General features: G+C 47.9%; 1 protein-coding gene and 1 long non-coding RNA gene across 2 annotated transcripts; one reads left to right on the top strand and one right to left on the bottom strand.

Annotated features, from left to right (window-relative positions):
• Nucleotides 1-55,370: 55,370 nt before the first annotated feature.
• Nucleotides 55,371-73,588, top strand: LOC143773441 (uncharacterized). Its single transcript, XR_013215186.1, has 3 exons — nt 55,371-55,394; nt 58,031-58,093; nt 73,490-73,588. It is a non-coding gene; the product is annotated as an uncharacterized LOC143773441 (long non-coding RNA).
• Nucleotides 73,589-78,874: 5,286 nt separating this feature from the next.
• On the bottom strand, nt 78,875-108,745 carry PARP16 (poly(ADP-ribose) polymerase family member 16). The gene is made up of 7 exons (XM_077263309.1): nt 108,644-108,745; nt 95,887-96,075; nt 88,440-88,577; nt 87,476-87,682; nt 85,823-85,994; nt 85,518-85,662; nt 78,875-82,197 (listed from the first exon to the last, which is right to left on the bottom strand). The coding sequence occupies exons 2-7, from the start codon at nt 96,037-96,039 to the stop codon at nt 82,065-82,067; spliced, it is 948 nt and encodes a 315-aa protein (XP_077119424.1). The 5' UTR covers nt 96,040-96,075; nt 108,644-108,745; the 3' UTR covers nt 78,875-82,064.
• Between the last annotated feature and the right edge of the window lie 35,434 nt (nt 108,746-144,179).

Below are 144,179 nucleotides of genomic sequence, written 5' to 3'. Positions count from 1 at the left end.
ACACCAAACACTGGGCCAAATCAGAGTTGGGGGACCCAACACACCAGACACTGGGCCAGACCCGAGGTGGGCGACCTAACACAGCAGACACTGGGCCAGACCTGAAGCGGGCTACCCAACACACCACACACTGGGCCAGACACTGGGTCAGACACTGGGCCAGACCTGAGGCGGGCGACTCATCACACCAGACACTGGATCAGACCCGAGGCGGGCAATCCAACACGCCAGACACTTGTCGAGACCCAAGGCGGGCGACCCAACACACCAGACACTGGGCCAGACACTGGGTCAGAGCACTGGGCCAGACACTGGGTGAGACCCGAGGCGGGCGACCCACCACATCAGACACTGGGCCAGACCTGAGGCGGCGACCCAACACACCAGACACTGGGCCAGACACTGGGTCACAGCACTGGGCAGACACTGGGCCAGACCCGAGCCGGGCGACCCACCAAACCAGACACTGGGCCAGACCTGAGGCGGGTGGACATCACACAAGACAATGGGCCAGAACAGAGGTGGGCGGCCCAACACACCAGACACTGGACCAGACCCGAGGTGGGCAATCCAACACGCCAGACACTTGTCGAGACCCAAGGCGGGCGACCCAACACACCAGACACTGGGCCAGACACTGGGTCAGAGCACTGGGCCAGACACTGGGTGAGACCCGAGGCGGGCGACCCACCACATCAGACACTGGGCCAGACCTGAGGCGGCGACCCAACACACCAGACACTGGGCTAGACCAGAGGCGGGCGACCCACCGTACAGGACACTGGGCAAAGTCCAGAGGCGGGCGCCCCAACTCACCACACACTGGGCAGACCCGAGGCGGGCAACCAAACACACCAGACATTGGGCCAGACCCGAGGCGGGCGACCCAACACCCTAGACACTGGGCCATATCTGAAGCAGGCGACCCAACACACTGGGCCAGACACTGTGCCAGACACTGGGTCAGACTCGAGGCGGGGGACATATCACACCAGACACAGGGCCAGACTCGATGCGGACGACCCAACACACCAGACACTGGGCCAGACCCGAGGCGGGTGACACAACACACCAGACCCGAGGAGGGCGACCCAACATACCAGACACTGGGCAAGACCCGAGGCGGGCGACCCAAACACCAGGGACACTGGGCCAGACCCGAGCGGCAACCCAACACATCAGACACTGGGTCAGACACTGGGCAAGACACTGGGCCAGACACTGGGCCAGACCCAAGGCGGGCGACCAACCACACCAGACACTGGGCCAGACCCGAGGTGGGCGACCCAACACACCAGACACTGGGCCAGACCCGAGGTGGGCGACCCAACACACCAGACAATGGGCCAGACCCGAGGCAGGTGACCAAACACACCAGACACTGGTTCCACACATTAAGCGGGTGACCCAATCACCAGACACTGGGCCAGAACCGAGGCGTGTGACCCACCATGTCAGACACTGGGCCAGACCCGAATCGGGCGATCTGACGCATCAGTCACTGGGCCAGACACTGTGCCAGACACTGGGTCAGACCCGAGTCGGGAAACCCATCACACCAGATACAGGGCCAGACTCGAGGCAGGCAACCAAACACACCAGAAGACACTGGGCCAGACCCGAGGAGGGCGACCCAACACACCAGACACTGGGCCAGCTGGACCCGAGGCGAGCGACCAAACACACCAGACACTGGGGCAGACCCGAGGAGGGCGACCCAACACACCAGGCACTGGGCCAGACCCGAGGTGGGTGACCCAGCAGACCAGACACTGGGCCAGACACATGGGGCTAGACACTGAGTCAGACACTGGGTCAGACAGGTTAGATACTGGAGACAGCGCCACAATGATCAGTGAAGAAATGACTTACAAATTTAATCTGCCATCTGCGGCGACGTTTCGGTATAACAACCTTTATCAAGCACCGAAACGTCGCCGCAGATGGCAGATTAAATTTGTAAGTCATTTCTTCACTGATCATTGTGGCGCTGTCTCCTTTTTTGATATGGATTGGACTTTGTAGCTGGGTTGACCCCCTGGCAGTGATGTGCGCTACTAGGCTTATGGAAGCCATATGGGTATAGGGTGCGGTTTAATAATTTCTTTAGGTTAGATACTGGGTCAGACACTGCAGTGGTCAAACCCGAGGCGGGCGACCTATCACACCAGACACTGGACCAGACTTGAAGCGGGCAACCAAACACCAGACACTGAGCTAGACCCAAGGCGTGCGACCCAACACACCAGACACTGGGCCAGACCCGAGACGGGCGACCCAACACACCAGACACTGGGCCAGACACTGGGTCAGACACTGGGCCAGACCTGAGGCGGGCGACTCATCACACCAGACACTGGACCAGACCCGAGGCGGGCAATCCAACACGCCAGACACTTGTCGAGACCCAAGGCGGGCGACCCAACACACCAGACACTGTGCCAGACACTGGGTCAGAGCACTGGGCCAGACACTGGGCGAGACCCGAGGCGGGCGACCCACCACACCAGACACTGGGCCAGACCTGAGGCGGGCAACCCAACACACCAGACACTGGACTAGACCAGAGGCGAGCGACCCACCACACAGGACACTGGGCAAGTCCCAAGGCGGGCGCCCCAACTCACCAGACACTGGGTCAGACCCAAGGCGGGCAACCCAAAACACCAGACATTGGGCAAGACCCGAGGCGGGCGACCCAATACACTAGACAATGGGCCATATCTAAAGCGGGCGACACAACACACTGGGCCAGACACTGTGCCAGCTGGACACTGGGTCAGACTCGAGGCGGGGACCCATCACACCAGACACAGGGCCAGACTTTAGGCGGACGACCCAACACACCAGACACTGGGCTAGACCCGAGGCTGGCGGCCCAACACACCAGACACTGGGGCAGACCCGAGGAGGGCGACCCAATACACCAGGCACTGGGCCAGACCCGAGGTGGGAGACCCAACAGACCAGACACTGGGCCAGACACATGGGGCTAGACACTGGGTCAGACACTGGGTCAGACAGGTTAGATACTGGGTCAGACACTGCAGTGGTCAAACCCGAGGCGGGCGACCTATCACACCAGACACTGGACCAGACTTGAAGCGGGCAACCAAACACCAGACACTGAGCTAGACCCAAGGCGTGCGACCCAACACACCAGACACTGGGCCAGACCCGAGACGGGCGACCCAACACACCAGACACTGGGCCAGACACTGGGTCAGACACTGGGCCAGACCTGAGGCGGGCGACTCATCACACCAGACACTGGACCAGACCCGAGGCGGGCAATCCAACACGCCAGACACTTGTCGAAACCCAAGGCGGGCGGCCCAACACACCAGACACTGGGGCAGACCCGAGGAGGGCGACCCAACACACCAGGCACTGGGCCAGACCCGAGGTGGGAGACCCAACAGACCAGACACTGGGCCAGACACATGGGGCTAGACACTGGGTCAGACACTGGGTCAGACAGGTTAGATACTGGGTCAGACACTGCAGTGGTCAAACCCGAGGCGGGCGACCTATCACACCAGACACTGGACCAGACTTGAAGCGGGCAACCAAACACCAGACACTGAGCTAGACCCAAGGCGTGCGACCCAACACACCAGACACTGGGCCAGACCCGAGACGGGCGACCCAACACACCAGACACTGGGCCAGACACTGGGTCAGACACTGGGCCAGACCTGAGGCGGGCGACTCATCACACCAGACACTGGACCAGACCCGAGGCGGGCAATCCAACACGCCAGACACTTGTCGAGACCCAAGGCGGGCGACCCAACACACCAGACACTGTGCCAGACACTGGGTCAGAGCACTGGGCCAGACACTGGGCGAGACCCGAGGCGGGCGACCCACCACACCAGACACTGGGCCAGACCTGAGGCGGGCAACCCAACACACCAGACACTGGACTAGACCAGAGGCGGGCGACCCACCACACAGGACACTGGGCAAGTCCCAAGGCGGGCGCCCCAACTCACCACACACTGGGTCAGACCCGAGGCGGGCAACCCAAAACACCAGACATTGGGCCAGACCCGAGAAGGGAGACCCAGCACACCAGACACTGACACTGAGCTAGACACTGGGTCAGACAGGTTAGACACTGGGTTAGACACTGGGTCAGACACTGGGTCAAAACCGAGGCGGGCGACCTATCACACCAGACACTGGACCAGACCTGAAGCGGGCAACCCAACACGCCACACACTGCGCCAGACCTGAGGCGGGTGACCCACCACACCAGACACTGGGCCAGATCCGACCGAGGCAGGCAACCCAACACACCAGATCTGCACTGGGTCAGACACTGGGCAAGACACTGGGCCAGACACCGGGCCAGACCCGAGGTGCGACTGTTGACTCCAGACACTGGGTCAGAACCAAGGTGGGCAACCCAACACACCAGACACTGGGCCAGACCCGAGGTGGGCGACTCAACACATCAGACACTGGGCTAGACCCAAGGCGGGAGACCTAGCACACCAGACACTGGGCCAGACCCGAGGCGGGCGACCCAACACATCAGACACTGGGCCAGACCCCAGGCGGGCAACCCAACACACCAGACACTGAGCCAGACCCAAGGCGGGAGACCAAACTCACTAGACACTGGGCCAGACACTGGGTTAGACCAGAGGCGGGCGACCCAATGACACAAGACACTGGGCCAGACTCGAGGCAGGCGACCCACCACACCAGACACTGGGTCAGACCAGAGGCTGGCGACCCACCACAACAGACACTGGGCCAGACCTGCGACGGGTGAACCAACACACCAGATGCTAGGCCAGACACTGGGTGGCCATACATGCTTGGGCCAGACACTGGGCCAGACCCAAGGCGGGTGACCCACCACTCCAGACTCTGGGCCATACCCGAGGTGGGCGACCCATCACACCAGACACTTTTCCAGACCCGAGGCGGACTGCCCACACGCCAGACTCTGGGCCAGACCCGAGGTGGGCGACCCATCACACCAGACACTTTGCCACACCCAAGGCGCGGGCGACCAAACTCCCTAGACACTGGGCCAGACACTGGGTTAGACCAATGGCGGGCAACCCATCACACAAGACACTGGATCAGACCCGAGGCGGGCAACCGAGTATGCAGACACTGGGCCAGACCCGAGGTGGGCGAACCAACACACCAGACCAGTGGTCACACACTGGGCCAGACACTGGGCCAGACCCGAGGCGGACGACCCATCACACCAGACACTGTGCCAGACCCGAGGCGTATGTCACAACACCAGACACTGAGCCAGACCCGAGGTGGGCAACCCAACACACCACTGGGCCAGACCCTAGCAGGTGACCCAACACACCAGACACTGGGACCCGAGGCGGGCAACCCAACACACCAGACACTGGCCAGAGCCGATGCGGGCGACCCAGCACACCAGACACTGGGCCAGACACCGGGCCAGACCCGAGGCGCGACCGTTGACGCTAGACACTGGGTCAGACCCAAGGTGGGTGACCCAACACACCAGACACTGGGCCAGATGGGTCCCGAGGTGGGCGACTCAACACGTCAGACACTGGGCCAGACCCAAGGCGGGTGACCCCCCACACCCCCCACTGGGCCAGACCCGAGGCAAGTGACCCACTACACCAGACACTGGGCCAGACCCGAGGCGGTAGACCCAACACACCAGACACAGGGCTAGACCCGAGGTGGGTGACTGAACACACCAGACACTGGGCCAGACCCGAGTCGGGCGACCTAACACACCAAACACTGATCCAGACCCGAGGAAGGCGACCATACACACCAGACACTGGGCCAGACCCGAGGCGGTAGACCCAACACACCAGACACTGGTCTAGACACTGGTCTAGACACTGGGTCAGACACTGGTCCAGACACTGGGACAGACACTGGGCCAGACCCGAGGTGGGCGACCCACCACATAAGACACTGGGTCACACCCGAGGCGGGCGGCCCAACACACCAGACACTGGGCCAGACCTGAGGCGGGTCACCCCACACACCAGACACTGGGCCAGAGCAGAGGCGAGCGACCCAACACACCAAACACTGTGACAGACCCGAGGCTGTAGACCCAACACACTGGGCCAGACAATGGGTCAAACACTGAGCCAGACACTGAGCCAGACCCGAGGCGGGCAACCCAAAACTCCAGACACTGGGACAGACTCGAGGCGGATAACCCAACACATTAGATACTGGGCCAGACCCGAGGTGGGCGACCCAAAACACCAGACACTGGGACAGGCACTTGGCCATACCCGATGTGGGCGACCCATCACACCAGACACTGGGCCAGACCCAAGGCGGGCGACCAACACCCCAGATGGGCCAGACCTGAGACGGGCAACCCACCACACCAGACACTTTGCCTGACCCGAGGTGGACGATCCATCACACCAGAAACTTGGCCAGACCCGAGGTGGACTGCCCACACACCAGACACTTTGCCAGACCTGAGGTGGGTTACCCAACACACCAGACACTGGGCCAGACCCGAGGCGGGTGACCCAACACACACCAGACACTGGGCCAGACCCGAGGCGGGCGACCCAACACACCACACCCTTGGCCAGACCTGAGGCGGGCGACCCAACACACCAGACACTGGGCCAGCAGTGGTCAGACCTGAGGCGAGCGACCCATCACACCAGACACTTTGCCAGACCTGAGGTGGGTTACCCAACACACCAGACACTGGGCCAGACCCGAAGCGAAAGACCCAACACACCAGACACTGGGCAAGACCCGAGGTGGGCGACCCAACACACCAGACACTGAGTGGCCAACCAGCCAACCAGGAGTCGGGCGACCCAACACACCAGACATTGGGTCAGACCCGAGGCGGGTGACCCAACACACACCAGACACTGGGCCAGACCCGAGGCGGGCGACCCAACACACCACACACTGGGCCAGACCCGAGGCGGGCGACCCAACACACCAGACACTGGGCCAGAAGTGGTCAGACCTGAGGTGAGCGACCCATCACACCAGACACTGGGCCAGACCTGAGGCACCACCCAACACACAAGACACTTTGCCAGACCTGAGGTGGGCGACTCATCACACCAGACACTGGCCAGGACAGACCTGAGGCGGGCGACTGTTGTGATCCGCTTTTTGGGCTCCCCTAGTGGTGGCTGGTGGTACTGGAGACTTGTGTGTTCTTTTCTGCCTCAGCTCACCTGCTTCCATCAGTTTTGGGAGTTCCCTATTTAGCCTTGCTCTCCAGTCACTTCCTTGCCGGTCATCATTGTAACCTGAGTCTTTCAGTTGCATGTTCCTGCTACCAGTCTGCTGATCAGCTAGGTGGACTCTTGTCCTTTTTGTTTTGTATTTTTTGTCCAGTTTACAGTTTGTCATTTCCTGTTACTGGAAGCTCTTGTGGACTGAAATTGCCACTCCTGTGTCATGAGTTGACACAGGAGTCTTAAAGTAATTTCAGGATGGGTTTTTGAAAGGGTTTTTCAGCTGACCGTGAAGTCCTCTTTTGTATCCTTCCTCTATCTAGTAAGTGGACCTCGCTTTGCTAAATCTACCTTCATACTGTTTATGTCTTTTCCTCTGAACTCACCGTTAATATATGTGGGGGCTACTATCATCTTTGGGGAATTTCACTAGAGGTAAGCCAGGTCTGTTCCTTCCTCTTCCAGGCGTAGTTAGTTCTCCGGCTGGCGCATGGCATCTAGGCAGCCGTAGGAATGCTTCCTGGCTACTGTTAGTTGTGTGGTAGATTTAGGTCACGGTCAGCTTGAGTTTCCATCACCCGAGGGCTTGTCTGTTATTTTGTGTTTCTGATGTTCCCATGCCATTGGGGAATCATGACAGTATGACCGGCCACTGTTAAAGTAATTGGCAGAAGAAAGGAGAGTAAAAGAAGTCTGTAGATTTTTTTTTTTTTTTCCCTCACATGTTTGCTACTTAGTTGGCTCAGTTGTATTTCTGCTCTATTTACAGCCTTGCCTTTCTCTCCTTCTAATCCTTGAATGGCTCTGATCTCTCCGGTTTAAGGATGGACTCTCAGAGTTTGGCTGCAGGTTTAAATAATCTTGCTACGAAGGTTCAGAATTTACAAGATTATGTTATACGTACTCCTATTTCTGAACCTAAAATTCCTACACCAGAGGTATTTCCCGGAGATAGATCTCGGTTTCTGAATTCCAAATGTAATTGTAAATTATTCCTTTCTCTCAGACCTCACTCCTCTGGAGATCCTGTTCAGCAGGTTAAGATTGTGATTTCTTTGCTGCGAGGTGACCCTCAAAATTGGGCATTTTCATTGACACCAGGGGATCCTGCGTTGCTCAATGTGGATGCGTTTTTTCTGGCTTTAGGGTTGCTGTATGAGGAACCTAATTTGGAGATTCAAGCTGAAAAAGCTTTAATAGCCCTGTCTCAAGGGCAAGATGAAGCTGAGATATACTGCCAAAAATTTCGTAAATGGTCTGTGCTTACTCAGTGGAATGAGTGTGCCCTAGCGGCAATTTTCAGAGAAGGCCTTTCTGATGCCGTTAAGGATGTCATGGTGGGGTTTCCTACGCCCACAGGTCTGAATGAGTCCATCACAATGGCGATTCAGATTGATCGGCGTTTGCGGGAGCGCAAGCCGGTGCACCATTTGGCGGTATCTTCTGAAGGGACGCCAGAGAAAATGCAATGTGACAGAATTCTGTCAAGAAGCGAGCGGCAGAATTATAGGCGCAAAAATGGCTTGTGCTTTTACTGTGGTGATTCCGCGCATGTTATATCAGCATGCTCTAAACGTACTAGGAAGGTTGACAAGTCTGTTTCTATTGGCACTTTACAGTCTAAATTTCTTCTGTCTGTAACTCTGATTTGTTCATTATCAGTTATTACCGTGGATGCCTATGTGGACTCTGGCGCCGCTCTGAGTCTCATGGATTGGTCCTTCGCCAGGCGCTGTGGGTTTGATTTGGAGCCTCTGGAAGTTCCTATACCTCTGAAGGGTATTGATTCTACACCTCTGGCTTGTAATAGACCACAGTTCTGGACGCAAGTGACTATGCGTATGACTCCAGACCATCAGGAGATGATTCGCTTCCTCGTGTTGCATAATTTACATGATGTGTTAGTGCTTGGATTACCATGGTTGCAATCTCATAACCCAGTACTGGACTGGAAAACTATGTCTGTGTTAAGCTGGGGATGTCGGGGGGCTCATGGGGACATACCTTTGGTTTCTATCTCGTCATCTATTCCCTCTGAGGTTCCGGCATTTTTGTCAGATTTTGGGGATATTTTTGAAGAGCCTAAAATTGGTTCTCTCCCTCCCCACAGAGAGTGTGATTGCGCCATAGATCTGATTCCAGGCAGTAAATTTCCAAAGGGTCGTTTGTTTAACCTATCTGTACCTGAGCATGCTGCCATGCGAGAGTATGTTAAGGAGTCCCTGGAAAAGGGACATATTTGTCCTTCTTCATCACCTTTAGGAGCTGGGTTTTTCTTTGTCTCTAAAAAGGATGGCTCGCTGAGGCCTTGTATTGATTATCGACTCCTGAATAAAATTACTGTCAAATATCAGTATCCGTTGCCGCTGCTTACTGATTTGTTTGCTCGCATAAGGGGGGCTAAGTGGTTCTCCAAGATTGATCTCCGTGGGGCGTATAATTTGGTGCGAATTAAGCAAGGGGATGAGTGGAAAACCGCATTTAATACGCCTGAGGGCCACTTTGAGTATTTAGTAATGCCTTTCGGCCTTTCTAATGCACCTTCAGTTTTTCAGTCCTTTATGCATGATATTTTCCGTGAATATCTGGATAAATTTATGATTGTGTATTTGGACGATATTTTGATTTTTTCTGAGGACTGGGAGTCTCATGTTCAGCAGGTCAGGAGGGTTTTTCAGGTCTTGCGGGAGAATTCTCTGTGTGTAAAGGGTTCTAAGTGTGTTTTTGGGGTTCAAAAGATTTCCTTTTTGGGGTACATTTTTTCCCCTTCTTCTGTTGAGATGGACCCTGTCAAGGTTCGGGCTATTTGTGACTGGGCGCAGCCTACTTCTCTAAAGGGTCTTCAGAAGTTCTTGGGCTTTGCTAATTTTTATCGTCGATTTATAACTGGTTTTTCTGGTGTTGCTAAGCCTCTTACGGATTTGACTAAGAAGGGTGCTGATGTTGCCAATTGGTCCTCTGCCGCTGTGGAGGCCTTTCGGGAGCTTAAGCGCCGCTTTTCGTCTGCCCCTGTGTTGCGCCAGCCTGATGTCTCTCTCCCCTTTCAGGTTGAGGTCGATGCTTCCGAGATCGGAGCGGGGGCGGTTTTGTCGCAGAAAAGTTCCGATTGCTCAGTGATGAGACCTTGTGCGTTCTTTTCTCGAAAATTTTCTGCCGCCGAAAGAAATTATGATGTTGGTAATCGGGAGCTTTTGGCCATGAAGTGGGCATTTGAGGAGTGGCGTCATTGGCTTGAGGGTGCTAGACATCAGGTGGTGGTTTTGACTGATCACAAGAATCTGATTTATCTTGAGTCTGCCAGGCGCCTGAATCCTAGACAGGCGCGCTGGTCGTTGTTTTTCTCTCGGTTTAATTTTGTGGTCTCATATCTACCAGGTTCTAAGAATGTGAAGGCAGATGCCCTTTCTAGGAGTTTTGAGCCTGATTCCCCTGGTGATTCGGAACCTACAGGTATCCTTAAGGATGGGGTGATATTATCTGCTATTTCCCCAGATCTGCGACGTGCTTTGCAAGAGTTTCAGGCGGATAGACCTGATCGCTGTCCACCTGGTAGACTGTTTGTTCCTGATGATTGGACCAGTAGAGTCATCTCGGAGGTTCATTCTTCTACGCTGGCGGGTCATCCTGGAATTTTTGGTACCAGGGATTTGGTGGCTAGATCCTTCTGGTGGCCATCTCTGTCTCGAGATGTGCGTGTTTTTGTGCAGTCTTGTGATGTGTGTGCTCGGGCCAAGCCTTGTTGTTCTAGGGCTAGCGGGTTGTTGTTGCCCTTGCCTATTCCGAAGAGGCCTTGGACGCACATCTCGATGGACTTTATTTCTGATCTTCCTGTCTCTCAGAGGATGTCTTTTATCTGGGTGGTGTGTGACCGTTTTTCTAAGATGGTTCATTTGGTGCCATTGCCGAAGTTGCCTTCCTCGTCTGAGTTGGTTCCTTTGTTTTTTCAAAATGTGGTTCGCTTGCATGGTATTCCTGAAAATATCGTTTCTGATAGGGGTACCCAGTTCGTTTCTAGATTTTGGCGGGCATTCTGTGCCAGGTTGGGCATTGATTTGTCTTTTTCGTCTGCCTTCCATCCTCAGGCTAATGGCCAGACGGAGCGAACTAATCAGACTTTGGAGACGTATTTGAGGTGTTTTGTGTCTGCGGATCAGGATGATTGGGTTGCCTTTTTGCCGTTGGCAGAGTTTGCTCTTAATAATCGGGCTAGTTCGGCCACTTTGGTTTCCCCTTTCTTTTGCAATTCGGGGTTTCATCCCCGTTTTTCTTCTGGTCAGGCGGAGTCTTCGGATTGTCCTGGAGTAGATGCTGTGGTGGATCGGTTGTATCGGATTTGGGAACAAGTGGTGGACAATTTGAATTTGTCCCAGGAGAGGACTCAGCGGTTTGCTAACCGCCAGCGTCGGGTTGGTCCTCGCCTTCGTGTTGGGGACTTGGTGTGGTTGTCTTCCCGTTTTGTCCCAATGAGGGTTTCTTCTCCTAAATTTAAGCCTCGGTTCATCGGTCCCTATAGGATTTTGGAGATTATTAACCCTGTTTCCTTTCGTTTGGACCTCCCGGCATTTTTCGCTATCCATAATGTGTTCCATCGGTCGTTGTTGCGGAGATACGAGGTGCCGGTGGTTCCTTCTGCTGAGCCTCCTGCTCCTGTGCTGGTTGAGGGTGAATTGGAGTACGTTATAGAGAAGATCTTGGACTCCCGTATTTCCAGGCGGAGACTCCAGTATCTGGTTAAATGGAAGGGTTATGGTCAGGAAGATAATTCTTGGGTAACTGCCTCTGATGTTCATGCCTCGGATTTGGTTCGTGCCTTTCATAGGGCTCATCCAGGTCGCCCTGGCGGTTCTTGTGAGGGTTCGGTGCCCCCTCCTTAAGGGGGGGGTACTGTTGTGATCCGCTTTTTGGGCTCCCCTAGTGGTGGCTGGTGGTACTGGAGACTTGTGTGTTCTTTTCTGCCTCAGCTCACCTGCTTCGATCAGTTTTGGGAGTTCCCTATTTAGCCTTGCTCTCCAGTCACGCTTGCCGGTCATCATTGTAACCTGAGTCTTTCAGTTGCATGTTCCTGCTACCAGTCTGCTGATCAGCTAAGTGGACTCTTGTCCTTTTTGTTTTGTATTTTTTGTCCAGTTTACAGTTTGTCATTTCCTGTTACTGGAAGCTCTTGTGGACTGAAATTGCCACTCCTGTGTCATGAGTTGACACAGGAGTCTTAAAGTAATTTCAGGATGGGTTTTTGAAAGGGTTTTTCAGCTGACCGTGAAGTCCTCTTTTGTATCCTTCCTCTATCTAGTAAGTGGACCTCGCTTTGCTAAATCTACCTTCATACTGTGTATGTCTTTTCCTCTGAACTCACCGTTAATATATGTGGGGGCTACTATCATCTTTGGGGAATTTCACTAGAGGTAAGCCAGGTCTGTTCCTTCCTCTTCCAGGCGTAGTTAGTTCTCCGGCTGGCGCATGGCATCTAGGCAGCCGTAGGAATGCTTCCTGGCTACTGTTAGTTGTGTGGTAGATTTAGGTCACGGTCAGCTTGAGTTTCCATCACCCGAGGGCTTGTCTGTTATTTTGTGTTTCTGATGTTCCCATGCCATTGGGGAATCATGACAGGCGACCCACACAACAGACACTGGGCCAGACTCGAGGCTGGCAACCAATCACACCAGACACTGGCCCAGACACTGGACCAGACACTTGGCCATTCCCGAGGTGGGCGACCCATCACACCCCATACACTAGATAAAACCCGAGGCGGGCGACCCACATGCCAGACACTGGTCTAGACCCGAGACGGGCGACCCACCACACCAGACACTGGGCCAGACACCAGACACTAGGCCAGACACTGAGTCAGACACTGGGCCATACATACTGGGCCAGACCCGAGGCGGGCGACCCACCACACCAGACACTGGTTCAGACCCTAGTCGGGCGACCCAACACACCAGATGCACTGGGCGAGACCCGAGGCGGGCGACCCACCACACCAGACACTGGGCCAGACACCAGACGCTAGGCCAGACACTGAGTCAGACACTGGGCCATACATACTGGGCCAGACACTGGGTCAGACCCGAGGAGGGCGACCCACCACACCAGACACTGGGCCAGATCCTAGTCGGGCGACCCAACACACCAGATGCACTGGGCCAGACCTGAGGTGGGTGACCCAACACTCCAGACGCTGTGCGAGACCCGAGGCGGGCGACCAAACACACCATACATTGGACCAAACCCGAGGCGGGCGACCCAACACACCAGACACTGGGTCAGGCACTGGGTCAGACCCGAGGTGGGCGACCCATCACACCAGACACTGGGCCAGACCCGAGGCGGGTGACCCAACACACCAGACACTAAGCGAGACCCGAGGTGGGCAACCCACCACACCAGACACTGGGCCAGACCCTAGGCGGGCGACCCAACACACCAGATGCACTGGGCCAGACCCTGAAGTGGGTGACCCAACACTCCAGACGCTGTGCGAGACCCGAGGCCGGCGACAAAACACGACACATTGGACCAAACCCGAAGCGGGCGACCCAACACACCAGACACTGCAGTGGCCAGGCACTGGATCAGACCCAAGGTGTCGGGCGACCCATCACACCAGAAACTGGACCAGACCCGAGGCGGGTGACCCAACACACCAGACACTGGGCCAGACCCTAGGCGGGTGACACAACACACCAAACACTGTGCCAGACACTGGGTCAGACAATGGGTCAGACCTGAGGCGGGCGATCCATCACAGCAGACACTGGGCCAGACTCGAGGTGGGTGAGCCAACACACCAGACACTGGGCCAGACCCGAGGAGCACGACGCAACACACCAGACACTGGACAAGACCTGAAACGGGCGACTCAACACACCAGACACTGGGCCAGACCCGAGGCGAGTGACCCAACACACCAGACTTGGCCAGACACGAGGCAGGCAACCCAACACACCACACACTGGGCCAGACCCAAGGCAGGTGACCCAACACACTCCAGACACTGGGACAGAGACGAGTGACCCAACACACCAGACACTGGGCCAGAGCCAATGCAGGCGACCCAACACACCAGACACTGGGCCAGACACCCAGGTCAGACACTGGGCCAGATCCAAGGTGCGACCTGTTGTGAATTCTGTTCTCGAACTCCCTCCGGTGGTTATGATTGGTACTTCGGCGAGTTCTGTCCATGGACTCCCTCTGGTGGCTGTGAGTGGAGCTGCTGGTTCTGAGGTTCCTTCCTCAGCTGACCTCGTTTAGTCCTAGGCTGGCTGCTCTATTTAACTCCACTTAGATCGTTACTTGATGCCAGCTGTCAATGTCCTAGTACTGGTTCAGTTCTCTCTTGGATCTTTCAGATGATCTGTCTACTCCAGCAAAAGCTAAGTCCCTGCTAGCTTATTTGTTTACCACTGTTTTCTTGTCCAGCTTGCTATCATGATTCTGCCTTGCTAGCTGGAAGCTCTGGAATGCAGAGTGGCACCTCCACGCCGTGAGTCGGTGCGGGGTCTCTTTTGCACACTCTGCGTGGTTTTTTGGTAGTTTTTTATGCTGACCGCAAAGATACCTTTTCTATCCTCAAGTCTGTTTAGTTAAGTCTGGCCTCCTTTGCTGAAACCTATTTCATTCCTGTGTTTGTGACTTCCATCTTAACTCACAGTCAATATATGTGGGGGGCTGCCTATTTCTTTGGGGAATTTCTCTGAGGCAAGTTAGGCCTTATTTTCTATCTTTAGGGGTAGTTAGCTCTTAGGCTGTGAAGAGGCATCTAGGCAGAGTCAGGTACGCTCCACGGCTATTTCTAGTTGTTGTGATAGGATTAGGGGTTGCGGTCAGCAGAGCTCCCACTTCCCAGAGCTTGTCCTGTATTACTAGTTTGCTCATCAGGTCATTCCTAGTGCTCCTAACCACCAGGTCATCATAACAGTACAGCTGGCCCGTAAAGTGTTAATGCATCTCAATAGAGGGATAAAGGAAGTTCCGAGACCATTTTTTTTTTTTCCTCTGCAGCGTGTTTTGTTTTTCTTTTCCCCTAAATCTCTGGGTGGTTCAGGACACAGGTGTAGATATGGACATTCAAGGTCTGTCCTCTTGTGTGGATCAACTCACTGCAAGGGTACAAGGCATTCAGGATTATGTAGTTCAGAACCCGATGTTAGAACCCAGAATTCCAATTCCTGATTTGTTTTCTGGGGATAGATCTAAGTTCCTGAATTTCAAAAATAATTGTAGACTGTTTTTTGCTTTGAAACCCCGTTCCTCTGGTGACCCCATTCAGCAAGTAAAAATCATTATTTCTTTGCTGCGTGGCGACCCTCAAGACTGGGCATTTTCCCTTGCGCCAGGAGATCCTGCATTGCGTAATGTGGATGCGTTTTTTCTGGCGCTTGGGTTGCTGTTGTGATTCGGTTCGTGGGCTCCCCCGGTGGTCTCTTGTGGTACTGGTGTCCTGCAAGCTTTGCCTTCTCAGTTCACCTGTTCCTATCAGGATGTGGGAGTATCCTATTTAACCTTGCTCCTCAGTCATTCTAATGCTGGCCATCAATGTATCCAGAGTGATTCTGTTGCATGTTCCTGCTCCCAGTTTTCTGCTCAGCTAAGTTGGACACTTTAGTCCTTAAGTCTATTTTTGTATGTTTTGTCCAGTTTGCACTTATGTGAATCTCTGCAGCTGGAAGCTCTTGTTGGGCTGAAATTACCACTCCGGTGTCATGAGTTGTCACATGAGTTAAGATAATTTCAGGATGGTGTTTTGAAGGGTTTTGCAGCTGACCGCGAAGTCCTCTGTTGTATCTTTCTGCTATTTAGTTAGCGGGCCTCTCTGTGCTAAATCTGCTTTCATACTACGTGTGTCTTTTCATCTGCTCTCACCGTTATTATATGTGGGGGGCTGCTATCTCCTGTGGGGACATTCTCTGGAGGCAAGCCAGGACTGTGTTTTCTTCTACCAGGGGTAGTTAGTTCTCCGGCTGGCGCGCGGCATCTAGAGACAACGCAGGAATGCCCCCTGGCTACTTCTAGTGTGGTGTGTAGGTTTAGCATCGCGGTCAGCTCTAGTTTCCATCACCCGAGAGCTTGTCCGTTTATTCTATGCTTCTGATGTTTCCTTGCCATTGGAAACCATAACAGAACACATGCTAACTTAAACTGAGTTTTTTGGAGCAGAAACTTGGCAAATCCTCCACATAATCTTTGATCTCTATGTTTTGATATTTTTTAAGGTTTAATTTAGCAATGAAACACGTTATGGATTGCTCAATGTGGATGCGTTTTTTCTGGCTTTGGGGTTGCTTTATGAGGAACCAAATTTGGAGATTCAGGCTGAGAAAGCCCTAATAGCCCTCTCTCAGGGGCAAGATGAAGCCGAAATATATTGCCAAAAATTTTGAAAATGGTCTGTGCTTACTCAGTGGAATGAGTGCGCTCTGGCGGCAATTTTCAGAGAAGGTCTCTCTGATGCTGTAAAAGACGTCATGGTGGGGTTTCCTGCGCCTACTGGTCTGAATGAGTCCATGACAATGGCAATTCAGATTGATCGGTGTTTACGGGAACGCAAACCTGTGCACCAGTTGGCGGTGTCTTCTGAAGAGGCACCACAGAGTATGCAATGTGATAGCTTTCTGTCCAGAAGCGAACGACAGATTTATAGGCGCAAACATCATTTGTGCTTCTATTGTGGAAATTCTACTCATGTTATATCAGCATGCTCTAAACGAACAAAGAAAGTTGATAAATCCTCTGCTATTGGCACTTTGCAGTCCAAGTTTATTTTGTCTGTAACTCTAATTTGTTCGTTATCTTCTATTGTTGCGGATGCGTATGTGGATTCTGGCGCCGCTTTGAGTCTTATGGATTGGTCCTTTGCCAGGCGCTGTGGGTTTGATCTAGAGCCTCTGGAAGTTCCTATACCTTTAAAGGGTATTGATTCTACACCATTGGCTAGTAATAAACCACAATACTGGACACAAGTGACTATGCGTATGACTCCAGACCATCAAGAGGTGATTCGCTTCCTTGTACTGTATAATCTACATGATGTGTTGGTGCTGGGATTGCCATGGTTGCAAACTCATAACCCAGTCCTTGACTGGAAAACAATGTCTGTACTAAGCTGGGGATGTCAGGGAAATCATGGGGACACATCTTTGGTCTCCATTGCTTCATCTATTCCCTCTGAAATTCCTGAGTTTTTGTCTGATTATCGTGAGGTTTTTGAGGAATCTACTCTTAATTCTCTTCCTCCTCACAGAGATTGTGATTGCGCCATAGATTTGATCCCTGGCAGTAAATTTCCTAAGGGTCTTCTATTCAATCTGTCTGTACCTGAACATGCTGCCATGCGAGAGTATATTAGGGAGTCCTTGGAAAAGGGACATATTCGTCCTTCTTCGTCTCCTCTTGGAGCGGGGTTCTTTTTCGTAGCTAAAAGCGATGGTTCTTTGAGACCTTGTATTGATTATAGACTCTTGAATAAGATCACAGTCAAGTATCAGTATCCTTTGCCATTGCTGACAGATTTATTTGCTCGCATTGAGGGGGCGAAGTGGTTCTCTAAGATTGATCTTCGCGGTGCGTATAATTTGGTGCGAATTAAGCAGGGGGATGAGTGGAAGACCGCATTTAATACGCCCGAGGGCCATTTTGAGTATTTGGTGATGCCTTTTGGTCTGTCAAATGCCCCTTCGGTCTTTCAGTCTTTTATGCACAATATTTTCCGTGAATATCTGGATAAATTTATGATTGTGTATTTGGACGATATCTTGATTTTTTCGGATGACTGGGAATCTCATGTTCAACAAGTTAGGAGGGTTTTTCAGGTTTTGCGGACCAATTCTCTGTTTGTTAAAGGTTCAAAGTGTGTTTTTGGGGTTCAGAAGATTTCTTTTTTGGGGTACATTTTTTCCCCCTCTTCTATTGAGATGGATCCTGTGAAGGTTCGGGCTATTTGTGACTGGACGCAACCGACTTCTCTTAAGGGCCTTCAGAAATTTTTGGGCTTTGCTAACTTTTATCGTCGATTCATAACTGGTTTTTCTAGCGTTGTCAGGCCTTTGACTGATTTGACTAAAAAGGGTGCTGATGTTGCAGATTGGTCTCCTGCTGCTGTGGAGGCCTTTCGGGAGCTTAAGCGCCGTTTTTCTTCTGCTCCGGTGTTGTGCCAGCCTGATGTTTCTCTTCCTTTTCAGGTGGAAGTTAATGCTTCCGAGATCGGAGCGGGGGCGGTTTTGTCGCAGAAAAGTTCAGATTGTTCAGTGATGAGACCTTGTGCGTTCTTTTCTCGAAACTTTTCGCCCGCCGAGCGAAATTATGACGTCGGTAATCGGGAGCTTTTGGCGATGAAGTGGGCATTCGAGGAGTGGCGTCATTGGCTTGAGGGTGCTAAACATCAGGTGGTGGTCTTGACTGATCACAAAAATTTGATTTATCTTGAGTCGGCCAGACGTCTGAATCCTAGACAGGCGCGCTGGTCGTTGTTTTTTTCCCGGTTTAATTTTGTGGTTTCGTATCTGCCAGGTACTAAGAATGTGAAGGCGGATGCCCTTTCTAGGAGTTTTGAACCTGATTCCCCTGGTGATTCTAAACCTACGGGTATACTTAAGGATGGGGTGATATTGTCTGCTGTCTTCCCAGACCTGCGACGTGCTTTACAAGAGTTTCAGGCGGATCGGCCTGATCGTTGTCCGCCTGGTAGATTGTTTGTGCCGGATGAGTGGACCAATAGAGTCATCTCGGAGGTTCATTCTTCTGCGTTGGCAGGTCATCCGGGAATTTTTGGTACCAGGGATTTGGTGGCTAGGTCCTTCTGGTGGCCTTCCCTGTCTCGGGACGTGCGTACTTTTGTGCAGTCTTGCGATGTTTGTGCTCGGGCCAAGCCTTGTTGTTCTCGGGCTAGTGGGTTGTTGTTGCCCTTGCCTGTTCCTAAGAGGCCTTGGACACACATCTCTATGGATTTTATTTCTGATCTCCCTGTTTCTCAGAAGATGTCCGTCATTTGGGTGGTGTGTGACCGCTTTTCTAAGATGGTTCATTTGGTGCCCTTGCCCAAGCTGCCTTCCTCATCTGAGTTGGTGCCCCTGTTTTTTCAGAATGTGGTTCGGCTGCATGGTATTCCGGAGAATATCGTTTCCGACAGGGGATCCCAGTTTGTGTCCAGATTTTGGCGGGCGTTTTGTGCCAGGATGGGCATTGATTTGTCTTTTTCGTCTGCATTTCATCCCCAGACAAATGGCCAGACGGAACGTACTAATCAGACCTTGGAGACTTATTTGAGGTGTTTCGTGTCTGCTGATCAGGATGACTGGGTCTCCTTTTTGCCGTTGGCTGAGTTTGCCCTTAATAATCGGGCCAGTTCTGCCACTTTGGTCTCCCCTTTCTTTTGCAATTCAGGGTTCCATCCTCGTTTTTCATCTGGTCAGGTGGAGTCTTCGGATTGTCCTGGAGTGGATACCATGGTGGATAGGTTGCATCGTATTTGGGGGCAGGTGGTGGACAATTTGGAGTTGTCCCAGGAGAGGACTCAACGTTTTGCTAATCGCCATCGTCGTGTTGGTCCTCGTCTTCGTGTTGGGGACTTGGTGTGGTTGTCCTCCCGTTTTGTCCCTATGAGGGTCTCTTCTCCTAAGTTTAAGCCTCGGTTCATCGGTCCTTATAAGATTTTGGAAATTCTTAACCCTGTGTCTTTTCGTTTGGACCTCCCAGCATCCTTTGCTATCCATAATGTCTTCCATCGGTCATTATTGCGGAGGTATGAGGTACCACTTGTGCCTTCTGTTGAGCCTCCTGCTCCTGTGCTGGTTGAGGGTGAATTGGAGTACGTGGTGGAGAAAATCTTGGACTCCCGTGTTTCCAGACGGAGACTTCAATATCTGGTGAAATGGAAGGGCTACGGTCAAGAGGATAATTCTTGGGTTACAGCTTCTGATGTTCATGCTTCTGATTTGGTCCGTGCCTTTCATAGGGCTCATCCAGATCGCCCTGGTGGTTCTTGTGAGGGTTCGGTGCCCCCTCCTTAAGGGGGGGGTACTGTTGTGATTCGGTTCGTGGGCTCCCCCGGTGGTCTCTTGTGGTACTGGTGTCCTGCAAGCTTTACCTTCTCAGTTCACCTGTTCCTATCAGGATGTGGGAGTATCCTATTTAACCTTGCTCCTCAGTCATTCTAATGCTGGCCATCAATGTATCCAGAGTGATTCTGTTGCATGTTCCTGCTCCCAGTTTTCTGCTCAGCTAAGTTGGACACTTTAGTCCTTAAGTCTATTTTTGTATGTTTTGTCCAGTTTGCACTTATGTGAATCTCTGCAGCTGGAAGCTCTTGTTGGGCTGAAATTACCACTCCGGTGTCATGAGTTGTCACATGAGTTAAGGTAATTTCAGGATGGTGTTTTGAAGGGTTTTGCAGCTGACCGCGAAGTCCTCTGTTGTATCTTTCTGCTATTTAGTTAGCGGGCCTCTCTGTGCTAAATCTGCTTTCATACTACGTGTGTCTTTTCATCTGCTCTCACCGTTATTATATGTGGGGGGCTGCTATCTCCTGTGGGGACATTCTCTGGAGGCAAGCCAGGACTGTGTTTTCTTCTACCAGGGGTAGTTAGTTCTCCGGCTGGCGCGCGGCATCTAGAGACAACGCAGGAATGCCCCCTGGCTACTTCTAGTGTGGTCTGTAGGTTTAGCATCGCGGTCAGCTCTAGTTTCCATCACCCGAGAGCTTGTCCGTTTATTCTATGCTTCTGATGTTTCCTTGCCATTGGAAACCATAACAGGTTGCTTTATGATGAACCAGATTCAGTGGATCAGGCAGAGAAAATCTTGCTGGCTTTGTGTCAGGGTCAGGATGAAGCAGAGGTATATTGTCAGAAGTTTAGAAAGTGGTCTGTGCTTACTCAGTGGAATGAGTGTGCCCTGGCGGCAATTTTCAGAAAGGGTCTTTCTGAAGCCCTTAAGGATGTTATGGTGGGATTTCCCACGCCTGCAGGTCTGAATGAGTCTATGTCCTTGGCCATTCAGATCAATCGACGCTTACGTGAGCGCAAAACTGTGCACCATTTGGCGGTATCTTCTGAGCAGAGGCCTGAGCCTATGCAATGTGATAGGACCTTGACCAGAGCTGAACGGCAAGAATACAGAGGTCAGAATGGGCTGTGTTTTTACTGTGGTGACTCCACTCATGCTATCTCTGATTGTCCTAAACGCACTAAGCGGTTCGCTAGGTCTGCCACCATTGGTACGGTACAGCCAAAATGTATTTTGTCCGTTACTCTGATTTGCTCTTTGTCGTCCTATTCTGTTATGGCATTTGTGGATTCAGGCGCTGCCCTGAATTTGATGGACTTGGAGTTTGCCAGGCGCTGTGGTTTTTTCTTGGAGCCCTTACAGTATCCTATTCCGTTGAGAGGAATTGATGCTACGCCTTTGGCCAAGAATAAGCCTCAGTACTGGACTCAATTGACCATGTGCATGGCTCCTGCACATCAGGAGGATATTCGCTTTTTGGTGTTGCATAATCTGCATGATGTGGTCGTTTTGGGTTTGCCATGGCTACAGGTCCATAATCCAGTATTGGATTGGAAATCAATGTCTGTATCTAGTTGGGGTTGTCAAGGGGTACATGGGGATGTCCCATTGTTGTCAATTTCTTCTTCCCATCCTTCTGAAGTCCCTGAGTTCTTGTCAGATTACCGGGATGTATTTGATGAGCCCAAATCCAGTGCCCTACCTCCTCATAGGGATTGTGATTGTGCTATTAATTTGATTCCTGGTAGTAAGTTTCCTAAGGGCCGACTGTTCAATTTATCTGTGCCAGAACACGCCGCTATGCGGAGTTATGTAAAGGAGTCCTTGGAGAAAGGGCATATTCGCCCGTCGTCGTCACCGTTGGGAGCAGGGTTCTTTTTTGTGGCCAAGAAGGATGGTTCTCTGAGACCTTGTATAGATTACCGCCTTCTCAATAAAATCACCGTCAAATTTCAGTACCCTTTGCCGCTACTGTCTGATTTGTTTGTTCGGATTAAGGGGGCTAGCTGGTTCATTAAGATAGATCTTCGAGAGGCGTATAATCTTGTGTGTATTAAACAGGGCGACAAATGGAAAACAGCATTTAATACGCCCGAGGGCCATTTTGAGTACCTGGTGATGCCATTCGGGCTTTCTAATGCTCCATCTGTGTTTCAGTCCTTTATGCATGACATCTTCCGAAAGTACCTGGATAGATTCATGATTGTATATTTGGATGATATTTTGGTCTTTTCGGACGATTGGGAGTCTCATGTGAAGCAGGTCAGAATGGTGTTCCAGGTCCTTCGTGCTAATTCCTTGTTTGTGAAGGGGTCTAAATGTCTCTTTGGAGTTCAGAAGGTTTCATTTTTGGGCTTCATTTTTTCCCCTTCTACTATCAAGATGGACCCTGTTAAAGTTCAGGCCATTTATGATTGGACTCAGCCTACTCCTGTGAAGAGCCTTCAGAAATTCCTGTGCTTTGCTAATTTTTACCGTCGCTTCATCGCTAATTTTTCTAGTGTTGTTAAACCATTGACTGATTTAACCAAGAAAGGTGCGGATGTGGTCAATTGGTCCTCTGCGGCCGTTGAGGCTTTTCAGGAGTTGAAGCGTCGTTTTTCTTCTGCCCCTGTGTTGTGTCAGCCAGATGTTTCGCTCCCGTTTCAGGTCGAGGTGGATGCTTCTGAGATTGGAGCAGGGGCTGTTCTATCTCAAAGAAGTTCTGATGGCTCGGTGATGAAACCATGTGCTTTCTTTTCTAGAAAGTTTTCGCCTGCTGAGCGCAATTATGATGTGTGCAATCGAGCGTTGTTGGCTATGAAGTGGGCGTTCGAGGAGTGGCGACATTGGCTTGAAGGAGCCAAGCATCGCGTGGGGGTCTTGACGGATCACAAGAATCTGACTTATCTCGAGTCTGCCAAGCGGTTGAATCCTAGACAGGCTCGATGGTCGCTGTTTTTCTCCCGCTTCGATTTTGTGGTTTCGTACTTTCCGGGTTCTAAGAATGTGAAGGCTGATGCCCTTTCAAGGAGTTTTGTGCCTGATTCTCTGGGAGTTCCTGAGATGGCTGGTATTCTCAAAGAGGGGGTAATTTTGTCTGCCATCTCCCCTGATTTGCGGCGGGTGCTGCAGGAGTTTCAGGCTGATAGACCTGACCGTTGCCCAGCGGAGAAACTGTTTGTCCCTGATAGATGGACTAGTAGAGTTATCTCTGAGGTTCATTGTTCGGTGTTGGCTGGTCATCCTGGAATCTTTGGTACCAGGGATTTGGTGGCTAGATCCTTTTGGTGGCCTTCCTTGTCACGGGATGTGCGTTCTTTTGTGCAGTCCTGTGGGACTTGTGCTCGGGCTAAGCCCTGCTGCTCTCGTGCCAGTGGGTTGCTTTTGCCCTTGCCGGTCCCGAAAAGGCCCTGGACGCATATTTCCATGGATTTTATTTCAGATCTCCCTGTCTCTCAAAGGATGTCGGTTATCTGGGTGGTTTGTGATCGCTTCTCTAAGATGGTCCATTTGGTACCTTTGCCTAAATTGCCTTCCTCCTCTGATTTGGTTCCATTGTTTTTCCAGCACATGGTTCGTTTACATGGCATTCCGGAGAACATCGTGTCGGACAGAGGTTCCCAGTTTGTTTCGAGGTTTTGGCGGTCCTTTTGTGCTGAGATGGCCATTGAACTGTCTTTTTCTTCGGCTTTCCATCCTCAGACAAATGGCCAAACCGAACGAACCAATCAGACTTTGGAGACATATCTGAGATGCTTTGTTTCTGCTGATTAGGATGATTGGGTGTCCTTCTTGCCTTTGGCTGAGTTCGCCCTTAATAATCGGGCCAGCTCGGCCACTTTGGTTTCGCCTTTTTTCTGTAATTCTGGTTTCCACCCTCGTTTTTCTTCAGGACAGGTTGAGCCTTCGGACTGTCCTGGGGTGGATTCTGTGGTGGACAGGTTGCAGCAGATTTGGACTCACGTGGTGGACAATTTGACATTGTCCCAGGAGAAGGCTCAACGTTTCGCTAACCGCCGTCGCTGTGTTGGTCCCCGACTTCGTGTTGGGGATTTGGTTTGGTTGTCGTCTCGTTATGTTCCTATGAAGGTTTCGTCTCCTAAGTATAAGCCTCGTTTCATTGGTCCTTATAAGATTTCTGAAATTCTTAATCCTGTGTCATTTCGTTTGGACCTTCCAGCTTCTTTCGCCATCCATAATGTGTTCCATAGGTCGTTATTGCGGAGATATGTGGCTCCTATGGTTCCCTCCGTCGATCCTCCTGCCCTGGTGTTGGTTGAGGGGGAGTTGGAGTATGTGGTGGAGAAGATTTTGGATTCTCGTATTTCGAGACGAAAACTTCAGTACCTAGTCAAGTGGAAAGGTTATGGTCAGGAGGATAATTCCTGGGTGGTTGCCTCTGATGTTCATGCTGCCGATCTTGTTCGTGCCTTTCATTTGGCTCGTCCTGATCGGCCTGGGGGCTCTGGTGAGGGTTCGGTGACCCCTCTTTAAGGGGGGGTACTGTTGTGAATTCTGTTCTCGAACTCCCTCCGGTGGTTATGAATGGTACTTCGACGAGTTCTGTCCATGGACTCCCTCTGGTGGCTGTGAGTGGAGCTGCTGGTTCTGAGGTTCCTTCCTCAGCTGACCTCGTTTAGTCCTAGGCTGGCTGCTCTATTTAACTCCACTTAGATCGTTACTTGATGCCAGCTGTCAATGTCCTAGTACTGGTTCAGTTCTCTCTTGGATCTTTCAGATGACCTGTCTACTCCAGCAAAAGCTAAGTCCCTGCTAGCTTATTTGTTTACCACTGTTTTCTTGTCCAGCTTGCTATCATGATTCTGCCTTGCTAGCTGGAAGCTCTGGGATGCAGAGTGGCACCCCCACGCCGTGAGTCGGTGCGGGGTCTCTTTTGCACACTCTGCGTGGTTTTTTGGTAGTTTTTTATGCTGACCGCAAAGATACCTTTTCTATCCTCAAGTCTGTTTAGTTAAGTCTGGCCTCCTTTGCTGAAACCTATTTCATTCCTGTGTTTGTGACTTCCATCTTAACTCACAGTCAATATATGTGGAGGGCTGCCTATTTCTTTGGGGAATTTCTCTGAGGCAAGTTAGGCCTTATTTTCTATCTTTAGGGGTAGTTAGCTCTTAGGCTGTGAAGAGGCGTCTAGGCAGAGTCAGGTACGCTCCACGGCTATTTCTACTTGTTGTGATAGGATTAGGGGTTGCGGTCAGCAGAGCTCCCACTTCCCAGAGCTTGTCCTGTATTACTAGTTTGCTCATCAGGTCATTCCTAGTGCTCCTAACCACCAGGTCATCATAACAGCGACCCAACACTCCAGACACTGGGCCAGACCCGAGGTGGGCGACCCAACACACCAGACACTGGGCCAGACCCAAGGCGGGTGACACAACACACCAGACACTGGGCCAGACCCGAGGCAGGTGACCCAACACACCAGACACTGGGCCAGACCCGAGGCGGGCGACCCAACTCTCCAGACACTGTGCCAGACACTGGGTCAGACACTGGGTCAGACAAGAGGCGGGTGACCCATCGCACCAGACACTGGGCCAGACCTGAAGCGGGCGTCCCAACACAACAGACCACTGGGCAAGACCCGAGGCGGGCGAATAAACACACCAGACACTGGACCAGACATGAGGCGGGCGACCCAACCCACCAGACACTGTGCCAGACCCGAGGCGTATGTCCCAACACCAGACACTGAGCCAGACCCGAGGTGGGCAACCCAACACACCACTGGGCCAGACCCTAGCAGGTGACCCAACACACCAGACACTGGGACCCGAGGCGGGCAACCCAACACACCAGACACTGGCCAGAGCCGATGCGGGCGACCCAGCACACCAGACACTGGGCTCTGCAGACACTGGGCCAGACACTGGGCCAGACCCGAGGCGCGGTCGACCGTTGACTCCAAACACTGGGTCAGAACCAAGGTGGGCGACCCAACACACCAGACACTGGGCCAGACCCAAGGTGGGCGACTCAACACATCAGACACTGGGCTAGACCCAAGGTGGGAGATCCAGCACACCAGACACTGGGCCAGACCCGAGGCGGGCAACCCAACACATCAGACACTGGGCCAGACCCCAGGCGGGCGACCCAACACACCAGACACTGGGCCAGACCAAAGGCGGGCGACCAACCTCACTAGACACTGAGCCAGACACTGGGTTAGACCAGAGGCAGGCGACCCAATGACACAAGACACTGGGCCAGACTCGTGGCGGACGACCCACCACACCAGACACTGGTCAGACCCGAGGCTGGCGACCCACCACACCAGACGCTAGGCCAGACACTGGGCGGCCATACATACTGTGCCAGACACTGGGCCAGACCCGAGGTGGGCGACCCATCACACCAGACACTTTTCCAGACTCGAGGCGGGCTGCCCACACACCAAACTCTGGTCCAGACCCGAGGTGGGCGACCCATCACACCAGACACTTTGCCGCACCCAAGGCGCGGGCGACCAAACTCCCTAGACACTGGGCCAGACGCTGGGTTAGACCAATGGCAGGCAACCCATCACACAAGACACTGGATCAGACCCGAGGCGGGCAACCGAGCACACAGACACTGGGCCAGACCCGAGGCGGGCGACCCAACACACCAGACCAGTGGTCACACAGTGGGCCAGACACTGGGCCAGACCCGAGGCGGACGAGCCATCACACCAGACACTGTGCCAGACCCGAGGCGCATGTCCCAACACCAGACACTGAGCCAGACCCGAGGTGGGCAACCCAACACACCACTGGGCCAGACCCTAGCAGGTGACCCAACACACTAGACACTGGGACCCGAGGCGGGCAACCCAACACACCAGACACTGGCCAGAGCTGATGCGGGCGACCCAGCACACCAGACACTGGGCCAGACATTGGGCCAGACACCGGGCCCTACCTGAGGCACGACCGTTGACTCCAGACACTGGGTCAGACCCAAGGTGGGCGACCCAACACACCAGACACTGGGCTACACCCAAGGCGGGAGACCCAGCACACCAGACACTGGGCCAGACCGGTCCCGAGGTGGGCGACTCAACACATCAGACACTGGGCTACACCCAAGGCAGGAGACCCAGCACACCAGACACTGGGCCAGACCAGAGGCAGGCGACCCACCACACCAGCCACTGGGCCAGACCCGAGGCGAGCGACCCACTACACCAGACACTGGGCCAGACTCGAGGCGGTAGACCCAACACACCAGACACAGGTCTAGACCCGAGGTGGGCGACCGAACACACTAGACACTGGGCCAGACCAGAGGCCGGTGACATAACACACCAGACACTGGGCCAGTCCCGAGTCAGGCGACCTAACACACCAAACACTGGGCCAGACCCGAGGCGGGCGACCATACACACCAGACACTGGACCAGACCCGAAGCGGTAGACCCAACACACCAGACACTGGTCTAGACACTGGGTCAGAAACTGGGCCAGACACTGGGACAGACACTGGGACAGACCCGAGGCGGGAGACCCACCACATAAGACACTGGGCCAGACCCAAGGCAGGTGACCCATCACACCAGACACTGGGCCAGACCCGAGGCGGGCGGCCCAACACACCAGACACTGGACCAGACCTGAGGCGGGTCACCCCACACACCAGACACTGGGCCAGACCCAAGGCGGGCGACCCAACACACCAGACACTGGGCCAGAGCAGAGGCGGGCGACCCAACACACCAGACACTGACAGACCCGAGGGGGTTGACCCAACACACTGGGCCAGACACTGGGCCAGACACTGAGCCAGACCCGAGGCGGGCATCTCAAAACTCTGACAATGGGCCAGACTCTAGGCGGATAACCCAACACATTAGATACTGGGACAGACCCAAGGTGGGTGACCCAACACACCAGACCCTGGGACTGGGCCAGACACTGGGCCAGGCACTTGGCCATACCTGATGTGGGCGACCCATCACACCAGATACTGGGCCAGACCTGAGGTGGGTGACCCAACACACCAGACACTGGCCCAGACCTGAAGCGAAATACCCAACACACCAGACACTGGGCAAGACCCGAGGTGGGCGACCCAACACACCAGACACCAGACACTGAGTGGCCAACTAGGAGTCGGGCGACCCAACACACCAGACATTGGGTCAGACCCGAGGCGGGTGACCCAACACACACCAGACACTGGGCCAGACCCGAGACGGGCAACCCACCACACCAGAAACTGGGCCAGACCTGAGGTGGGTGACCCAACACACCAGACACTGGCCCAGACCCGAAGCGAAAGACCCAACACACCAGACACTGGGCAAGACCCGAGGTGGGCGACCCAACACACCAGACACTGAGTGGCCAACTATGAGTCGGGCGACCCAACACACCAGACATTGGGTCAGACCCGAGGCGGGTGACCCAACACACACGAGACACTGGGCCAGACCCGAGGCGGGCAACCCAACACACCACACACTGGGCCAGACCCGAGGCGGGTGACCCAACACACCAGACACTGGGCCAGCAGTGGTCAGACCTGAGGCGGGCGACCCATCACACCAGACACTGGGCCAGACCTGAGGCACTACCCAACACACCAGACACTGGGCCAGACCTGAGGCGGGTGACCCAACGCACCACACACTGGGCCAGACCCGAGGAGAGCGACCCAATACACCAGACACTGGGCTAGACAATGCACTGGGCCAGACCTGAGGTGGGCGACCCATCATACCCCATACACTGGATCAAACCCGAGACGGGCAACCAACACGCCAGACACTGGTCCAGACCCGAGACGGGCAACCTACCACACCAGACACTGGCAATACATTGGGCCAGACCCGAGGTGGGCGACCTATCACACCAGATACTGGGCAAGACCCGAGGCGGGCGACCCACCACACCAGACACTGGGCCAGACACCAGACGCTAGGCCAGACACTGAGTCAGACACTGGGCCATACATACTGGGCCAGACACTGGGCCAGACCCGAGGCGGGCGACCCACCACACCAGACACTGGGCCAGACCCTAGGCAGGTGACCCAACACACCAGATGCACTGGGCCAGACCTGAGGTGGGTGGCCCAACACTCCAGACGCTGTGCGAGACACGAGGCGGGCGACCAAACACACCACACATTGGACCAAACCCGAGGAGGGTGACCCAACACACCAGACACTGGGCCAGGCACTGGGTCAGACCCGAGGTGGGTGACCCATCACACCAGACACTGGGCCAGACCCGAGGCGGGTGACTGTTGTGAACTCTATTTCTGTTGTGGTTACAAGTGGTACTGTGTGAGTGCTCTCTTTCTGCAGGTTTGTGACTGGCATCAGCTGTCTCGTTATCTGTGGGCTGGTTTTCTATTTAAGCTCACTTGGACTCTCAGTCTATGCCTGCTGTCAATGTATTCAGTGCTATTCTGATTCCTTCTGACTACCTTGCTCCCAGTCTCTTCAAGAGAAGCTAAGTTTCCGTTTTGTTCATTTTTTGATCATCAGTGTTCTATTTGTTTCTTGTCCAGCTTGCTAATATGTGATTTCCCAGCTTGCTGGTAGCTCTAGGGGGCTGAGTTTCTCCCCCCACACCGTTAGTTGGTGTGGGGGTTCTTGAATTCTCAGCGTGGATATTTTGGTAGGGTTTTTTGCTGACCGCACAGTTCGCTATCTGTCTTCTGCTATCTAGTATTAGCGGGCCTCATTTGCTGAATCTGTTTTCATTCCTACGTGTGTCTTTTCTCCTTACCTCACCGTTATTATTTGTTGGGGGCTTCCTATATCTTTGGGGTTATGTCTCTTGAGGCAAGTGAGGTCTTGCTTTCTCTTTAGGGGTAGTCAGTTTCTCAGGCTGTGTCGAGACGTCCAGGATTTTAGGCACGTTCACCGGCTACCTTTAGTGTGTTTGGATAGGATCAGGTTTTGCGGTCAGTCCAGTTACCATCTCCCTAGAGCTCATGTCTATGTTTAGTTACTTAGCTAGTATTTCCTGTGATCCCCAGCCACTGGGATCATAACAGGTGACCCAACACACCAGACACTGGGCGAGACCCGAGGCAGGCAACCCACCACACCAGACACTGGGCCAGACCCTAGGCGGGCGACCCAACACACCAGATGCACTGGGCCAGACCTGAGGTGGGTGACCCAACACTCCAGACGCTGTGCGAGACACGAGGCGGGCGACAAAACACATGACACATTGGACCAAACCCGAGGCGGGCGACCCAACACACCAGACACTGCAGTGGCCAGGCACTGGGTCAGACCCGAGGTGGGCGACCCATCACACCAGACATTGGGCCAGACCCGAGGCGGGTGACCCAACACAATAGACACTGGGTCAGACCCTAGGCGGGCGACCCAACACACCAAACACTGTGCCAGACACTGGGTCAGGCCTGAGGCGGGCGATCTATCACAGCAGACACTGGGCCAGACTCGAGGTGGGAGGGCCAACACACCAGACACTGGGCCAGACCCGAGGAGCGCGACGAAACACACCAGACACTGGGCAAAACCCGAAACGGGCGACCAAACTCACTAGAACTGGGCCAGACACTGGGTTAGACCAGAGGCGGGCGACCCAATGACACCAGACACTGGGCCAGACTCGAGTTGGGCGACCCACCACACCAGACACTGGGCCAGACCCGAGGCGAGTGACCCAAAACACCAGACTTGGCCAGACCCGAGGCAGTCAACCCAACACACCACACACTGGGCCAGACCCGAGGAGCGCGACGCAACACAACAGACACTGGGCCAGACCAAAGGCGGGCAACCAAACTCACTAGACACTAGGCCAGACACTGGGTTAGACCAGAGGCCGGCGACCCAATGATACAAGACACTGGGCCAGACTCGAGGCGGGCGACCCACCACACCAGACACTGGGCCAGACCCGAGGAGAGTGACCCAAAACACCAGACTTGGCCAGACCCGAGGCAGGCAACCCAACAAACTACACACTGGGCCAGACCCAAGGCAGGTGACCCAACATACTCCAGACACTGGGACAGAGACGGGTGACCCAACACACCAGACACTGGACCAGAGCCAATGCGGGCGACCCAACACACCAGACACTGGGCCATACACCCAGGTCAGACACTGGGCCAGACCCGAGGTGTGACCCAAAACTCCAGACACTGGGCCAGACCCGAGGTGGGTGACCCAACACACCAGACACTGGGCCAGACCCAAGGCGGGTGACACAACACACCAGACACTGGGCCAGACCCGAGGCAGGTGACCAAACACACCAGACACTGGGCCAGACCCAAGGCAGGCGACCCAACTCTCCAGACACTGTGCCAGACACTGGGTCAGACACTGGGTCAGACAAGAGGCGGGTGACCCATCAAACCAGACACTGGGCCAGACTCGAGGCGGGCAACCCACCACACCAGACACTGGGTCAGACCCGAGGCTGGCGACCCACCACACCAGACACTGGGCCAGACCTGAGACGGGCGACCCAACACACCAGACGCTAGGCCAGACACTGGGCGGCCATACTATCCTTGGCCAGACACTGGGCCAGACCCAAGGCGGGCGACACAACACTCCAGACTCTGGGCCAGACCCGAGGTGGGCGACCCATCACACCAGACACTTTGCCACACCCAAGGCGCGGGCGGCCAAACTCCCTAGACACTGGGCCAGACACTGGGTTAGACCAATGGCGGGCAACCCATCACACAAGACACTGGATCAGACCCGAGGTGGGCAACCGAGCACGCAGACACTGGGCCAGACCCGAGGTGGGCGACCCAACACACCAGACCAGTGGTCACACACTGGGGCAGACACTGGGCCAGACCCGAGGTGGACGACCCATCACACCAGACACTGTGCCAGACCCGAGGCGTATGTCCCAACACCAGACACTGAGCCAGACCCAAGGTGGGCAGCACAACACACCACTGGGCCAGACCCTAGCAGGTGAACAACACACCAGACACTGGGATCTGAGGTGGGCAACCCAACACACCAGACACTGACCAGAGCCGATGCGGGCGACCCAGCACACCAGACACTGGGCCAGACACTGGGACTGACACTGGGCCAGACACTGAGTCAGACCCGAGGTGAGCGACCCAACACACCAGACACTGGGCCAGACCAAGGCTGGCGACTCAACACACCGGACTCAGGGCCAGACCCAAGGCGGGCGACCCAACACACCAGACACTGGGCCGGACCCAAAGCGGGTGGACACTGGGCTAGACAATGGGCCAGGCACTGGCCCAGACCTGAGGTGAGTGACCCATCACAGTAGACACTGGGCCAGACCCGAGGCGGGCAACCCACACAACAGATAATGGGCCAGACTCGAGACGAGCTACCCAACACACCAGACACTGGGCCAGACTGTGGGTCAGACACTGGGCCATACACTATGGACCTGAGGTGGGGACCCACTACACCAGACACATTGCCAGAGCCGATGCAGGCGATGCAACACAACAGACACTGGGCCAGACCCAAGGCGGTAGACCCAACACAGCAGACAATGGGCCAGACACAGGGAAAGGGGGTCAGTCACTGGGCCAGACCCGAGGCAGGCGGCCCAACACACCAGACATTGGGCCAGACCCAAGGCGGGTGACCCAACACACCAGACACTGGGCCAGACCCGAGGCGGGTGACCCAACACACCAAAAACTGGGCCAGACCCGAGGAGGGCGACCCAACACAAGAGATACTGCCAGAACCAAGGCGGCGACCCACAAACCAGACACTGGGCGACCAAACACACCAGGCCAGGCAACACCAGAGGTGGGCGACCCAACACACAAAGGCCACTGGGCCAGACCCGAGGCGGTAGACCCAACACACCAGACACTGGGCCAGACACTGGGCCAGACACTGAGCCAGACCCGAAGTGGGCGACCCAACACACCAGACACTGGGCCAGACCAAGGCTGGCGACCCAACACACCGGACACAGGGCCAGACCAGAGGCGGGCGACCCAACACACCAGACACTGGGCCAGACCCGAGACAGGCGACCCACCACGCCAGACAGTTTGCCAGACCCGAGGTGGGCGACCCAACACTCCAGACGCTAGGCCAGACACTGGGCGGCCATACTATCCTGGGCCAGACACTGGGCCAGACCCAAGGCGGGCGACACAACACTCCAGACTCTGGGCCAGACCCGAGGTGGGCGACCCATCACACCAGACACTTTGCCACACCCAAGGCGTGGGCGGCCAAACTCCCTAGACACTGGGCCAGACACTGGGTTAGACCAATGGCGGGCAACCCATCACACAAGACACTGGATCAGACCCGAGGTGGGCAACCAAGCACGCAGACACTGGGCCAGACCCGAGGCGGGCGACCCAACACACCAGACCAGTGGTCATACACTGGGGCAGACACTGGGCCAGACCCGAGGTGGACGACCCATCACACCAGACACTGTGCCAGACCCGAGGCGTATGTCTCAACACCAGACACTGAGCCAGACCCGAGGTGGGCAACCCAACACACCACTGGGCCAGACCCTAGCAGGTGAACAACACACCAGACACTGGGATCTGAGGCGGGCAACCCAACACACCAGACACTGGCCAGAGCCGATGTGGGTGACCCAGCACACCAGACACTGGGCCAGACACTGGGACTGACACTGGGCCAGACACTGAGTCAGACCCGAGGTGAGCGACCCAACACACCAGACACTGGGCCAGACCAATGCTGGCGACTCAACACACCGGACTCAGGGCCAGACCCAAGGTGGGCGACCCAACACACCAGACACTGGGCCAGACCCAAAGCGGGTGGACACTGGGCTAGACAATGGGCCAGGCACTGGCCCAGACCTGAGGTGAGTGACCCATCACAGTAGACACTGGGCCAGACCCGAGGCGGGCAACCCACACAACAGATAATGGGCCAGACCCGAGACGAGCTACCCAACACCCCAGACACTGGGCCAGAGTGTGAGTCAGACACTGGGCCATACACTATGGACCTGAGGTGGGGACCCACCACACCAGACACATTGCCAGAGCCGATGCAGGCGATGCAACACAACAGACACTGGGCCAGACCCAAGGCGGTAGACCCAACACAGCAGACAATGGGCCAGACACAGGGAAAGAGGGTCAGTCACTGGGCCAGACCCGAGGCAGGCGGCCCAACACACCAGACATTGGGCCAGACCCAAGGCGGGTGACCCAACACACCAGACACTGGGTCAGACCCGAGGCGGGTGACCCAACACACCAAAAACTGGGCCAGACCCGAGGCGGGCGACCCAACACAACAGATACTGCCAGAACCAAGGCGGCAACCCACACACCAGACACTGGGTGACCAAACACACCAGGCCAGGCAACACCAGAGGTGGGCGACCCAACACACAAAGGCCACTGGGCCAGACCCGAGGCGGTAGACCCAGCACACCAGACGCTGGGCCAGACACTGAGCCAGACCCGAAGTGGGCGACCCAACACACCAGACACTGGGCCAGACCGAGGCTGGCGACCCAACACACCAGACACTGGGCCAGACACTTGGTCAGACAGTGGGCCACACACTGGGTCAGATCCGAAGCGGGTAAACCATCACACTCCTGGATCAGACCCGAGGCGGGCAACCCAACACGCCAGACACTGGGCCAGACCCGAGAAGGGCTACCCAACATGCCAGACTCAGGGCCAGACACTAGACCAGACACTGGGCCAGACACTGGGCCAGACACTGGGCCAGACCCGAGGCATGTGACCCATCACACTAGACACTGAGCCAGACCCGAGGCGGACGACCCACTCACCTTGCACTTGGCGAGACCCAAGGTGGGCGACCTGACACAGCAGACACTTGGCCAGACCCGAGGTGGGTGACCCAACACACCAGACACTGGGCCACACCCAATGCCATCGACCTAACACACAAGACAGTGGGCCAGACCCGAGGCGGGCGACCCAACACACCAGACACTGGGCCAGACACTGAGTCAGACACTGAGCCAGACACTGGGTCATCACACTCGAAGCGGGTGACCCTTCACACCAGACACTGGAACAGACCCGAGGCAGGCAAACCAAAACGCCAGATGCTGGGCCAGACCCGAGGCGGGCGACCCAACACGCCAGACACTGGGCAAGACCCCGGGGTGTGCGATCAATCACAACAGACACTGGGCCAGACCCGAGGATGGCGACCCAACACACCAGACACTGGGCCAGACCCGAGGTGGGCGACCCAGCACACCAGACACTGGGCTAGACTCTAGGCGGAACACAAGACACTGGGCCAGACCCAAAGTGGTAGACCCAACACGCCAGACACTGGGTCAGACACCGGGCCACACACTGGGTCCGACCAGAATCACACTCCTGGACCAGACCCGAGGCGGGCAACCCAAAACGCCAGACACTGGGCCAGACCCGAGATGGGCTACCCACCACGCCAGACACTGAACCAGACACTGGGCCAGACCCGAGGCGTGTGACCCAGAGACACTAGACACTGGGCCAGACCCAAGACAGGCGACCTGACACAGCAGACACTTGGCCAGACCCGAGGCGGGCAACCCAACACACCAGACACTGGGCCAGACCCTAGGTGGGCAACCCAACACACCAGACACTGGGCCAATTCCGAGGCGGTAGACCGAACACACCAGACACTGGGCCAGACACTGGTCAGACACTGGGCCAGACACTGGGCCAGACCCAAGGCGAGCGACCCAACACACCAGACACTTTTCCTGACCGAGGCTGGCTACCCAACACACCGGACACAGGGCCAGACCAGAGGCAGGCGACCCAACACACCAGACACTGGGCCAGACCCGAGACAGGCGACCCACCACACCAGACACTTTGCCAGACCCGAGGTGGGCGAACCATCACACCAGACACTTGGCCAGAACCGAGGCGGGCTACCCTCCCACCAGACACTGGGCCAGACCCAAGGCGGGTGACCCAATATTGACACCAGACACTGGGCCAGACCCAAGTTGGGTGACCCAACACACCAGACACTGGGTCAGACCCGAGGCAGGCAACCGAACACACCAGACACTGTGCCAGACCCGAGGCAGTGACCCAACACACCAGACACTGGGCCAGATCCGAGGCGAGCGACCCAACACACCAGAGCCAGACCCAAGGCAGACGACCCAACCAGATATTGAGCCAGACACTGGGCCAGACACTGGGCGAGACACTGGGCCAGACACTGGGCAAGACCCGAGAACACACCACACACTGGGCCAGACCCGAGGCGGGCAACCCAACACACCAGACACTGGGACTGACCCGAGGCGGGCAACCCAACACACCAGACACGGTGCCAGACCCGAGGCGGGCAACCCACCAGACACTGGGCAAGACCCGAGGCGGGTGAACCAACACACCACACACACTGTTCCTGACCCGAGACGGGCGACCCAACACACCAGACACTGGGCCAGATCCTAGGTGGGCAACCCAACACTGACAGACACTGGGCCAAATCCGAGGCAGTAGACCCAACACACCAGACACTGGGCCAGACACTGGGCCAGACCCGAGGCGGGCCACCCAACACACCAGACACTGGGCCAGACCCGAGGCTGGCACCCAACACGCCGGACACTGGGCCTGACCCGAGGTGGGCGACCCAACACACCACACACTGGGCCAGGACCCAAGGTGGGCGAACCAACACATCAGACACTGGGCTCAGACCCGAGGCGGGTGACCCAGCACACCAGACACTGGGCCAGACTCGAGGCGGGTGACCCAACACACCAGACACTGGGCCAGACACTTGGTCAGACAGTGGGCCACACACTGGGTCAGATCCGAAGCGGGTAAACCATCACACTCCTGGATCAGACCCGAGGCGGGCAACCCAACACGCCAGACACCGGGCCAGACCCGAGAAGGGCTACCCAACATGCCAGACTCAGGGCCAGACACTAGACCAGACACTGGGCCAGACACTGGGCCAGACCCGAGGCATGTGACCCATCACACTAGACACTGAGCCAGACCCGAGGCGGACGACCCACACACCTTGCACTTGGCGAGACCCAAGGTGGGCGACCTGACACAGCAGACATTTGGCCAGACCCGAGGTGGGTGACCCAACACACCAGACACTGGGCCACACCCGATGCCGTCGACCTAACACACAAGACAGTGGGCCAGACCCGAGGCGGGCGACCCAACACACCAGACACTGGGCCAGACACTGAGTCAGACACTGGGCCAGACACTGGGTCATCACACTCGAAGCGGGTAACCCTTCACACCAGACACTGGAACAGACCCAAGGCGGGCAAACCAAAATGCGAGATGCTGGGCCAGACTCGAGGACGGCGACCCAACACACCAGACACTGGGCCAGACCCGAGGTGGGCGACCCAGCACACCAGACACTGGGCCAGACTCGAGGCGGAACACAAGACACTGGGCCAGACCCAATGCGGTAGACCCAACACACCAGACACTGGGCCAGACACTGGGTCAGACACCGGGCCACACACTGGGTCAGACCAGAATCACACTCCTGGACCAGACCCGAGGTGGGCAACCCAAAACGCCGGACACTGGGCCAGACCCGAGATGGGCTACCCACCACGCCAGACACTGGACCAGACACTGGGCCAGACCCGAGGCGTGTGACCCAGAGACACTAGACACTGGGCCAGACCCAAGACAGGCGACCTGACACAGCAGACACTTGGCCAGACCCGAGGCGGGCAACCCAACACACCAGACACTGGGCCAGACCCTAGGTGGGCAACCCAACACACCAGACACTGGGCAAGTTCCGAGGCGGTAGACCGCACACACCAGACACTGGGCCAGACACTGGTCAGACACTGGGCCAGACACTGGACCAGACCCAAGGCGAGCGACCCAACACACCAGACACTGGGCCAGAACCGAGGCAGGTGACCCAACACACCAGACACTGGGCCTGACCCGAGGCGGGCGACCCAACACACCAGACACAGGGCAGACCCGAGGTTGGCGACCCAACATACCAGACACTGGGCCAGAACCGAGGCCACCAGACACTGGGCCAGACACTGGGTCAGACTGGTTCAGATACTGGGCCAGACACTGGGTCAGGCACTGGGCCAGACACAGCTTCACACTCGAAGCGGGCAACCCATCACACCAGACACTGGTCCAGACGCAAGGCGGGCAACCCAACATGCCAGGCACTGGGCCAGACCCTGAAGTGGGCGACCCACCACACCAGACACTGGGCAAGACCGAGGTGGGTGACCCCACCACACCAGACACTGGGCCAGACACTGGGTCATCACACTCGAAGCGGGTAACCCTTCACACCAGACACTGGAACAGACCCAAGGCGGGCAAACCAAAATGCGAGATGCTGGGCCAGACTCGAGGACGGCGACCCAACACACCAGACACTGGGCCAGACCCGAGGTGGGTGACCCAGCACACCAGACACTGGGCCAGACTCGAGGCGGAACACAAGACACTGGGCCAGACCCAATGCGGTAGACCCAACACACCAGACACTGGGCCAGACACTGGGTCAGACACCGGGCCACACACTGGGTCAGACCAGAATCACACTCCTGGACCAGACCCGAGGTGGGCAACCCAAAACGCCGGACACTGGGCCAGACCCGAGATGGGCTACCCACCACGCCAGACACTGGACCAGACACTGGGCCAGACCCGAGGCGTGTGACCCAGAGACACTAGACACTGGGCCAGACCCAAGACAGGCGACCTGACACAGCAGACACTTGGCCAGACCCGAGGCGGGCAACCCAACACACCAGACACTGGGCCAGACCCTAGGTGGGCAACCCAACACACCAGACACTGGGCAAGTTCCGAGGCGGTAGACCGCACACACCAGACACTGGGCCAGACACTGGTCAGACACTGGGCCAGACACTGGACCAGACCCAAGGCGAGCGACCCAACACACCAGACACTGGGCCAGAACCGAGGCAGGTGACCCAACACACCAGACACTGGGCCTGACCCGAGGCGGGCGACCCAACACACCAGACACAGGGCAGACCCGAGGTTGGCGACCCAACATACCAGACACTGGGCCAGAACCGAGGCCACCAGACACTGGGCCAGACACTGGGCCAGACACTGGGTCAGACTGGTTCAGATACTGGGCCAGACACTGGGTCAGGCACTGGGCCAGACACAGCTTCACACTCGAAGCGGGCAACCCATCACACCAGACACTGGTCCAGACGCAAGGCGGGCAACCCAACATGCCAGGCACTGGGCCAGACCCTGAAGTGGGCGACCCACCACACCAGACACTGGGCAAGACTGAGGTGGGTGACCCCACCACACCAGACACTGCCAGACCTGAGCTGGGCGACTCATCACAGCAGAGCAGATGATCCACACACCAGACATTGGGCCAGACCTGAGGGGGGCTATCCACCACACCAGACACTGGGCAAGGCCCGATACGGGCGACCCAACCCACCAGACACTGGGCCAGACCCGAGTTGGGAGGTCCAACACACCTGGCACTGGGTCAGACCTGAGGCGGGCGACCCAACTCACCAGACTCTGGGCCAGACCCGAGGCTGGCGACCCAACACCAGTGGCGGATTATAATGAGGTCAATCTGGGCGGTAGCCCAGGGCCCAGTGGTGTGGGGGGGCCCTGGGCTACTGCTCAGATTGACCGCCGCCATCAGGGCATTACTGCCCTGACTGGTGTATGGGTCCGGTGGGCAGAGGGGACCCGCATCGGGCCCCGTCTCATCTGCTCACCGGGCCCCTACCAGCGCTGTGGCAGTTTAGCGCTATTGACGTGTGGGCGCACGCCCGCACATCAGTAGTTAACAGCCACCAGCCAATTGGAGGCTGGCAGCTGACGTCAGCCACAGCGCGCATGTCGCCGGCGTCTGATGTCATTGTCAGTCGCCGGCGAGTGCGCGTTGCTGGAGGGAGCTTTGCCGAAGGAGCGCGGACAGGTGAGGAGAACTAGGTTCACACTGGGGGCAATATGCTGGAGACACTGGGGCAGCTTGCTGGACACACTGGGGGCAATATACTGGAGACACTGGGGGCAGGATGCTGGACACACTGGGGGCAGGATGCTGGACACTGGAGGCAGAGATGCTGGACAGTGGGGGCAGAGATGCTGGACACTGGGGGCAGAGATGCTGGACACTGGAGGCAGAGATGCTGGACACTGGGGGCAGAGGTGCTGGACACTGGAGGCAGAGATGCTGGACACATTGGGAGCAGAGATGCTGGACACATTGGGAGCAGAGATGCTGGACACATTGGGGCAGAGATGCTGGACATTGGGGGCAGAGATGCTGGACACTGGGGGCAGAGATGCTGGACACACTGGGGGCAGGACTGGAGACAGATGGGGCAGGATTGGAGACATGGGCAGAATGTAGATACGGGGCATGATTGGAGACATGGGGCAGAATGAAAGACATGGGGCAGGATTGGAGACAGATCCTGCAAGATCATGGGGCAGGATGGATACAATGGAGACTGAGGGGGCAGGATGGGGAGATCATATGGGGCAGAATATTGATACTCATGAGGGCAGGATGGGAGAACATATGGCTGGAGCCAGGAATGAGATACACGGGGCCAGGATGGGGGATATTATTATTACCATGGGGGCTAATTAAGGGATATTATTACTGCAGTGATGTATTTATTTTATTTTTTGAGGACACTGTTTTAAATGGGGGGCGGTCCTGTTACTGTGTAGAGTGACACTATGTTGCCTCTTTTTCTTCATGTGGTGTAATGTAGAAGTTGGGAAAAATTAAGTAATGTGTTCTCGAAGCGGAGCTCGAGATAACTGTGTAATTTCCTGCAAAGACGAGTCCTGGCTGGATGAAGTGATGGCGGTCTGTGCTGGATGAAAGATGAAGGACTTCACCTAGAGACGTCACTGGTGAGTCAGTGTTACCTATACACTGTATACTATATACAGAGGTCCTGTGCACAATGTCACCTGTGATCACTGTATTACCTCTACACAGACACTGCATACTAAGTACAGCTCTCCTGTGAATACTGGCACTTATGGTGATAGTATTGTGATTTTTTTTTTCTTTTTTTTTCTTCCTAACTGAAGGGTAAATTGACTAGATCAATTGATGTTTGACAGGTTATATAGTTTCACAGAGCAACTATTTTTCTGGAATAATCTGGTTCAGGTATACGATGACCCCGTCGCATGACCCCATCACATGACCCCATCACATGACCCCGTCACATGAGGGGCCCACAGTGTCTGAACAGCCCGGGGCGCTGGCTACCCTTAATCCACCCCTGATGGAACATCAATGCGAGCTGTGGCAAGAAGGTTTGCTATGTCTGTCAGCATAGTGTCCAGAGGCTGGAGGCGCTACCAGGAGACAGGCCAGTACACCAGGAGGGGGCCGTAGGAGGGCAACAACCCAGCATCAGGTCCGCTACCTCAGCCTTTGTGCAAGGAGGAACAGGAGGAGCACTGCCAGAGCCCTGCAAAATGACCTCCAGCAGGCCACAAATATGCTGGTGCGGTTGGCTCTTGGTTCCTCCTAATGCAGGACAATGCCAGATCTCATGTGGCTGGAGTGTGTCAGCAGTTCCTGCAAGATGAAGGCATTGAATCTATGGACTGGTCCGCTCATTCCCCAGATGTGAATCCAATTGAACACATCTGGAACATCATGTATCGCACCATCCACCAACTTCACGTTGCACCACAGACTGTCCAGGAGTTGGCAGATGCTTTAGTCCAGGTCTGGGAGGAAATCATTCAGGAGACCATCCGCAGCCTCATCAGGAGCATGCCCAGGCATTGTAGAGATGTCATACAGGCACATGGAGGCAACACACTTACAACTGAACATCATTTCCTTGTCTTGAGGCATTTCCACTGAAGTTGGATCAGCTTGTAATTTGATTTTCCACTTTGATTTTGAGTATCATTCAAAATCCAGACCTCCGTGGGATATTCAAAATCGTCTTTCAAGACCCTGGCAAGCCGCAGCGTGAAGGTGTCCTACACAATGCCTGAGCGGTGACGGCACGACACCCAACACTGTCCAGTGTCTGTCACTGCACTCACTACACTGAGCAGCCAATCACAGTACATGTATGCCTCGTATGGGAGGCGCCCAGTCACCACAGAGCATAGCCAATCATTCAGCACTTGTACATACTGCTTACGGCAGGAAGGGAGATCTGGCAGTGTCTTCCTGAGTGCAGGCTTGCTCGGAGTTGTAGTTTCACACCATTGATAGGACAAGCATTGCCTGTATACTATATTCATTTTTCATGGAGCCCCTCGGTGTATATGGTGGGACCCTGCATAGAGCAGGAAGGAAACAGATTACCACCAGGCCCCATAGCAATCACTGACACCAGCCATCCCAGTGTCCATGGTGACAGCATAGAGGGGTATATTTGCATGGAGAGATATATATACACGGAGAGATATATATGTACATGGAGAGATATATGTGTACATGGAGATATATATATATATATATATATATATATATATATATATATATATATATATACACGGAGAGATATATGTGTACATGGAGAGATATATGCTGTATATACATGGGAGAGATGTATGTGTCCACATAACCACACCAGCACCATTGAGTCGCCCAGCCAGGGCCGTGGGGTACTCGGTACCGGGTCCAGTCTCAAGGGGGGATGTCACGGAGCTGCAACCCGGTCCGTGGCCCTGGGGCTCAACGTTAAAGGGGAATGGTCTTTAAAGGGGAAAATGTTTATGAGTCTGTCGTGATGCCACCTGTGGTGTTCGGTCAGTAGTGGGACCGACACTGCATTGAAGGGGTCCCCTGGGGGATGTTGTGGCAGCACGGGTGTTACACTTCCCACAGGTGAAGCTGGGTCACCATGGGTCCTATGGTGTGTGGCCAAGATGATGGTATGTGCCGATGAATAAATGCAGGAGACAAGCTGTAAGTCTTTACCTGGTTTACTGCAGATGGTAGGCCACAGTCCAGGGCAATGTACCTGTGTACATTAGGAGTCCAGGCAGTCCAGAGACAAGTGGAATCCCCTTAGCAGGTCAGGTTGGGGACCTTCCACTCTGCGCTTGCTGTGTCTGAGGTCCCTGCTGCCACTAAGTGCTCCAAACAAGGTCCTAGTTGTTTCCCCTGTCCTGGGACAGGTACCTGTATGGTAGGCAGCTTGAGACGTCCCTTCTGGGGGACTCCAAATGGTGACTCCAAGCTTCAGGATGCTGCTGTACCACAGGTGCAAATGGGCAATGTCCATGTAATCCTATGTCCTCCAGTTCTGCTCTGTGTCTTAGAATTTTCACAAGAGCCTCGGCTCCCAGTACCCGGTTTCTGCGCACTGACTCCTTGGAGGCCTACCCATAGCCTCCTTGAGTCCTGTATCTCCTCTCTGCTCCCTTCCTGTCTGTCCTCGCTCACAGACTGTCTGTACCAACTGAACTGACTCCTCCTCCAAACCAGGATTGTTATCCAGGTAAGCTGCCCTAAAACAGGGTTTTGAGCTCCTCTCCTGGCCTGGATTTGGAAGGTGTTGTGTGTGATAACCTGCCAAAGGGAATCTCACTTGTCTCCAGGCATAGCACTACCCTCCCTGAGAGGAAGGTACCACTACTGTGGTACCCGAACTCCAGGGGTGCCACACCATTGCTTGTGCTTTCTAACAATGTTGCGGTGGTTGGTGCTCGTTTACGGCTTCTTTTATATGGACCTATGCAAACGGCATTGGTGATAGCACACGGCGGCCAGTCATATCCCGCCAAAACTCCGACCACTGCAATGAGCCTTTGCTGTCGAGTATCAGCTGCTTTGCCACCTGCAATGTGTTTCTGCGATGTGTGGGACGAATGGTCAGTGCCCATTCTTGGCGGCATTTTCCTTGTTTACATGTAATAATGATCTGCTCACCACAAGTCCTCATCCATATGAAATGCACGAGCAGCTGGGGAATGTTTGCTCCACAGAGTAAGGCCACGTTCACACATTCAGTATTTGGAAGCCAAAACTCGGAAAAATTGGTGATAAATACAGAAGTGGTGAAGTGTTTCTATTATACTTTTCCTCTGATTGTTCTTCTCCTGGCTTTGACTTAGAAATACTGAGGTAAAATACTGACCAGATACTGAACATGTGAACATGGCCTTTATCAGGCTACTGATTAAACGCTCCATCAATTAATGATCAGCTCATATATTCGGGCAGGTTGTCCACCTTTGGGGACAATTTTATTTCTTAGAATTTCTTGGATAAAAATAATTGATTGAGTGATGAGTGAACGTGCTCGAAAATAGAATTAGTCTTACCGGTAATTCGGTTTCTAGGAACCTTCCACGACAGCAGCATAGAAGTAAATCTGTGCTTTGGTCTGATGAGTCCAAATTTGAGATCTTTGGTTCCAACCACCGTGTCTTTGTGCGACGCACAAAAGGTGAACGGACGGACTCTACATGCCTGGTTCCCACCGTAAAGCATGGAGAAGGAGGTGTGATGGTGTGGGGGTGCTTTGCTGGTGACACTGTTGGGAATTTATTCTAAATTGAAGGCATACTGAACCAGCATGGCTACCACAGCATCTTGCAGCGGCATGCTATTCCATCCGATTTGCGTTTAGTTGGACCATCATTTATTTTTCAACAGGACAATGACCCCAAACACACCTCCAGGCTGTGTAAGGGCTATCTGACCAAGAAGGAGAGTGATGGGGTGCCATGTCAGATGACCTGGCCTCCAGAGTCACCAGACCTGAATCCAATCGAGATGGTTTGGGGTGAGCTGGACCGCAGAGTGAAGGCAAAAGAGCCAACAAGTGCTAAGCATCTCTGGGAACTCCTTCAAGATTGTTGGAAGATCATTCCCGGTGACTACCTCTTGAAGCTCATCAAGAGAATGCCAAGAGTGTGCAAAGCAGTCATCAAAGCAAAAGGTGGCTACTTTGAAGAACCTAGAATATAAGACATAATTTAAGTTGTTTCACACTTTTTTGTTAAGTATATAATTCCACATGTGTTAATTCATAGTTTTGATGCCTTCAGTGTGAATGTGCAATTTTCATAGCCATGAAAATACAGAAAAATCTTTAAATGAGGTGTGTCCAAACTTTTGGTCTGTAATATATATATATATATATATATATATATATATATATATATATATACAGGTCCTTCTCAAAAAATTAGCATATAGTGTTAAATTTCATTATTTACCATAATGTAATGATTACAATTAAACTTTCATATATTATAGATTCATTATCCACCAACTGAAATTTGTCAGGTCTTTTATTGTTTTAATACTGATGATTTTGGCATACAACTCCTGATAACCCAAAAAACCTGTCTCAATAAATTAGCATATCAAGAAAAGGTTCTCTAAACGACCTATTACCCTAATCTTCTGAATCAACTAATTAACTCTAAACACATGCAAAAGATACCTGAGGCTTTTAAAAACTCCCTGCCTGGTTCATTACTCAAAACCCCCATCATGGGTAAGACTAGCGACCTGACAGATGTCAAGAAGGCCATCATTGACACCCTCAAGCAAGAGGGTAAGACCCAGAAAGAAATTTCTCAACAAATAGGCTGTTCCCAGAGTGCTGTATCAAGGCACCTCAATGGTAAGTCTGTTGGAAGGAAACAATGTGGCAGAAAACGCTGTACAACGAGAAGAGGTGACCGGACCCTGAGGAAGATTGTGGAGAAGGACCGATTCCAGACCTTGGGGAACCTGAGGAAGCAGTGGACTGAGTCTGGTGTGGAAACATCCAGAGCCACCGTGCACAGGCGTGTTCAGGAAATGGGCTACAGGTGCCGCATTCCCCAGGTAAAGCCACTTTTGAACCATAAACAGCGGCAGAAGCGCCTGACCTGGGCTACAGAGAAGCAGCACTGGACTGTTGCTAAGTGGTCCCAAGTACTTTTTTCTGATGAAAGCAAATTTTGCATGTCATTCGGAAATCAAGGTGCCAGAGTCTGGAGGAAGACTGGGGAGAAGGAAATGCCAAAATGCCTGAAGTCCAGTGTCAAGTACCCACAGTCAGTGATGGTGTGGGGTGCCATGTCAGCTGCTGGTGTTTGTCCACTGTGTTTCATCAAGGGCAGGGTCAATGCAGCTAGCTATCAGGAGATTTTGGAGCACTTCATGCTTCCATCGGCTGAAATGCTTTATGGAGATGAAGATTTCATTTTTCAGCACGACCTGGCACCTGCTCACAGTGCCAAAACCACTGGTAAATGGTTTACTGACCATGGTATTACTGTGCTCAATTGGCCTGCCAACTCTCCTGACCTGAACCCCATAGAGAATCTGTGGGATATTGTGAAGAGAAAGTTGAGAGACGCAAGACCCAACACTCTGGATGAGCTTAAGGCCGCTATTGAAGCATCCTGGGCCTCCATAACATCTCAGCAGTGTCACAGGCTGATTGCCTCCATGCCACGCCGCATTGAAGCAGTCATTTCTGCCAAAGGATTCCCGACCAAGTATTGATTGCATAACTGAACATTATTATTTGATGGTTTTTTTGTTTGTTATTAAAAAACACTTTTATTTGATTGGACGGGTGAAATATGCTAATTTATTGAGACAGGTTGTTTGGGTTATCAGGAGTTGTATGCCAAAATCATCAGTATTAAAACAATAAAAGACCTGACAAATTTCAGTTGGCGGATAATGAATCTATAATATATGAAAGTTTAATTGTAATCATTACATTATGGTAAATAATGAAATTTAACACTATATGCTAATTTTTTGAGAAGGACCTGTATATATATATATATATATATACTCGTATGTATACATTGCTCAAAAAAATAAAGGGAACACTTAAACATCAGAATATAACTCCAAGTAAATCAAACTTCTGTGAAATCAAGGACAGTTTCAATCAACACTGATTGACAATCAATTTTGCATGCTGTTGTGCAAATGGAATAGACAACAGATGCAAATTATTGGCAATTATCAAGGCGCATTCAATAAAGGAGTGGTTCTGCAGGTGGGGACTACAGATCATATCTCAGTACCAATGCTTTCTGGCTGATGTTTTGGTCACTTTTGAATGTTGGTTGTGCTTTCACACTCATGGTAGCATGAGATGGACTCTACAACCCACACAAGTGGCTCAGGCAGTGCAGCTCATCCAGGATGGCACATCAATGTGAGCTGTGGCAAGAAGGTTTGCTGTGTCTGTCAGCGTAGTGTCCAGAGGCTGGAGGCGCTACAAGGAGACAGGCCTGTACACCAGGAGATGTGGAGGGGGCCGTAGGAGAGCAACAACCTAGCAGCAGGACCGCTACCTCAGCCTTTGTGCAAGGAGGAACAGGAAGAGCACTGCCAGAGCCCTACAAAATGACCTCCAGCAGGCCACAAATGTGCATGTGTCTGCACAAAAGGTTAGAAACCAACTCCATGAGGATGGTCTGAGTGCCCGACATCCACAGATGGGGGTTGTGCTCACAGCCCAACACCATGCAGGACGCTTGGCATTTGCCACAGAACACCAGGATTGGCAAATTTGCCACTGGCGCCCTGTGCTCTTCACAGATGAAAGCAGGCTCACCCTGAGCACATGTGACAGACGTGACAAAGTCTGGAGACGCTGTGGAGAGCGATCTGCTGCCTGCAACATCCTTCAGCATGACCGGTTTGGCAGTGGGTCGGGTCAGTAATGGTGTGGGAAGTAGGTAACTAGCACACTCCAGTAAATTGTGATGCAAAACGGGGGATTTATTTACATACAGTAGTCACAAGTAGTCACAAACGTTTCGGTCTATACTTGACCTTCATCAGTGTGCTAAATATAATGGTACACTTGATATGGCCCCGGTGATAATTACTTTGATTTGCATCCACTTGGAACAAAATGGACAAGAAATGCCAGATTGGGCGGCAAGTAAGTCAACTTGCAGGAGGAAGAAAAAATGGACGTTTACGCGGTGTCCACCGCTTTACTAGTCCATTTTGTTCCAAGTGGATGCAAGTAAATAAATCCCCCGTTTTGCATCACAATTTACTGGAGTGTGCTAGTTACCTACTTTCTATAAATTAAGGTTTGGGAACCTGTAACTGTGCACCTCCCCTCACAGGTTGTGCTGAACATTTCTATACCACAGTAATGGTGTGGGGTGGCATTTCTTTGGAGGGCCGCACAGCCCTCCATGTGCTCGCCAGAGGTAGCCTGACTGCAATTAGGTACTGAGATGAGATCCTCAGAGCCCTTGTGAGACCATATGCTGGTGCGGTTGGCCCTGGGTTCCTCCTAATGCAGGACAATGCCAGACCTCATGTGGCTGGAGTGTGTCAGCAATTCCTGCAAGATGAGGGCATTGAAGCTATGGACTGGCCTACCCATTCCCCAGACCTGACTCCGATTGAACAAATCTGGGACCTCATGTCTCACACCATCCACCAATGTCACATTGCACCACAGACTGTCCAGGAGTTCGCGGATGCTTTGGTCCAGGTCTGGGAGGCGATCCCTCAGGAGACCATCCGCCGCCTCATCAGGGAGAAATTATATACTTAACAAAAAACTGTGAAACAACTGAAATTATGACTTATATTCTAGGTGAATGCCAAGAGTGTGCAAAGCAGACATCAAAGCAAAAGGTGGCTACTTTGAAGAACCTAGAATATAAGACATAATTTCAGTTGTTTCACACTTTTTTGTTAAGTATATAATTCGAGAAAAAACTACACACACTATGGCACTCGCCACAAAGGGGGGAGGGGGACACGAGTTGGTGGCAAGGGGAGTGGGCCGTGAAAATAAAAACCCCTAGCTGCTGGACCCACACAGGATCTGTGCCTATCCTGGGAAGGAAATGTATGTAATAAAATATCGCAGTGCGGATAAGGTGGACCGCGTGTTCTATGGTAATGGACAGCAGGAGGCTAATAATTGTATACAATAAATGGTGCTTAGATCGTTACTCTATGCATAAATCTGATGTAGGTGTCATTTTATCCGTATGACACCTACAGCAGATTTATGCATAGAGTAACGATCTAAGCACCATTTATTGTATACAATTATTAGCCTCCTGCTGTCCATTACCATAGCACACGCACCCCTGAGCGCGGTCCACCTTATCCGCACTGCGATATTTTATTATATAAGTATATAATTCCACATGTGTTAATTCATAGTTTTGATGCCTTCAGTGTGAATGTACAATTTTCATAGTCATGAAAATACAGAAAAATCTTTAAATGAGAAGGGGTGTCCAAACTTTTGGTCTGTACTGTGTGTGTGTGTATATATATATATATATATATATATATATATATATATATATATATATATATATATATATATATATATATATATATATATATATATATATATATATATATATATATATATATATATATAATAAACCACTATTTTTTATAAGAAGGAGAGCTGTCTTCAACTTTTTTGGACTATATTATACACCATGTTCCAAATTGTTATGCAAATTATATTTTTTTGGATTTTCCTAAATGGTTGGTGCAAATGTAAGTCAGTCTAATAAAGGTCATCACCCGTTAGATTATACATCGAATTTTATTGAAGAAACCTCCCAATGATAACAGTATAATCTCCAAAACTAATAAAAACTCAAAATGCACTGTTCCAAATTATTAGGCACAGTAGAATTTCTAAACATTTGTTTTAAAGAACTGAATATTCTCATTTGTGGAATTTGCAGCATTAGGTCACATTCACTGAACAAAAAAGCTATTTAACGCCAAAACATCCCAACAGGCCAAGTTACATGCTAACATAGGACCCCTTCTTTGATATCACCTTCACATTTCTTGCATCCATTGAACTTGTGAGTTTTTGGAGAGTTTCTGCTTGTATTTCTTTGCATGAAGTCAGAATAGCCTCCCAGAGCTGCTGTTTTGATGTGAACGGCCTCCCACCCTCATAGATCTTTTGCTTGATGATACTCCAAAAGATCCTCTATAGGATTGAGGTCAGGGGAAGATGGTGGCCACACCATGAGTTTATCTCCTTTTATGCCTATAGCAGCCAATGACTCAGAGGTATTCTTTGCAGCATGAGATGGTGCATTGTCATGCATGAAGATGATTTTTCTCCTGAAGGCATGTTTTTGCTTTTTATACCATTCAAGAAAGTTGTCAGTCAGAAACTCTATATACTTTGCAGATGTCATTTTCACACCTTCAGGAATCTTAAAGGGCCCTACCAGCTGTTTCCCCATGATCACGGCCCAAAACATGACTCCTCCACCTCCTTGCTGACGTCGCAGCCTTGTTGGGACATGATGGCCATCCACCAATCCACTACTCCATCCATCTGGACCATCCAGGGTTGCTTGACACTCATCAGTAAACAAGACTGTTTGGAAATTAGTCTTCATATGTATGTCTGGGCCCACTGCAACCGTTTCTGCTTGTGAACCCCTTTTAGGGGTGGCCGAATAGAAGGTTTATGCACCACAGGAAGCCTTTGAAGGATCCTACACCTTGAGGTTTGTGGGACTCCAGAGGCACCAGCAGCTTCAAATATCTGTTTGCTGCTTTGTAATGGTATTTTGGCAGCTGCTCTCTAAATCCAATGAATTTGTCTGGCAGAAACCTTCCTCATTATGCTTTTATCTGCATGAACTGTGTCTGTGCTCTGTTTCAGTCACAAATCTCTTCACAGTATGATGATCACTCTTAAGTTTTCGAGAAATATCTAATGTTTTAATACCTTGTCCAACATATTGCACTATTTAATGCTTTTCAGCAGCAGAGAGATCCTTTTTATTTCCCATATTGCTTGAAACCTGTGGCCTGCTTAATAATGTGGAACATCATTTTTAAGTAGTTTTCCTTTAATTAGAATCACCTGGAAAACTAATTATCACATGTGTTTAAGATTGATTTCAGCGATCCATTGAGCTGAGACAGAATACCATCCACAATTTAATTTGAAAAACAAAACAATTAAATCTTTATGACACTTAAATCCAATTTGCATAATAATTTGGAACACAGTGTATATAGTCCAAAAAAGATGAAGACACCACTCCTTCTGAGGACACATCTTTCCGGCACATGTCAACTGTTTGGAGCAGCTGACATGTGCTTCTAACAGCCGCAGGTGGAATCGTGATCCACCCACGGCTGTTAACTAGTTAAATGCTGCTGTCAAACTCTGACAGCTGCATTTAACACGCGCTTCTGGCAAGCGCCAGAAATCCTACCCATAGGCACCCGTGTCACATGACCACAGGTCAACGATGTGTTGGCATGACAACCAGAGGTCTCCAGCAGACGTTTATGGTTGTCACTGCCGGATTGCTACGAGCACTGCCTGGTGGTCGGCGCTCATAGCAAGAGAGCAATTCTGCTACATACAGGCAATCTGATCAACGCCTGTTTGTAGCAGAGCCGATCGGGTTATGGCAGCTTCTAGTCTCCCATGGAGACTATTGAAGATTGCCAAAAGTTTTAAAAAGATTAAAAAAATTTAAAACGTTTAAAATATAAAAGTACAAATCATCCCCTTTTGGCCCGTTCAAAATAAAACAATTAAAAAAAATCACTCATACACATATTTGGTTTCACCGCGTTCAGAATTGCCCAATCTATCAATTTAAAAAAAGAATTAGCCTGATTGGTAAATGGAGTAACAAGAAAAAAGTCAAAACGCCAGAATTACATTTTTTTGGTCATTGCAAAATTGTATTAAAATGCAATAATGGGCAATCAAAAGATTGTGTCTGCACCAAAATGGTATAATTAAAAACGTCTGCTCGGCATGCAAAAAAGAAGCCCTCACCCAACCGATGTATATTGTTCATGTACAAGTGTTATTATCATACTTATTTGAGTGCAGTATCTTTTCCAAGCATTATTATCTTGACAATTTGATGGTGAGCATGATGGGAGTGGTTGCACTGTTTTTACTGATGTTTTAAAGTTGGTGTCAATAAAGCTTTACCTTTGTATATTATTATCTAGTGGTGTGCATTACCTATAGTGGTCTTCTTTTTCTTCTTTTTTTGCCTCACCCAACCAAGATCACGAAAAATGGAGACGCTATGGGTATTGTAAAAGGGCGCCTTTATTTATTTTATTTTTTTTTACAAATTTTGGAATTTTTCCACCACTTAGATAAAAAAAAACCTAGACAAGTTTAATGTCTATGAACTCTTAATAACCTGGAGGACCATAATAGCAGGTCAGTATTAGCATTTAGTGAACATAAAAAAAAAGCAAAACAAAAAACAATTGTGGAATTGCACTTTTTTTGCAATTTCAACGCACTTGGGATTTTTTCCCATTTACCAGTGCACAAACTGTAAAAACCAATGATGTCGTTCAAAAGTACAACTCGTCCCGCAAGAAACAAGCTCTTGCATGTCCATTTTGACCAAAAAATAAAAAAGTTATGGCTTTGGGAAGAAGGGAAGCAAAAAATGAAAATGCAAAACCAAAAATACTTCTGGTAGTTAAAGGGTTAAGGGAATAGGGGATTTCCAAGTTATGAGAGGCCAGACTAGTGAGAATTGAGACATTTCCTGGTTTCATTCAGTCAGAAAGTTGGATGGAGAATAATAAAGTTATTTCAGAAACAAGTTTAAGGGTATGTTCACACGTTCCTGATTTCCCTCCTTTTTATTCAGGACTAAAAACCGCAGCTCTTGGCAGAAAACGCAGGTGCGTTTTTTGGTGCGTTTTTGGTGCGGTTTTTGATGCGTTTTTTGATGCGGTTTTTAGTGCGTTTTTTTATGCAGTTTTCTCTGCAGATTGTCTGTGTTTGACACAAATAAAGCTTACTGCAGTGGGGGAAAAAAAAAAAATTAAAAAATGATGTCATTTCCTATAATATATGTGGACCCCCCCCAAAAAAAATACATAGGGTCCCCCTATATTTTTAGGCCAGAAAAGCTAGGCAGACAGCCGTGGGCCAATATTTGATGCCCGGGAAGGGGTTAAAATACCCATGGCTGTTCCCAGGCTATGAATATTAACCCACAGCTGTCTGCGCAGCCTTTCTGGCACTAAAATATAGGGGTCCCCGAAAAAAAAAAGTGTTGGGGTCCCCCTATATTTTTAGGCCAGAAAGGCTAGGCAGACAGCCGTGGGCCAATATTTGAGGCCCGGGAAGGGGTTAAAATACCCATGGCTGTTCCCAGGCTATGAATATTAACCCACAGCTGTCTGCGCAGCCTTTCTGGCACTAAAATATAGGGGTCCCCGAAAAAAAAAAAGTGTTGGGGTCCCCCTATATTTTTAGGCCAGAAAGGCTACGCAGACAGCCGTGGGCTTATATTCATAGCCTAGGAAAGGGGCCATGGATATTTGCCCCCCCCAGGGCTACAAATATAAGCCCGCAGCCGCCCCGGAAAAGGCGCATCAAAAAGATGCGCCAATTTCGGCACTTAGCCCCTCTCTTCCCACTCCTGTGTAGTGGTGGGATATGGGGTAATGAGGGGTTAATGCCACCTTGCTATTGTAAGGTGGCATTAAGCCCGGTTAATAATGGAGAGGCGTCAATAAGACGCCTATCCATTATTAAGCCAATGAAAGGGTTAAAAAAAAAACCACAAAGACTAGAAAAAAATATTTTAATGAAATAAAGACACACACTTTTTGACCAAATTTTATTAAACGCTCAATCCGTCAAGAAGACCCTCGACCTGAAAAAGAGGCAAAATAAAAAAACAAATTCATACTCCCTGGCCCTGTCCGCAGAAATCCATCGAGGGTCCCACGAAGATCTTCCATGGAGAACAGACACATCCAGAGATATGTCTGCTCTCCACGGCTGCAGCAACACACTGACAGGAGCCATAGTTCCTGTCGGTGTGTCACTGCGCATGCGCGAGCGAGTTTACCGGCGGTCATTGACCCCGGCACTCTCGCTTAAAGGCAGTGCTGCGTGGGAAAGTTCAACGCAGCTGTACTGCCGTTAACCGAGACGCCGGACCCATTGAACTCCGGAACAGTACGCGATACACTGCTAGGAGCTTCGCTCCAGGCAGTGTATCGCCGGAGAGCAGCCGATCGGCGTGGGACACTCGTTTTATGGATTCTGTGGACAGGGAGTATGAATTATTTTTTATTTTGGGATTTTTTTCCTGGAGGATCGAGGGCTTCGCCTACAAGTGTGCTGTTGGTGAGTATATACTCTGTGTTATATGTTGTATGTACTGTACTGTGTGTCATGTATGTGTATTGTGTGTGTTTTGTGTAACTTACGGCGACTTAGCACAATGGTGGCACTATCGTCGCATGGGGACACACACACACACACACACACACACACACACAGACACACACACATACACACACACACATACATACCAAATCAATCAGACGCCCGACATCGATCCCCATGCGACGGTATGCCTCCATGACAGTCTCTTCGGGAACGACACTACGCCCACGCACTTCCGCGCACCAACTTCCTCCCGCTTCCCCGCACTTCCTGCTGCAGCGGTTCTGCACCACAAACCGCAATAAAACCCGCAGATATATTTTTGATCTGCGGGTTTTACTGCGGGTTTGACCTCACAATGGAGGTCTATGGGTGCAGAACCGCTGCTGTTTCGGACAAAGAAGTGACATGCTCCTTCTTTTTTCCCACAGCTATTCAGCGCGGCTTTTTTTTTTAAATTCAGGATCATGTGTACAGTGGTTCCTGTTTTCCATAGGGTACATTGTACTGTACCCTGCATGGAAAAAAGCTGCGGAACCGCAGCGGCAAAACCGCTGCGGCTCCGCAGTAAAAAACGCACTGTGTGAACATGGCCTAAGAAGAAGAGTCCAGCAGTTCATTGCCTCAGGGCTAGAAGTCACAAACTAGTACGAGGGAACAGAAGCAGCATGAGAGCGGCAGTGACTAGGTTCAGTGGGAAATCCCAGAATGCCCGAGTATTATGGACTGGAAAAGGTTTGGAAGAGCCATCCTTTATTTTGCCCTCTGAGGGGAAAACGGACGGGGACCCCCAGGCAGGAACTAGTCTGGCTAGTCAGGAAGCTGCAGTACATTACCGGAAAAAAGATTGCCAGGAGAGCAAGGGACAGCACAGAGGAAAGGATCTATGAACAGTGAGGATTACTGTGCAATGTCTGTGACTGAACTAAACTTGCTGAGTAAAGAGGTTTTGTTAAAAATGGACTTGGACTCTGTCAATCAGTGTGTGATGATATCTGGAATCGGAACCGTGGAACCTGAGGAGAACTCCAATCTAAAAGTAAGTGACTTGCATTGCACACAAATCACACAACAGATGGGACATTGTGTTCTCTTTGCGGGATGCCAGGGTGTGCTGGAACAGCAGCCCTTCGCCATGGCCATGGCTACCACCCTGGTCACCTCACACTCGTGTCCGAAAGACACAAGTACAATTGATCATTGGGAGTCTGTGCAGGGAGAAACACTTTGGAATGCTGCTTTAGGCAGCCCGATGATGTCCCCCTTCTGGCTTTGCCAGGGGAAGCTGCCCCGCCTGCCCTCCCCCTAGATATGCCTCTAGTCATGCCCCAGAAATTAGTGTCACTGATGACACTTTGTTTCAGGGAAGGGGCAGAGGCTGTCACAGTAACTGCAGCCTCTGCCCCCTGCTCTGATGAGGCTTCCCAGCATGCAATGGAATTTTTAAACGAAACGTCATCCCACAGGAAGTAGAAAAAATACATTAGCTGTTAGTGTAGTTAGGGAACAGTAGGGACATTTTTATGCATGCATATTAGAAAATAGTTTAGATTATGGCATCTCCTTTAATGTATGGACACCTAAGGTTTAATTTCTTTGCCTATGTGAGATTTGAAGATCAGTAGAATCACGCATCACTAGTCTGTAATTTAAGTATCACAATGCTCCAAATATGCTGTGATTGGTCGCCAGTTACCCAGGACGATCTGGTATTACTTCTTGTCCCATGAAAGTGAATGGTTTGCCCTGAGCTTGTAGTGCCATGTACAGTCTCATGATGGAATAGCATGACATTGCTGTACCAGGTAATGTAATGAAGGCCCTAGCGATAACACCTTTCCTCTGCTGATATGGAATGCCCGCCAGGGCCGTGGGGTACTCAGCACTGGGTTCGGTCGCTATTAAAGGGGTGGTCACGGTGGTGGCGACCCGGTCTGTGGCCCTGGGCGCCCAAGTAAAAGGGATTTGTAAAGTGGTAAAACTTTGTGATGCCACCTGTGGTACTCGGTCAGGGGTGACCGACGCTGCTTAAAAGGGTTCTCTGGGGATGATGGTACTGCACCTGGGATGGTATAGCTTCCCACAGGTGAAGCTGAGTCCCCAGGGCTCTTGGTGTATTTGGCAACGATGGTGTGGTGCCAGAATAAACAGAGGACACAGGATTACAGTCTCTTTACCTGGGTTACTGGTTGTAGTAAGCCACAGTCCAGGGTACCAGCAACAGGTGGTGATGCAGTCCAGCCAGTCCGGAGGCGATAGTGGATCCCTCTCCCAGGTGAGGTTTGTAAGCCTTCCTACTCGCACTCTTATGCGAGGTCCTTGCTGCCTGTGATTCCCTTACAAAGTCCTCTCTCTCCTGTCCTGGGACAGTAACCCGTATGGTGGGCAATGCGAGCCATTTTACAGGGTCTCTATCATGACCCGGGCTCTATGTACTGCTGCACCTTCAGGTGTGGGTGCAGACAGATGACTTGCAATCCTCTGTCCTTCCAGTTCTGCCATGGAACCTGAAGTATGAAATAGCCTCAGGCTGCCGGTGCCCAGTTCATGCGCTTCAGCTCAGAGGGGGCCCGGTCATGGTTCCCCTCCAGCTCCTTTGTTCTCCTTTGCTTCTCCCCTCTGACACGTGCTATCACTGCAACCCTTCAGGTTCTCTTCCGCTCTTGGATTAGCAGTACCACACATGGCTGCATGGCTCCACTCTCTGCTCTCTGTCTGCTTCAGACTTCCTTCTCCTCTGGTCTCCCTGGACCAACCAACTAACTCCTCCTCCAGACCAGAATATATATATATATATCTGGGGAAGCTCCCCTGAATCTGGGTGGAGCCCCCCCCCCTTCTGGCCTGGACTCAGAATGTGTTGCATGTAGGTGTACCTGTTAAAGGGAATACTCCTTGCCTCCAGGCATGACATCACCCTCTCTGAAGGGAAGGCAACATCACTGTAACAACTGGCTGCCTGGGGTGTTACAGATAGATTATGGGGCTAGGGGTTGGATTTCCACAAAACACATGCTGATAGCCTATGCTAAGAAAAATCCATGAATATTATACTAAGAAAAAAATCTTCCTTGCTAAATTGAAAGCTGTCATTTTCTTAGTATTCACTTTTTCTAAGGCCTCATTCAAACCTCAGGTTTTGTCACGTAAAAGAAAAACGGTCCAGTTATTTTGATCACACTCAGATCATCAGTTTTTCTCGTACGTGGAGAGAAAAAAAGTTTCTCCACCTTCTCCATTCTGACAGTTCTTGAAAATCAGACCAATTTTTTTTACAGACTCATAGACTTACATTGTTGATTTAGATCCGACCCTCAGGGCAAAATCGAACATGCCTCCGCGATTTTCCATGGTGCGAGAAAAATCACGGACATGTGAATGGCCCCATAGACTATCACAGGCATGAGAGCTATCTATGAAGGCCAAGGAGAGCACTCGTATGCGAAAAACAGATGTCTGAATGAGAACTAACAAAGTCAAAAGGTGGCAGCAATGCTATCACCATTCTGATTTGAATTTTTAATAACTTGATGGAAGCAATAAATACTCATTAAAGCAATTACTAAGACAAAAAAAGGCATTATATTAGCACATATATGACTGAATGTCAGAGAGCATCTTCATCACCACAATAATGCCGCCACTCATTACTAATTCTCTCTGCTCTTATTGCAGCTCTGATAATTCACTGCAGCAATCAACATTCAATTATGTCAAAAACATAACGGAAAGTGACAGGTGAGTGACAGTGCCAAACACTTATATGATTTGCCCACGCTCATTATACAAAGAGATAATGATTTACGTAAAAACCCTTGAGATCAGAATCTTCCAAAGTTCAGATTGTTTATTTTCTGCCTCTCAGCAATCTACTACATTGTGAAATCACACAAAAGGGCCACTTCTGGAACCACAAATGTCAGCCTAATCTCAGCTACCAATCTGGATATTAAAAGTCAAATCATTCAGTCTTATTCTTGCATTTGCTTCCGTTTCCAGCGCAGAAGGTCAAGCTTTGGTACCTGGCACAGCTCATGGGTAGAAGTGGCAAGTGATTAGGGGACTAATGCATTTGGGGTCACCGATGAGCGGGATTTCCGGTGCACTTGCCGGAAGCACGCGTTAAATGTTTGACAGCGGCATTTAACTAGTTAACAGCCACAGGTGTATCGCGATTCCACCCTCGGCTGTTAGAGGCACATGTCAGCTGTTCAAAACAGCTGACACGTGCTGAAAAAGATGTGGGCTCCGGCCCACAAATGGAGGGAGTCCAACATCGGAAAGGGGTTCAAGGAGTCTGTGTCATTGTTTCAATTAAAGGACTTTTTTCTAGGTGTCTGTGTTTTTATACAATATGACTATGGCTGTTAGTAATGGGGGCGTATTATTGACGCCTCTCCATTACTAACCTCTGGGCTTGATGTTACCTGACAATACAAAGATCGATCTATCTATCTATTTATCTATCTATCTATCTATCTACACTGCTCAAAAAATAAAGGGAACACTTAAACAACAGAATATAACTCCAAGTAAATCAAACTTCTGTGAAATCAAACTGTCCACTTAGGAAGCAATACTGTTTGACAATCAATTTCACATGCTGTTGTGCAAATGGAATAGACAACAGATGGAAATTGTTGGCAATTATCAAGACACACTCAATAAAGGAGTGGTTCTGCAGGTGGGGACTACAGACCACATCTCAGTACCAATGCTTTCTGGCTGATGTTTTGGTCACTTTTGAATGTTGGTTGTGCTTTCACACTTGTGGTAGCATGAGACAGACTCTACAACCCACACAAGTGGCTCAGGTAGTGCAGCTCATCCAGGATGGCACATCAATGCAAGCTGGGCAAGAAGGTTTGCTGTGTTTGTCAGCGTAGTGTCCAGAGGCTGGAGGCGCTACCAGGAGACAGGCCAGTACACCAGGAGACGAGGAGGGGGCTGTAGGAGGTCAACAACCCAGCAGCAGGACCGCTACCTCAGCCTTTGTGCAAGGAAGAACAGGAGGAGCAGTGCCAGAGCCCTGCAAAATGACCTCCAGCAGGCCACAAATGTGCATGTGTCTGCACAAACGGTTAGAAACTGACTCCATGAGGATGGTCTGAGTGCCCGACATCCACAGATGGGGGTTGTGCACAAAGCCCAACACCATGCAGGACGCTTGGCATTTGCCACAGAACACCAGGATTGGCAAATTCACCACTGGCGCACTGTGCTCTTCACAGATGAAAGCAGGTTCACACTGAGCATATGTGATAGACGTGACATAGTCTGGAGACACCGCGGAGAGCAATCTGCTGCCTGCAACATCCTTCAGCATGACTGGTTTGGCAGTGGGTCAGTAATGGTGTGGGGAAGCATTTCTTTAGAGGGCTGCATAGCCCTCCAATGTGCTCACCAGAGGTAGCCTGACTGCCATTAGGTCCCGAGATGAGATCCTCAGACCCCTTGTGAGACCATATACTGGTGTGGTTGGCCCTGGGTTCCTCCTAATGCAGGACAATGCCAGACCTCATGTGGCTAGAGTATGTCAGCGGTTCCTGCAAGATGAAGGCATTGAAGCTATGGACTGGCCCGCCCATTCCCCAGACCTGAATCCGATTGAACACATCTGGGACATCATGTCTCGCACCATCCACTGTCACGTTGCACCACAGACTGTCCAGAAGTTAGTGGATGCTTTTGTCCCGGTCTGAGAGGAACTCCCTCAGGAGACCATCCGCCGCCTCATCAGGAGTATGCCCAGGCGTTGTAGGGATCATACAGGCACGTGGAGGCCACACACACTACTGAGCATCATTTCCTTGTCTTGAGGAATTTCCACTGAAGTTGGAAACTTCATTTTCTACTTTGATTTTGAGCATCATTCCAACTCCAGACCTCCGTGGGATATTAGTGGTGATTTACGTTGATCATTTTGGGGTTTTATTGTTCTCAACATATTCCACTATGTAATGAATAAAGACTTACAACTGGAATATTTCATTCAATGATATCTAGGATGTGCAATTTTAGTGTTCCCTTTATTTTTTTGAGCAGAGAAAATATATATATATATATATATATATATATATATATATATATATATATATAATGTTTTTAAGAATATTTCCTTTGAAAATGATGTGTAAGTGACATAGAGAATTGCTCTATGTGAAAGCTCATGTTAAAATCGCATTGCAATCAGATAGCAATCGCACTGCATTCGGATGTAAATCGGATTCTAGGTGTGAGAAATCAGATTGTATTCGCATGAAAAACGCATGACACTTGCTTTACACTCATCCGTCTTTGTAGGAACAAAATCGGACTGATTTTAAAATTGCTAGTGTGACTCCAGCCTTGTAATAAGTTCCTGCATTGCAATGAATTAGAACAGCAATCTAGCTGCTGAAAGTGAAAGTCTCAAAGTGGACAAAGTAAAAAAGTAAATTAAAAAAAAGAAGTAAAAAACTTCACAAATATATTTTTTTAAAAAATCAGAAAATAATAATAAAAAATAATATATATTGTACTGATAAATTTAAAGTTTTATGTAAAAAAAAAAGTAAACATTTTTGGTATCGCCGCTTCGGGGACAACCAGCCCCATAAAATTGTTCCACTAGTTAACCCCTTCAGTGAACACCAGAAGAAGAAAAAAAAAAATAAGGCAAAAAACGATGCTTTTCATCATTTGCTGAACAAAAAATGTAATAACACGTGATCAAAAAGACGAATCTAAATAAAAATGGTATCACTGAAAACGTCATTTTGTCCTGCATAAAATAATCTGCCATTCAGCTCCAAGCTCCATCAGCCAAAAAATAAAAAAGTTATAGATTATTATTATTATTATTATAATTATTATTGCTTGCAAAACTTATTTTTTTTATATAAAATAGTTTTTATTGTGAAAAAGCACCAAAACATAGAAAAATATAATTATGGTATCTCTGAAACCGTGCTGACTAGAAGAATAAAGCTGCCTTATCAATTTTGCCATACGCAGAACAACATAAAAAAACAAACCTAAAACACAATTCCCGAATTGCTGGTTTTTGTTCATTCTGCCTCCCAAAAATCGCAATAGAAAGCAATCAAAACATGTTATGTGACCGAAAATGGTACCAATAAAAACATCAACTCGTCCCGCAAAATAAAATCCATCACATAAGTCTGTCGGCAGAAATATGCAAAAACTATTGCTTTCAAACTATGGCGATGTGCAATAAAGAGTGTTTTTTAGTGTGCGACAGCAGCCAAACATAAAAAAAATATATAAATCTGGTATCGCTGTGCTCGCACCAACCCAATGAATAAAGTCGTCTAATCACTTATACCACACGAGGAGCAGCGTAGAAAATAAATAAAATCAATTCTTCACCTGCTGTTGATTTTTTCATTCTGCCTCCCAAGGATCGCAGGAAGGTCCGGCACACATTTATCCTGCGCTGAGTGTCTACACTGGTGTTTCGGTGTGAAACTCTGAAATATGTGATTCAAATGGAACCCCCGTTGAAAGTTTGCCTTAGGTTAGGCAGATGGAGGCACTGTGGGCGCTGTCTGGCCTGTGATCCGGTGTTTTCTGTCTTTTTAGGCATGCATAAAAGTGCTGTTGGCCACAGTTTTGTGCACTTCTGAAAAGAAGGACACCGCTGAACAGAGGCCAGGCGAAGTTCAGAGTGACTCTTCTGCCTTATTATAGTGAATGGATCTTTCGGGGGTTTCATCTGAATCACATCACTCAGAGATTTAGATGGAAACCCCAAAGTAAGTGGTCAGCGTAGAGCACCAGATAACTGTAATCCCAAACGTTATGTAAAATGATCCCAGTAAAAGCTTCAACTCAAGCCACAAAAATAGCAAGTGCTCACTCAGGTCCGTCATCTGTCAATGGAAATATAGGGAGCTTCCACGTTACTAGTAGTACAAGTGGGCTAAAAAAGCGCTGTGGATCCTCACACCCCAAGAGAAATCCAGCAAATTCTCCACTCCCAAATCCAAATGCCCCCCTCCTTTCTGAGCCCCAGTGTGCCTAAAGCACATTTAGCGTCCAGATGTTTGGCATTTCTGTAGTGATAAGAGACCTCTTACTTTTCATGCCATAGCTGTGTTCTAATTAAAAGCCATCATGCACATTCTTATGGCTACTTTAAAACCTCCCCTTCCACTCCTTATTCCATTAGACCGAGTTTAAGAACACGCAGTGTTCGAAACACATTCGATTAATGCCATTTTTTCTTCCCACTCCAACCAATTTTAACTGGTTTGTCACAACAATGCCAACAGTTTTTATTGTGATCTAAATAAAGACTCATAATTGTACCCTGCTGGAGCCGGATCCTTGCTTCCATTCAGGCACGTTGCCTCCACGTTTGGCAGATATGAAATCCCATGCTCTGCTCATGGAACTCATGAAGTCCTCTCTAAGGGTGAGGTCAATTTAATTTTTCACAGATTATAGTGATAAGAGACCACCTAATTTACGGGTGCGTGTTTCCAGAAGCATCAGCTGAGCATAATGTACTGGTCACTACAACTTACTGGGCAAAACAATGGCAGTTTGAAATTTACTCAGTAACATCCACTGCTTCTTGTTTCTGAAAAACAACCATGCAATAAATATCATCCCTACACCTGTAGATAATTTCCAAAAGAGGTATAATTTCCAAAATGGGGTCAATTGAAGGGGAATTCTGCTCTTCTTGCACTTAGGGGCTCTGTATATGGAGTCCGCAAACTATTCTAGGAAAATCTGCGCTCCAGGAGGCAAATAGCGCTCCGTCCCTCCCGTGTCTCGCCGTATGGCTAAGCAGTACTGCACAGCCACATCTGGGGTATTTCTACATTCCACAGAATTTGTGGGACAAATTTTGGTGCCATTTTTACCCATTTTCCTTGTGAAAATGTAAAATCTGGGACTAAAACAAAATTTTTGTGCTAAAAATGTAATTATTTTTTTCTCTGGCCACCTGTGATGTCAATATAATCATTGCCAACCTAGATTAATTCAAGATGTATAGTTTGTAAAATGGGGTCACTTATGAGGAGTTCTGCTATTTCGACACATCAGGGGCTCTCCCAGTGGGGTCATGGCACCCACAAACCATAAGAGTAAAATATTCACTATAAAAGTATTTCCCGTTTACATGTAGGGTATTGGCGCACTCAGAAGACATTTTTACAACAAACAGGTCCATTTTTTACTATTAGCCCTTAGAAAAATTAAAAACTTAGGGTTAAAATGACATTTTAGTGGTAAAAATGTAATTATTCTTTCTTCACCACCCAGTACTACAAAATTCTGTGGGGTTCAATATGATCATTTCACACCTAAATGAATTCATTGGGGAGTGTAGTTTGTAAAATAAGGTCATATAAGGGGGGCTTTCTGCTGTTCTGCCACTTCAGGGGTTCTGCCAATATGACATGCAGCAAAATCTGAAATCCAACATGGTGCTACTTCCCATCTGAGCTTTGCACTGTGCCTCAAAAGTAGTTTTAGACCATATATGGGGTATTGGCATACTAAGGAGAAACTGCAGAACAAATTTGGGGGTCTATTTTCTCCTGCTATCCTTGCAAAAATGAAATTTGAGGCCAAACAACAGTTTTGTGGGATTTTTTTTCCATTTTCACAGATCAACATTGTAAAATTCTGTGAAGCACCTGGGGGTTCAAGGTGTTCACCACACATCTAGCTAAATTCCTTGAGGGGTCTAGTTTCCAAAATGGGGCCACTTGTGGGGGTTTCCACTGTTTAGACACACCAAGGACTCTCTAAACACGACATGACACCAACACACAATTCCATCAAAGTCTGCATTCCAAAACGTCACTCCTTCCCTTCCGAACCCTGCCATGCACCCAAACAGTAGTTTCACCCACAGAGAGGGTATCAGCGTACTCAGGAGAAATTGCACAAACAATTTATATGGTGCAATTTCTCCTGTTACCCTTGTGAAAATAAAAAATTGGGGCTAAAACAACATTTTTGTGGGAAAAATTTTATTTTTTATTTTTACAGCTTAACGTTATAAACTTCTTTGAAGCACCTGGAAGTTCAAGGTGATCACCACACATCTAGATACATTTCTTGAGAAATTTAGTTTCCAAAATGCTCTCCAAATGGGACATGGAGTTCACTAATGTTTCCAACAAATTTTGCATTCAAAAAGTCAAACGGTGCTCCTTTCTGCCGTGCTCTCCAAACAGTAGTTTTCCCCCACATATGGGGCATCGGCATGCTCAGAAGTTGCCCAACACTTACTATGCTTTATTTATTTATTATGCTTTGCTTATATAGCGCTATCTTATTCCGCAGCACTTAACATACATTATCATCACTGTCCCCAATGGGGCTCACAATCTAAATTCCCTATCAGTATGTCTTTTGGAGTGTGGGAGGAAATCAAAGAACCCGGAGGAAACCTACGCAAACACGAGGAGAACATACAAACTCCTTGCAGATGTTGTCCTTTATGGGATTTGAACCCAGGACCCCAGCGCTGCAATGCTAACCACTGAGCCACCGTGCTGGTACATGGATGTGTTATATCTGTGAATAATTCTATTGAACACATGTAATAAAAACAGACATCTGAATGAGCCCTTATGTTAAACTACATGAATCATTTAGAAATAAATGGGGCCTGGGGGACCTCAAAGTCACATTTGGCGAGCCACTGAACACACTGGATGTGTGCTTCATGCTGATGAGCCATATTTTTCATGAAAGTAGTCACATAATGACTTCCAGGCAGTGTCCTAAAGAGATTTCGGTTTTACTCCGTGGTGAACAATCACTAGCCTACTTCCAAAAAAAAATGCCAAGTCCAGTTCTATGGTGAGAAAAGAAAACAGAGAAAATGTGTTTGCATAATTCTACTAGATTAAAAAATATGAATGTATCAGGATTCATAATCCTAATAAAGAGAATGAAATTTTATAGCATGAAATGCCTTTATTTCCCAGAAAGCTTGTTTCTGTCAAATACAGTATAGACATATGAAGAGACCAAACATATCTGTGCAGAAATAGGAAGCATTTTCCAAGTTACTTGGGAAATGAGGACATCTAGTGGTCAGGTAGAGTAATACTCTTAAATTTGCTAGTATTTGGATGTGAATGATTTGGGAAAATGATTTATGTATAAAGGTCACATTTTTTTTACAATATTAGCCTACATTCCCACATCCATTTCCATTTTTACATCCGCTAAAAAATATCCACATTACTCTCATGGTTTACCCATTTTTCTCAGTGTTACATGTTTTTTTTCTCATCCATTTTTAAAAATTGAAAGAGGTAGACTGAACTTTTTTTCATTGATTCTTAATAGTTCAAAAGTTATGAAAAATGGATGGAAAACTGATGCATAATGGATGACTTTCGATTCAGACTTGTATGGCCGAGTCTGAACCACATCTGCACAAATGGATGAGGATAGGACGTTATCTGTGTTTAATGGAACGGAACACACACTTCCATTAGACCAGTGTGCTATCCATTTTAAAAACGGACAACACATTAATGACAAAAATTGGATGTGTGAATGTAGCCTTATACTAATAAAACTAATAAAAAGTCTAGATTAACAGAATTATTTTGAGATACCACTTTAAGTTCTGTTTTCTCTGTGGCTCTATAGCCCATATGCCAATATGCAATGTAGAGTCCAAAAAAATAGAAAGTAATTAAATGGGTACTCCCCATATTCTTAGTACCGATTTGCATTACGTTAGTGTCATTTATGCTGCAGAGTGAATATTTACAAAATGAACCCCCAAAAAGAAAACTGCATGAATTTTCAATTACCCCTAAAAAATAACAAAAATTTCAATGTAGATATGAACTCAAAAATGGTGACATTAAAATGTTGTGCCCAAACCACAAACCCTTATAAATTTACATTGACAGGAAAAAAAAAGTTATAACATTTTCTTCACAACATAATGGCATCATAGAGGCCAAAGTAGGTATGCAGTGGGTTCAAATGGCCGTCTAGAATAGGCTTGTCAAGTTACCTGGTGTTTTTGGGAGTCATCCCCCTCCCAACCCCCATGGAGTCCCACAGATCCCCTTTCTTCCTACTTCTAAATTTCACACAAAGGGGAGAGCACCATGCTATTGACACATGTATCTTACGAACCAGGGAGACACATACCTGAACCTGACAAGCCCATGCTAAGACTAGGTAAAGCCCTTCTCTTGCGGATGTTGGCACACTAAGGTAATGGTGCCCCACCCAGAAAAGTGAAGGCAAACAAGTCTATCACCAGCAGGAAACACAAGGGGGAAGGTATTTAAAGCTGCACCGAAAGTGATAGGACAGACAAACAGAGTAAATGAAGAACACCTATGTTAAGCTAGAATAGCAGAACCCAAATGCCCAGAGAAAAGGTGTGTCTCCTGTGGCTTGGCAAAAAGAGAAGCCGAACACAAACTCAAAGGATCAAATCCAGGAGCATGACAATTGAGTTTAGCCAAAGCTGTGGTTACAATGCAAAATAAAAGTGAGTGTGAACTTGGTCAAGCTATTTGACCAAGTCAACTTTAGGAGAACCTTACATTAATTTTTATTTTTGAAGAGATCTGAAGGAAGGTAATGGAGCGGATCTCACTCCAGTCTGGATCATGGAAGAGGCCCATGTCCACAATTCCCATTTGAACTTTCAGGTAAGTGGATGTGTCAGTATTGGTTTTGAAAGCATCAGAGCAAAAGGTTTTGCGTTTCCCTTTCTGTGTGAGACTGAACACAGACCAGAGCCAGAAGCTAAATCAAAGCCGTTGCTGGACCCACTAGTTATACAGTGATGCAGTTGCTCACGGCAATTGGCTGATACAGATTGATACGGACTTTCCAGCTGCAAACCGGATGATAAAGTTAGGATTTATTTTCGTAAGATGGCAAATAAAGTCATTTAAGCTGAACTTTCTTGTGTCCCTGCCTCATTACTGCACAGAAGTGAAAGCCGCTGCCTTATATAAATTATAGGCTTTATTTTCTGATTTTATAAATGAATATGTTGTCACGATATGTATTGTGAACCATTGGGGAGTCGGTCGGCAGACAGCACAAAACACAACGGGAAGGTAAAGGGGTGAAGAAGGTCCTACCGATAGGGACATGAGGAATGGTCACCTCCTGCTCAAACCTGAGCCTGGCCCTGCACTCCCCTAATGCCCTAAGTAGGTCCTTCCCCACCCAACCGCCATCCAGGAACCTCGTCCCTCGCTGTCACCTCACACTGCTGTGGCTAGTGCAATGGCCGTCAAGGAGCGCTAGCCTCACCAGAGCAGATAGCACAACACAGGGGACAGTGACAAACACGAGACTGACGGGGTAGTAACACACCGTAACTTCTTCTGCTGTAAAGCATTGCACAGCAGAATAAAGGCACCAGGACAATGAACTCACGAAACCAGCTGATACACCACAACAGCCAGCAAGCGCCTTACTCCAGTCTTGGCCACTGTAGATTGCTCTATCACCGACAGTCAGCCTATGCATCAGGTGACTATTGAAAGGATGGTGGGAGTGGTCACCACCTACATCAGCGATCTAGCAACTCTGCAGATTCAACAGATTGACAGCAAGAGAAACTGATATTAACTCCCACTGGTCCTGAAAGGAAAAAAGCTTCATTTAACTCATAATGAAACCAGAACTGCCATGAATCCAAAAATGGATCGTGACAGTACCCCCCTTTCAATGAGGGGCCTCTGGACCCTCAACAACAGACCTCACTGGAAACAACGTACGGTGAGGATGCCTCATTCCACAAACATTCACCTCCACAGTCACCTGATCCTCAGGTTTAGGCAAACGCAGCCCAATGGAGATGGCAATAACATAGGCTCCAGAGGCACCACTAATCTCCAGAGCGCTGACCTGGGTAATTCGTTGTGAACGTGCATTACTGAGGGTAACTCCAGCTGGAAAGTCCCCAGGCTGAGAATGGCTGACACCCGATATGGCCCGATCACCCTAGAACTCCAGGTCCCAGAAGCATGCTACCAAATGATGTTTTTTGTGGACACCCACACATATTCATTTACACACAGGTCTGGACCTGCATGTTTATTTCCATGCAGGTGTTTGCCAATGGATGGTGAACTCTCTGAGGAACCGACAACAGAGGTGTCCCCCTGTGTCACCAAACTCATACACTCACTACATACAGAGGGAACCACCACCCTCCCCTGATCCCGCCTCCTGGGAGGACACCGAGACTCAGGGTTTAATTGTGGTAAGTAGTCATGAGCGAGTGTACTCGTTGCTCGGGTTTTCCTGAGCATGCTCGGGTGGTCTCCGAGTATTTGTGAGTGCTCGGAGATTTAGTTTTTGTCCCCGCAGCTGCATGATTTGCGGCTGCTAGACAGCTTGAATACATGTGGGGATTTGTTAGCAACCAGGCAACCTCCACATGTACTCAGGCTGGCTAGCAGCTGTAAATCATGCAGCTGCGTCAACAAAAACTAAATCTCCAAGCACTCATAAATACTCAGAGACCACCCGAGCGTGCTCGGGAAAACCCAAGCAACGCGTATACTCGCTCATCACTAGTGGTGAGAGTTGAATCCTGCCCCTACTCCCAGGTATCTCCTTAGCTGTTACCAACGGAGTATTTTTAAAAAGGACAGCAGAGACAATAGCTCTCAGGCAGCAGTCCTTGCAAGACTGGTCCCAACTGACTACTTCCTTGGACCCCCAATCTATGACCGTGTTGTATTTTTCAGCCAGGGAAGGCCTAGGACGATGGGTGTTGGCATACACTCCAAGACATAGCACGACAGGGACTCCTCATGGAGTCCCTATATGCAGGTTAAAATCTATGACTTATGTAAAAAGAAAAATGTTCAGCTCACCCTGTTATGTCCAGGTTCCTTGGCTGGTCATCGCCGCACGGAGCAGCCCTGGTCCCAGCGGTAAAGAAATCCAATGTGCAAGATAAGTTGTTTCCAGCGACCACAGGAGATATGATTATTAAAAAACTTGACATTTATTTATCATAATATTAAAAAGCACAGATATGCAGATATGAGCAATCCCAGTGCAAGGAATGAATCCTACATGTTTCAACCTACACGGTCTTAATCATGGATGGATCATGATCATGATGGAACAGCTGATGGGCTCTCACTCACCATAGGGGGGTGAAGGAGGAGGAGGAAGCAGCAGATGCGGTTGATGGGAAGGCCTGTGGTGGGCAAGATCCACTAGTCCACATTCTAGCGCACTGAGATTCCCATACTAATACATGTTGATTGCGCATGCGTCGGTTCATGCATGTAGTAGTCAAATTATTTCAATTTTTGCCTCTACTGAGTCATATTTTACAAAGTTGGCAGGTAACGTGAGTTGGGTCATCCTTTGTGGTGACAAAAAAAGACCCAGCCTTGCCACCCCTGCGAACTGCAGACCCACAATCACTGCTGGTCACAGCCAGAGCTGTGGCTGAAGATGCAGTGCTTCTCATTCTTAAATCACTTTGTGTTTGTGCAGCAAGACGCAACTTAACCTTCTCATCTTCCTCCTTCTCTGTTGAGCTACTCAGCTGCATGCCTGTGGGTTCACAAGTGGGATGTACAACTTCATCGTCATCCTCTTTGTTCTCCCACTCCTCACCCTGAGTCACTCTCTTCCTCTTCCTGCCCTGACAGCACAGTACAATCCACATGCGCCTCAGGTATCTCAGTCTCATCAGGATCACCTCCAGCCCCGGGGGTTAACGTGTGTTGATGAGGGTCTGAATTTTGCTAGGATCCTACTTCATCCGGCAATGGATCCAACTGAAAAAAGTTTTGGACATCGGTGCAGATGCTTTCCTCCTCTTGATTCTGTGAATCTTTAGAGCAGACCTCTGATGCCCATGGAATAGAATGTGTGAACAGCTCTGCAGACTCATTGTTCCCCACAGTCAGTTGGGCAGTTGGAGAGTTGTGACGTGGGGGAAACAAGGGTACAGTAAATGGGGTGCCGCCTCTGAGGATTGTACTGTGTGAGGTGAAGGTGGAGGAAGAAGAGGAGAGGCCATTTGATGCAGCGCTTGCCATCTACTGGAGCACATGCTCTTTATGGCTCTAATCTACAAGGCAAACCACTTTGCAGCTGCCAAAGAAAGGGAGTCGAGTAGCCTGCGCAGTAACAGACGTTGTCAGTTGTCTTTGGATAGGACAAGATGATGTTTGTTTAGTAGAGCTTTGAGTAACATTGCCACCTAACATACGTACACCTTGAACACCAAGCCTATTTTCCCTTTCACCATGACCTTAGACTCTGAAATGTGTCCTGGTGTATGGCCCACACTATTAGCAGAAAGGATTTAGATTTGGAAAGTGGACTCCTGGTTGGACCACATCATTAGCACAAATGATTTCAATTCAGAAATGTGTCCTGGTGTATGGCCCACACTATTAGCAGAAAGGATTTAGATTTGGAAAGTGGACTCCTGGTTGGACCACACCATTAGCACAAATGATTTCAATTCAGAAATGTGGCCTGGTGTACGGCCCACACTACAGTATTGGCAGAAAGGATTTAGATTTGGAGTGTGGACTGCTGGCTAGACAACACCATTAGCACAAACAATTTAGATTCTGAAATGTGACCTGGTCTCTGGCAAACACTATTAGCACAAACTAGATTCTGAAATGAGGCCTGGTGTATGACCAACACTGTTATGATCCGGTGACCTTGGAGCCGCATGAGACTTTCTCAGGAGTAGGTGGAACCTGTACTGACCGCAAACCCTAAACTGTCACCGCAACTAGAAGTAGCCGTGGGGTGTACCTAACACATCCTAGACACCTCGACACAGTCGGAGGACTAAATACCCCTATAGATGGAAATGGGAATTCTATCTTGCCTCAGAGCAGAACCCCAAAGGATAGGCAGCCCCCCACAAATATTGACTGTGAGTATTAGAGGAAAGACACACGCAGGCAGAAATCAGGATTTAGCAAAAGAGGCCACGCTAGCTATATAGGAAAGGATAGGACAGAATACTAAGCGGTCAGTATTAAAACCCTAAAAATATCCACAGCAGATAATACAAAAATTCCACCATCTAACTAAAGACATGGAATGTATATCTGCATCTCCTGAGAATCCAACTTGACTGAAATATCCAAACACAGTCTAAGCTGGACAAGAAAAAACATTGAATAGTACTGAATTGTAAAGCACACAGCATGTGTGCTGTAGAAACAAAACCAGACACTTATCTTTGCTGATTTGGCAGCAGGGCTGGAGGAACCAGACAGAGATGCAAAACCTCCAAGAACAATGGACAACTGGCAAGGGCTAATGAATCCTGCACACCTAAATATCCCAGTCAGAGCTGCAATCAGCAGGGACACCTGCCCAGGATTGCAACCCAGGGACAACTGCATTACTACCAACAACCACCGGAGGGAACCCAAGAGCAGAATTCACAACACAACACTATTAGCAGAAAGGATTTAGATTCTGAAATGTGGCCTTGTGTCTGTGCCACACTATTAGCACAAACTATTTAGATTCTGAAATTTGGCCTTGTGTATGGCCCGCACTATTAGCAGAAAGGATTTAGATTCTGAAATGTGGCCTGGTGCCTGGCCCAAACTATTAGCACCAAGGATTTAGATTCTGAAATGTGGCCTGGTGTATGGCCCACACTATTTGCTGAAAGCTTTAGATTCTGAAATGTGGCCTGGTGTTTGGTCCACAGTATTAGCTGAAAGGATTTGGATTCAGAAATGTGGCCTAGTGTCTAGACCACACTATTAGCGCAAACGATTTAGATTCTGAAATGTGGCCTGGTCTCTGGCCCACCATTAGTAGAAAGGATTTAGATTCTGAAATGTGGCCTGGTGTCTGGCCCACACTATTAGCAGAAAGGATTTAGATTCTGCAATGTGGCCTGCTATCTGGCCCACGCTATTAGCACAAACTATTTTGATTCTGAAATGTGACCTGATGTATGGCCCACATTATCAGCAGAAAGGATTTAGATTTGGAAATGTGGATACCTGACTGGTCCACAGAATTAACACAAATGATTTAGATTCTGAAATGTGGCCTGGTGTATGGCCCACACTATTAGCAGAAAGGATTTAGATGCTGGAAGGTCAATTTCACACAGGATCCTATCTGAACTATCTGCCCACTTGGAGCAGCAAGAGCAGCCTCTCTACGCTTACACTGACAAAATGGTGCCAAAACAACATGTCCGCTTTTTATATGGAGAGGGATATGTGACTACGGTAGCCAGTGACAGAAGCCCTTGTGTCTGGACGTTGTGGATGGTTTCTGCGATCTGATTGGCTGCCGGAATCTCCACACATTAAGTTAATTTAAAAAAATAGTGCACTGCTACTTTGACATCTCCCCACCCCCTCCCCTCATCCAGCACACACTCACACCCCCCTGCTCCTCATACAGCACCACTATCCTAGCCAATGTCCTAACAAAAGCATTAGTGGAAACTCAATTCATTACCGAACTTTGGCCAAACTGTGACAATATTGAGGAAAATGCTAGGGAATCCAAACACGAATCTGAATGTGCAACAATCGTGCCGAATTTGAGAACATTTTCCGAGAACATGTTCGCTCATCTCTAGTAGAGACCACACACGAGAATAAGATGTATTCTTTTTGTGGACCTTCCTGTCTAGTAAAAGTCCACTTCAGGGAAATTTATGGAAACAGAAGCTTCAGCAGTTCTAGTAGATGAGTGGTATATACCATTTATTACTAGGATTGCTGCTGCACTCCAGCCGGCGGGTTCCGTCCCCAGGGTTCTGAGTGATCAGGTCCCGCATGCCCGCAGGTTTTCCTCTGCCCCCCGCAGCCTTCCTTACCCTGTCCGCGCTCCCACTGTGTCTCCCCTGGCTATGGTGTGTCTCCTCCGCTGCTTCACTTCCTGGTTGCAGGGGAGCACTGCCAAATGATTTAATGGGCCAGCGCACCCTTTTTTCCTGTGACCATCTCTCAGCCAATCACTGAGAGATCTGTGGATATTTAAGGTCCTCACTTCCTCTGGGAGGTGCCTGGGCAATTTTGTGCTTTATTCTGAGTTGCCATTCTCAGGTCCCAGACCTGCACTTTCTTGTTCTGTCTCGTTTTTCCTGGTGTTAATACTCGGTGTTCTTTCTTCCAGTGCCGTTGTTCTACCTGTCTACCTCCTGTCTGCTGACCCCAGCGGTACTCTCTGGACCATCTGGTTGCCTTCCTCTGGTTTCCTGGACCTCCCGTTCCCTTCCCATATTTGTCATTTTTTCCTCCTGGGTCGGTCCCTCTGGTTTTGGAACCGTCTCACTAGAGCCTCCCGGTCTGTTCTGGGACAATCCCTGTTATAATGGTCTATTCGCTGGCACTCCCTTGGAGGTATTCGGTGTTTCGGCCCAGGTGGTTTTTCCCAGTAGGTTATCCTGCTTGTATTTCAAATAAACCTCACAATTTATCTGATTATCTTGTCCGGCCAGTTCCTTGGGTACAGCTTCCACAGGGTTCTCTGTGGTCTAGTGGGTGTACTAGTATAGACAGACTGATATAAAGTATGAGAAAACTGATAAGATGCAGTACACAGATCTAAACACATATGATAAACAAGGAAATTAATCATCATTTGCAGAAATAAAGTTCAGTACTGTAAGTATTAGTGAAAATACCAGTACATAGCATCACTATTAGGCGCCCTAATTAATGGCTTTGCCAAAAGTAACACTACCTGCAAGTTAGGTCTTTTAAATCTCATACAAGCAATAGTCAATTAACTCAATGAGGCAGGTATAAAGGAGAAATGCCTGAAGCGGGAGTCCATATTATATGCTAAGTAGGACATGTCTTAATGAAAAAAGCTAAGAAACAAGCTGAACATATTTTTAAACATTTCCAATTATCCTATTATATTTAATGGAATTAATATATTTTCCATGTCTTGTGTCTGTGATTCTTCAACCAACTAGACATATAGGTAATCCTGTCCGGGAAATCAGCCATTCCCGGTGTGGAAGAGACCAGGACATTGGTCATTGGAGGAAGACAGACATGATTAATACAAACATCAATTAAGAGTAAAAAAAATTGCTGCTGGCTAAGATTTTATTTATTCTAAGGGGTGCAGAGGAGAAATAACATGGGGAGAACGCAGAAGAGCTCAGCCGAATACTGCAAGTCAAAAAAGGGCGTCATCAACCTCTCTCATGCCACACAAACATTGAAGCCTCAATGATTTTATTTTAAAATATAAATTGATCATAGTTTAGCAAAATATGTATTTTGCTAAAGCTGATCATACAAGGATATTAAATGCCTTCTAACACACTAACATAATCTAGTAAAATTACAGATTATACCAACATGCAATATCTTTATAGGGCTGTCATGAGAGTTCTTGATCAGTAAATACCAAAAAATGCAGCATATGTTCCCTGAATGGCTAGATTAGTTACAGATTTATCAGTAAGAATTGGTTATCTATGGCCAACATCAGTTATTGGGATGTTTCGGGCTAAAGACAACATTGCTAAACTTTTTGTTCTTATGTTCTTAATTTGCCTCATGTTGCAATTGAATCCTATCTCACTATAAGCCAACCAGCTGCGGAAGAGCTTCCGCCAGCAACCTGAAACACCCTGCATCTCCTCACCAGTGATGGTCGAACCCGAACAGTGAACACCTAGAGTCCGTGCACAGACCCCGAACATGGACTTCTCCAGTAAGGCTGCTTTCACACTAGCGTCGGCACGGGGCCATCGCTATGCGTCGGCCCGACGTGCTGACGCGCGTTGTGAAAATAATGCCCGTCGTGGGCAGCGGAAGCAGTCTTACGACGCTTCTGCTGCCCCATTGTAATGTTCGGGGAGGAGGGGGCGGTGGACACGACGCACAAAAAAAGTTACATGTAACTTTTTTTGTGCCGACGGTCTGCCAAAACACGACGCAACCATCGCACGACGGTTGCGACGTGTGGCGATACGTCGTAATGTAAGTCTATGGGGAAAAAACGCATCCTGCAGACAACTTTGCAGGATGCGTTTTTTCTCCTAAACGACGCATTGCGACGTATTGCAAACGACGCTAGTGTGAACACTGGTGGCTCTGACTGGTGGGAAGTTAGTTATCCATAGTTCCTTCCCAGTCTGAGAATACCAACCCCCCCAGCTGTTTGTTTTAGCTTGGCTGGTTGTCAAAAATGGGGGAACCCCAAGTATTATTTTTTAATTATTTAAATAATTTAAAAAAATGGCATGGGACCCCTCTATTTTTGGCAACTAGCCATGATAAAGCTGGCAACTGGAGGTTGCAGCCTGCAGCTGTCAGTTTTGCCTATGCTGGTTATCAAAAATAGAAGAGACCCAAGTCATTACTTAATTTTTTTTTTAAAATTATTTATAGCACAGGCGCCGGCTTATGAATACCATCATCAGCCTTGCCTGCTCTTGCTGCGACAGCAGGTGTAGAATGATGACAGTAGTACTCTCATCAGCGACACTTGTGACCGGCAGTAACCTTTTTACTGCAGGTCACAGCTACTGTATTGTTGGTTAGTGCTTTTGTATGATAGAGGTTTTGTTATCTCTGTTTTGACTTTGTGTCTTGTTTATCTTACATTTCTGTCTTATGCCTCATAGGGTGAGGGAAGGAACAGATCAGGGTGTAACAGGAGCATAGTAAGGTTGAAGACTTGGGCCTCTTTACCTTCAAGAGTACCCCTGGGACAGGGATAGTTAGGGTTCCAGGGACAGTTTTAGGCCCTCCTTCCTTATCAAAGACAGTCACAGTGTAACAATGTTCAAGAGCAAAACCTGTTTCAGTCTGTCAATGATTTGAGATGGGGACGGCGGTTCACCTTCCAACAAGACAATGACCCAGAGCATATTGCTAAAGCAACACTTGAGTGTTTTAAGGTACCTTCACACTAAGCGACTTTACAACGATATCGCTAGCGATCCGTGACGTTGCAGCGTCCTGGATAGCGATATCGTTGTGTTTGACACGCAGCAGCGATCAGGATCCCGCTGTGAGATCGCTGGTTATTGCTGAAAGTCCAGAACTTTATTTCGTCACTGGATCTCGCGCTGTCATCGCTGGATCGTTGTGTGTGACACCGATCCAGCGATGTCTTCACTGGTAACCAGGGTAGACATCGGGTTACTAAGCGCAGGGCCGCGCTTAGTAACCCGATGTTTACCCTGGTTACCAGTGTAAATGTAAAAAAAAACACATACTCACATTCCGGTGCCCGGCGTCCGCTTCCCTGCACTCCTCCTGCATCCTGTGTAAGTGCCGGCCGTAAAGCAGAGCGGTGACGTCACCGCTCTGCTCTGTGGGAGATGCCGGAGATGTTCGGCGCTGACACAGGATGCAGGAGGAGTGCAGGGCAGCGGACGCCGGGCACCGGAATGTGAGTATGTGTTTTTTTTTTTTTACATTTACACTGGTAACCAGGGTAAACATCGGGTTACTAAGTGCGGCCCTGCGCTTAGTAACCCGATGTTTACCCTGGTTACCCGGGGACTTCGGCATCGTTGGTCGCTGGAGAGCGGTCTGTGTGACAGCTCTTCAGCGACCACACAACGACTAAACAGCGACACTGCAGCGATCGGCATCGTTGTCTGTATCGCTGCAGCGTCGCTTAGTGTGAAGGTACCTTTAGGGAGAAGCATGCAATTGTTTTGGACTGGCTTGTTCAAAGCCAAGACCTTAATCCAATTTAGAATCTGTGGTCAGACTTGAAGATTGCGGTTCACCACAGGAAACCATCTATCTTGAAGGAGCTGGAGCAGTTTTGCCTTGAGGAATGGGCAAAAATCCCCACGGCAAGATGTGGAGGGCTCTGATACTTACTCAAAGATACTTGCAGCATGAATTATCGCAAAAGGAGGCTCTAGAAAGTACTGAATTTAGGGGAGTGAATAGTTATGCACAATGTAATTTTCAGTTATTTTGTCCTATTTGTTGTTTGCTTCACAATAAAAAAACAAAAACAAATGTTCACAGTTATAGGCATGTTTTTAACATGATCTGATGCAACCCTAAAAATATAGTGAAATTCCAGGTTGCGAGGTAGCAAAACACGAAAAATACCAAGTGAATACTTTTGCAAGCCACTGTATTCATTTTGCTGGTACAGTAAAACAATGTTTTTTTCGGAGGCAAAAATGTAGCAAAACTTAAGTGTGAAAAAGCTCTTAGCTTTAATGGGAATCTGTCAGCAGGTGTTTGCTTTTTAATCTGATAGCAGCATGATGTAGGGGCTGAGAGTCCGACTCCAGTGTTATTTGCTCAGCATCTCACTGCAGTTTCAGTACAATCAATGTTTTATCAGCAGGAGATTATCACTAGTGAACTAGGTGTTGTGTGCATTGAGGTCCAGCTAATTTGTTTAACCCCCTCCACTGATTGGCAGCAGGGTGCCAATCAGAGGTATGTGCGGGGTTAAACACAGATCAGCATTCTGACCACTCTACATCTACAGCAGAGAAAACAGGGATTCTAGCAAAACTACACCATGCAGTTCATTATATTACACACTGGAATCAGGTTCTCTGTCTCTACATCATGCTTCTCTCAGATTCCATAGCACAAACCTGCTGACAGCATCATTTTAACTGTATAGCGGCACTACCCACACATTTAGAGAAGATGTGTACACTTACTATATGGAGCAAATTACAGAGTTAAGACCACTCCATAAAACGCAAGTGCTGGCTGTGTTATACACACGGAACCTCAGAGAATCTACTGAAATTAGAGCTAGATTCCATCACAAAAGTTTAACCTCTAAGGCTACTTTCACACATCAGGTTTTTTGCATCAGGCACAATCCGGCGAATGTTGGAAAAACTGGATCCGGCGCAGATTGTGAAAAACTGATGCGACGGATCCGTTTTTTTCGACGGATCCGGCTAGCATATCTAGATTATTGGATAAAAAAAATGTGGAGCATGCTCAGCTTAAAAAAACGTAATCTGGCGCCGGAATCCGTCATTTTCTGGATCCGGCACCTTCCGGCTCCCATAGACTTCCATTCTAGCAAACAGCCGGAAGCGCCGAATCCAGCGCTTCCGGCTTTTTTGCCGGACACAAAAAACATTGCTATGGATGTTTTTTCAAGAAACCAGAAACGGCAGATTTGCCGGATCCGGCGAAAACCGGACGAAACGCAAGGTCATCAGGCGCAATCCGGCACTAATACAAGTCTATGGGAAAAAAACGGATCTGGCGGCAACATTCGCCAGTTCCGGTTTTTTGAAAATTAGCCAGATTGAGCCTGACGCTGAAAACCTCATGTGTGAAAGTAGCCCAAGAAGTCAATCATGACAGCAGCATTTAAAAGGTTAGGACACTGGGGGTGGAGTTTGCTTCCGATGGCCATATGTCTAACTCTGACATAATCGTGGGGTGCTCATAGAAAAAGATCACAAAGTGGTATGAAACCCCCAAAAGTATCAATAATATTTAGATGTCATCCCCCAATAAACAAAGCACTCATACAACTTTATTAGCAAAAAAAATATTAAAATTAAGAGTCTCAGAATACAGTAACTAAAGTAAAATTTATTCTTGCAAGGTGTAATATTATTTTTTATTAAGTAGTAAGAAAAAAATACACACATTTACCAGGTAATTTCTGACCGCAAAGTGAATGTCGTAAAAACAAAACTGACAAAATAGCGATATACTTTTTCAATAACATCCCACTTGGTATATTTTTACCATTTTTTTTTAGTAAATTGTATATTAAAATAAATGGTGTTATTCAAACCTTCAATTCGTCCCGCAACAAACAAGCCCTCAATGGAAATCGATGGTTCTTGGAAGAAAAAATTAAAGTGAAAAAAATATAAAACAGGTCATCTCCAAGTGGTTAAAGATAGTGATGAGCGAACGTGCTCTGATAAAGTGTTAGGCAAAGTATCTTTGGCGTGCCCAAATAATCTGTTCAAATCCCTGCGGCAGCATTCTTTGCGGCTGTTAGATAGCTGCAACACATGCGGGTATTGCCTAACAAGCTGGCAATCCAAGCATATAATGCAGCTGTCTAACAGCCACAAAACATGCCACCGCAGGGTCTTGAACATATTATTCGAACGCACGCAAGTTACTCTGATAACACCAGAGCATGCTCAGATAGTAGATTATCCGAGCACGTTCGCTCATCACTGGTTAAAGGCTATGGAAATTAGTTGTGTTTTCAATATGCAAGATTTAGACGGAAAGCCATGTGCGTGGAGCTTGTACAACAGCACAGAGACCTACTACTAGCTACTATGGAATCTACAGTGGGGAAAATAAGTATTTGATGCACCTACAATTTTGCAAGTTTTCCCACCTACAAAGAATGGAGAGGTCTGTAATGTTTATCGTAGGTACACTTCAACTGTGAAAGATATTATCTTAAAAAAAAAATCGAGAAAATAACATTGTATGATATGATTTTTACACAATTTGCATTTTATTGCATGAAATAAGTATGTGACAATAGAAAATCAGAACTTAATATTTGGTACAGAAACCCTTGCAATTACAGAGGTCAGATGTTTCCTGCAGTTCTTGGCCAAGTTTGCACACCTTGCAGCAGGGAGTTTGGCCCACTCCTCCATGAGGATCGTCTCCAGATCTTTCGGGTTTCGGGGCTGTCACTGGGTAACATTAAATTTCAGCTCCCTCCAAAGATTTTCTGTTGTGTTCAGGTCTGGAGACTGGTGGCCACTCCAGGGCCTTGAAATGATTCTAATGGAGCCACTTCTTAGTTGCCCTGGATGTGTTTCTGGTCATTGTCATGCTGGAAGACCCAGCAACGACCCATCTTCAATGCTCTTACTGAGGGAAGGAGGTTGGAGGCCAAAGTCTTGAGATACATGACCCCATCCATCCTGTCCCATTTGCAAAAAAGTATGATGTTTCGCCCATTGTGCCTCACGGTTGGGATGGTGTTCTTGCGGATGTGTTGTTTTGATGCACCCGCTGACCGCACGGGAACGCAACAAGTTGCGTTTTGTGCAGACAGCGGGCGTGTCAAAACAACGCATCCGCATGTCCTGCGTACCCAATGTTAAAGATAGGTACGTAGGACGCATGCAGAAGTATGCAGAAGTAGACGGGGCTTAACGGAGGACGTACGCAGCCCTCCGCAAAGCCCCCGAACGCAAATCTGAACCCGGACTTATACAGGTAACAAGTACAAACAGGTGCAATTAATCCAGGTAAGTAGTGCAGAGTAGGAGGGCTTCTTAAAGAAAAACTAGCAGGTCTGTGAGAGCCAGAATTCTTGCTGGTTGGTAGGTGATCAAATACTTATTTCATGAAATAAAATGCTATTTAATTATTTTTAAAATCATACAATGTGATTTTCTGTATTTTATTTTTAGATTCTGTCTCTCACAGTTGAAGTGTACCTACGATAAAAATTACAGCCCTCTCCATTCTTTGTAGGTGGGAAAACTTGCAAAATCGGCAGTGTATCAAATACTTATTTTCCCCACTGTATGTGCTCTGAGTTTTTCCATACAGGCCCTGTCATGGATTGCAATTTTCCTCTAAAATCAAAACTTTCAGGGATGAGTACCTTCATACCCATGGGTGCCACATTACAGCTTAGTACAATTTAGAGTTTAAAGGGAACCTGTCACGTTGAAAATTGTACCTGATCTGCAGTAAGGACTTTATTGAGAAGGAGGAGCTGATCAGACTGATATACATTTTTGCATGGAAAATTTCAGTAAGACTTGTATATTTTTAATTGAAATCCCTGGCGTCTGTATGCATAACAGTCCAGTGGGCGGTCCTAATCAGTGATTGACAGTTTCCCTACTATGACTGCGCATTCAGCGACAGCAGTCAATCACTGAGGTGGACTGCTGCTGAGCAATGGTCTACTTAGAGAAAAGGGTAGTCCAATTCTGATCTGTTTTGCACACAGAACTTGCCCGTTAAAATAAACGGGTCAGTAAAAAATAAAAATACAGGCAGCCCACTGATGTCATCGTAGTTGCATCCAAGTGCTGCCACCTACTGTTTGACAAGAGAAACTTGGGAAACTTCCATCATGTTTTTTTGCATATGAGAAAAGCTGGTGAAACTCTCTGACAGTACAAACAGACACTTAAACCAAAAAATGGCTGAAAATCCAATCCAGTGCACTGGATTCCATTTTTTGGAGGGTATGAAAAAAAACGGACACGTGAACTCAACTTAAGTGTGGGCACCGGCATGTCTAATGCCATCAATCTCAAATACCACATTGAAATAAACTCATTTCATAAAGCAAAACATTAGTTTTTATTTACCAATGTCCACGGCGAATTTAAAAAAAAGTCAGTTTTGCGATAGTTTTCAGCTGTGGAACGTGAGTGGGAGCAGCAGACAACCTAACACTGCCGCGCCATTATAAGCTGATATGAAAATCATCATTTATTATCATCATCCCTATCGGAATCTTTATTTACTTCTACATCTTGGATAGATGCAAACTTCCCTTGGGAATGCACTGCAGGAGTCTTGACTTCTTCTATTGCTTAGTGGCATTATATGTCTGCAACTGTTGGAATATTCATTAAAAAATAGACTCACGGCTGTTCAACGCCACTCATAAATGTCTCCAGAGTTTCTAGGAGCTGGAATGCCGTTCTGCTTAACGAGTCAAGTGTTAACGTCTGAATGGCTGTGGCATAAGTACGTAGTTAAGGCTTCTGGTGCAGTTTGTAGAGAGGAAGACATCAAGGTCTTCAGCTCAAGAGTCTGTTCCAGTGATGCATAAAAGTCTTGGAACTGCTCAACCCAATGACAATCAGCACAAAGAGATACAACGTCATTAAGATAGCAAACCGATGACTTGAGAACCAAGATGGCTGCCTGGACCTGAATGAGGAAAAAGATAGAAAAAAATATTGTGAACAAAGGAAAGTGTGGACATCAAGCAGGGAACATAGGAGCAGCGTTGCCCTCTTCTCTCGAGCTTCAAAACCCAATGTAACCCATGGAGAGTGGTACTGTGACTTTAGAACAGCCCCCGATACATCGAACTATAAACAGCCTCTTTTTGCTTTTGTGTCTCACCCCTTGCCTTCTAACAATTTAATGTTAAATCTTTTTCTGTTCACATATAAGGCGTTTTAGGCTTTTTTCAATGGACGAGTCGTAATTTTCAATGGTGGAATTCATTTTACCACAAAATGTGATATATTGGAAAATCAGTAGTTGTTGTGTCATCAGTGTAAGTCTTGGACCAGCCCTTTAATAGTTGAAGAAATGGTTCAGAAAATCGGTAACATCAAAAATTCACCAAAAGCTCATTGTGAGAACATAGCCTTTAAGTTTACTCCTCATGTAAAAAATATAACAAAGCAGCATGATTGAGTGTTATCCAGCACCTTATTGTTAAATTACTCTGGAATTAAACAATGAAAATTCAATAACTAGAGACATTTCTCTAGAAATCATACAGATTTGTTACACAAAGTGTATGAGAAATTTACATACGGAAGGTGAAATAAGTATTGAACACGTCACCAATTTTCTAAGTAAATATATTTCTAAATCCGCTATTGACATGAAATTCTCACCAGATGTCGTAACAACCCATCCAAGCCATACAGGCAAAGAAATTAAACTATAGATGTCCATAAATTAAGTTATGTGTAATAATGAAAAATCACACTACGAAAAAGTATTGAACACACAATGAAAGAGGTGAAAAGAGCCATGGAAACCCTGACGAAGAAGGCCGAGCACCTTCGAAACGCGTTGGTTAGACGCCACCCTTTTTGGCTCCAACGCCGCTCTGTACTGTAGTGACGTCACTGTTCAGGCACCCACGAGCCGGCGTTAACGGCCATTTTTTCTTCTCCTCGCGGTTACCAGGGACGCCTTCGGCCGGGGCTCCCAGGTACCGCTACTGCTGCAATACCCGACGCTTTCATCCCCCGCCCTTCATTGACGCCGCACCGCACTCCACAGCGGACGCCAGACAGGACGCTGGAGCGGCTTAGCAATCACAACTAGGTAAGCACCATCTATACAGCTTGTATAGACATATATAAGCAAGGTATTAAGCACGTACAGCAGGTTTATATTGGATAGGGATCTGGATACTTCCTATCACATATTGGTATTAACCCCTACTGTCCATCATTACTGAACACGCACCCCCGAGCGCGGTCCCTCATATCCACATTGTGATATTCTAGCGCACATATTTTCTCCCAGGATAGGCACAGATCCTGTGTGGTCCAGCGGCTAGGGGTGCTCAGTCCTTACATCATCCCTTCACCCATTCCCCTTGCCATCAAACTGCCATTTACTTTTCCCTTCCCTCCTTGTGGAGAGCGCCATAGCGTGTGTAATTGCTCTTTAATTATATTTCTAAATCCGCTATTGACATGAAATTCTCACCAGATGTCGTAACAACCCATCCAAGCCATACAGGCAAAGAAATTAAACTATAGATGTCCATAAATTAAGTTATGTGTAATAATGAAAAATCACACTACGAAAAAGTATTGAACACACAATGAAAGAGGTGAAAAGAGCCATGGAAAGTCATGACACCCGATGAAATCGATCAGTAGTTAGAAAGCAAAACTGTCACTTAGTGAAAAATAATATCAGCTAGTTCAACTGATGGCCTATAAAAAGGTGTCTCATTACTGAGGTGCCACCCAAGAAATATCTCATGATGGGTAAAAAAATGAGCTGTCTCAAAACCTTCACAACATTATTGCTGCAAAACATACTGATGGAATTGGATACAGAACCATTTCTATACTACTGAAGGTTCCAGTGAGTACTGTTGGGGCCATAATTCGTAAGTGGAAAGAACATTATTTCACCATAAACCGGCCATAACCAGGTACTCCCCGCAAGATTTCAGACAGAAGAGTGAAAATAATTATAAGAAAAGTTGTTCCATGAGCCAAGGACCACCTCCGGAGCGCTGCACACAGACCTTGAATCAGCAGGTACAATTGCTTCAAAGAATACTATAAGTTATGCACTCAAGCTCTATGGCCTGTATGCACGCTCACCACACAAGACCCCATTGCAGAGCAAAAAGCATGTTCAAGTGAGTCTAAAGTTTGCTCAACATTTAGACAAGCTTGTGAAATACTAGAAAATTACAGTCTCGTCAGATGAGACCAAAATTGAACTCTTTGGATGCCATAATACACACTATTCTTAGAAACAAAAAGACATTGAATATGACCCAAAAAACATTATATCAACAGTGAAGTTTGGAGGTGAGAACTTCATTGAGTGGGACAGTTTTTCAGCATATGGCACTGGCAAACGTTATGTAATTGAAGGAAGGATGAATGGACAAATGCACTGAGACATTCTTGATAAGAATCTGCTGCCATCCACCAGGATGAAGGAGAAAAGAGGATGGACATTTCAGCAAGACAATGATCCCAAACACACAGCCAATAAAACTCTCAATTGGTTTCAGAGAAAGAAAATAAAGCTGCTAGAATGGCCCAACCAATCACCGGACCTAAATCCATTAGAAAATTTCAGAAAAGGAACTAAAGCTCAGAGTTCACAGAAGAAGCCCACGGAACCGCCAGGATTGGAAGAATGTTTGTGTATAAGAATGGGCCAAAATCTCACACCTGAGAAACGCATGAGACTAGCTTCTCCATACAGGAGGCATCTTCAAGCTGTCATCACCAACAAAGGTTTTTGTATGGAGTATTAATTACATTTTAGTAAGCGTGTGCAATACTTTTTTCCCTGTTTAATTTCTCATTATTACACATAACTTAAATTTATGAACATCTATGGCCTGATTTCTTTATCAGTGTGGATTGGATGGGTTTTTACCGACATCTGGTGAGATGATCAATTGCACCTTTAAAAATATATTTACTTAGAAAATTAGCGGAATGTTCAACACTTATTTCATCCACTGTAATTATAGGGTTATACTTTTTTTTGGTACTATTCCATTATCTGGAAGCCACTGCCATCCCTGAATTAATAACTGTGCTACAATATATCAGCAGCCTGTCACTAAGCAGCCTCCAGCCGCTGGGCTGCAACCATGTCACAACCAAGTCATACTGTCCTGTCCCTAAACAAAGCTCCAGGAACATCCCACCACCAACCTCCACCTATCTAATAAACCGTTGAAGAGGAGGATGAAGGAAAATGCTTAACAGAATATGTGGTGGTGCACTCACCTCCTCTGTGGCTGCTCCTGAGAATATACCAGCAGATATTTCACTCGTAATAACTCGTTATTGGTCACCACAAAGTATTTCTCTGGAACGTCTCCGCCCTCGCTGTTCCGTGCTCTGGCTCTTTTACGATCTATCTCAGATGAGTCTGAGCAGAGAGAGCAGCAAGGAAATAAAGCTATACATCAATAGGGAGAACTGGGACCACTGAACAGTTACAGAGGACTCGGCTAAATAACCACCCAGGAAAAAAATGAAGATTTTCCTGCCCGCAACTAATTTGGAAGTATGCTTCTAACTTCTCTCACCTTTTTTCTTGACTTGGCACTTAACATCAGGATGGTCGATCACTTCACACATGGCGACACAGCTAAGAATTGGTCCCAATATGCTCTGAGCCCATCCATGTCCATGGGGACTGTACAGAAGAGCCAAGCTCAGGTCGCTAGATAGGTAAGTGCCTTCTCCAAATAAAGAGGTCTAAAAGAACATGAAGAAAAAAAGACAGAAAAAACATCAAGTGACAAATGTTAAACATGACTTTTACATAGCGAATAGATTAGATAGTCTGAAGGGGCCAAGCATGACATGGAGAACCAAAGAAGTGCAAAGAGAGAATCCACTGACATGAGACGTCCCTCTAAGCCCTGACAAGTGTTACATAGTACTTTTCAGGAAGAAAGGGGTCCAAGAAGTATCGTTTCTCCTTGTGGAGAGTGACATGTTAAGCATGTCGAGGTGAGGAGACTTAAAGCCGCAATGCTCCTCTGGGAAATATGCAAATTGTCTCTTCAGAGAGGAAGAGGACTAGAACTCTCGTGCCACCTATCGGAAGTAGCAATCCTAATAGTCAATGTCGACCCTTTAATGAGCCGTGTCACATGACTTACAGGAAGAAAGAGAAAACCTTAGAATTTTCCTCTTCACTCAGTAATCTGCTACGAAACTTCTATGTCAGCCCCTACTCAGATCGCATTAGTGATCAACACATAGGGTCCGATTCATCAAAGCTTTCACGCCAGAATTCTTTGAAAAATCACAAAACGTTATCGATTTTTGGCATTTTCACGCCTTTTTCTCCAAGCTCCAATAAAATGGCCAGACCTGGGGCAGGATGAGGGCACGTTGGGGGCAAAACGCCACCATATTCCAGAAATCTCACTCCAGTACATGACTGGAGTAAGATTTCCGTCATGGCCCGCAGAGGCACACATCACTCATCAGACCTTCAGATTCATGAATCAAGAGTGTCCAACTCCGGCTCGTTCCCTCATCAAGACCGGCGTGGGCAACTCCGGTATTGATGAATCGCGTCAATAGAGAATGCAGGGAAAAGTCTATCAGATTAGTTTGCTTTCTAACGTATACTACCCATAGGGCTCCAGTGAATGATGGAGAACATTTTGGTCTCTGTCGGGGCAATATATCACAAAGGAAATGTGGAATAACATAGAAGACAAAATAATGTATGCCCATAGATTTTTGGTCTTTTAGAACAGGACCATATGGGTGAGAAAGCCTATTGTGTTGGCATACATCATAGTCTCCATCGTTGGTATGCATCAGGGGCTTTACCTATGATGTAAGTTTTGCAGAGGGCAATAGTTTTATGTGAAAAGGAGCATATGTGACAGAATAGAGAGGGATGAATAGATGACAGCCACGTTTTGTGGAAATAGAATGGAAAAAGTCTGTACACAATTGATGGCAGACAGACTGCTAACCATTAAGTACATGATAGATTTTTTTTAGAGAAAATACCAAAATCAGCAGGAGATCTACATACAAAGATCTAGAGTAGAATGATAAATAGTCTGGAGAAGCACGTTCTCCAAAAAAAATAATTATTTTCTAAAATATTATACTACAGCACGTTTTTCAGACTAAGCAGTATATGTAAGGTTGTGCAGAAATGGCAAAAATGTGCGATAATCTGCATCTTATCTTCTGCTATGTCCTACCTTGTTCAGATGGCAGTGCAAGCCATTGTGCAGTATGGAATGGAAGTTCTCCAGCCGGCTGCCGTGCAGGGCATACATCACCTCCTTCTCGCCACGGATCTCCTGGAATTTGGCGTTCAGCTTCTCGCAATACTCTATTTCAAACAGGAAGTCGGGAGTGGGCAGAGCGAGACAGGGAGAGCCGGGCAGGGCCTGGATGTCCTCAAACTGAAACAGTAAGGGAAGGACAGCCTTAACACGAGGCTGAAGTACGTCCTCAATATACGGACATGAAGGATAGCCGTTAGGCTCAATTCACATGAGTCAGATCTGTTAGAACATTTTTACGATTGTTCCATTAATCTGTGCAGAATTCCATGCACACGCTGCAGAAACAACCCTATTCACATGTATGGAATAGATTTTGCAGAGAACTTTCTGCTGTATGTGAATGCATCATTATTGGGGTTAGTACAGATGGAATTGATCAAAAATAAGAAATAAACCAAGAAAGTGTAAAAAGAAACAACATGATGACCTGAGGTTTCAAACATCCACATCTCATAAGTATCAGAAGCTAATAATGACTGAAGACAAAAATACATCTGAGTCTGTGATCACACAATAGAACTGGTTGGATAAATGACTTGCAGCACGACGCTATTCCATCTTCCTGCATAGAGAGACAAGAGTCCATCCTGAATAGTCCCATACATTTCATAATCTTATAGCATTTAACATTATGTTGGCTACGCACCTTTATTCAGAGACAATCCCTTTTAAAGAGCAAGCAGCTGATTTTGGTGTGAGAAGCCATGCCCATCCAGACATTCACATTGCATGTAGTACTGCCAGGAGGATAGTCAGATGGCTGGGAGCACAACATGGCTGAATGGGAACAGTGTGGCATAGGGCATGTGGACTGTGGCTGTCTTCAGCAGACAACCCTTAAAGAAGGGCAGCGAAACTTTCCAAACAACTTTACCTTTTCCTTTTTAAGGCATCTGATGGTGAATAGTTTCTCCGACAGAATCCAGCTCAGCAGATTGAGAAGTTTTGTGTCTAACTTTGACTTGTTTTGGATGAATTCCTGAAGACTGGGTAAGACGTTTGTGTCGGTGATCTACCAAAAACAAACACAGACCTCGAGTAAATGCCAAATACAATATATCTATATGCTTAAAGGGAAACTGTCAGTTTGAAAATCTGATCTGATCTGCAGGCAGGACGTTATAGAGAATGAAGAGATGATCAGATGAGTATACATTTTTCTGGAAAAAGTTTCAGTAAAACTTGAATTTTATTTATTGAAATCCCTGATGTTTGTATGTATACGAGTCCAGTGGGCGGTCTTACTAGTGATTGATAGTCTTCATTGTATGCAGAGATAGATGTCAATCACTAGTAGGACCGCCCACTGGACTCATATACATACAAACATCAGGGATTCCAATTAATAAAATACAAGTTATACTGAATCTTTTCCAACAAACCTATATATCATTCTCTAAGTGGACTGCATGTACCAAGTGACAGGGTCCCTTTAATGACACATTTATTTGCAATGTTAAATACAGGTAAAGCTTCCTAAAACAAAGGAAGCTTTAGCTGCAATTAATATTGGGGCTTTTGCATCTTGTAGGAGCTCTGCCATTTGGGTCCTTCACATACTCTTGATAAAAAAAAAAGAATTTCCCATTCTAGTTACCATTTTATTTGCACTATAAGACGCACTTTTTAGCAAGAAAAAAATCTTGCTAAAAAGTGTGTGCTGTACCGGGGAGGAGGGAGTAGACTATGGGAGAGATACATCCTGCAGCTGTACATCTTACCTGTGAAATGCCAAGGAGTGTGGAGGGGAGCTATAACTTTCATAGATAAGCTGTGAAGAAGCAGGGATGGATAACAGGGGCACTCACCCAGGATGAGCAGGATGGAATGACATTACAAACCACACACATCAGGCTTGGTCAGGGGGTGTGGTGTGCATTACAAGCAAGGCAATCCCCACCCCATAATCTGTGACTGCATGGAGGAGCAGTTATCAGGAGGCTGGCTTGTATTAGACGCCAATAGCAAGCCACGCTTCCTGATCTGTGACATAGCGTCCCAGAAGGGAGGGGAGTACTAGGGAGCTGCATCTCTGAATAGCACGTAATGTGGCAATTGAAAACACTATTATTGATGTCAGCCTTTATAGTCTATGAAGTTATGCCAATATTAATACATTTTTATCTCCCCAAAGCACCGTATATTTCAGACTATAGGATACACCTTACTATAAAACGCACCACTAGGTTTTTAGACAGCAGAAAAAAAGGAAAACACATTTCCTACTTATTAACACCATCACTGGCGATATAAAAGAAGTGGAGAGATCTATATGACAGGTTCCCTTTAATTACATCAAGTCCTGAATGCTTAACTGAACTTGATGGAGCACGGATTTCCTCAGAGAAAACTGAGTGATACTCCCTGTGGAAAGTGCACCCATACTTTATGCCATACACATATCACAGCACCCCCTGACAAAGCTTGATGCGAAACGCACGTCAGGTGAATTCTCTTTGATAGGTAAAGTGGACTCCATGACACTGTGCATTAATATCATTATGTGAACTTTCATGTGATATCATTCTCTCCCTGTTTATCCGTATGTACCTTAAAGAACTTTAACTTATACAGCACTGGCTATTTTGGCTTGTACCTTTTAAGTGTCCATCCTCAATACTATACGATTGCACATAATATACTGTAATTCTGTATTGGTTTGTAGTATTCACACAAGGGAGTTTTGTTATTATCACTTACCTACCTTTAGTATTTTATATGTCTGAACTTTGTATATCTATTTGTATATTTTAATTAATTGGTTGTCCAATACAGAATATATTTTTTATTAATTTCGAGCATTGCACATTTATAGTGAATGCATAAGTTTGGGCACCCCTGGCCAAAATTACTGTTATTGTGAACAGTTTACCAAGTTGAAGATGAAATGATCTCTAAAAGGCCTAAAGTGAAAAGATGACACATTTCCTATGTATTTTAGGCAAAAAAGTTAATATATTTTCATCTTTTACATTTTAAAAATTACAAAAAGGAAAATGGGCAGATGCAAAAGTTTGGACACCCTGCAGGGCGAGTACCTAATAGTACCCCCTTTTGAAAGTATCACAGCTTGTAAATGCTTTTTGTAGCTAGACAAGAATCTTTCAATTCTTGTTTGAGGGTTTTTCATCCATTCTTCCTTGGAAAATTCTTCCAGTTCTGAGATATTCCTGGGTCGTCTTGCATGCACTGCTATTTTGAGGTCTCGCCACAGATTTTCAATGGTGTTCAGATCAGGGGACTGTGAGGGCCATTGTAAAACCTTCAGCTTGTGTCCTTTGAGGTAGTCTATTGTGGATTTTGACCTGTGTTTAGGATCATTATCCATTTGTAGAATCCATCCTCTTTTCAACTTCAGCTTTTTTACAGATGTGTTATGTTTGCCTCAAAATTTGTTGAAATTTCATTGAATCCATTCTTCCTCTACCTGTGAAATGTTCATTTTCAGAGTACTAGGCAGCTGCTTAGAAGATCCCGTGGCTGCTGTTTTTGGCACAAGGTTAGAGGAGGCTGCGCTTTTATAAACCTGGGAAATTTGCATCACCTGGCAATTCCTATTGATGACAGTGAAAAAGCCAGAACTCTTAACAGGCTAATTAAGGTCTGAAACCTTTGTCAAAGTTATCTGAGCACACAAATATCCACGGGTGCCCAAACTTTTGCATTGGCCCATTTTCCTTTTTGTAATTTTTAAAATGAAAAAAAAAAAAATGACTTTTATTTTTTCCTAAAATACAAAGGAAATATGTCAATTTTAACTTTAGGCCTTTTAGAGATCATATCATCATCAACTTGTTTAAATGTGCACAATAATAGTCATTAACTAATAAACAACAAATGCTGTTCAATAGTCAGAATAGGGTAAACACGATTATTAACAATTTGCCAGAAGATATTAATCTCTAACTAAAGACTAGAGTAAAATAAAACTTTTAATCAAACTATTAAAGGACCATTTAAAAAATTGCTAACTTAGTATGTATCCATGACCAGGATATTATTAAGGAGACCTATCTATTCCATTTAGGGTTTATCTCTCACAACGCTAGCACGTACGCGCCCTCACGGCAAACAAAGAGACAAGAACCAACTGCGCATGTCATGTTGGCGATACTCGCGACTGCGCAGATCAGGTTACTATGCTAATATATGAATCGCTGAAGAAAATAAACAGGAGGTAACACACTAACCTTATGTACAGACATTTAGTACTTACACTATTTAGACTCAGTGTTTAATCTATAATAAACTATGTGCTCACTTATTTCAATCATTATACCCAAGAGTAAAAGTATGTCTCAAGGCATCATCAGAGCATTAAGAAGATAAGTGTAACCACCACACAAAATATATAGTTATGTAATAACGTCTAATGTACTGATAACTACAATTTCATTGCATCATTGCATCAAACCGATATTACACCTTTCCTCTCAAACCCCCCCCAAAATAAATATATATCTCGCTACCCTATATCTATAGGAAAAGGTAAACCATGTCCTAAGAATCCTAATATACTATTACTTCAAGGGGGATCTACTATCAGAGGATCAGTAGGACACCACCACTAACATATCAAGAGTAATAAAGAGCAAACTTCAGTCTTGGAGAAATGCAGAGAAGGAAAATCTTTCATTAAAGGGAACCTGTCAACCCCAAAATCGAAGATGAGCTAAGCCCACCGGCATCAGGGGCTTATCTACAGCATTCTGTAATGCTGTAGATAAGCCCCCGATGTATCCTGAAAGCTGAGAAAAACAGGTTAGATTATACTCACCCAGGGGCGATCCCACTGCGGTCCGGACCGATGGACGTCGCGGTCCGGTCCGGGGCCTCCCATCTTCTTACGATGACGTCCTCTTCTTGTATTCATGCCGTGGCTCCGGCGCAGGCGTACTTTGTCGGCCTTGTTGAGGGCACAGCAAAGTACTGCAGTGCGCAGGTGCTGGGCCTCTCTGACCTTTCCCGGCGCCTGCGCACTGCAGTACTTTGCTCTGCCCTCAACAGGACAGACAAAGTACGCCTGCGCCGGAGCCGTGGCGTGAAGACAAGAAGAGGACGTCATCATAAGAAGATGGGAGGCTCCGGACCGCGACGCCCATCAGACCCGGATCGCAGCGGGACCGCCCCTGGGTGAGTATAATATAACCTCTTTTTCTCATTTTTCAGGATACATCAGGGGCTTATCTACAGCATTCCAGAATACTGTAGATAAGCCCCTGATGCCGGTGGGCTTAGCTCATCTTCGATTTTGGGGGTGACAGGTTCCCTTTAAGACCATGAGGGCTACGACTTCTTAATCCATATATCCATCTACACTCCTCTTGGAAGAGCATTCTATCAAGATTACCCTTTCGGGGACCCAGGGTAAGGTGCCTTAATTCCCCATATTTTCAACTCCAGGGGGTCATTGGTATGTGTATTCCTCATATGTGATGATAAGGGTGTCTCAGTCTTGTTATTAATATGTTTAGAGACTCTCCTCCTCAGCTCCTGTATCGTTTTCCCACATACACTTTAGGGCATGGACACATAATCACATACACTACCCCCTTGGTCTTACAATTTATGCTGTCCATAATGTAGTCTTTCTTATTATTGATGGGGTTAAGGAATTCCCTACCATTTGGGGAGTACGGGACCCACATGGGTAGGATGCCTCCTTCTCTCTCCTACCTCCTGTATCAAGGCCTCTTTGGTGTAAAATAAAGCGGCTATGTGTGAGGAAACTCCTACGGTTTTTCCCCTTACGATAGGTGATAGAGGGATATCCTCCAACTACATCTTTTAAATCTGGATCAGTTCTCAAAATAGGCCAGTATCTTTTTAATCTGTGTAAGATTGCTCTCACTGAGTGTACTGGGGGACACTCGCTTGGCACGGGATTAACGTAGTCAGGCACGGTTTTTTGCTTAAACACAGTCTATACGGTTTATTAAAGTGTCATAAACCGGGTTATGCACAGTTCATCATATACATTTCTTAGAAACACAACAGGCACCAACTGGTGATATTAACTTGCAGCTTTATCTTAACCTCTTCATATACGGCTTTGTCTCACAGACACTAAACATGCTGGACCTCTCACTTCGCCCAGTTACCATGGGTGTCCGTACGCCGTACAGTTCACCAATGTCCCAAGTCACATACAGCGCATATGACACTGGGTCGCGGTCTCTAAACACGCCGAACCTCACTCCGTTCAGTCACCGTGGGAGACCACACAGTTCATAGACTGTCACAAGCACCAACAGTCTGTATAGGTACCTGACGGGAGCTCCTGCTCCACCTGCTGACTCCTCGTCAGTCCTCTCTCCTGGGGACACTGCCTTTACGGGGTTCACCAACTTGCCTGCGTGGCATACCTTAGTCAGTCCAGACCCACCGAAGGACGATAGCTTCCTCAACACAGACCATCCAGAATCATAGTCTTACTGTGTGCTATTCAGGACGTCCATCCCACCTGGGACCGTCCAACACACTGGCATGTGCTCTTCAGGATTCCTACTCCCAGGAAATCCAACACAGGTTGTGCTCTTCAGGAAGCCTACTCCCAGGTCTTCCAACACAGGTTGCCCAGTGTGCTATTCAGGACATCCATCCCACATGGGACCGTCCGACACACTGGCATCCTACTCCCAGGAAATCCAACACAGGAACCGCACATGTGACCTGTCCAGGTGCTATTCAGGACCTCGTCCAACACCCCAGGCATGTGACCTGTCCGGGTGCTATTCAGGACCTCGTCCAACACCCCAGGCACATGACCTGTTCAGGTGCTATTCAGGACCTCGTCCAACACCCCAGGCACAGCAAGCCCAAAGCCCCACCATGTGCTCTTCAGGACTCCTACTCCCAGGAAATCCAACACATACTTCCAGGACCCTCACCACTCAGGTCCAAACACTGGAACCACACAAGAACCACACAAGACCATGTGACCCACACCCTGGTCACATTATTTACCCTTAACCACTCCCCTGGGTGGGAGTGTGGATGTGTGGCTAGTTTGTCCCGCCCATCTCACATAACTAGCCTAGTAAGTCTCCCTTACAACTACACCATACATATACACACTCTTGAGGGATTACAGGTCCCAGAACAACAACATTACATCAGACTTACCACGCAGACTCCCTCTGCGACACATATCGGCCACTCACAATTCTGCCAGTCACTGTTTCACCACCATTATAACAACAGATATGCCTCCATGCACATCCCAAGGAGCACTCACAGCGCCCCCTAGCTGCCACAGGGGTCAATGCATCACATCTGTTAAGGCCATGTTCACACTTTGTGGGTTTTACCGCGGATCCGCGGCGATTTTGATGCTGCGGGTCCGCAGCAGTTTCCATAGCGTTTACATTTACATGTAAACCCTATGGAAACCGCAATCCGCTGTGCACATGCTGCGGGAAAAACTGTGCAGAAACGCAGCGGTTTACATTCCGCAGCATGTCACTTCTTTGTGCAGAATCGCTGCGATTCTGCACCCATAGGAATGCATTGATCCGCTAACTTCCCGCAAGGGGCTGTGCCCACGATGCGGGAAGTAAGCGGATAATGTGCAGATGGTACCCGGGGTGGAGGAGAGGATACTCTCCTCCAGGCCCTGGGAACCATATTTGTGTGAAAAAAAAAAGAATTAAAATAAAAAATAATGATATACTCACCTCTCAGCGCTGCACGCGGCCGTCCGGTATCAGGGTTGGTGTGCGAGCAGGACCTGCGGTGACGTCGCGGTCACATGACCGTGACGTCGTGGTCACATGACCGTGACGTCACGAAGGTCCTTCTCGCACAGCATCTTTGGAACCGGACCGCCGCGTGCAGCGCCGAGGAGATCGGGACGTCAGAGGGTGAGTATATAACCATGTTTTATTATTTTTAACATTACTATTGATGCTGCATATTGCTGCATATGCAGCATCAATAGTATAGGAGTAAACCCGCAGCGGAAACCGCAAAACAAACCGCGATAAATCTGCAGGGATAACCGCAGCGGTTTTGCCCTGCAGATTTATCAAATCCGCTGCGGGAGAACCCGCAGAGGACCCCGCAAAGTGTGCACATAGCCTAATAGTCATTTTGACCACTGGTGCCCAAACTTTTCCATGCCACTGTATATATACACACATACATAAACAATAAAGAGAATAATTTTTGACACATATAAAAAAAAAAAAAAAGATACACTGCAGGTGTACTTGTACATATTTAAGATATGAGGTGATCTTTAAAAAACTACCATAGATAATTCAAAAACTAATAGCTATTTAATGCCTGACAATGGAAAAATTCACAGATAATTTACTCACCAAGGCATCAAAATCTTTGAATTGGTCAGTGGCATAGAAGGCAGGAAATGGTCTTAGAACGGAGTCTCTCTTGTAGCTTCGGAGAGCAGATACAAAGAGGCTGCATTTCAGATCTGCTGCTAGTGGATCCCGAGCGATAATCCGCTCTACCATTGCTTTACTCCAAGTTCAGGAGGCACAAAAATTCTTTGTGTGGACAAAATAGAGAATGTCATTTATGACATGACGAACAATCACAGTGAGGTTCTCTAAAATACATAATAATATATAATAATAATAATAATAATAATATAATATATATAAAGTTTAAGGCAGATGTGTTGAAAAAATACTGCAAAATAAGAATGCTCACAATAGAAGTGTTAATAGTTTATTATCATCAATTAAAAAATACCATATTTTATACACACATTATATACACACTGCTCAAAAAAAGGAAACACTAAAATATCACATCCTAGATATCACAGAATGAAATATTCCAGATGCAAATCTTTATTGATTACCGTATTTTTCGGACTATAAGACTTTGGAGGAAAGTGGGGGGTGCATCTAAGGCCTCTTTCACACTTCCTTTTTTTTTTAGTGCCGTCGAGATACATCGTTTTTTAAGAAAACAGGATCCTGCAAAAAAATTTGCAGGATCCTGCATTTTCTCATAGACTTGTATTAGCGACGTATCGCGACGGATGGCCACACGTTTCGTCCGTCGTGCACTGGATCCTGCGGAATTTGACGGCCTGTCTTTTCCAAAAAATGTTCCATGAAACGTTTTTTGTCTGCAGTGGGAAAACGTTCCCCGACGCCTCCTGCGGCATACGTCGTTCCACAGAATGGGAGCCTATGGACACTGGATCCTGCGAACACTGTGAAACGCAGGAATCCAGTGACGGATGCAGTTTTTACTCTCTCTTTCTCTCTCTCTGGAAATTTATCCATTGAAATTCAGGCAACAATGGGGAGCAGTGAATATTCTGGCAGCTGACCTCGAGGTGTGAGGGCGCATGGCAGTGACGTCATGCACTGCTGCATGCTGAAATCAGCTGCTGGCATCAGTACACGACGCTGGGCTGCGAGGGAGCAGAGTGAAGGTGAGTAGAATTATTTATTTTTTATGTGTGCAGTGTGATGGGGCCATATATACCATGAAGGGGGTCATGTATACTAAGATGGGGATGAGGGGCCATGAATGCGAGGATGGGAATGGGGGGGCATATATACCAGGACGGGGATGAGCAGACCATGTGGGATGAGGGCCATGTATACCAGGTTGGCGATGAGGGGGCCATGCATACCAGGATGGGGATAGTGGCCATGTATACTAGGATGAGGATGAGGGGGCCATGTATAGCGGGATGGGAATGAGGGGGCCATGCATACCAGAATGGGAATGGGGGGGGGTATATATACCAGGATGGGGATGAGTCGACCATGTATACCAGGATGGGGATCATATACCTGGATGGGGACATAAATAGCAGGATGGGGGGATATATACCAGGATCGGGGATTTAATTACAGAATTGGGGAACATTACTCCTAGAACAGTGTCAGGAGGAGACCCCCTATAACTGTGCGTCATGCTGCGTTTTTGCACTTTATCATTTTTATAGGTAAAAAAAAAAAGGCAAAAATGCTGAAAGAATTGCCATGCTTCAGATTTTAAAAATGCTGCTATTTTCCTAATCATCGGGAAAAACAAAAAAACAAGCTGAGACATGTCCGAGCTACGGATCAAAACGACCCATACAAGTCTATGAGTCAGGTCAACAGACTGATGGCATCTGTGAACTGTCTGTATCTAAAGGAAACCTGTCACAGAAAAAATGCTATTAACCTGCAGGTTAACAGTATTACTAATCTGCCTGGCCCCTGTACGTAGCCGAACGCTGTAACTGCACCCCCGGCCCTGACTGACAGCCAGACGCAGTGATGGCGCGGTTACAGCGGCCGCTCTGTATACTCAGAAACAGTGACTGAACCCGCCCAGTGACTAAAACTCGAATGCTGCAGGGGGGAATAAAGTTCATTTTCTCCCCACAGCATTAGTTTAAATGAAGGCGCCGGGCAGCATATTAACGATATTAACCAGTAGATTAACCCCATACCTGCAGGTTAATAGTGGTGTTTTTTTCTGGTGACAGGTTCCCTTTAATATTATAGTGGGTAAAAAAGGCTTTGCAATATGTGTGCACATACATACACATACAGTATATTGTAAATATAGAAGTCACTATTAGGCCGAGGGTCACACGACCATCGATTCTTTCATGTGAGAGAATCGGGTTGATTATGCCAATGTCACTCAACTTAATCTCTGTCAGAGATTGATCCAAGTGTCATCTTAGTGTGATCTGATTCTCTCACATGAGAGAATTGTATCACCACTGCGAAGAAGATGGAGAACTTAATTTCTCCATTGTCTGATTCTGCGCATGTCGGACTGCACTCGGATGATGTAGTTGTAATAGCTTCATAGCTGACAGTCAATATTGAATCAAGGCAAAGACCTCCAGATGACCCCGGTGCAAGGGGACCCCCTGATGTGAACAGGTAACTAAAGAGGATTATCTGATGGATCACAGATTTATGTTAAGTGGAGATAACCTATCACTTCTAGCCTCAGCTTGAACAGAAAGGCAAGCAGATTACTTTAAATTCCTTTGTTTTATTCCAGTTATAAATCTTGTTTTTTATGAACAGCAAATGTCCTACAGTTATGTAACACATATTTGTGAAGACTTGACAAAGTGGTCAATGAAAAGCATGGTCTTACGTCACTGGACGGTTGCAGCAACACCTCCAAATTAATATCGGTCCAATGGATGACAATATCCATGCCATGTTTTCTATCTCTAGAAAGATAAAATTATGATAGGAAATATGATGTTGATATCTCCCACCTGGGACCTCCACAGATGAAGATATTGTGGGAGTTGAGAATCCCATAATTTTCTGAAGGCAAGCCACATCCCATGACCAGCCCTGTTATAAGTCACCGGAAAGGAGGACTGTGGGCGTGACTTGTGTTAATAAAAGCAAATACCGAATTGTGATCAGTGTCAGTCCTGGGAGACAGTGCGCTATGCTTCTGTATCGTTACTTTCCCCCCCAAAAGAAGAGCTCCCCTTCATAAGAGACAGAGCCAACCGTAAGACATAAGGTTTAATACATTTCTGCTGTTTATCCTTTTTATTTTAAGTAATTACTTATATTGTATTGTTTTGTTCAATTTGTAACATATTTGCATATTGTTAAAAACACTGCCTACTTTTTGGATTAAACATATAAAAATGTAATAGCTTTGTTCCTTTTGCTCTATAAACCGCATCCCTGAAGCAAGACGCTATCTGTAAAGGGTGTCTAATCGGCCTGTATAAAACGACTGGTGGTGGCACCTAGTTCCTTTTGTTATTGTGGAGTTGGCAGTGACCACACCAGGGTATGTACAGTATATATATTCCATGTGTTGGAATTGAAGGTGTACAGTGCCTACAAGTAGTATTCAACCCCCTGCAGATTTAGCAGGTTTACACATTTGGAATTAACTTGGCATTGTGACATTTGGACTGTAGATCAGCCTGGAAGTGTGAAATGCACTGCAGCAAAAAAGAATGTTATTTGTTTTTTGTTTTTTTTAAATTGGGAAAAGTTTTTTCAGAGGGTCATTTATTATTCAACCCCTCAACCCACCAGAATTCTGGTTGGTTCCCCTAAAGTATTAAGAAGTAGTTCAGGCACAAAGAACAATGAGCTTCACATGTTTGGAATAATTATCTCTTTTTCCAGCCTTTTCTGACTATTTAAGACACTCCCCAAACTTGTGAACAGCACTCATACATGGTCAACATGGGAAAGACAAAGGAGCATTCCAAGGCCATCAGAGACAAGATCGTGGAGGGTCACAAGGCTGGCAAGGGGTACAAAACCCTTTCCAAGGAGTTGGGCCTACCTGTCTCCACTGTTGGGAGCATCATCCGGAAGTGGAAGGCTTATGGAACTACTGTTAGCCTTCCACGGCCTGGACAGCCTTTGAAAGTTTCCTCCCGTGCCGAGGCCAGGCTTATCCGAAGAGTCAAGGCTAACCCAAGGACAACAAGGAAGGAGCTCCGGGAAGATCTCATGGCAGTGGGGACATTGGTTTCAGTCAATACCATAAGTAACGTATTCCACCGCAATGGTCTCCGTTCCAGACGAGCCCGTAAGGTACCTTTACTTTCAAAGCGTCATGTCAAGGGTCGTCTACAGTTTGCTCATGATCACTTGGAGGACTCTGAGACTGACTGGTTCAAGGTTCTCTGGTCTGATGAGACCAAGATCGAGATCTTTGGTGCCAACCACACACGTGACGTTTGGAGACTGGATGGCACTGCATACGACCCCAAGAATACCATCCCTACAGTCAAGCATGGTGGTGACAGCATCATGCTGTGGGGCTGTTTCTCAGCCAAGGGGCCTGGCCATCTGGTCCGCATCCATGGGAAGATGGATAGCACGGCCTACCTGGAGATTTTGGCCAAGAACCTCCGCTCCTCCATCAAGGATCTTAAGATGGGTCGTCATTTCATCTTCCAACAAGACAACGACCCAAAGCACACAGCCAAGAAAACCAAGGCCTGGTTCAAGAGGCAAAAAATCAAGGTGTTGCAGTGGCCTAGTCAGTCTCCTGACCTTAACCCAATTGAAAACTTGTGGAAGGAGCTCAAGATTAAAGTCCACATGAGACACCCAAAGAACCTAGATAACTTGGAGAAGATCTGCATGGAGGAGTGGGCCAAGATAACTCCAGAGACCTGTGCCGGCCTGATCAGGTCTTATAAAAGACGATTATTAGCTGTAATTGCAAACAAAGGTTATTCCACAAAATATTAAACCTAGGGGTTGAATAATAATTGACCCACACTTTTATGTTTAAAATTTATAAAAATTTAACTGAGCAACAAAACTTTTTGGTTTGTAAGATTTATGCATCTGTTAATAAATCCTGCTCTTGTTTGAAGTTTGAAGGCTCTAACTTATTTGCATCTTATTAAACCTGCTAAATCTGCAGGGGGTTGAATACTACTTTTAGGAACTGTATATACTATTCATTCACTGAGTTCCCCCACAAATGACCTATTAGTTAAAACAGCCGCGGCATCGTCCATTAGTCAATTGTGTAATTGCCTTGGTGATTGAAGGCAGTGGAGTGCTGGTATCCCTGACAAATAGGTGGTGGCGGTGGAATCCAGGGCTGTGGAGTCGGAGTCGTGGCATTGGAGTCGGAGCCCATTTTGGTGGAGTCGGAGTCATGGAAATTGAGGAGTCGGAGGTTTGGCTTACCGACTCCATAGCCCTGGCAGGGCTGTGGAGTCAGAGTCATGGAGTCGGAGCCCATTTTGGTCATGTAAATTGAGGAGTCAGAGTCGGCGGTTTGGCATACCGACTCCACAGCCCTGGTGGAATCTGCTTGATTTCTCTGGTGTTCTCCTTAACAAATTGGTGGCAGCAGTGGGATCTGCGTGATTCCCCTTTGGTTCCTTGACAGATGATATCCGAATGCAGTTTGAGGTTTCACATACACCCATAGACTTGTATGGGTGTACGTGATCCAATCATCAGATGCACTCATGGCATAAGAATAAAAATCGCAGATCTTCATTGATCCATAGTATAACATTGGACAGAGTGGTATCTGCCAAAACATCATATAGCACTTGGCCATGTTATACAGTCGTGTGAGTGAGCCCTTACAATGTAAGTCTACAGCGACTCATTCTGACACTCTACAGACTTAGGCCGGCGTCACACTAGGCGTGAGACAATACGGTCCGTTTTTTACGGCCGTAATACGCAGAAAATGTTCCCAAAATAGTAATCCGTATGTCATCCGTAGGCAGGGTGTAGCAGCGTATTTTGCGCATGGCATCCTCCGTATGTAATCCGTATGGCATCCATACTGCGATATTTTCTCGCAGGCTTGCAAAACCGACATCTAATGGATTTATGGGCTCAAATGTTCGGTAAAACATATATACAGTATATATATATATATATGTCACTGAGACACATATATATATATATATATATATATATATATTTAATTCAGCGCGATATAGCAGAAAAGCCGGTAATTCAATTGCCGGCTTTTAATTTCTCCTTCACAAACCCGACAGGATATGAGACATGGTTTACATACAGTAAACCATCTCATATCCCTTTTTTTTTGCATATTCCACACTAATGTCACCTGAAACAAAGTTAAAAAAAAACAACAATATTCCATACCTTCCTTCGTTCTGTCCCACGTTGTAAATCCATCTGAAAGGGTTAACTAATTTTACAAGCAGAAGCCTGTTAATGCAGCCGCCCCTGCCTGTAAAAACCCGGGGAATAAATGGAAAGCAGGGTGACCTGTAGTTACCTTGAGTTGCGGTGATGCGCCCTCTGCTGGATGTCCTCATAAACTGGAGCCTGGGAAAAGTTCCCACGCTCGAATTCATATGAGGACATCCAGCAGAGGTCGCATCACTGCGACTGGAGGTAACTACAGCACATTCCCCTGCATTTCATTCATTCCCCGGGGTTTTACACACAGGAGCACAATTGCATTAGCAAAGCTCCTGGGTGTAAAATGATTTTACCCCTACAGATGGTGGGACTTGACCTGAGCGACGAAAGGTATGAGATATTGTTGATTTTTTTTTTTTATTTTTCCTTTTTTACAGAACAAGGGTCTTCAGGTGGATTAAGAGTCTAATAAAATATTACAACACCCTGTGTCTTTATTTCATTAAAGGACTTTGTAATAATGTGTGTGTGTTTTCTTAACCATTTCGAACTATTGTATTAATAATGGATAGGTGTCAGAATTGACGCCTCTCCATTATTAATCTGGCTTAATGTCACCTTACAATAGCAAGGTGACATTAACCCTTCATTACCCCACATCCCACCGCTACACGGGAGTGGGAAGAGAGTGGCCAAGTGCCAGAATAGGCGCATCTTCCAGATGTGCCTTTTCTGGAGTGGCTGGGGGCAGATGTTTTTAGCCAGGGGGGCCAATAACCATGGACCCTCTCTAGGCTATTAATATCTGCCCTCAGTCACTGGCTTTACCACTCTGGAGGAGAAAATTGCGCGGGAGCCCACGCCAATTTTTTCCGCGATTTAACCCTTTATTTTACAAGCTACAGCGCCCAAATTTTGCACATACACGTGCTACTAACATTAGTAGTATGGAATATGCAAAAAAAAAAAGGGATATGAGATGGTTTACTGTATGTAAACCATGTCTCATATCCTGTCGGGTTTGTGAAGGAGAAAGAAAAAGCCAGCAATTGAATTACCGGCTTTTCTATAGAACACGCTGCGTATTTCTCGCAAGTCACACTGCTGCTCCGTGTGTAATCCGTATTTTTCTCGCCCCCATAGACTTTCATTGGCGTATTTTTTGCGCAATACGGTGACAAACGCAGCATGCTGCGATTTTCTACGGCCGTACAATACCGTATATTACGGATGCGTAATATACGGCTGATAGGAGCAGCCCCATAGAGATTCATTGGGCCGTGTGTAATGCGTATTTTACGGATGTATTTTCTGTGCTCATACGTCCGTAAAACTCGCTAGTGTGACGCCGGCCTTACACTGTAAAAGCCACTTTTGGCTAACACATAGACCCTAGTGGAATTCGACAGAACTTCTGTCATACGACCCAGAAGAGGTCTGGAGCGATGCTGGAAACTGGAGAAGACTGTGATAGGTGAGCATATTACATATAGCATATTATATTACATATAATGTATATTCACACACTTTTAGCCCATAAATATGGGTGTACTTACTTTAAGGCTGGCATGCATGGCAATCTCGATGAAGGTAGTGCTGGAGTACGATGCTGCTGGTTCATAAAGAGGTGCATGCATCATCTTACAACAGCCGCGTATCTCTACCAGACACGTTACTCAAAGCACAACATTTTGAGACATTTAAAGGTATTTTACGAAATAAAACTGGTGTAAACAGGATGAATGATGTGTAATATCTTTGTTCACATCTGTTCTGGCGATTTTATATGAAGATATCTGGATCTAGATATAGGCGGCACAAGCCGTACATTTGAAAACAGAAGATCTTCAGCTTTGATTTTTTGGAAGTGTCGTGCATCTTAACTTTCTACATGGGATAAACTTATACGATTACACAAATACGATTTTTTTTTTAGGGATGGATATTTGACAGCACGCGCCTGTATTGGGTTCTGAGCGTTATTTTCTGATGTGCAAGATGTCTACTTTTAGAAGCGCTATGGGGGTTAAGTATGTATTTTTTTATTTTATAATTTATGTTTAATCTGTACATGTCATAAAGAATAAAAATTGTCATGGCTACAGAAGATGCATAATAACCCTACCCTGAATAACTGAAATCTGTGCATGTGGGAGTTTACCACTACCTGGACAAGCCCTTTTTAAATGCATTTGTCCCCCTTGTAAAATAAAAATAGCAATTGCTCACCTTCCATACTGGTGCCATTCTCGCGATGTTGGCACCGGGTCTATGTGACATTGTAATGCTGCGTGACCACTGCATCCAACCTGCTAATGGGCTACTCACATTCCTCAGACGAATGTTGGAAAAATAGAAGTGAGAGAGTACAGCATCCCAATAGCCACAATGATGTCCGAACCTCAGCAGACCCAGCGCCAACTTCGCTGAAACGGCCATATGCAGGAGGTGAGCATCGGTTACTTTTTATTTTACAAGGGGTCTACTTCATTTAAAAAGGCTTGTCTAGGTAGTGGAAAAGCTATTCTGTCCCAGGCATGACCTCAATTATTCCCCAAGTAATAAGTGACTACTGCAAAATATCCACCTTATCAGATGTGGAAAAGGCTGAGGTCACAATTTTGATTATCAGGAGATTTGTAAGTGTTTAGTCTCCGCTCTTACCATATAAAAGTAAAAAGGTCAAAACCATTTCTGTGGTAGAAATCAATGGGGGAGATTTATGAAATTATTTAACCCCTTCCCATGATGTAGAATTACGTATTACAAACAAGAGGGTGTTAGGTGTCAAGTTCCCGCCTCTGCACAGGGTGAATCTCAAACCATCTCCCATTCTTCTCCAGCCGCAGTGGAGTCTGCTTAGTGGAGACATCAGTCCCAGCATCTTGCTCAGTCTCACTCTGTGCATAGGATTACTGCTGCTTTTCCAGCTTCTGCCAGTGAAGCCAGTGCTGGGCAGCGGCGCGCAGACACTTTTGGGATTAAGTCCTGCTTTTCCCCTCCTGAGCATGCCCAGGGCAAGATCTCCCATTGGAGATCGAGGGTCACATGCTCAGAAACTGCAGCAGATCCCATTGGTCCTCCAGGAAGGTTCTGACGGTGCTCAACTTCTGTGGCAGCTTCCTATTGGTCCTTCTGGGAAGGTCCTGTACATGCTGCAGCTATAAAAGGTTCGCATGACCGCACGGCCATGCGCTAGTGTACATTTGTATATGTGTTGATGAGTGCAAGTCGTCCTTAAATATCCCATCCCTATGGTATGACTGCTCGCGTAAGGTGGATGATTGCGTTCTAGCGCCCGACTTAGCCATCAGCACGTAACACACAAAACAGCGTCTATTGCTGTGACCGCCAGTGCGGCGCCATGCGCTTTCACAGCGCTTTCCTGACCCAAGCCTGGGTGGTTAGTGGCGTCCGCCAGTACGGCACCACAGGCACTCTCGTGCATCTTTATTAATATTATTTCCTTCACTCTGACACCTCAGTTGCGGTGTCGAGCGCAAGAGGTCTATATGAACTCAAATCCTGTGTCTTGGGATTGAGTTCTGAGACTCCTTCCTTGCGCTCTTGGTGCGGTACCGCGGCCCTGTGACGCAACAGGGTTCGCTTCCTTCACACAAGGTGAGGTTAACCCGTGTGTATCCACATTGTACCGCCATATAGTCCGTCATTACTTAGCAGCAGGTTCCATCTCTGCACGGTGGACCCCTGGCTGCGAACGCACCTTACTCTATCTATTCTAATTATTTGGTGCGTTCCGCTAGCCCTAACATTGGGCACATACAGGTGCTTCTCATTATATTAGAATATCATCAAAAAGTCAATTTATTTCAGTTCTTTAATACAAAAAGTGAAACTCCTATATTAGATAAGAGTCATTACAAGCAGAGTGATGTATTTCAAGTATTTATTTCTGTTAATGTTGATGATTATGGCTTACAGCCAATGAAAACTCAACGGTCATTATCTCAGTAAATTAGGATACTTTATAAAACCAGCTTGAAAAATGATTTTCAAATCTGAAATGTTAGCCTACTGAAATGTATGTTCAGTAAATGCACTCAATACTTGGCCAGGGCTCCTTTTGCATCAATTACTGCATCAATGCAGCGTGGCATGGAGGTGATCAGCCTGTGGCACTGCTGAGGTGCTATGGAAGCCCAGGTTGCTTTGATAGCAGCCTTCAGCTCATCTGCATTGTTGGGTCTGGTGTCTCATCTTCCTCTTGACAATACTCCATAGATTCTCTATGGGGTTAAGGTCAGTTGAGTTTGCTGCCAATCAAGCACAGTGATACTGTTGTTTGTAAACCATGTATTGGTACTTTTGGCAGTGTGGACAGGTGCCAAGTCCTGCTGGAGAATGAAATTTCCATCTCCAAAAAGCTTGTTGGCAGAGGGAAGCATGAAGCGCTCTAAAATTTAGTGGTAGACTGCTGCGCTGACTGTGGTCTTGATAGAGCACAGTGGACCTACACCAGCAGATGACATGGCTCCCCAAACCATCACTGATTGTGGAAACTTCACACTAGACCTCAAGCAGCTTGGATTGTGGCCTCTCCACTCTTCCTCCAGAGTCTGGGACCTTGATTTCCAAATGAAATGCAAAATTTACTTTCATCTGAAAACAACACCTTGGACCACTGAGCAGCAGTCCAGTTCTTTTTCTCCTTGGCCCAGGTAAGACGCTTCTGGCATTGTCTATTGGTCATGATTGGCTTGACACAAGGAATGTGACACTTGTAGCCCATGTCCAGGATACGTCTGTGTGTCTTGGCTCTTGAAGCAATGACTCCAGCAGCAGTCCACTCCTTATCAATCTCCACCATATTTTTAAATGGCCTTTTTTAACAATCCTTTCAAGGCTGCGGTTATCCCGGTTGCTTGTGCACCTTTTCCTACCACACTTTTTCCTTCCACTCAACTTTCCATTAATTTGCTTGGATACAGCACTCTGTGAACAGCCGGCTTCTTTAGCAATGACTTTTTGTGGCTTCCCCTCCTTGTGGAGTGTGTCAATGACTGCCTTCTGGACATGTGTCAAGGCAGCAGTCTTCCCCATCATTGTGGAGCTACTGAAACAGACTAAGGGACCTTTTAAAATGCTTAGGAAGCCTTTGTAGGTGTTTTTATTTATTCTAATTTACTGAGATAATGACATTTGGGTTTTCAATGGCTGTAAGCCATAATCATCAACATTAACAGAAATAAACACATGAAATAGATCACTCTGTAATAATTCTATATAATATGAGTTTCACTTTTTGTATTGAAGAACTGAAATTAACTTTTTGATGATATTCTAATTTTGAGAAGCACTTGTATCCAAAAGTTGCTTTCTTTTTGCAGCACTTTGCATTGTTACCTATTTAATAAGTGAAAACCCCTTTAAGTCACCAAAACAATAGTATATAATATTTAAATATAGTGTGTGTGTGCGATATTGACGAGATCATATTGTCCTTACAAATCAAGTTTTTTTTACAATACATGTTGTACATAGCAGGAAACTAATAAACAACGGTGGAATTGAATAGTGATCCTCACAAGATCTCCTTCTCTACTCCCCTCTTATCTCCTCTTCCCACAATCGCATACAAGATTTCTCTCGCGTATCACCCCTACTCTGGAACCCTCTACCACAACACATCAGACTCTCGCCTACCATCGAAACCTTCAAAAAGATCCTGAAGACCCACCTCTTCCGACAAGCCTACAACCTGCAGTAACCACCGATCGACCAAACCGCTGCATGACCAGCTCTATCCTCACCTACTGTATTCTCACCCATCCCTTGTAGATTGTGAGCCTTCGCGGGCAGGGTCCTCTCTCCTCCTGTACCAGTTATGACTTGTATTGTTTAAGATTATTGTACTTGTGTTTATTATGTACACCCCTCCTCACATGTAAAGCGCCATGGAATAAATGGCGCTATAAGATTAAATAATAATAAATAATAATAATAGTGAAATTGCAATGAAATGGATATTTTTCTACTTTTTCAATGCATGTAGATTTTTGTTGCCTTTTTTCAGTATAATATCTGGTAATGTGAATTATGTCATTGCATCCCACAGCTCATTAAAAAAAAAAACAAGTTCTTATATTGGTATGTGGACAGAGAAATACAATGACTAGGGCTATTGGGGAAAAAAATATGGTGACGTCCTAAAGGTGTTTAAACAAGGGCAGTCATTGTCGCTCACAGCAACCAATCACAGCGCAGCTTATAGGTTCTATAGTGTGAATGCGGAATGAAAGCCGAGCTGTGATTGGTTGCTATGGGAAGTTTTTTCTTTTAGATGTTTTAAGCAATCTGCCCCATTGTGCTCAGTGTTTGGTTTCCCTGGATGCAGATACCCTGGTGCCATGCCACTTGTATGACGCTGCACTGTTAGCCCAGAAAGCAGCCACATGCCGCACACAGGGCCAGCAGCGGTCAGCACACTGCTCTGTAGGCAGTGACAGCAGGCTGCTCCCTCTCTCACCTGGGCTCCTTATAGACAGACACAGGACACACCATGCTCACTTCCGCACAGCTGACGTGTCCTGCAGCGATTCAGACTCCTAGCTGCCTTCAGCACTGCCTGCCCTGAACAACATAACAGTATGCTACACAGGCACTACAAGACATACCTCTAAGGGGGCCTTCGCCGCAAAGCACGCTGGGAGGTGTAGTTTTACTTTCGATCCACACATGTGTGCTGAACAGCTGGACGTAGCTTCTGTCTCTGGCGGAGACCTGTGGAGCTGGAGACTGCAGATCGCCGGAGCTCCCCCTAGTGGTTACTATAGGTAGTTGTCATATACTGCTGCCAGCATCTAAAATCATTAGGTCTTCATTCACATGTATGAAGGATATCAGTATAGAAGTTTTCACCTCTCCACTGGTTGATCAGTGGGGGTCCGACTGTTTGTGCTTGCACCGATCAGCAGACCCAGGCACTTTTATTGTCGTTAGAATAGACCACGGTACTCAGTACTCAGCCCCATAGAGAATGGAGTGGTGGTCGGGCGTCTGACATCCTGTACTATTGTGTAATTGGGATAAAAGTGTCCCGTCTGAGATAACGGTTCTGACAATCGGCGGGTCCCAGCAGTCGGACCACAACCCATTTATCAGTTCTCACTTATCCGTGGATAGGTCATAGCTTGTTTTCACTGGACAACTCCTTTAACTACAATTATCCGTAAAACTCTTACGGGGTTTTGCTGCCTTTTCAAATTGATTGCCTGTTCTTCTGACTGAGCATCAGTATTGTGGGTGGTCTGACCCCCGCATCTTCCTCTGACGTTATGGCATCGACCCTGACTGCTTTTGGAGCCGGTACGGCGGCCTGATAGATCCAGCTATAAGTATAGTCTAACAGGCTGAGTTATGAAAAACTGGTGGGTGTCATGCATTGCAGGACATGAGTACTGCAGTGTATGAGACCAGCGATCAAAGTAAAAAATATTCATATCTCGCAGTGGGACTAAGTGAAAAAGCAAAGAAAAAGTAAAGTTAGATATGGAAAAAAACACACAAAAAAGCATACACAAATCAGGAAAACCCATTTCGCCACTAAAATCACAGCCTAAGGCCGGCGTCACACTAGCAGTATTTGGTCAGTATTTTACATCAGTATCTGTAAGCCAAAACCAGGAGTGGAACAAATAGAGGAAAAGTATAATAGAAACATATGCATCACTTCTGTATTTATCACCCACTCCGATCCAGGTCTGTGATCTGTAACTGGAAATATAAGGAGTTCCCACATTACTGGTAAAACAAAGGCTCCAAGAAAGTGACACTGATCCCCACCCCCCTCAGATAATATCCAGTGAAATCTGTGCTCCCAGATCCAAATGCCGCCCTCCTTCTGAGCCCCATTGTGCAAAAACAGTTACAGGGTGCGTGTCTCCAGATGCCCAATATATGGGGGTATAGCAATGTATAGGGACACAATGTATGGGCACTAAACTTACATACAGTGGGGGAAATAAATATTTGATCCCTTGCTGATTTTGTAAGTTTGCCCACTGACAAAGACATGAACAGTCTATAATTTTAAGGGTAGGTTAATTTTAACATTGGGAGATAAAATATCAAAAATTAAAATCCAGAAAATCACATTGTTTAAATTATATAAATGTATTTGCATTTTGCAGTGAGAAATAAGTGTTTGATCCCTCTGGCAAACAAGACTTAATACTTGGTGGCAAAACCCTTGTTGGCAAGCACAGCAGTCAGACATTTTTTGTAGTTGATGATGAGGTTTGTCAGGAGGAATTTTGGTCCGCTCCTCTTTGCAGATCATTTCTAAATCATTAAGATTTTAAGGCTGTCGCTTGGCAACTCGGAGCTTCAACTCCCTCCATAAGTTTTCTATGGAATTAAGGGCTGGAGACTGGCTAGACCACTCCATGACTTTAATGTGCTTCTTTTTGAGCCACTCCTTTGTTGCCTTGGATGTATGTTTTGGGTCATTGTCTTGCTGGAAGACCCAGCCATGATCCATTTTTAATGTCCTGGCGGAGGAAAGGAGGTTGTCACTCAGGATTTTATGGTACATGGCTCCATCCATTCTCCCATTTAAGCGGTGAAGTAGTCTTGTGCCCGTAGCAGAGAACACCCCCAAAACATAATGTTTCCCCCTCCATGCTTGACAGTGGGGACGGTGTTCTTTGGGTCATAGGCAGCATTTCTCTTCCTCCAAACACGGTGAGTTGAGTTATTGCCAGAGACCTCAATTTTTGTCTCATCTGACCACAGCACCTTCTCCCAATAACTCACAGAGTCATCCAGGTGTTCATTGACAAACTTCAGATGGGCCTGCACATGTGCCTTCTTGAGCAGGGGGAGCTTGCGGGCACTGCAGGATTTTAAACCTTTATGGCGTAATGTGTTACCAATGTTTTTCTTGGTGACTGTGGTCCCAGCTGTCTTGAGAACAAGTTCGCCCCATATCTCACCTTCCTTATGTTCAAGGATACCCCACAAGGTGAGATTTTGCATGGTACCCCAGATCGATGTCGATTGACAGTCATTTTGTATTTCTTCCATTTTCTTACTATTCACCAACAGTTGTCTCCTTCTCACCCAGCGTCTTACTTATGGTTTTGTAGCCCATTCCAGCTTTGTGCAGGTCTATGATCTTGTCCCTGAACCCTTATAAAGCTCTTTGGTCTTGCCCATGTTGTAGAGGTTAGAGTCTGACTGATTAATTGAGTTTTATGGACAGGAATCGTTTATAAAGGTGACTATGTGAGACAGCTGTCTTTAATGCATATTCATATAAATTATACAATGTGATTTTCTGGATTTTATTTTTGATATTCTGTCTCTCAATGTTAAACTTAACCTACCCTTAAAATTATAGACTGTTCATGTATTTTTCAGTGGGAAAACTTACAAAATCAGTAAGGGATCAAATACTTATTTCCTCCACTGTATTAGCAATTCTCCAGAATAAAGCCTGGCGTGGCTATTACAAAATAGTCAATGCAGCTATAAATGAATTAATTGAGAGGTGCAGTTTCTACAACAGGGTCACTTTGGGGGGGTTTCTGCTGTTCTGGCACCTTAGGGGCTATGTAGATGTCACCTGCAAACTATTATACTGTTCATAATACTCAATACACTCCTAGATTAATTTCTTAAGCAGTGAAGTTTCCAATATGGGGTTAGTTAGGGGGTACTGCTCATCTGACACCTCAGGAAATCTACTAATGGCACCCACAATCTATTCAAACAGAATCTGGGTTCTAAAAGCCAAGTAGCGTCTCCCTCCCATGTGATCCCTGCTGTGTGTGCAAACAGTAGTGTGCAACCACATATGCAATGTGTACAGAATGTGTCTTATTCTATTTCTTATAATAATAATAATAATAATAATTTTTATTTATATAGCGCCAACATATTCCGCAGCGCTTTACAACTTATAGAGGGGACTTGTACAGACAATAGACATTACAGCATAACAGAAATCACAGTTCAAAATAGATACCAGGAGGAATGAGGGCCCTGCTCGCAAGCTTACAAACTATGAGGAAAAGGGAAGACACGAGAGGTGGATGGTAACAATTGCTTTAGTTATTTGGACAAGCCATAGTGTAAGGCTCGGGTGTTCATGTAAAGCTGCTGGAGCGCCCCCAGACGCAGGTCCGCGGGGTACTCGGTACTGGGCCTCTCTGTCTCGGTGCTGGGGATGTCACGGTGGCTAGACCCGGTCCGTGACCCTGCTAAGGGGCGTCCAATGAAAGTTGTAAGTGGTGGTGCAGGTCGCGATGAATAACGAGGACACAGGGTTGCAGTCTCTTTACCTCTTTACTGAAGGCTTCAAGGTCCTCAATCCAGAGTACGGTTAACAGGGCTGTCTGAGACCGGCCGGTCCGATGGCACCTCCAGAGTTCCCTTTGCAGGTGGAAATCTGTGCCTACCTTCTAGTGCCTGTGTGTTGTAGTACTTCCCTGCTGAGCACCACGGGATAGTCCTCACAACTGTTGTGTCTGTTTCTGATGTTCTTTCCCACAACTTATGTCTATTCTGATGTTCTTCTTCGTCCCCCAGATGATATGGATAGGACGCACCCGTATGACGGGTAGGCCTGGAGTTCTTCCGGGACCCTAGTGACGCCCCTCTCCCACAGTTGCCCCCTATGTCTGCTTAGGTGATTTAGGTGAGACAGCCAACATATAATTAACTGTCCTGCCGTTGGTTTGAAGTAATGCTTGGAACTTAATACTTCCTCGGCGTTCCGGCCACCGGCTACGCGCCTCAGTAGGATGTTGCCTCGATCTTACAGCACGACTCCTGCTGGTGTTATCTCCTTTTTGCTTTGATCTCGATTCTCACTCTCCACAATAAACCTCGCTTCTTGTCCTTTCTTGAGATACCGCCGCGATGTAGTGCAGGCGCGGTTCCTTAACGTTCTTTCCTGTTCGCTAGGCCTCTGTCAGGATCCCACCCCTGACAGGGACCCCCCTGAATCTTCCCCTGCAACACCCTCTGCCACAGGATGTTGCCTGGTTCCAACCCAGTCAGCTTCTGTTCTAACTTTCTATCTAACCCCCAGTTTTACCAGATTGTGAGGAGTGGCCTAATACATAGTGCCCTTTGCTCCCCCTGGAGGCCAGACTATGAAGTGTATTGGTGTCTGTGATACCTGGTCAGATGAACTCCTTCAGTGCCATCAGACGTACCATCACTCCCCTTAGCGGCGGAGCATCAGTACTGCAACGACCAGGACTCTGGGGCGCTGCACTTCATGAACCAGTTAACTGCCTAAGTATGTAGCAGTACAGACACAGAGTGCTATTGACTGCATAAAGTGTATGAGATTTGTATGGATTAAAACTTTAAGGCTAAAGTAAAATTTTCACAGAACAATAACTGATTATTTCTACCTCTGCTCCCACAACATGCGGCGTCCTTCTCTATAGCCGGGGTAGAAGTCATCAGTTGACTTCAATATGCCGACATGGGCAGTGCATGACATCATTGACCACATGCGCCACCCGTTACAGGCAAGCCTACGTCTGCTATTGGCCTCTGATTAGCTGGCAGCATGTATTGCAGTGCAGGGTGTCGGTGGGTCTCTGCGCTGCAAAACATTAAAGCTGAATGTGTGTCTGAAGATGCACACCCAGGTGAAATTGACGCTGGCATCAGCAGGCCCTGGATCATTACGCCCCTGCTTGTCTCAAATAACAGAGTGCTGGAACATCAAGACACAAAAAAATTCTTATGTAATTAGACACCTAGCTTGACATTGGTCAGTGTTAATTAATTAATTAATCCTTGTGAGATAACCTCTGACAAGTTATCAAGATGACGTATTGTGAGTCATAATAACCTTTGTTAGATCTGTACCTTTAAGATAGTTGGAGGACATATGCAGCGCCCCAGAGTCCTGGTCGTTGCAGTATTGTCGCTCTTCCACCAGGGGGAGTGATGGTACGTCTGATGGCACTAAAGGAGTTCACCTGACCAGGTATCACAGTCACACACTACACTTCACACTCCGGCCACCAGGGGGAGCAAAAGGTTCTATCTATGGGGCCGCTCCTCACACTCGGGTAAAACTGGGGGTTGGATAGGAGGTTAGTTGGAGAAAGCTGCTGGGTGAGACCCAGGAAAGACCTGTCAGGCAGACAGGGGGAGAAGGAGGAACATCTGAGCTGCAGACAGAGCTCCCTGTCAGGGGTGGGATCCTGGCAGAGACTTAGCAAGAGATAGAGCGTTACGGAGCTGCGCCTGCGCCCCATTGCGGCAGCATCCTAAGAAAGGACAAGAAGCGAAGTATATTGTGGAGAAGTGAGAAAAGAGATCACAGCACAAGGAGATAATACCGGGAGGAGTTCTGCCTTAAGATCGGCAACATCCTTCTGAGGCGCGTAGCCGGTGGCCGGAACACCGAGGGAGTAATAGGCTCTACGCATTACTTCAAACTATGGCAGGACAGTTAATTCCAAGTTGGCTGCCCAACCTTTAACCTAATGAAGACAACGGAGGCAAATTGTGGGAGAGGGGCGTCTCTAGGGTCCCTATAAAATAGCTCCAGGCCTACCCCGTCATACGGGTCGTCATATCCATACCATCTGGGGGACGGAGAGAGAGAATATCAGAAACATACACGACAGTTGTGTGGACTATCCTGTGGTGCTCAGCAGGGAAGTACTACAACACACAGGCGCTAGTAGGAAGGCTACTGATTTCCACCTGCAAAGGGAACTCTGGATGTGCCTTCGGACCGGCCAGATTCAGCCAGCCCTGTTAGCAGTGCTCTGGATTGTGGACGCTGAAGTCTACAGTAAAAGGTAAAGAGACTGCAACCCTGTGTCCTCGTTATTTACTGCGACCTACACCATCATCATCTACCTTACTGGGAAGCCCTGGGGACATACTTCACCTGTGGGAAGGTATTCCATCTAGCTGCCATAACATCACCCCAGCGGACCCCTAAGCAGCGTCGGTCACCCTGACCGAACACCACTGGTGGCGTCACGAACACTTGACAAACTACACCCTTTAATTGGGCGCCCCTTAGCAGGGCCACAGACCGGGTCGGGTGACATCCCCAGAACCGAGACAGAGGGACCCGGTACCGAGTACCCCACTGCCCTGCGCCTGGGGGCGCTCCAAACTTTGGCGTCATGAACAGGATCTACTTAAGCCTGAAAATCAGGTCATGTGTGCCTTGGAACTGTGTCTGAATTGTGCTTGAACTGTGATTTATTGCAAAGACTGTGTGTTGCCATTTGCCGCCAAAAATTCCCCCCAAAATCGCCGCCATTACAGCGCCACGGGGAGCGCAGGAGAAGACGAAGGGCGTGCCATGGGAGGAGACTACCAAAGCGGCGCCAAAAGTGATGACCACCCTCTCGGACGACTGCTGCAAGAAGGCGACGTGCCCTGAAGCACAAGAGGACCGCCCCCTGATTTTCAACGGCAGGAACCAGGACAAGAAGGAGCTCCGCCCTCAGAAAATGGAGGAGCAGCGTGAATGTGCGATCGCCGACCTCGAAACAGCGAGGGCGACCAGCGAGTACCGGAACGACGACGAAGTGATCCTGGACTGTCCCCGCCGACTGGAGGTGGATCCAAACCCACCGCCACTGGAGGATCCGAACCTCTTGGAGCCGCAGGTGGAAGAGCCGAGTCAACCTATCCCGAACGCGGAGCCAGCAGATGTGAAGCAATGGAAGTCGGAGCTGTGCCAGAGGGTCGCATTGGAAGACCCGTGGACCGAGCCACAGCCGATTCCAGTGTCCCCATCAATGGAACAGATCAGCATCGGTGGGACCACATCAGACGCAGGTATGGAAAGCGCCCCTGCTCTCCCGACCGATCTTGCTCCCGTGACCGCTCCCCGTCCCGGCAGTGACCGATTCCCCGCCGCTGAGCTCGTCGTGGTAGCCCTTGACACCGTGGAGAAGACGGTGCCTCCGTTACCAACAGCTATGGGAGAACCACTAGATGTGAGCTCCGAGGGGGTGATCTTCCAATGGGACGCGCCAAGGACTAGACCAGACGGGTCCCGAGAAGAAGGGATCTATATTGCTGCACTCACCTGGGAGCAGTACAAACAATGCAGGCTCGGACTGGCCCACCGGAGAACCGGAGGATCGTCCGGTGGGCCCAGGCACTGACACCTGCTGGCAGGGCCCCCACTGCTCCAGAGCCCCACCCGTCCGCCCGCCCTCCTTGAAGACGATACTCACCCTGCTCCAGCGATGGTCTCGGCGTCTGCACTGCAGCTCGTCCTGCTTGTGCGGTCACGTGGTACCGCTCATTAAGGTCATGAATATGCACATATTCATGACCTTAATGACAGTATCACATGACCGCACAAGCAGGAAGAAGATGCTGCGCCGCCGCTGGGAGTCGGGACAGAGCGCGAGCGCGAGGGATGTCGGCACGGCCGTGCAGTGTGTGGGACAGGTGAGTATGACTATGAGGGACGGGGGGACTGGGGAATGAAGGAGGACATAAGCCGGCGCGCTGTGCAAGATGGGAGCGGGTGCGGGTGCGGGTGCGAGGGGGGGTGGGGGGTGGAGAGAGATAAGCAATGCGTGCGGGGGGGATATGAGCCATGCATACGGGGGGGTAATAGTCTGGGACAGATTGCTGGGGGCAGTGCTGGACACTGGGGCAGATTGCTGGACACACTGGGGGCAGTGCTGGACACTGGGGCAGATTGCTGGACACACTGGGGGGCAGTGCTGGACACACTGGGGGCAGTGCTAGACACTGGGGCAGATTGCTGGACACACTGGGGGCAGTGCTGGGCACTGGGACAGATTGCTGGACACACTGGGGGCAGTGCTGGACACTGGGGCAGATTGCTGGACACATTGGGGGCAGTGCTGGACACTGGGGCAGATTGCTGGACACACTGGGGGCAATGCTGGAGACACTGGGGCAGATTGCTGGACACACTGGGGGCAGTGTTGGACACTGGGGCAGATTGCTGGACACACTGGGGGCAATGCTGGACACTGGGGCAGATTGCTGGACATACTGGGGCAGATTGCTGGACACTGGGGGAAGATTGCTGGACATACTGGGGCAGATTGCTGGACATACTGGGGCAGATTGCTGGACACACTGGGGGCAGTGCTGGACACTGGGGCAGATTGCTGGACACACTGGGGGCAGTGCTGGACACTGGGGCAGATTGCTGGACACACTGGGGGCAGTGCTGGACACTGGGGCAGATTGCTGGACACACTGGGGGCAGTGCTGGACACTGGGGCAGATTGCTGGACACACTGGGGGCAATGCTGAACACTGGGGCAGATTGCTGGACATACTGGGGCAGATTGCTGGACACACTGGGGGCAGATTGCTGGACATACTGGGGCAGATTGCTGGACATACTGGGGCAGATTGCTGGACACACTGGGGGTAGTGCTGGACACTGAGGCAGATTGCTGGACACACTGGGGCAGATTGCTGGACACACTGGGGCAGATTGCTGGACACACTGGGGCAGATTGCTGGACACACTGGGGCAGATTGCTGGACACTGGGGCAGATTGCTGGACACACTGGGGGCAGTGCTGGACACACTGGGGGCAGTGCTGGACACTGGGGCAGATTGCTGGACACACTGGGGGCAGATTGCTGGACACACTGGGGCAGATTGCTGGACACTGGGGCAGATTGCTGGACACACTGGGGCAGTGCTGGACACGGGCAGATTGCTGGACACACTGGGGCAGTGCTGGACACTGGGGCAGATTGCTGGACACACTGGGGGCAGTGCTTGACACTGGGGAAGATTGCTGGACACACTGGGGGCAGTGCTGGACACTGGGGCAGATTGCTGGACACACTGGGGGCAGTGCTGGACACACTGGGGGCAGTGCTGGACACTGGGGCAGATTGCTGGACACACTGGGGGCAGATTGCTGGACACACTGGGGCAGATTGCTGGACACTGGGGCAGATTGCTGGACACACTGGGGCAGTGCTGGACACTGGGGCAGATTGCTGGACACACTGGTGGCAGTGCTGGACACTGGGGCAGATTGCTGGACACACTGGGGGCAGTGCTGGACACTGGGGCAGATTGCTGGACACACTGGGGCAGTGCTGGACACTGGGGCAGATTGCTGGACACACTGGGGGCAGTGCTGGACACTGGGGCAGATTGATGGATACACTGGGGCAGTGCTGGACACTGGGGCAGATTGCAGGACACACTGGGGGCAGTACTGGACACTGGGGCAGATTGCTGGACACGCTGGGGGCAGTGCTGGACACTGGGGCATATTGCTGGACACACTGGGGGCAGTGCTAGACATACTGGGGCAGATTGCTGGACAACCTGGGGGTAATATGCTTGACATACTGGGGAAGATTGCTGGACACACTGTCTGGGGGCAATGCTGGACATACTGGGGCAGATTGCTGGACACACTGGGGGTAATATGCTGGACACACTGGGGCATATTGCTGGACACATTGGGGGCCGGACTGGAGGCATGGGCAGAATGTAGACACGGGGCATGATTGGAGACACGGGGCAGAATGAAAGACATGGGGCAGGATTGGATCATGGGGCAGGATGGATACGATGGAGACAGATGGGGCAGGATGGGGAGATCATATGGGGCAGGATGGGGAGATCATATGGTGTAGAATGGATACTCATGAGGGCAGGATGCGAGAACATATGGCTGGAGCCAGGAATGAGATAAACGGGGCCAGGATGGGGAATATTATTACCATATGGGCTAATTAAGGGATATTATTACTGCAGTGATGTATTTATTTTATTTTTTGAGTATACTGTTTTAAATGGGGGGGGCGGTCCTGTTACTATGCAGAGTGACACTATATTGCCTTTTTTTCTCCATGTGGTGTAATGTAGAAGTTGTGAAAAATTAAGTAATGTGTTCTGCAAGCGGAGCTTGAGATAATTGTGTTATTTCCTGCAGAAATGAGTCCTGGCTGGAAGAAATGATGGCGGTCTGTGCTGGATGAAAGATGAAGGACTTCACCTAGAGACGTCACTGTTGAGTCAGTGTTACCTATACAGTGACACTATACACTGTATACTATATACAGAGGTCCTGTGTACAATACCACCAGTGATCTCTGTATTACCTCTACACAGACACTGCATACTAAGTACAGATCTCCTGTGAATCCTGGCACTTATGGTGATAGTATTGTGGTGTTTTTTTTTATTACTGACCAGTATTGTAGTATTCAGTCACTATGTGGTGGGAATATGTGGTCTGGAAATGGTGTTGTGGTATTTGTCCCTTGTATGTGCTATTTGGTCACCAAGTGGTGGTAATATGTGGTCTTGATATGGTGCGGTGGTATTTGTCCCTTGTATGTAGTGTTATTCGGTCACTATGTGGTCTGGTCATGGTGTGGTGGTATTTCTTCCTGTATGTGGTATTATTGGTCTTGGTATAGTGGATTGTGTAGTGTATGGCGGTCATTTGTTCTCTCTGATATTAATTAGGAGAAGATTCTTTATTTCCATTAGAGTTTTAATGCTTTGTACACAGCGGTGGAGATGCACTTACAGGGATTTCCTGTGGAAAAAAGTAATCACCTCTCCACAGGATAAGTGATAACGTATTGATTGGTGGGGGTCTGACTGCTTGGACCCATTCAGCAAAATGTGGAACTTTTTATCCCCATTAGACTGGAGTGACATGTCCGACTAGATCACTGATCCATTCATTCCCTCAGTGGCTGCACTTGTTTTTTCTGGAAGCCCCAAAGAGAATTAATGGAGCTGCGGTCAGAAATGCCACCTGCCGCTGCATTTTAAAATAGTGATAAAAGTGTCCTGTCAGGGATAAAACTTCCCCATTCTTCCGATCGGTGCAGTTTCTAATGGTCGGACCTAAGTGATCACCTATCCTGTGGAGCCCATGGATCGGTGATAACTTGTTTTAACCCCATTAATGTAAACTACCGTAATTATACATCCCAGTTATTGGGGCACACGGTAGATGTGCAGCAGCCGCCGGTGTTTTACAGCCGATGCTCCACTATAATGACAGATATTTGCATATAGCTGTAGGGTGGACCCCTAGAGTCCATTCTTCTGGTGGGCCTCAGACACCCCAGTCTGACGCTGAAACAATGCCTAATTTCACACTGGAAAAACCGAAAGGAGACAGAACAACGAGACCCACCGAGAGCACAATAACCGAAGACCAATCGCGGTAATAAGAACTTGGTAAAACAGGGAACTGTACTAGCCTTTCACCCGAAACGGGTTTGGGGCTTTATACAGGAACCGGGACTACCGACTGAAGTCTTTGTTACCAGCTATGACGTGGAGGTTCAATACCGCGATGGGTATCGGAACCAAATCTTACACAGAGGGGACCAGGTGACCTACACTCGCCATCGGAGTGCGCAAGGCTGGTGCACTCGGAATGTTAAGCAATGCGAGCCTGCGGTAGCGCCACCCGCTGTCCTGACTACGACTAACTCTGAATTGACAAATCCTACTACTACCACCACTGTGTGCATTATTGCCGCTACTGAACTTGCTACCAAAACTGACATTCGAATCCAGACCCCTGGTGACCTGGCTGCACCTGAGAGACGACCCAATGACACTGACGCTGCGTCAGACGAGAACACGGAACCGAAGCTTCCCCAGTCAGGAAGTGTTCCCTACCAACTGATGCCTTGCAACCTACTATGAGGATGAACCTCGGAAATCCGAAATGTATATAGTTATTTTAAAACTTTAACTGTTGTTTTGCTGCTAAACCCGTCTAGGGTTATTCTTCTTAAAGGGATCCCTTTGTTGACCCGGGATCCCTATTGTTTCAAGTTTGCACCAAGTTCATCACTGTTTGGAAAAGAACATTTGAATCATGAACTGGCCATGATAACAAACTGCCTGTATATAGTTTGCACCTTCTTAAAGGTGCTCCCTACTGGTTTTACAAAAAGAAGAGCTTTTTGAAGAGACTGTTCCTGATTACAGCGCGGAAGTTCTTGCTTTACACAGACTTGCAACTTGATAGTTTGCACTACCTCAAAAGAGACTTGGTTCCCCCTTAAAGGGAATGTTCAATTGTTGCACTTAGCTTAAAACATGATAATGTTGCCTTAAATAGCTAGATAGTAATAATGTTTTATATAGTGATAGTATGTAGTTAGCAGAGATAGTGATAAGGAATAGAAGTGTTGATAATGTTCTTTAAATAAAATTGAAGTTAAAGTAATAGCTAGGTTTCATAGAATTAGACTAAAGGAAGAATGCAGTAAGCCCGGAGGGGTAGACAGATAGTCCTGCATACGTGGAAGTAAAAGAGAAAAATAAGGAAAATGTTAATTTGCACTTGTGAGTTTTGTAGCATGCCTTTAGTGGGTACACACCCTTAAAGGAAAAGTTTGCACTTAGTAGATAGTAGATAGCATACCCATATGGGTAATAACAGTTATTTATAGTTAGTTAATTAATAAGTGTTATTTAAAATCTTAAGCACAAAGTAAGTTTGTTTTTGTTTGCAATGTTCAAGTGTTCTCACCTCCCATAAGGGGAAGCACTGTTATATTTAATTGTTTACAGCATTCCAAAAATTTAGTATGTCTTTTGCTAACATGTATTGTTCTTCTTTTCCCAGTCCGGGAGTACTGGATTTAACGGGGGGGAGTGCAGCGCCCCAGAGTCCTGGTCGTTGCAGTATTGTCGCTCTTCCACCAGGGGGAGTGATGGTACGTCTGATGGCACTAAAGGAGTTCAGCTGACCAGGTATCACAGTCACACACTACACTTCACACTCCGGCCACCAGGGGGAGCAAAAGGTTCTATCTATTGGGCCGCTCCTCACACTCGGGTAAAACTGGGGGTTGGATAGGAGGTTAGTTGGAGAAAGCTGCTGGGTGAGACCCAGGAAAGACCTGACAGGCAGACAGGGGGAGAAGGAGGAACATCTGAGCTGCAGACAGAGGTCCCTGTCAGGGGTGGGATCCTGGCAGAGACTTAGCAAGAGATAGAGCGTTACGGAGCTGTGCCTGCACCCCATTGCGGCAGCATCCTAAGAAAGGACAAGAAGCGAAGTATATTGTGGAGAAGTGAGAAAAGAGATCACAGCACAAGGAGATAATACCGGGAGGAGTTCTGCCTTAAGATCGGCAACATCCTTCTGAGGCGCGTAGCCGGAACACCGAGGGAGTAATAGGCTCTACGCATTACTTCAAACTATGGCAGGACAGTTAATTCCAAGTTGGCTGTCCAGCCTTTAACCTAATGAAGACAATGGAGGCAAATTGTGGGAGAGGGGCGTCTCTAGGGTCCCTATAAAATAGCTCCAGGCCTACCCCGTCATACGGGTCGTCCTATCCATACCATCTGGGGGACGGAGAGAGAGAATATCAGAAACATACACGACAGTTGTGAGGACTGTCCCGTGGTGCTCAGCAGGGAAGTACTACAACACACAGGCGCTAGTAGGAAGGCTACTGATTTCCACCTGCAAAGGGAACTCTGGATGTGCCTTCGGACCGGCCGGATTCAGCCAGCCCTGTTAGCAGTGCTCTGGATTGTGGACGCTGAAGTCTACAGTAAAAGGTAAAGAGACTGCAACCCTGTGTCCTCGTTATTTACTGCGACCTACACCATCATCATCTTCTACCTTACTGGGAAGCCCTGGGGACATACTTCACCTGTGGGAAGGTATTCCATCTAGCTGCCATAACATCACCCCAGCGGACCCCTAAGCAGCGTCGCTCACCCTGACCGAACACCACAGGTGGCATCACGAACACTTGACAAACTACACCCTTTAATTGGGCGCCCCTTAGCAGGGCCATGGACCGGGTCGGGCCACCGTGACATCCCCAGAACCGAGACAGAGGGACCCGATACCGAGTACCCCACTGCCCTGCGCCTGGGGGCGCTCCACTTAAGTGAGGCACATCGGCCAGAAGATAAGATGTAGACTCTAGGTAGTATGATGATTCTGTAATGAGGACGGAGCTTGTTGAGGGGACATGAATTGAAGAACATGTGAAATGTTCTAAATAACTATGAATGCGAGACAGTATAGAGGAATGACCTTTAACCAATTTTTTTCATGTTGAACTGGACACACAATGTAATAGTGGCTGCAGAGAGGAATAAAACTTTTTTTGCCTTTTTTAATTTATTTTTGTTATTTCGCCTCTACTTTGCGGAGATATTAGCAATATTTCACATATTTAGCACCTAATGTGTTAACTTTATTTCTGTCAAAGTGGGTGTTATCAGCTGGATTTCACTGGGGGCGTGTACTTCTGACTAAGGCTGGTTTCACATTTGCGTTCGGCAGCCCTGCGTAGGGCTGTGTACTTTTTCCCTTCATATCCTCACAGCTGCGCATGGGTCCTGCGTACCTACCGTACTATCTTTAACACTGGGTACGCAGGGACATGCGCTTGTCTGCCGATGCGTCCACGTGCGTCGTTTTGACGTGCCGCCGAACGCAACATGTTGCGTTCCCGTGCGGTCAGCGGGCACGTCAAAACTACGCATTCAGACACATCCGCAGACAAACGCATGTCCTTGCGTACCCAATGTTAAAGATATTTACATATATAGAACTTCAGGCCTATATACATGACACTTCCATAAAGTCAGCAAATCCAAAAAAGAAAGAAACCGGAAGTAAACGTCCTATTTATCTCACAAACAAGTATACTTTATTGAATATTTTAAAACCATGAAACAAAAATAAAATTTAAAAATGGAGACAACATATACAAAAGACCGCACAGAACCTTCACATGCAACACGTTATATATATGCTTAAGTGTATGCAGGTATGTGGGGAGCCTGTTCAAAAGGTATTGGTGCCCCTCTGAAAAATGGCTAAACCTCTCATTGTGACAATGCCTTATTCATGTATTTGGAGCTACCCCAATATCAGGTGGAGGTGATTATCCCTGCGGAGGTGTTGTGGTAATATATATAATAAAGTGCTCAATGCATTGTGCTAAACTTTTATCCACATTTCACCTCCACAGCAATACCACAGCCACCAATGGGGAATCCTATTGCTGCATATAGCCTACTTGGCCCCATACATCTGCATACAAACATGTAAAATAGCCAAATAAATAATACAAGTTCTGTTACATGACCTGTTTTGTGCGATCCTGAGCCCCAACGCGCATTTCGCGTTAGCTTCGTCCGGTATGTACCCCCGCAATAGGATTCCCCATTGGTGGTTGTGGTATTGCTGTGGAGGTGAAATGTGGATAAAAGTTTAGCACAATGCATTGAGCACTTTATTATATATATTACCACAACACCTCCGCAGGGATAATCACCTCCACCTGATATTGGGGTAGCTCCAAATACATGAATAAGGCATTGTCACAATGAGAGGTTTAGCCATTTTTCAGAGGGGCACCAATACCTTTTGAACAGGCTCCCCACATACCTGCATACACTTAAGCATATATATAACGTGTTGCATGTGAAGGTTCTGTGCGGTCTTTTGTATATGTTGTCTCCATTTTTAAATTTTATTTTTGTTTCATGGTTTTAAAATATTCAATAAAGTATACTTGTTTGTGAGATAAATAGGACGTTTACTTCCGGTTTCTTTCTTTTTTGGATTTGCCAATGTTAAAGATAGTAGGTACGCAGGAGGCATGCACAGGTGTGCAGATATGAAGGGAAAAAGTACGCAGCTCTACGCAGGGCTGCCGAACTAAAATGTGTACTTAGCCTTTGATATGATGCTGGCCAGTCATTAGCAGGCAGCAACGTACAAGTGCATCAGGACCCATGATGTCCTCAAGATCACATGACCACAGGTCAGCGCTGGAGCTAATTTCAGACACCAGAGCAGGAACTCACCAGTGGACCCAAAGACATTTAGGCCATGTTCACACAGTGCGTTTTTTAATGCAGAACCGCAGCGGTTTTGCCGCTGCGGTTCCGCAGCTTTTTTCCATGCAGGGTACAGTACATTGTACCCTATGGAAAACAGGAACCGCTGTGCACATGATCCTGAATTTAAAAAAAAAAGCCGCGCTGAATAGCTGCGGGAAAAAAGAAGGAGCATGTCACTTCTTTGCCCAAAACAGCAGCGGTTCTGCACCCATAGACCTCCATTGTGAGGTCAAACCCGCAGTAAAACCCGCAGATCAAAAATATATCTGCGGGTTTTATTGCGGTTTGTGGTGCAGAACCGCTGCAGCCGGAAGTGCGGGGAAGCGGCCGGAAGTGCGTGGGCGGAAGTGCTTGGGCGGAGAGACATGGAGGCATACCGTCGCATGGGGATCGTGATTGATTTGGTATGTGTGTGTGTGTGTGTGTGTGTGTGTGTGTATGTATGTGTGTGTGTGTGTGTGTGTGTGTGCGTGTGTGTGTGCGTGTCCCCATGCGACGCTAGTGCCACCATTGTGCTAAGTCGCCGTATGGGACTACTACTCCCATCCGGTATTAGGATGGGAGAGTTGTCCCTGTGTCCGGCGACTTAGCACAATTGTAAAGTTACACAAAACACCTACACACAATACACATACATGACACACAGTACAGTACATACAACACATAACATAGAGTATATACTCACCAACAGCTCACTTGTAGGCGAAGCCCTCGATCCTCCAGGAAAAAATCACAAAATAAAAAATCAAATTCATACTCCCTGTCCGCAGAATCCATAAAACGAGTGTCCCACGCCGATCCCCTGCTCTCCGGCGATACACTGCCAGGAGCGAAGCTCCTAGCAGTGTATCGCGTACTGTCCCGGAGTTCAATGACTCCGGCGTCTCGGTTAACAGCAGTACAGCTGCGTTGAACTTTCCCACGCAGCACTGCCGTTAAGCGAGAGTGCCGGGGTCAATGACCGCCGGTAAACTCGCTCGCGCATGCGCAGTGACACACCGACAGGAACTATGGCTCCTGTCAGTGTGTTGCTGCAGCCGTGGAGAGCAGACATATCTCTGGATGTGTCTGTTCTCCATGGAAAATCTTCGTGGGATACGTGGCACTTAAATACGTGGCAATTAAATACGTGACACGTGGCACTTATACGTGATACGTGTCACTTAAATACATGGCACTTAAATACGTGGCACGTGTCACTTAAATACGTGGCTCGTGGCACTGAAATACGTGGCACTGAAATACGTGGCACGTGGCACTTTGATACGTGGCACTGAAATACGTGGCACTGAAATACGTGGCACTGAAATACGTGATACGTGGCACTTTGATACATGGCACGTGGCACTTAAATACGTGGCACGTGGCACTTAAATACGTGGCACTGAAATACGTGACACGTGGCACTGAAATACGTGATACGTGGCACTTTGATACGTGGCACTGAAATACGTGGCACTGAAATACGTGGCACTGAAATATGTGGCACTGAAATACGTGGCACTGAAATACGTGATACGTGGCAAAGAAATACGTGGCACTTAAATACGTGGCACTTAAATACGTGGCACTTAAATATGTGGCACTGAAATACGTGGCACTTAAATACGTGATACGTGGCACTTAAATACGTGGCACTGAAATACGTGGCACTTAAATACGTGGCACTTAAATATGTGGCACTGAAATACGTGGCACTTAAATACATGATACGTGGCACTTAAATACGTGGCACTGAAATACGTGGCACTTAAATACGTGGCACTTAAATACGTGGCACTTAAATATGTGGCACTGAAATACGTGGCACTTAAATACGTGATACGTGGCACTTAAATACGTGGCACTGAAATACGTGGCACTGAAATATGTGGCATTGAAATACGTGGCACTGAAATACGTGATACGTGGCAAAGAAATACGTGGCACTTTAATACGTGGCACTTAAATACGTGGCACTTAAATATGTGGCACTGAAATACGTGGCACTTAAATACGTGATACGTGGCACTTAAATACGTGGCACTTAGGCTATGTTCACATTTGCGTTGTGCGCCGCATGCATCCTTTTTTTGATTGATTTTGGACGCAGCAAAAATGCAACTTGCTGCGTCCTCTGCGCCCGGATGCGTGCGCTGCAGTGACGCATGCGGCGCAAAACGCAAGTGCGACGCATGTCCATGCGCCCCCATGTTAAATATAGGGGCGCATGACGCATGCGGCGCCTGACGCTGCGGCGCAGACCGCAAATGTGAACGTAGACTTAAATAGCTGGATAGAGCTGGATCCGCGGGCTGTGATCTGGCCTACGCTCAGCACTCTGCGGAGCGCTGTCATTCAAAACACGTCCACTCATTTTGGTGTTTAGTCCCAAAATGGAGGATGGAAGAAGAAAAGGGTTGGACAAGGAAATGACATCATTTCTTTTTTTTTTTCCCCCACTGCAGTTAAAGCTTTATTTGTGTCAAACACAGACAATCTGCAGAGAAAACTGCATACAAAACCGCACTAAAAACCGCATCAAAAACCGCACCAAAAACGCACGAAAAACGCACCAAAAACGCACCTGCGTTTTCTGCCAAGAGCTGCGGTTTTTGTCCTGAAAAAAAAGGATTGAAATCAGGATCGTGTGAACATACCCTTAAAGCGCATTTTTTATTTCTTTTTTATTTGGGGACCAGAATTTTCTGGACATCAGACATCATTTTAAATGGAATCTGTCACTAGGTTTTTGCCACTTAATCTGACAGCAGCATAATATGGAGACCTTGATTCCAGTGATGTGTTATTTACTGGGCTGCTTGGTATAGTAAGAAATCATTGTTTCATCATCTGGAGAATATCATTAGAGGGCTAATAAACCTGCTGCTAGGTAATCAAGCATATTTATGAGCTCTATAACTTCGCCCCCACCACCAATTGCTGACAATTGGTGGTGGGAGCGGGGTTACACAGAGTTCAACATTCATATTACTGCTATATCTGCAGCAGAGAAAAGAGAGACTTATTAAAATGACATCAAGCAGCACAGTCACCATAGCTGTAGCCCACGCTGTTTCCTGGACATCTCTCCATATGCCCTCCCCTTGGATATCATACCTGGGATACCAAACCTTTCTTCAAAAGCTCACCAGGCAGCCTCCGTACTCTCTGCATGCAACCGGAACGAGCCATATTTGAGAAAGACCCAGGCTGTGTCGAAACGTAACCTTATTTATCGCTCTACCGACTATCAACTATATTGAACACTGTAGTATATGACTTTCATTTGTACAATAAAATTTTTGTGAGTGCGGCTGACTACCCTTTATTTGCCTACTTGCATCCATCAAATTCAGCCAGCACCCCACAAGAAATAGGGATTTAATAGATACGTGGCTGCCATTACTTCTAGGCGCGATAATATGTCCCAGAGTTTGTGCTAGTCTTCTGTATATATAAATATGAGATGGGTTGGTAAGAACTCCCCATAATCATATCCTGTTTTAGGATATGACAATATTTGCAGATGATTTTCTTAAAGATCCCATAGTTGTTGCTGATTTTTTCGTGTATGCTTAGGGGTTTCAGTGACACTTTAGTGTTGTAAATCAAGTTAATTATTGGGGCATCTTGTACTTCCATAGTTACATAGTTACATAGTAATTAAGGTTGAAGGAAGACTTTAAGTCCATCTAGTTCAACCCATAGCCTAGCATGCCCTAACATGTTGATCCAGGGGAAGGCAAAAAACCCCCATGTGCTATAGTCCATGAGCCAAGAACCAAATTTGACGATATCGGTACCAAGCGGAGTGACTAATTCTCTTTGGTATTTTTAGGTAGATGCATGTCTGTAGTTTATTTTTTGATATGATAGCCCTTACATATACGTAGCTTATTAACCCCTTCAGCCCTAGGCCTATTTGTACCCAAGTGCCTAAGCCAATCTGACCTGTGCCACTTCATGGGCTAATAACTTTGGAACGCTTTCACCTATCCAAGCCATTCTGAGATTGTTTTCTCGTGACATATTGTACTTCACGTCAGTGCTAAATGGGAGTCAATATATTTTACCTTTCTATATAAAAAAATGCTAAATATTCGGAAATTTTGGAAAAATCGGCAATTTTTTAACTTTGAAATTCTCTGCTTTTTACAAAAATACTGATACCCCCCATAATAGTTATTAATTTACACTCCCCACATGTTTACTTCATATTGGCATCATTTTGAAAATGAAACCTTATTGTTTTACGACGTAATAGGGCTTATAGTTTTATGCGCAATTTTTCACATTTACAGCAAAACCCACTTTTCAAAGGACCAAGTCACTTCTGAAGTCACTTTAAGGGGCTTACATAACAGAAACCACCCATAAATTACCCCATTTTGCAAACTACACCCCTCAAGCTGTTCAAAACTCATTTTTAAAAACTGTTAACCCTTTAGGTGTTCCACAGGAATTTTAGCATGAGCCAAGAACCAGATATGACGATATCGGTACCACCCGGAGTGACTAGATGTAGTATTTGTAACAAAATTTAATCCAAGTTATGTAAATACACACTGAACATGTCATGTGCATATATATATATATATATATATATATATATATATATATATATATATATATATATATATATATATGTTACTCCATAATATCTTCAACATCGGACTCTGAATCTGACTGTTGTTCTACTGGCTCGTCTTCAGTACCCTTGTTCTGGCATGTCTGTAATCTGCACATGTCTGTGCACTTCAGGCCATTGCTGAGGCAAGTACACTGAGGAAGTTCACATGACCGCACACACTTGCAGGACAGTAGCTGTATAATAGCTTCTGGTGCTGGTGCCCCTTGCATCCACTTGACAACAAGCTTTCCGTCGTTATCTATCATCCAACCGCAGTCTGTTGGGTTTGCAACCCATGGCTGGCTCTGCAGACTTCTCCTCCAGATCGCAGCCTGGTAGTTTGCACGCAGTGCATGCATGAAAAGGCAGTCCTGGCAAGGAGGGAGTTGACTTGACTCTACCACTCCACGTCTGGCACAGAACAGCTGATAACGGAGCCTGTTTACCTCAGTTGTTTGGGTAGTTGGCAGGTACATGTGGCAGGTGATTTCCTGTAACTTCTCAAAAAGTTCGGTAGACACTTCCCATGAACGACCAACTTCCTGAAAGGCATCCTGGTATGTCTTGTTCATCTTCAACTGCTTGAGTGTCGTCATCTTCCCACGGCCAGCGAATGCACTGACGGTGTCACAGCCTGTAAATGCATGCATACCAATCAATGAATCACATACGCTGCCTCCCAATGTTCGGCTCAGAGTGGTGATATCCAGGAATCTTGTCCGGTTCTGTGTACCGCATTTCTGGAACAGGTGGGATGGGATTTTGTGGCACATGCCCAGACACAGGACCATGACATCAGTATCCTCCGAAGTGATGATGACCGACTTGTAACCAGATTCTGCTGCATGAAGAGCATGGAGAAGGAGGCGTGTGTCTGCTTCTTCTTGATTTGACTTAAGGTCAGCAGCCTCTTCCCACTGTTCTTTGGTGATCTTAAAGCAGAGCTGCTCACATGTGACATACAGCTCCTTCTCCTCAAGCTTCTCCCTGTGGTGTTTCGCCTTCCATTCTTCTACCAGAAACTTTATGAGACTTGCCTTGTTGGAGGAACTACTTAGAAGCTTTTTCCACTGCTGGATGTTGTGCCCATGTTGAATGTTCTTGAAATGGATCCCTGTGCCTTCATATCTGTTGACTCTTTCTGTATCTTTGATGGATGTCTCCTTGTAGACGTCAAAGACAATATCAATGCGCTTGCTCTTAGCACCCTCATGGATAGCGCGACTCATTGCTGTGCCTGCTAGCTGGCCAAATGTTGCATTGTTTCCCTTCAGTTTCTGAACCAGGCTCATCCCATCAATGATGGTTGCAGAGGGCTCGGGGATCACTTCTGCAGGACGAGCATTCCTCTCCAACTCCCTTGCGAGGGCAGCCTTGTTGGTCTTGCGGATAGACCCATCACCATTGGCAAGTGCCCATGGCAATGGACCCAGGGGATGAGTCAAGACATCACTCATTTGTAGCTTTCTGTTCTCAGCTACAAGTATCATCTGGCCAAATAGGTTTCTGTCAGCCTTCAAAATTACCTCCTTGCCAAGACCTTGTCTGCGTGTCTTCATTTGGATGTTAGAGAACGTTTTAAGTTTGTTCTTCGTCATCTTGTCATGAAACAATGTAGTTGGCTTATCGGTACCCAAACGCTCATCCTTGAATGTTTGATATGCATCCTCTCCTATACTGTATGCCCCTTGAAGGTCTTTGGCTACATCTGGTGGTGCTACAGTCGCTGTTGACAAACTGATAAGTTCACCATTATGCTCTTTGTTGAAGGGGTTCACCCAACCTGTCTCCAGCAGTTGAACGAAAGATTGGACATCGGCTTCATCTCTTCTAATCCTAGACACCTGTAGGTCTGAATGGCTGAAGTCAGTATATTGTTGGCCTACCAGGGCCCTCAGCTGCCTCAAGTACATACTGCGGTACTCTGATGTCAGGTAGAACCTGGAAACAGCTCCAACTTTGAGGCTGAAGCCTTTTGTGCCCCCTGGTGTCTGGGTGTCTTTGTTGATTGTCTCTTCAATGGTCTGGTCCACAGGAATTCGTCCAAAAGGATTCTTGCTACCGATCTGGACCGAAAAGCCACCTTGCATGAAGTATTCATGGACCTCTGGGTGTTCTATGGGCAGCCGAGACATTGTGGCATAGTAATAGGTTAGGTATCGGGCATAGTTGACCTTGTCATAGGCAAAACACCATGGTATCATCTGTCGGATTGCTCCTAGGTGAAGCATCCAGTTGCCTTCTCTTGAAGCTCGAACCAGGGCCAGCATGGTCTCGACCATGTCCAAGTATGACATCCAGAATGCTGAGAGTTGTTCATTTCTGAGGGTCTCAAGATAAACTTGAAAGAGCTTCAGGGTAAGTGTGCAAGATTCATTATCCAAGAGCTTTTCGAAGGATCCCTGCGACACACTGATGCGAAAGTTTGTGATGTTCTTCAGTGTTTCATCCAGATGGTGAAGGTCCCTTGCATGGTTTTCTTCTAGCCATGGAAGGAAGTTTTTCCATGCAAGCAGAGGGAGATAGGAGCTCTGCAGAGAAGACCGGAGAGTCCTGTTCAGCACAGAACGTGTATGTGTCAGTGTGTGTGCGTGTGTTGGGGCACCTCAGGGTGTCTTCAAATGTGACATAGCCCCCTAGATTTCTTCCAGTAAAATTTGCACTCCAAAAGTCATTTGGCGCTCCTTCCCTTCCGAGGCCTGCCGTTCCCCAATACTGCAGTGTACGACAACATATCGGGTGTTGTTGTGTTCGGGAGAGATTGGTGAACAAATAGTGGGGTGCATTTTTTGCTGGTACACCTCTTAAAAATAAAAAAATGAGCCTAAAATGACACCTTCATGTAAAAAATGCACTTTTTCCATTTTCTCAACCAAGTGTTTCCAACTACTGTGAAACACTGGTTGGGTCAAAGTGGTCACTATACCCCCTAAAAGATTCCTTGGGGGTGTAGTTTCCAAAATAGGGTCACTTTTTGGGGTTTCCACTGTGGGTGTACCTCAGGCAGCCTTCAAATGTGACATGGCCCCCTAGATTTCTTCCAGTGAATCCGCCACCCAAAAACCACATAGCGCTCCTTCCGTGTTGAGCTGTGCTGTGTGCCCATACTTTAGTTTACGAGTACATGTGGGGTGTTTCTATAAACTGCAGAATTAGGGTAACCAAGTTTGGGTTTGCCGTTAACCCTTGCTAGGTTGCAGGTAAAATTGGATTACAATGTAATATCTGGAAAAAAAATGAAATTTTGAAATTTCGCCTTCATTCTGCTAAAATTCCTGTGGAACACCTAAAGGGTTAACAGTTTTTAAAAATGAGTTTTGAACAGCTTGAGGGGTGTAGTTTGCAAAATGGGGTAATTTATGGGTGGTTTCTGTTATGTAAGCCCCTTAAAGTGACTTCAGAAGTGACTTGGTCCTTTGAAAAGTGGGTTTTGCTGTAAATGTGAAAAATTGCGCATAAAACTATAAGCCCTATTACGTCGTAAAACAATAAGGTTTCATTTTCAAAATGATGCCAATATGAAGTAAACATGTGGGGAGTGTAAATTAATAACTATTATGGGGGGTATCAGTATTTTTGTAAAAAGCAGAGAATTTCAAAGTTAAAAAATTGCCGATTTTTCCAAAATTTCCGAATATTTAGCATTTTTTTATATAGAAAGGTAAAATATATTGACTCCCATTTAGCACTGACGTGAAGTACAATATGTCACGAGAAAACAATCTCAGAATGGCTTGGATAGGTGAAAGCGTTCCAAAGTTATTAGCCCATGAAGTGGCACAGGTCAGATTGGCTTAGGCACTTGGGTACAAATAGGCCTAGGGCTGAAGGGGTTAATAAGCTACGTATATGTAAGGGCTATCATATCAAAAAATAAACTACAGACATGCATCTACCTAAAAATACCAAAGAAAATTAGTCACTCCGGGTGGTACCGATATCTGGCCCGGCTCATGGACTACTAAGAGTAACTCCACCATGGGGAAAAAAATTCCTTCCCGACCCCACATACGGCAATCAGACTAGTTCCCTGGATCAACGCCTTATCAAGGAATCTAATATATATACCCTGTAACATTATACTTTTCCAGAAAGGTATCCAGTCCCCTCTTAAATTGAAGCAATGAGTCACTCATTACAACATCATACGGCAGAGAGTTCCATAGTCTCACTGCTCTTACAGTAAAGAACCCGCGTCTGTTATTATGCTTAAACCTTCTTTCCTCCAGACGTAGAGGATGCCCCCTTGTCCCCGTCTCAGGTCTATGATTAAAAAGATCATCAGAAAGGTCTTTGTACTGTCCCCTCATATATTTATACATTAACATAAGATCACCCCTTAGTCTTCGTTTTTCCAAACTAAATAGCCCCAAGTGTAATAACCTATCTTGGTATTGCAGACCCCTCTAATAACCTTGGTCGCTCTTCTCTGCACCCGCTCTAGTTCAGCTATGTCTTTCTTATACACCGGAGACCAGAACTGTGCACAGTATTCTAAGTGTGGTCGCACTAGTGACTTGTATAGAGGTAAAATTATGTTCTCCTCATGAGCATCTATGCCTCTTTTAATACATCCCATTATTTTATTTGCCTTTGTAGCAGCTGCCTGACACTGGCCACTGAATATGAGTTTGTCATCCACCCATACACCCAGGTCTTTTTCATTGACGGTTTTGCCCAGAGTTTTAGAATTAAGCACATAGTTATACATCTTATTACTTCTACCCAAGTGCATGACCTTACATTTATCCCCATTAAAGCTCATTTGCCATTTATCAGCCCAAGCTTCTAGTTTACATAAATCATCCTGTAATATAAAATTGTCCTCCCCTGTATTGATTACCCTGCAGAGTTTAGTGTCATCTGCAAATGAAATTGTTAATGTATTGGCGTTATAGCCTTTATTGATAAATTGATCCTTTAGGAAATATGCTTCCTCAATGTAGTGGACCAGGTACGTACATGGATCGCCCCCACAGTAAGGGCAATGGGGTACTCGGTACCGAGTCCTTCGGTTCGGGAGATGTCACGGTGGCCTAACCCGGTACCGTGGCCCTTAGAGGGGCGTCCAATGAAAGGAGAGTTTGTATAAAGTTCGTGATGCCACCTGTGGTATTCGGTCAGGGTGACCGACGCTGCTTAGGGGTCCGCTGGGGTGATGTGATGGCAGCTAGATGGTATACCTTCCCACAGGTGAAGTGTATCCCCAGGGCTTCCCAGAAGTGTAGATGGTGATGGTGGATGATGTAAGGCGCAGAGAATAACGAGGACACAAGGTTGCAGTCTCTTTACCTTTTACTGGAGGCTTCAGCATCCACGGTCTAGGGTACAGACCACAGGGTAGGCTGAGTCCGGCCCGTCCGAAGGCAAATCCAGAGTCCACTTATCCAGGTGGAAATCAGTAGCCTTCCTACTAGCGCCTGTGTGTTGTAGTACCTCCCTGCTGAGGAACTCGGTAAAGTCCTCACAACTTTCGTAGATGTTCTAGATGTCTTTCTCTCTCTGTCCCCCAGATGGTATGGATAGGACAAACCCGTATGACTGATGGCCTGAGGCTTGTTTATAGGGACCCTAGAGACGCCTCGACCCCCACAATTTGCCACCGTGTCTTCTTAGGTATTAAGGTCGGGCAGCCAACTTGGAATTGACTGTCCTGCCGGTCTCTGAAGTAATGCGTAGAGTCAATTACTCCCTCGGTGTTCCGGCCACCGGCTACTCGCCTCAGGAGGCAGCCTATTTCAGGGCAGAACTCCTCCCGGTGTTTTCTCCTTGTGCTGTGACTTCGTTTCTCACTCTCTACAATACACTTCTCTTCATGTCCTTTCTTGGGATGCTGCCGCACGTAGGGCAGGCGCAGCTCCGTAGCTTTCTATCCCGCTAGGCCTCTGTCAGGATCCCACCCCTGACAGGGACCCTCTGTCTGCAGCTCAGATGTTCCTCCTTTCCCCCTGTCTGCCTGACAGGAACTCTCTGGGTCAAGACCCAGACAGCGTCTCTCTAACTTTCTATCCAAACCACCAGTTTTACCCTTCTGTGAGGAGTGCCCTACTAGATAGGAGCATAGCTCCCCCTGGTGGATTGGAGTGTGAAGTGTGGTGTATGGTTTGTGATACCTGGAAAGATGAACTCCTTTATTACCTTCAGACGTAATATCACTCCCCCTGGTGGAAGAACGACATTACTGCAATGACCAGGACTCTGGGGCGCTGCATACAATTCCTACGGATACGAGTAAAGTGACCTTTGGGGATCTTCCAGGGCCATGCCGGAAGATGGCAACTCATTGTGGGTACATAGCTATTGGAGCCTACTTCTTTACAAAAACTCCTAGTGGATAAATTGGTCCGATTCACAAATATCATTAAATCCAAAAAATTGACACTAGTGGGGCTGACAGTGAGGGGTAAATTGAAGACCATTGGCTGTAACACCTATTGGGTAAAAATGCATGTATATGTCGATACTTACCATTCCCCACACGTAGCCATATTATTTATTTATTTTTGTTTTTTTTTCATTTCTGTATTTTTATTTTTTGCACTTTTTTTTTATAAACATCTTTTTAGGTGTGCAATAATTACATGTGGCCTTTCCAACCATGTATGGCCCCTAGTAATTAGCTAAGACTACACCTTTATTTTTTTATCTATACAATGTGGGGATTCGCTCTGGTAGGCAATGGCAGGGATGCAGAAAAGAAGCACATGCAGGTTTTCAGTGCAATCTCAGTGTTTTATTCACACTGGCTGCAGAAAAAAAACAGTCTTACATCAGACAAAGCAAAGGTCCAGCTTATTTCCACAACATAGGTTAGGGCCCGGCCGTGTCAGTCCGTTCAGGTCTGATGTTGCCACAAAACATCCCTCAGGCCTTTTCCATCTACTGAGGAGTTCTTGTCCTAAGGGTACCGTCACACAGTACCATTTTGATCGCTACGACGGCACGATCCGTGACGTCGCAGCGATCATATGAATATCGCTCCAGCGTCGTAGACTGCGGTCACACGTTGCAATCACGGCGCTGGAGCGATGCCGAAGTCCCCGGTAACCAGGGTAAACATCGGGTAACTAAGCGCAGGGCCGCGCTTAGTAATCCGATGTTTACCCTGGTTACCAGCGTAAACGTAAAAAAACAAACCGTACATACTCACCCGTCGGTGTCCTTCAGGTCCCTTGCCGTCTGCTTCCTGCTCTGAGTGCAGCCGTACAGTGAGCAGAGCGCAGCACCGCTGTGATCTGCTCTCACTTTCCGGCCGGCACTCAGAGCAGGAAGCAGACGGCAAGGGACCTGAAGGACACCGACGGGTGAGTATGTACGGTTTGTTTTTTTAACGTTTACGCTGGTAACCAGGGTAAACATCGGGTTACTAAGCGCGGCCCTGCGCTTAGTTACCCGATGTTTACCCTGGTTACAAGCGAAGACATCGCTGGATCGCTGTCACACACAACGATCCAGCGATGTCAGCGGGTGATCAAGCGACAAAAGAAAGTTCCAAACGATGTGCTACGACGTACGATTCTCAGCAGGGTGTCTGATCGCAGTAGCGTGTCAGACACAGCGATATCGTAACGATATCGCTAGAACGTCACGAATCGTACCGTCGTAGCGATGGAAATTTCAATGTGTGACGGTACCCTAAGTCCTGCAGCTGTGCAATCCAGGCGTTGCCCCCAAAACAGGGACTACCAGATAAGACCAAGAACAGGTCTTGACCGCGTATAGCCAATTTGGAAAAAATTTTCCCAGACACCACTCCCCTAAAACGGCCACCTGTAACCAAACAAAGTTCTACCACCCCTCATTTAACGCTAAATATACAATAAAAACATAACACGTTAAATTCTTTGGAAAATTTTGGCCACAGCGGCCAGTTTATTAACAAACAACAATTAAATATTATAATCATAACAAAAATATCTGAAAACTTGAGGGGGAGGGTTCTTGGAGCTAAAAGATCTGGCATCATATATATAGGCAAAACCAACACTTTTTTACCCTCAGCCGTGACCACCAGCTCGAGGGCACCATGTAACCCTTTTTCACGGCAGACCAAAAAACCCCAAAGCTCCCGAGGACAATCCCCTTCCAGAGCCCGTAACCACAAGCCAGATCCACCCCATCCAATTGACCTTCCTCCAATAAACATTACCAACTCCAAGAACCCCGCCCCCCGCCAACCACGAACAGCCCTGACCACCTCAGGCTCGTGAGTGCCCCACCACAGCCAACATCCTTTCCACACCCTCCTGCATGGCAAGCGCCCACAAATCAATACCAATATTATTCAGGTGCACACCATCTTCTCTCCAGAAATTACCGACCCCAGCCTCCAACTCAAAGTGCCTCACTGCAATTCCCCCATTCCTGGATATAAACTTCGCCACTGCCCTATTAAGTTTTATCCTGGCCCTATTAATGCCTTTCAAGGATCGAGCCAACCTCCACTGCTTCCTAGGCACAATGTCGGACCACACCGTCAGAACTCCCGGATAAGAGACCCACAATCTCAGAAAATCAAAGCGGATGTCCCTGATCAATTCCCTAACCAGCTTCGTACCCAAATCATTTTCCCCCATGTGCACCAGCAAAATATCCGGAGCTCTATCCAAACGCGCCGCCCGGGAAAATTCTGGCAACACCCTGTTCCATAGCATACCCCGGAACCCCAACCATAGAATCACTACCGTATCATGGCGAAAACCTAACTGCCTGCTGTCCGGCCTGGCGTCGGCCCGCGCCGCACCCCAATACACGAACGAATGTCCGAAAATCCAGGTCAATAACGGGGGCCGACCTGAAAAGCAGAACAACAATTATATGAACCAGAAGACTGCATAGTCCCCAAAAAACACCTAATGACGTATGTAAGTCACATAACGATTAGAATTTAAATTGCCCGATTCGTTTAATCAGATCAGTTGCTAAACCCAAACCATCTGCCACCGTGGCGGCCCCAATTCTAAAAGAGTGAGACCCGTAGGACCCAGAATCCAATCCCAACTCAACCAAAACCTTTTTCAAAACCGCCGAAAATTGAAAATGGGACAAGAAAGTCCCGTCTTGGTGGCAAAGCAAAGGGCCCGACCTAACTGACCGCAAACTCCAGTACTCCTTCAAACAGCGCTGCGGGCACAACAAACATGCATCGACCCTCCCTAAGACCACCCACTTACCCTTTCCGTACCTGTCAGTCTTTGACCGCCGAATCAAAAAGGAAATACCTCCTACCCAGAAATCAACATCCTCCGCCAACAAACCTCCTGCCCTAACTTTGTTAGGGGACACCAGCTCCCCCAATATCAAAGCCCCAAAGAACGCCCAGGAATAAGCCAACCTAAACAGGGCAGCTTCGAAATGAGAACTACAAATTCTCCTGACAACATCTCCTAACCTAATTAACAAACTAAACGAAATGGGTCTACGCTTGTCGACACTAACGTTCCCGCTCCGAAAACCCTTCAGGGCCTGCACTACGAGAAAGTTCTTGGTAACATCGACCGACCCCTGCAGCTTAAAACCAAAAGCCAAGTCCGCCATAAATTTGTTCACTTTCGATACGGACCAACCCCACTCAGCCGCTTTGCCCACCAAAAACAATACCGCCATTGTCCTGTCGCTGTCAGATTCAGCCACTCCCCATTGACCAGACCAGCTCTCCCAGATTTCCCAAGCCGATTTGTAAGCAAGCCACGTCAACCTCGAGACCGAGGATTGAATCAACCGCCCTCCTCGTCCACAACAATTTTCCACAAACGTGAAGGGCATACCACTCCTGAGGCGTCCGCATCTGGCGCCAACTCCCGGAAACGTTCCAACTGTGAACGAGACAAAGCATCTGCTATAGAATTTTGGACACCCGGTACATGTACCGCAGAAATGTATGCATTTAACTCCAAGCATCGCAACACCAGTTCCCTAACCAGTCTAATCACCGGGGGAGAGGAAGAGGTTAGACTATTGATGATAGCGACTACGCTAGAAATCGAACAGCCCATAGGCAAACATCTATCTAGATAAAAAACCACCATTTCAACAACAACCCAACAAAGGAATGCTATCCGGGTGAACCGGGAGCAACCGAAAGGCCGATTCAATATCCATCTTAGCCAGTAAAGCCCCGTCTCCATACCGCCGTACCCATTGTACTGCTGCGTCAAACGAGGTATACACCACTGAACATAACTCCACATCTATGCCGTCATTAACTGACCTACCCCTTGGATACGACAAATGTTGGATCAACCGAAACTTGTTCGGCTCCTTCTTGGGCACCACCCCAATGGTGAAACGATCATGCCTTCAATCGGCAATGAACTAAATGGCCCAGCCATCCTACCCAGTTCCACCTCCTTCGCCAACTTACTACTGACCACCGCAGCATGTAAATCCGCTGACCTCAAATTCTTAGTAGTAAAGGGAACCACATGAGTAGGAGCCGGAATCCAAAAACCCTCAGAAAAGCCTCGTAAAAGAATGCCCGCCTTTTCTTGATCCGGGTATCTATTTAGATAAGGGGCCATCCTTTGAAGCCTCACCGGGGTCTCCCCCTTAACCGCCACCCACTCCTGGCTTACCCTCGGCTTTTTTGAAACATTTCGACGCTCCATGGGAGCTCCCGTTGCAATGGGAACAAACGTGCTTAAATTTGCAGGAGTTCCCGTACTTACATTGGCCATCATTAAATTGCCAACAAGTACCTGACATCTCTTTCCCACCCTGGGCCCCCTGACCTCCGCTGGCATGTCCTGACTGCTGGTTGCTGGCGCTCCCTCTCCCATGAAAGGACTGCCCATATCTCACCGGGGCCATGACTTTCAACCAAAGCCCGATATCCTTTTGGTCCCATTTGATTTCGGGCCTAACTGCCTTCCTCTGACGGAACTGCTCATCATAACGCAGCAACGCCTGACCCCCATATGCCTCACCTATCGAGTCAAAGTAACAAAACAGGCCCGAACAGTTGTCCGGAAATTTCTCGCCTATGACGCTAGCCAGTATCGCAAAAGCCTGCTGTCAATTAACGAAGGTTTGCGGAATCAACAGCCACCTTCTCTTCTCCTCCTCCTTTTTACTGTCCTCCTTCTTACTCTTGTCTAAGTTAAACTTTTCCAAAGGAAGTAGGGAGAAAATCTCCACATACTCATCCTTCCAAATCCTCTCCTTCACCTCCTTCTTTAAATGCGCACCTAGCGGGCACTCAAAGCATACGTACACCTCCCCTTTTGCCCTGTCGTCCAACTTTACTGTATCCCCCTTATCCTTCTCGGTCTGAGCCGACACCGATACGCCGGCAGACAATGCCTGTGCTGACCCCCCTGACCTGGCTGTGTCGCTCGCCACCCGCGATCCGGCACTCACACCCTGTAACCAGGCTCCCAGAGGTGACCCTCCAGCCCCCTCCGCAACTCCCCCTTCTAGACTTTTCAAAAAATGCGACACCAAGGCCAGAATATCACTAACTAGATGGTGGCCCGATTCTAACGCATCGGGTATTCTAGAATATGCATGTCCACGTAGTATATTGCACAGCCCACATAGTATATTGCCCAGCCACATAGTATATTGCCCAGCCACATAGTATATTGCCCAGCCACATAGTATATTGCCCAGCCACATAGTATATTGCCCAGCCACGTAGTATATTGCCCAGCTACGTAGTATATTGCACAGCCCACATAGTATATTGCCCAGCCACATAGTATATTGCCCAGCCACATAGTATATTGCCCAGCCACATAGTATATTGCCCAGCCACATAGTATATTGCCCAGCCACGTAGTATATTGCCCAGCCACGTAGTATATTGCCCAGCCACATAGTATATTGCCCAGTTACGTATATTGCCCAGCTACGTAGTATATTGCACAGAGCCACATAGTATATTGCACAGTTTTGTAGTATATTGCACAGCCTTGTAGTATATTGTCCAGCCACGTAATATATTGCCCAGCCTTGTAGTGTACAGCAGAGCCACGTAGGATATTGCCCAGTGACGTAGTATATTACCGAGGCACGTATGTGACAGGTGCAAAAATTAAAAAATAAACATACTCACCTAACGATCCGAGGGCCCCTTGTAGTGTATCATACTCACCATTCTTGTCGCTGCTCCTCCGCGTCCCGCCTCTCCTCTTCGTGGGATCCTGTGCAGATGGTAGTGCTCGGCTTCAGGAAAATGGCCGCGGGATGCCGCGCGTGCGCAGATCGAGATCGCGGCGGCCATTTTCCTGAAGCCGAGTTCCATTGCAAGTGCCAGGGATGGTGGGAGCAGGACCTATGAAGACGTCGCGGTCACATGACCGTGACGTCACGGAAGGTCCTTGCCGCACACCAGCCCTGGGACGGGACCGGACCGCAAGCTGACGCTTGTAATGGAGCGGTCCGGGGAGCGTGGCGAGGAGCGAGAAAGGCGGCGGAGGGTGAGTATAGCAGGTTTTTTTTTTTTATTTATTATTTTTAACCCCTTCCCGACATCTGACGTAATAGTACGTCAGATGTCGGGTCCCCTGCTTTGATGTGCGCTCCGGCGGTGAGCGCACATCAAAGTCGCGACATGTCAGCTGTTTTTTACAGCTGACATGTGCGCGCAATAGCGGCGGGTGAAATCGCGATCACCCGCCGCTATTAACTAGTTAAATGCCGCTGTCAAACGCAGACAGCGGCATTTAACTACCGCATCCGGCCGTGCGGCCGGATATGAGCGCATCGCCGACCCCCGTCACATGATCGGGGGTCGGCGATGCTTGTACATTGTAACCATAGAGGTCCTGGAGACCTCTATGGTTACTGATCGCCGGTGGCTGTGAGCGCCACCCTGTGGTCGGCGCTCACAGCACACCGGCATTTCTGCTGTGTAGCAGCGATCTTATGATCGCTGCTGCATAGCAGAGCCGATCGCGTTGTGCCTGCTTCTAGCCTCCCATGGAGGCTATAGAAGCATGGCAAAAGTAAAAAAAAAAAGTAAAAAAAATGTGAAAAAAATAAAAAAAATATAAACGTTTAAATCACCCCCCTTTCGCCCCAATCAAAATAAATCAATAAAAAAAAAACCCAACCTACACATATTTGGTATCGCCGCGTTCAGAATCGCCCGATCTATCAATAAAAAAAAAGCATTAACCTGATCGCTAAACGGTGTAATGAGAAAAAAAATCGAAACGCCAGATTTACGTTTTTTTGGTCGCCACGACATTGCATTAAAATGCAATAACGGGCGATCAAAAGAACGTATCTGCACCAAAATGCTATCATTAAAAATGCCAGCTCGGCACGCAAAAAATAAGCCCTCACCTGACCCCAGATCACGAAAAATGGAGACGCTACGAGTATCGGAAAATGGCGCAATTTTGTTTTGTTTTGTTTTTTGCAAAGTTTGGAATTTTTTTTCACCACTTAGGTGAAAAATAACCTAGTCATGTTAGGTGTCTATGAACTCGTACTGACCTGGAGAATCATAATGGCAGGTCAGTTTTAGCATTTAGTGAACCTAGCAAAATAGGCAAGCAAAAAACAAGTGTGGGATTGCACTTTTTTTGCAATTTCACTGCACTTGGAATTTTTTTCCCGTTTTCTAGTACACGACATGGTAAAACCAATGATGTCGTTCAAAAGTACAACTCGTCCCGCAAAAAATAAGCCCTCACATGGCCAAATTGACGGACAAATAAAAAAGTTAAGTTATGGCTCTGGGAAGGAGGGGAGCGAAAAACGAAAACGGAAAAACGGAAAAAGCTCCGGGGGTGACTTTGTACTATTGATGCCGCATAGGCAGCGTCAATAGTACAAAGTTGGGGAAACACAGGGTTAATAGCAGCGGTAACGGAGTGCGTTACCCGCGGCATAATGCGGTCCGTTACCGCCGGCATTAACCCTGTGTGAGCGGTGTATGCGGGCGCTGGGCAGTGAGTGCGGGGAGTAAGGAGCGGCCATTTTTTTCTGGACTGTGCGCGTCGCTGATTGGTCGCGGCAGCCATGACAGGCAGCTGCCGAGACCAATCAGCGAACGAATAACGGTGACAGAAGGACAGACGGAAGTGACCCTTAGACAATTATATATATAGATTCCCGACACCCCAGAGCCCCCTACCCCCACCAGTGCGCTGCTGTCGGTTGCCATACCCCCACTACCCCCAACCTCACCTAACCTACCGCCTGACTGAGACAAACGAGACATGGACGTATACTCACCAGGCTGCGCGGGTGCTGTGTCCCCGCCAGCCGGATATCCAGACTCCTGCCGTGCTCCGTCCTCCAGCGGCTCGCTCCCGGACTCGCTCCTGGCATCGTAGCCCTGCTGCTCCAGGCCCGCGCCCCTGGCCTCCTCGTCACCAGGGGGAACCGAAGCAGGGGATCCTTAGCGCTCCCTGGACCGTCTGCCAGACCTGGATCTGCCACCAGCCGCAGTCTCCCGCAGCCTGCTGCCTCTCGATGTGCTGCCATTGTCCCCGGGTAGAGCACCAGGCAAAGAATCCAGAGGCTGCCTGCCCTGCAGCCTGCTCTGCCTGCCGCTCCGTGTGTCGGGCGCCCGTCCTCCTGCAGCTCTACGGGTGT

This window comes from Ranitomeya variabilis, chromosome 5 (genome assembly GCF_051348905.1).
Source record: "Ranitomeya variabilis isolate aRanVar5 chromosome 5, aRanVar5.hap1, whole genome shotgun sequence".
Classification (NCBI taxonomy): domain Eukaryota; kingdom Metazoa; phylum Chordata; class Amphibia; order Anura; family Dendrobatidae; genus Ranitomeya; species Ranitomeya variabilis.
The sequence above is the reverse complement of the archived record's forward strand: the minus strand, read 5'-3'. Positions and strand labels throughout refer to the sequence as shown.

Excerpts from the sequence above, each read along its gene's own strand:
- PARP16 (XM_077263309.1), bottom strand. The coding sequence starts at position 96,039 with ATGGTAGAGCGGATTATCGCTCGGGATCCACTAGCAGCAGATCTGAAA. Across the intron at positions 88,578-95,886 it reads TCAAAGATTTTGATGCCTTG|ATCACCGACACAAACGTCTT; the intron begins GTGAGTAAATTA and ends TGTTTTTGGTAG. Across the intron at positions 87,683-88,439 it reads GATGCCTTAAAAAGGAAAAG|TTTGAGGACATCCAGGCCCT; the intron begins GTAAAGTTGTTT and ends TTACTGTTTCAG.